Below are 128250 nucleotides of genomic sequence, written 5' to 3'. Positions count from 1 at the left end.
GATTAACGCAAAGACATCATACAATATATTACTTGACAGGCCTTGGGTACATGAGAATAGAATTGTCTCATCTTCTTACTATCAATGATTGAAATATCTTGAAGGTGGAATTGAAAGAAAGATAGTTGCAGATGATAATCCTTTCACCGAAGTGGAGACACACTTTGCGGATGCGAAATTCTATTTGAGAAGTTATGTTATTAAAGGGGTCAAATCCAATGATGTCAAATCAATCAATATTGAGAAGATCATAAGAAAAAGAATTGATGCGTCTATCAAAAAGGTAAAAATTGACACTAAAGACTCTTGTCCCATTCTTAATGAAGGGAAGATCCCGTCTTCAAAGAAGAAGCAGACTTCTAGGCTTTACTATGTTCCAAAAGCGACAAAAGAACAAGATCAACCATCTAAACTTGAAGAAAATGCATTAAGAGGGCTAACTCTTCCTAACAGACGGATTGATGCAATAAACTTGTCTTCAAAGTTGCCAGAAGAGTCAGGCGCTCAAGATCAAGTGCTAGATATGGCTCTCCCTACAAAACGCACAAGACCAATGCCTACAAGTTATTTGTAAAGGCAGGATACAACCCTAGTGAGCCATCAGCGCTAGGGAAACTCCCATCATAAGATACAACTAGGAAAGCGCGTGAAGGCCTAGGTTATAGCCAACCACCGCCAATTCTCATTTCAATAAGAAGGGCCACTAATAATCATATAACTTTTGAAGATGACGTTACTGCTCCCAATAAAAGACCTTCAGTCTTTGATCAACTTGGAGAGCGATAACAAGAATTTCTATGTTTGAGAGGTTAGGTCCTCTGAAGAAGAATAACAAGAACATGAGAAGTTATTTACAAGTTACAACGCCTACTTCACATTTGATTCAAAAGAATTTCAGAAGTTTGATTCCTAAGATGAGGAGACGAGTGGAACTTGTGGTTTCCTGTAAAGAGGAACTCAAGGAAAGGTTCATACTGTGGTTTACACCAAAGAGCGCTAGAAAGATGAAGAAAGTGTAGGTTCCTCAAATCATGTCAGAATCCAAAATGAGTACGATTCTTTGCCTCAAAGAAGATTAAGGAAGTGGTAGAAGATATTGTCTCGTGTTGTCATATATTGGTCAATGACAATGATCCTGTGGAAGAGGAAGATGCTAAAGATGCTCCACAAAAACTTGAAGAATGAGTAAAAATCACAATAGATCCTTTGAAGGAAGTTAACCTTGGCACTAATGAAGACCCGAAGCCAACTTACTTGAGTGCGTTTCTGGAAAGTGATGAAGAAGTCGCTTACATGAATATACTCAAAGAATATAAAGATGTCTTCTCTTGGAGTTATAAAGAAATGTCTGGATTGAATCCTAGAGTAGCGGTCCGTCAATTGGTAGTCAAAAATGGTTCTCGTCCTGTTAAGCAAGCTCAAAGACGTTTTAGACCAGACTTGATTCTGTTGATAAAAAATGAAGTTAACAAACTCATTGAGGCAGGCTTTATTCGTGAGGTCAAATATCCTACATGGATTTCAAGTATTGTTCTTGTGAGGAAGAAAAATGGTCAAATTCGAGTTTGCGTTGACTTTAGAGATCTCAATAATGCATGCCCGAAAGATGAATTTCCTCTTCCCATTCTAGAGTTGATGATTAATGCCACCACTGGTTATGAGGCAATGTCATTCATGGATGGTTCTTCTGGATATAATCAAATCCGCATGTCACTAAAAGATAAAGAGCACACCGTATTTCGCACGCCAAAAGGTATTTATTGCTATAAAGTGATGCCATTTGGTTTAAAGAATGCTGGCGCCACATATCAAAGGGCTATGCAAAATATCTTTGACGACTTGCTCCATAAAAATGTTGAATGTTATGTTCATAATTTGGTAGTAAAGTCGAGAAAGAGGGGTGATCATTTGAAAGACTTAAGGATGGTGTTTGAGTTACTCCGAAGATATCAATTAAGGATGAATACATTGAAATGTGCCTTCGGAGTTACTTCCAGCAAGTTCCTTGGCTTTATTGTGAGACATCGAGGAATCGAAATTGATCAAGCCAAAGTCGATGCAATATCAAAGATGCCTGAACCTCGAGATATTCATAAGTTAAAAAGTCTCCAAGAAAAGTTAGCCTACTTGAGAAGGTTCATCTCAAATCTAGCGGTGAGATGTCAACCATTCAGTCATCTCATGAAGAAAGGTGCTCTTTTATTTGGGACCAAACATGTAGCGAAGCCTTTAAAAGTATCAAATTGTATCTAGTGAAATCTCCGGTTTTAGCAGCCCCTATACCTGGAAAACCATTGGTACTCTATGTTGCAGCACAAGAAAGGTCTGTAGGAGCCCTGTTAGCTCAAGAGAATAGTGAAGGCAAAGAAAATGCTCTTTATTACTGAAGTAGAACAATGACACCAAATGAGCTAAATTATTCGCCAATTGAAAAGTTATGCTTGGCACTGGTCTTCTCAATTCAAAAGATGAAGCATTATTTTCAAGCTCATGTTGTCCGCCTTATTTCTAGAGCAAATCCCATCAAGTTTGTTATGTCCAAACCTGTCCTTAGTGACCGACTAGCAAGATGGTACATCTAATTCCAACAATTTGAGATTGTGTACATTCCTCAAAAATCGTGAAGGGACAAGCACTAGCGGATTTCTTAGCAGACCATCCTATACCAAATGATTGGGAGTTAACTGATGAGTTTCCCGATGAATATGTTATGTTAATTGAAGTTCGACCTCCTTGGAAAATGTACTTTGACGAGGCTGCACATCGTGACGGAGCTGGTGCTGGGGTGGTGTTCATCACTTTACAAGAAGAGATTCTACCATTCTCTTTTACTCTAAAACAATGTTGCTCCAATAATGTCGCTAAATATCAAGCACTAATACTTGGACTTGAAATGGCCGTTGACATGAAACAATTATATTTACAGGTGTTTGGTGACTCTCAATTGGTGATTAATCAAATCTGAGGAAGTTATGAGGTATAAAAATCTGAATTGCGCCCTTATCATGATTATGCTCAAAAGTTGATAAGATGGCTTGGGGATGTAACCCTTCAACATGTGCGTCGAACAGAAAATAAGAAAGCTGATGCATTGGCTACTTTATCTTCAACGCTAACCCTTCCTGATCAAACGCAAGTAATTGTCTGTCAAAAATGGATAGTACCACAGTCAAATGAGGAAGAATATAGTGAAAATAAGCTTGATCATATCATAGCCATTGTTGAAGTTGCGAAGGAAGATTGGAGACAACCCATCATTGACTACCTATGTTATGGAATACTTCCAAAAAATCCAAGAAAAAGAACTAACATACGTCGTCGTGCACCTCTTTTCCTTTACTACAAGGATACATTATATAAGAGATCATTTGAGGGTATGTTATTACGATGTTTGGGAGAAAAAGAAGTGATTCAAGCTCTGCAAGAAGCACACTCAAGAGTATGTGGATCACATCAATCTGGACCAAAACTTCACTTTCACATAAAAGGGATGGGGTATTACTAGCTAACCATGGTGAAAGATTGCTTATATTACGCCAGGAAATGTGATGCTTGTCAATTTCATGAAAATTTCATTCATCAGCCACCCGAAGTATTGCACCTAACCATCACATCTTAGCCATTTGACGCTTGGGGACTGGATATTGTAGGACCATTACCAAAGTCTTCTGGTGGACACTTGTACATCTTGGCTGCAACTGATTACTTTTCAAAACGGGCTGAAGTTGTCGCTCTTAAAGAGATGAAGAAAGAGAATGTTGCAATTTTATTCGAGTAAATATTATATATCGCTTTGGCATCCCTCGCTATATAATAACAGAAAATGGAAAACCATTTGATAACAAGTTAAGAACAATATTTGTAATCTTTTTGACTTTAAGCAGCGTAAATCTTCTATGTACCATGCTGCCGCTAATGGTCTTGCTGAAGCATTCAACAAGACTCTATGCAACCTGCTCAAGAAAGTTGTCTCCAAATCCAAACGGGATTGGCATGAAATAATGGAAGAAGCTTTGTGGGCATATAGGACAACATATTGCACACCAACTCAAGCAACACCATATTCACTTGCTTTTGGAGTTGAAACAGTCCTACCACTCGAGCATCAAATACCCTCCATAAGACTTGCTATTCAAGAAGGCTCACTGAGGAAGAAAATGCTCGATTGCGTCTTGCTGAGTTAGAAGCACTTGATGAAAAGAGGTTAGAAGCCCAACAAAACCTTGAATGTTATCAAACTCGTCTATCTCGTGCTTTTAATAAAAAGGTTCGCTTGAGGTGCTTTCAAGTTGGAGATCAAGTTCTCGCGGTAAGAAGACCAATCATCACTTCGCACAAGTCTGGGGGCAAATTTACCTCAAAGTGGGATGGATTATATGTCGTACAAGAAGCATATTCAAATGGTGCTTACAAGCTTGTTGATGTTGATGGCTTAAGGATCGGTCCTATTAATGCCTCCTAAAGAGATACTATCGTTGAATTAAGATGATGCTCCTTAAGGTACGAGCCTAAACTGCATGTCACTCCTAGCCCGCAAGAGTATAAACTGTGTACGACACAACCACACACAAAAAAAAATCACTCAAATCCCCAGAACTACGTTGTGACTTGATCTTCTTTATTGAGGTACATAGGCGCTTAGAACCATATTCTAAGTTCAGTTGCATGAGTGTCAAAAATAAAAATGTTCCCACTTAAATTCAAAGAAAAGTCAAAGCGATATGTATTTTATCTTTTGTCTCATCAAACTTTAGACTTGTACGAAATATTGATGGGTCTATGGAAGGGCCAAACCCTTATAAAATATGAATCTCTTATTAGTACGGTGGAAGTCTTTAAATTAGATCAAGTATACAAATTGAAGTCTTTATATTCTTCGAGTTTATTATTTGAAATATCCAAATTCTCTAAGTATACAGGTTGAAGTATTCAAATACTCTAAGTATGAAGATAAGACTTCAAGTATGTAAGTAGAAGTCTCCAAATGCGTATGTAATTGAATTTCATGCCTAAAGGTGCGCGAGGTTTGTCCCTTTGCACCTTAAGCTAACTTTGTTTCGGATTATCACTCAATAGATCTTTGAATTTCTATGTTTTAAGGTGGAAAAACTTGTCCCTTTGCACCTTAAGCTAGGCCTTTTCACGGATGTATACTTAAAAGAATCTTTTTAAATTTTCATGTCTTAAGGTGGACAATATTTGTCCCTTTGCACCTTAAGTTGACCTTTTCACTGGTGTATATTTTAAAGGATCTTTAAATTTTTCATGCCTTAAGGTGGACGATATTTGTCCCTTTGCACCTTAATCTAGCTTTGTTGCGAATTTATCCTTCAACGAATCTTTAAATTTCTATGCCTTAAGGTGGACAAACTTGTCCCTTTGCACCTTAAGCTAGAGTTTCGACGGATTTATCTTTAAAAGGATCTTTAAATTTTCATGTCTTAAGGTGGAAAATATTTGTCCCTTTGCACCTTAAACTGGTCTTTTCACGGGTTTATCCTGTCTCAAGTTGGATAATCATTCGAGATCTTGTAATACCTTGAGTTTATTTTCAAGGGGGGAGCGTTACACGGTATTCTAGTAAAGCTTCAAGTTGGATAAGCATTTGAGATCTTGTAACACCTTGAGTTTATTTTCAAGGCGGGAGCGTTACACGGTATTCTAGTAAATCTTCAAGTTGGTTAAGCATTTGGGACCTTGTAACACCTTGAGTTTATTTTCAAGGCGGGAGCGTTACACAGTATTCTAGTAAAGCTTCAAGTTGGTTAAACATTTGGAACCTTGTAACACCTTGAGTTTATTTTTAAGGCGGAAGTGTTACACGGTATTCTAGTAAAGCTTCATTGTCAAACATTCAGAACCTTTTAACACCTTGAGGTTATCTTCAAGGCGGGAGCGTTACATGGTATCCTATTAAAGCTTTAAGTTGGTCAAGCATTCGGGACCTTGTAACTCCTTGAATTTATTTTCAAGGCGGGAGCGTTACACGGGATTTTAGTAAAGCTTCATGGTTAAGCATTCGAGACCTTGTAACACCTTGAGTTTATTTTCAAGGCGGGAGCGTTATGTTGTATCATATTAAAGCTTCAAGTTGGTTAAGCATTCGGGACCTTGTAACACCTTGAGGTTATCTTCAAGGCGGGAGCGTTACACGGTATTCTAGTAAAGCTTCAAGTTAGTTAAGCATTCGGGACCTTGTAAAACCTTGAGGTTATTTTCAAGGCGGGAGTATTACACAATATTCTAGTAAAGCTTCATAGTTAAACATTTGGAACCTTGTAACACCTTGATTTTATTTTCAAGGGGGGAGCGTTACACGGTATTCTAGTAAAAGCTTCAAGTTGGTTAAGCATTCGGGACCTTGTAAAACCTTGAGGTTACTTTCAAGGCGGGAGCATTACACGGTATTCTAGTAAAGCATCAAGTTGGTTAAGCATTCGGGGCCATGGAACACCTTGAGAGTATTATTTATTTATTCTGTTAAGGCATGGACGCTAAGCACATTTTTATGTGATAAATCCTTCCAATATGTAGCCTCCATAAAGTATAAAATTTATTTTGCTGATCTACAAAAAAAATATATATATAAAAGTGAAGGAGAGATTGTTACCGGTCAAGATGTTTGAGACCCTAAAGGTATTAAATCTTGAATCTTGGATGTGTTGTAGACCTTTATTAGATTCGGAATCACCAAGTGGATTGTAATTTCGCTGTTCCTACGTCAAGACACGAGATTTTTATTAAGTCACTCAAATCTGAAACTTTTTAGCATGGCAGAATCTAGACCTAACTTCAAAAAAATCATCTAGAAAGATTCTGAAGGTATTAAATTTTGAATTTTGGATATGTTAGATATCGAAAAGTCTAGTTTCTGAAAAATTAACGGGTTCATGATTTTGATTTTTCTACAATGAGATATGAATTTTCTACGACGAACATGTCAGGCTGTAAAAAAGTGACGAATTTTTAGCATGACAGAATCTAAAGCTAACTTCAAAAAATCATCTAGAAAGATTCTGAAGGTATTAAATTTTGAATTTTGGATATGTTAGAGATCGAAAAGTCTAATTTCTGAAAAATCAAACAGTTCATGATTTCAATCTTTCTACAATGAGATATGAATTTTCTACGACAGTCATGTCAAGCTGTAAAAAAAAGTGACGAAAATAAATAAAAAAAGAGGAAAATTACATTCAGTATATGCCCTTTTCGTGTAGGCTCACAATCTGTAATTGAAGATAAAATTGTGGAGACAATGTATCTATTTATAGATGTCATGTGGTGGGATAAAATCCTTCTCCTAGTTTAATTACAAATTTTTTTTTGGCTTGGACAATAAAACATATATATGAATATGAAATTGAGTAGGATTACAATTCCCAATTGAATTATGATTTCTTTTTGGTTTGGGCAATAAACCATATATAGGAATATGAAATTGAGTAGGATTACAATTGTTAATTCAATTATAATTCATTTTTAACTAAGGTGAATTTAGTAACCGGTTAATGCTTCAAGCCTAGTCTTTAAAAGATAAAATATCTCGACAAAACTTGAAGCAGGGGGCATTTGTAATCATTTGAAATTTATTAAATATAAATTTATAAAATGATTTGGATTATATTGAATTCATAAATATATTAATCCAAATAAATATTGTGGATATCATATAATTGACTTAAATATTTAAGTCCAATAAATACAGATTTAATTGAAGTCTAAATTAATTGATTTGGGCTACATTGGATGAACCCAATTTGTTAAACCCAATCTTATCTCATTCTAGAGCCCATATTGGCGCCACGTGTGCAGATGATGTGACATGCCAAGTCAAATAAGAAAACCAATAGAATCATGACATGTGTCAAAGATGACAAGTCCGCTCCATAAAGCACATATGTCATGTCACTTAAATCTGATTGGCTGAACGCAATCCTATTCCAATCGCAACTCCTCTATTCTAAAACTATAAATAGGGGTCCTCATAATTCAGAAAAGGGACAGAAAATTCTAAACAAGAAGCTAGAGAAACTACGTGGTACAAGCGCCATTTAATTCTCTACAAAGCTACAAGTTTACGAATTCAAGCATTCAAGTTCAAGAACGATCAAGATCAAGACCACCGAATTCAATAACAAGCTCGAAGCCCTTGAATTCAAATAAAAGATAAAGTTCAAGTTCAAGTTCATCATAGATTCAAGAACAAGTTTTAAAGCCCTTGAATTTATATTTGAAAAGGCGAATTCAGAGGAATTATAGAGATTGTAACACTCGCACTTGAAATAATAAAACGATTGTTGCTATAATTTTCCGTTCTTAATTGTTTTTCTCGACGCAAATTTTATTGTCTATAGTCACATAATCAAAGAAATATACAAGATTAAAAAAAATAAATTTGAACGTAATAAAACTTTAATTTAGTTAAGATATCATATGTTTATGTTTGTGGAATTGCTAGAATGAATTGGGCTGTAATTTCCGTAAAATGGGTTCTTTTACAAATCGGCCCATTGTGCACCAAATGAGTCGGTATTCATCGGGGGCGGGTCCTAACCTATGAATGTCAAACAGGTTCAAAGAGGAGATCGTCACTGTAGAGGTTCAATTTTTATGGTAGCAGAGAAAAAATGGCTGCTCAAGAGGAAGTTAAACAACTGGCAGAGTGCTCAGTCTCCAAGTTTGTTTCCTTTAACATCATCTTTACTTAACCCTTTATTTGTGACAAAGTAGACATTCTTTTTATCTCAAATTTTCTGATACTATAGGGCACAATATTTTTTCGCATGTTAAGAAATTAGAAAACGAATTTTAGGTTCTCCTTTCAAACAATTGATCAAAATTATGTGGATGCCAATTTTTTTTTCTTTCATGTTGAGGATGTCAAATCAGGGGAAAATGGGTTACAATTTCATCACTCGATTTTCAATCTTTATCATCTCAAAAGTTTACTTGAGAATCTAAACGATAAGTAAATATTGAACATTTAATTTTTGGTACGCAGACTAAATTATTCTGGGATTATCCCACCTCGGAGTTGGTATTAAATAATCCCAAGTTGGATTGGGTAAAGTGGGATATCCCATAGTTAAATCTGGGATAAAATTAGTAGTGCATTTGGTTGATGGTATAGGTTTCACCGTATCCCGTGTACCAAACGACCCGTTAAGCCAAAATTGCAATACCTTTCAATGAAGTTGATATGAAGTCGAGGACTTTTTTCTTCTTCTGCTTTGAAAGGGGAAATGGGGGAGAGATTACAAACCCTGGCGTGCAGGTAGACAATCAACCGAGCTTCTAAGATTTCCAAGTCTAGTATTGAAATACCAGTAAAAGCAAAATAATTAAGCAACTTTTTTTAAGTGGTTCAAACCTTAGTGGACAGAATCATCCTGTATGGGAAATTTTGAGGGTGTCTCAAAGGTAGTGTCTTGTTTTCTGACCTTTTAGAATTAACGGACTGGAATCTTGCTTACTTTGGGGGTGATATAGTATTACAGAGGCATTGAGTTATTCCCTTGTATCCCTTTTCCCTTGTTTGTCTGTCAAAAAGATTTGATCTATTTCCTTGTGTGGAATTTTTGTTTTCCAACGGTAAACAAATATAAACTAAAGTATTTTCATGTGACTCTTCACTTTTTGATACTGCGAACCTTTGAAGTTCACTTGTTTTAGGCAAACAATTTACTCTTAGTAACTGTGCGAGTGAAAGCAGGTCATGTTTGATAGAGTGGAGGTAGTACCAAGTACCAACTATAAATGTTTTTGTTCAATATGAAGATTGGAACAATGTTGAAGGCAAGGGCGAGAATAATGGTGTCAGTATGATATGTAGTGCCACACCCCTTTCATTGCCTTTCTAGTTCCTGTTAGGGTCATCATGCCATGTACCACATATGATAGCAGTATCGTACAAGTGAAATGTGAATAGGAAAGTTATGAGAAACCAGTATGATGGATGATATTTATCCACACCTCATTTGGTCGAATATTGGCATTGATTATATTCATAGTCTTCAAAAATTGCTATTTGGTTTTTTCTATTTTTAAATTGTGTACATCTTTTCTTTTCTATCTGGTGTATGTTCTTTGCTAATAAACTTTCATGAGCTTCTGTTCACACTGTATAAAATGACTCACTTTCATATTGTCATTTGAAGTATTTCTTCTTTGATTGAATTCAGTGTTTCTATTTCGTCTTGAGTCTTCAGACTACTTCAAGCTACAACAGTCACGTTCTTCTACCTTTCTCATTTTTAAGTATTCTTAAGCCCTGAACTAATAGCAACAACTATCCCTCAATTCTAAACAATTTGGGTTGGCTTTATGAAAACTCAGTGACAATATTTTTCGTTTAAACTAATCTCATGCCAACATTTTTTTTGATAACATTTTACAAAAAAGATATAACATAAGTACTAGAAATTCTCTAGTCCAGAACATATCTAAGATCTTTCAGGCCTTAGGAGCTTGTGTGATGATTTTTTCTCCTAGGTAAATTTTTTGAATAAAAAGGGTAACAAATTGGAATATATTTGATCTCCATGAGCACTGCAGCTGTGACGTCACGTAATTTCTCATTCGTATCATGCAGAATTAAGTTCCTCTGTCATGGCATTCCCAAAATCAACAATGGAAAATTTAATGTTCATGAATGTCTTTATGTATCTATTATGCGGAGAAGTTGAAATTCATGCTTCTAATACATTTGTCTTTTTTTTTTCTTGAGATGGGTATTAAAGCTTAAACTTGCAGATGGTAGGAAAGATTGAAATAGTTATCTTATTGTGGGTTCTGAAAACGAATGTTTTTCCTCTACTAATGCTTTGAGCTTATCTCCTGGCAATCAGGCAATTCACGGGATACTGCAAATTGTGAATGTGATGTTTGTATCTGTCGTGAGAGAAATAGAATTCGTGCTATACTTTGTTCTAATGAACTTGGTATAATCATGATTGCTTGTATATGGGTCATTAGCATGTCTTTATTTATTTCTAGTTCGAAGCTTCTGATATTTAAATTACTGCAGTGCTCTGGGGACATGGGTTTTCTCTGTAGCTGGTGCCCTGCTTGCGATTCCAGTGGGTATTAAACGGAAATCTTTGGCACCCCTTGTATTCTTTGGCACAACTGGTACGATGCTAGACATAATTATGGGTATCAGTGCTTGTGAAAGGGAGCATGCAGAACGGCAAATGAAGCTTTTGGAAGAAGCACAAGGATCTGTAGCTGTTGATACCTTGACTGATGCAGCAACTGAACATTGATGGCATTCAGGTCGCTCTGGATTTTGTCTTCAACTAATAGCTGAGGTTCATGACTTCATGTAGCATTTTGAGTACTGTTGGCCTTCAGTTTCTGCTTTACTTGGCTTGTAACTTGGATATTATCATGAGCAGAAAAGAAGGCAAATAATGTGTGGGGTGATTGCACTTGTGATGTGGCTTCAGAAGTCAGAACTATCTTTTTTCTGCTTCTAAAAAGCTTTCTATTAGTAAACCATGTAGATAAGTCCAAAATAACTCCAATAACTTCGCCTTAATCCCAAATAAATAGAGTCACCGGCTATATAAATCCTCACTGAATTTGTCACTTTATCTGAGCCTATCGCAAACTCATATCACGCAACAAATAGTTTTTTTTTTCTTCTATTAGCATATATGTAGTTGACGGGACTAAAATACTTCTGACGGAGAATAGGCACTACAACAAAAACTACTTTTGGAGGCATTAAATACTGACACTAATAAAGATTGCTAAAGCCTGTACCGGCATTAGTTAAATGTCATTAGAATCAATGTCACTAAAGACTTTAAGGACATATACAAAGATTGACAATTGCCGCTTATTTTTAGCGGCAATTAAGAAATAAATGTCACTAATGGTCATTTTTGTTCTAAAAATACATATTTAGCGGCAATTAAGAAATAAATGTCACTAATGGTCATTTTTGTTCTAAAAATACATATTTAGCGGCAATTAAGAATTAAATGTCACTAATGGTCATTTTTGTTGTAGTGAGGTGAAGTAACCATAGTAGTGTACTACATCACAATGATATTTTTCTTTTACATGATGCGGGTCTTGCTTGGGTAAAACATAGCACCTGAGACCATCTCCAATTCACTTCTATTTTACGCTACATTCTTTATATTTGGAGAGTAAAATTAAGAATGTATATTCTAACCCATCTTTTTATCACTCTCTATTCTTCAAATATAGAAAGGTGAAACTACTATTCACACTCTCTATTTTACTTTTTGACTATTTTATTATTATTTCTATTACTTTATAATTAACAAATTATTTTACATCTAATGTCATTAATTAAATATTTAATATTCATACTTTTTTAAAATGTAATATAATATTATAAAAAATATATTATTTAATATATAGTACTTTCATCCCGAATTAATAATATTTTTTTTTAAATTTTCATCAATGATATAACTTAATTTTATTATTAATTTTCACTATAAATAATAAATACAATTAAAATGATAATATGAAAATTTTAATTAAAAAATAAAATACATAATATGATAATTTAAATACAACATAATAATACAATGCATAACATTATAATTTAAATACAAGATAAAATACAATACATAACATAATAATTAATTCGGAATTAATGAAGCAAGAATCATGCCGAAAAGATGTTGAACGTGCATTCAGAGTTTTATGATCAAGTTTTGCATTTATTATAGGATCGTCACATTTTTTAGGAAATGAAGTGCTACATGAATTGTAACTACATGTATTATACTGCACAATATGATAATTGATGATAAATATGATTTTTAATGCACCAACTCAAGATATCGTAGAGGTTCTAACTTCAATGACGGAAATGGTGGTAGATGAAAATCTTCGATTTGAACAATTTTTAGCTATACATAGAAATTTTTTTTAATGACGATAATGCTCATTTTGAACTTTGTATGCATTAATAGAACATTTATAGAAGCAACGTAATAATTTCAAAAATTGAGTGCTTATGTAATTTTATTTCAATCTTATTAGAATTTGTCCATAAATTTTATATTATATCATATTCTCTTGAAATTTATGTTATTTAAAAATTTAGAATAAAACATCATTTTATATTAAATAAAAAAAATTGAAAAAGTAAAATGTTATATCGCATGAAAATTATATAACATAATCATTAGGAAAAGAAATAAGGAATTTATATTATGAAATAAGAAAATAAGAATGAAATCGAAATAATAATATTGAAGAGAAAAACAATTCCTTTAAAAAATTTCCTCTGTAGAGAGTAAAATAGAAAATTGGATTGAAGATTTTCTGAAGAAAATAGAGAACTCTATATTTGGAAAGTAAAATAGAAGGTAGGATTGGAGATGCCCCAAATACAACAGAAACGAAACCGCCCAGCTCAACCCAACCGTTCCTCCCCTGGAGAACACATTGCTTAAAATCAATTTCGTCTATAGAAGAAGTATCCTTTAGACAAAACGAACTATGCAGAAGCATTTGTAGGAATATTATTCAAGATGGTATATTCTTTACTCAAGGAGTCCAGAACAAAAAATGATAAGTTTATGAAAAACACATGAATTATTCAGAGAACATTGATATTTGAAACATTTATAGATAAAAAGAACTCCTATACTTGATTGACATCAGATAAAAAGGATGGCAGAGAAAAAGAGATCATCTCGTACCTCCCACATTCACAATCTCTTGTTGCATTAATAGTAACTTTAAATTTCAAAGGACTGTTATCCTCCTGTTGCAGTAGCAACTTCAACAAAATCAACCAAATCAAATAGAAATTTGGTCTTGCATCAAATTTATTTTTTTCTTTCAATTCCTTACCCTCATTGGTGCGTGATGTGTCGGTGAATGAAACACCTTCCCCACCAACACTATGTTTAATTACTGTACTTTCTGCCGTGCCCTTCCTTCGGCAGACCAAATTTGAAGCATGATTGGTTCCATCCTTCAACCTTTGGTAACAAGAGAACACTTCTTCTGCTCTGATGTTTCCAAACAACACTTCAGCTGCCTGGTTTTTAACAAGAAGTGGAACATACATTGAATCATCCCACACATATAGCTGCAAAATTGAAATAGTATCAAAAAGTTTCCAGATAAACAACGATAAACTAACAAATAATCGGTTAGGTGCACCTTATGGAACTTAAGATAATTTCTGCTCTGAAAGTAAATATCTCACACGCCCATCATTATAGTTGAGTGATCGCAATGTCAATGAGTTCGGAAAATATCTTGATACTAGTGTCAACTAGAGTTGTGAAGATATAGTACCAACATAGACGTAAAAATGTCAGGTGCCAAATCCCATGGCTTGGAATGAAAAATGCAATATAAGTAGTAACGGTGACGGAGTTTTCTGGAGCTAATTTACAAGAAAAAGAATGTTACCAGTTGGAAGAAAAACTATTACCATGAAAGGTCGATATATCATGCTCACTGCATGAAGGTGATTGGAGCTCTCCTGACAATAGAGTAATGAGGCATTTTTAATACTGTCTGAACTGTTGAAACCACAATGATTTCGCAGTTACTAAATGTTAATAGACATATTATAGCAATATACATATGGAAAGAGGACTGGTTCTGCTTTTCCTCTTACCTAGATTCATCACTCAAAGGAGTACCGCATAAATGGCAGCCAGCAGTAATCAGATCATCAGCCACATTGCAATCTGAGTGTACATACAGCCTCTTGCTAATGAACATGCTTTCAACATCAGATTCAGGAAGATGTCTCCAGGTAATTGGCAGAAATAATTCACCAACAGATGCATATATGGTTGCCTTGCAGGAATCAGGAAGATCAGATAAATATTTAAGAGAGATGCAATCCTGAGATTTCGTCTCTTCATGCACTTTCCAATTAATAGATACCTGCTTTCATTGCAAATCCGTGAGGCCAACATTCATTATTATATGTCATAAAGTAAGTCAATTGACAAATACCCTTTTAACTGGAGTCATTTGACAACAGATGTGAAGTAAGACACGGGTATGCTCTTTTCACTATCACATGGATACCAATCAATCTTGAAATACTATTTTTGAAAATCAGTAATAAGCAATAAAAGCCATAGCTTTCTTCCATCAAACAATGATAGAGTACTGAGACCTTATTTTGACAAATAACATATCCTCTTTACCGGTAAAAGTTGGTGGTTTTAATTTCAGCACAACTGGGACAAATTATCGTATTGCATCTTCTACAGAAATAACCCAGCAAGGTCTTAAATATTAAACTCAAACCCTAAACTTGAACTTTGTAAAGAAAATTATCAAAACTGAAATTTCTATTATTTCTTAGGAAAATACAATAATGATTGAGGGTAAAATAGGAGCAACAAATTTAAAAAACTTTTTTATCAAATCATTGCTTTTAGTGGTCACAGTAAAGGCATGGAAGTTTCTACTAGAGGAGTTTTAAGATGATTCTCAAACTATAGGGGAGATCCATTTAGTTCCAGTAAACTAGAGCGGAGGTCCAAGTATTCACATAAAGTTTAATTCATTAACTAAATCTGCTTGTCAAATTTTTTTGTTTTCTATAGTATCAGAAAACAATTCATTAATTAAATAAGAACGAAAGACACTTATAAGTTGGTGCAAAACTGTTCCTAGCAGGTGCAACAGTGCACTAGGATATCCAAATCTTAAGAACTATAACTCTTCGGCTTGAGCTAAGTGGGGTGGGGTTTGATCTGATAACGCAGCTTGAAATACATAACTGAGGACAAGAAGTCTACAAATAAATCATTTTGCAACATAAATACATCAAAATTTGGACTTCATCAACTGTGGAAACTAATTAAGAGAAGAATTGAAACCTCCTACATCTCAGCCATGTAATTGGGCATGGGGAAGTAAGAAATTTGAGAAGGAGAAAAGAGTGCTTGATCAATGGACTCCTAGTCTCTACTCACGTCTATGCAATTTCAAACTTACAACAGCAGTTCCAAGAGAAAGAGGATATATACTTGATGGTTTTTCAATTCAACACCAGCTCCCTGCTGCAGCAATGTAACAATTTTCTGAAGCTTATCCTTTGATGCCGCACCAATTCGACAGCTGTGCAACAGATTATTCACACCTGCAAAGACGTTAAGTCAATATCTTAGCCAAGGTCAGGAGCAGACTGGTCTAATTTCAGCCGAACTACAGATATTGAAAAAAACACTAAACAAAAAGTATAAACCTTATGAGATCTTTTTGATCCCATTCTTATATTTCGCTTATTTATGCTAGTGAAGAACTCAAATTGAGACAAAATATGAAGTTTTTAAGTACGTAAGTATCATCAGAGCAGAAATTAATTTATTTCAGCCTCTCATGACAAGTGAAACATGGATAAATCAAATTTGCTGTCCTACATGTTTTGGTGGTGCCACATGGGAGTCGAAGACTAATTTTTCAAACCTCCCTAGAAGTATAGCAATCGGCGGCAACCTTACTACAAGAGGAGTCTGATTCGCACTCAACAATTATTTGGTTGAACTATATAAAACTTTAGATTAATCTATTTGGAGAAAGGCTAATGATAAAGCTGCATATAAGTTTTTTCATTTCATGTTCGTAAGAAAGATAACATTAGCTAATAGATAAGCTTCCTGTTACTACAGTCTCCAGATTGAGGGTGTGATTTCCCAAGATTACACATTTACGGTTGATGAGAAGTTTGCAAGAGGTTAAAAGTAGCTGATTAGAGAAATAAATTTCTTTATTGAGTATTTTTTATGGCTGAAAGCATGTTTTATTATGGATTTTTCTTGTTAAATTTCAACCTTTGTTTCCAGAAAACTCCCTTTTCTAGAACTGCTGATTAGACAAGGACGGATCCATTCTCTGAGTAACTGAACCCAACACCTTGAGGTTATGCTATTCTCAGTCTAATAAGAATTGGGCACTTATGAGCATTGTTATCATTTTTAACAAGTTTACAATTTACATGCACATCACATCAAGGTACAGCAAAAGAGAAAGAATAAAGGAAAAAAGGTTTTAATGTAATTAATAATTAGCATGTTGGTCAACTGCACTCTAACATGCAAGCAACAAAAGTTCATTGGCATATCACATTGTAAATGGATTCCAAAGAGGTTTAACGGAAAAAGGAAAAAAGTGCACTTCTTTATCATCTGCAAGAAAGGAAGAGAGAGGGCAAACAAAGATTTTCAATATCAAGTATTATATCATTAAGATAGAAATGGTGTTCAAACTGAAAGATATCTTAGGAGAAACTGGTGTCGATTTATGTTTGTTTCATCAGTTTGTAACTGAATATACTAGCCTCCTGAAGGTTAATTTAGTCACATCACCCAATTATCCAGAGAAGATTATACATATTTGGCATCTAAACATGCAGTCTTCTTGGGCTTTGTCCCCTGGAAATTAGTAAATGCTAGGCAGACATTACGGACTTCTTTTTCAATTCTAGTCACCCTTTACAACAATTGATCCAGTCATGTATTCCTGATACTCCAAAGCTTGATCATATCTACCAAAGATAATGTATCGAAGAAACTTATGAGTTGTAGAGAGAGAGAGAGAGAGAAAGAGAGAAGAGAGTACCTTTAGAAGCAATTGACTTGTATGAATGGACTATACATTGCAAAGTTGAACAATGTACAGTTCTAGCCTCAATTAGTCCACTAACTCTTGTAATCTTAACATCTGAAATTGAAAAAGCTATATGCATTATCTGAAGATTGGAGCAACATCATTATTTGAAAACTAAAGTTTAGAACACACAAATTTACATATTCAAGAGTTTTTAACAATGCTGATTAATAGGTTAACCTGATCAACAACACAAGCATAACAGATTCCATAGAAGTGAGACGCAGGGAGGATGAGACAGCTATATGAGATAATGAATTTAATAAGTCTTTTGAATCAATGACTGATCAGTGAGCACTATTACACCACAAACAAATTATATGCTGCATATTATGTTTGAGAAGCTATTTACATATAAACTCAAACTGAAACTTGTTATTTTCCATGGGGTCTTGGAACATCAACAAGAAATAGACAAATGAAAAGAGAAGACAACAAGAAAGTTCAATAATTTCAAAGTCACCAGTCATATATGCTTTGTCCCAATTTATGTGGCACAATTGGAATTTCGAGGGTAAATCAAGTTTTTCTTTGACTGGAATAGTTTAATAATCTCCTAAATATTTTAAACTGTTAATCATTGTTATGTATAGTACTCTTTTTACATAGTTAACAAATATACAAATTTTATTTCAAAAAAACTTAAGGTTTGTATGTCTGAAGTCACGGTCAAAATTAGAAGTTTGAATCTCGAAATTCAACTCTGCCATATAAATCGGGACAAAGGGAGTATTAGTAAAGAAAACCTGCATATTGCTCGTTCACACTTATAAGATCTTATGATTTAGTTTCTGAATTTAAATGCCATCTGTGTTCCTGTTTGATGTTCATATGTTGAGTTATAGAATATGCATCCCACATAAGGCATTCTCACAATTTTAGAATTAAACTATAAATATACTGCATTGAAATATTTTAAAACTATAACATTTCACAGCTCATGATAAACGAAAAAAAATAACATAACCGTCGATAAATATTTCAATTCCCCCCAAAAAAAAGTTTACTTTGAAGCAAAATGATATCTCCAGCAACCAATGTGGATGCCAATTGCTTGTTCCATATTGTAACAGGAAAAAAAGGACGAGTATCGTCAGCCACCTGTATGTCGGTCCTTATGACCTCTGCTCCACCTTTTCCCCATAGCTTGTACTGCAAAATTATATATATATATATATATGCTGAACTGAAAGTATCTAATTAAGCCATTAAATACAGAGAGAAAGAGAGAGTACCTGAATTGGGGTGATATTGTGAACAAAAACGAGGAGTTGAACGTACTCGTCGATGTGAGCTGCTGCTTTAGAGAGATCGATTAGAGGACCATAACACACTATTGCCGCCATTTTCTTTCTTCTCTTCTGGTTTTGCTCATGTTTTCTTTCTTCTTCTCTTTTGGGCTCTTCATGACCCGATTTTCATTATTCCCAGCCCGCTACTTCATATGGGTTGGGTTACGATTGAGGGTTGTAGGCCCATTGGAAAACTTATTAGATTTTCATGTGTCCGACACTCCAGGTACGTTCAGATGCATGTATCTCGAGATCTTTAAAGTTAAAATTATTTATGCTTTATTTTATATACATTGTGTCAAAGTGGACTTACATGTAATTATATCGTATACGTACAAATAAATGTATCTAATGTGTATGATTCGTGTGTATGTAACATCTCCCTTCCTATCTCGCTCGTCTTTCATACATGTATCTAGGTGTATCTTTCTTAATATATTGTAGAAAATTCTTAATTAGTGGTGATATATATATATATATATATATATATATATTCCAATGAAATTTAGAAAAACTATCTAATTGGACATAAATGCATACCATGTTTACTAATCTACTCTATACTTCAAATAATTACATATCCACTATTTTAATGATGTACCGAATCGGAGTCAGATATATTGAAATGTCGTTAAAATCTATAGCAATATTTGAGCTAATGATAATTATTTAATATCAATAAAAACTTTAATAACTCTTTGTAATGTACATTTTTGTTACTTTTAAAAAAAAAAATTATTTTAGTTAGAGTTAAAAACTAATATAACGTTCAATGAAGTTTTAAACCAAGTATTATAGGACTAGACTACAAGACTATGTTACAAGGAAAACATGAGAGTTGAGACTTTTTTTAAGAAAATATTAGATATAATAATAAGGAGCGAGCCTGATGCTTTTAGTGGATTGAACTGATCATTTTATGGCTCGTTCAAATGAAAATATAATCGAAGGAGGATAAAATATAATATTTGGTTTTATATTGAAATTATTATATTCTATTTAGTCAAATAAGATTGATTTGAAATAGTATTGCTGCCATTTAAATTCTCTTTATCAGGAGGTTTTTGATTAAGGATCGATCATTGTACGAAATAAGTGAATTGTTTCAAAATCCTTTCTCTTATAGAAAAACGACAAAGTATATATTGAGTACTACTTATAATGCGAGTAACTACATATATAATTGAAATTATTTAACCATATATATGTAGACCGCTCATAATTTGTATCCACCTTAACTGTTAAACCTAATTAATCCTCTCAACAACAACTAATTCTGATGATAAATTACAGCTAAGAATTGATTCAATATTGAATGGGAGAAAGACAGGAGAACTAGACATAATTAAATCCACTTAATTAATACTTATCGAGGATATAATAACCCTAGACTGTTACTAGGTTATGTTGTCAAGCGTTATTTAATTTCTCTTATCAGAGCAATATTATTAGTAATTCTGTTACTGTCATATTCTACAATTTTACTAAAAAATGTATACACATCACCCCTCTCAAATTCACTAGTTGAATTATACCATATATATTATTATTGTGATTTTTGAAGTAGTTACTTAACGCAATTAGGATCATAAATAGTAACAGTTGTAAAACAAATAAAATATGCCCAAATTTATACAATATTAGTTAATTAATGATCGATCCGACTCCTCTCCATTTCTCTTCATTCCATTTTTCTCAAGTTTCTCTTCATTCCATTTTTCTCAAGTTCCTATTTGAATTAATGACACATGTCATAGATTAAAATAAATGGTTAAGATTTAATTTTTCAAAGTAAATCTCTAACCATGATTTAGTTAATAAATATATTATATATCAAGTATCAAAATTATTATAATCTCACAATCTTAGCAAAGAAGTATGAAACTATAATTAACCTACCGTATGTACTGATATTACTGTGATAAGATTGTGAGATTATAATAATTTTGATACTTGAAATATAATATATTTATTAACTAAATCATGGTTAGAGGTTTACTTTGAAAAATTAAATCTTAACCATTTTATTTTAACCTATGACATGTGTCATTAATTCAAATAGGAACTTAAAGAAAATGGAGCGAAGAGAAATGGAGAGGAGCCGGATCTCCATTAATGACTACGCTTACCTACATTAAAATAATTATTATTATTAAAAAAAAAAAAAAAAACTATAGCAATTGTGGGAGTTGCTACTTGCTAGGGACTAAGAGCTTCAAAAACTGGAAACACTCAATAGAGTGAATTAGTTTTGCGATGCTGCTTCTTCGCTTTGGCTTTTGCTCTCTAACAAAACCCACCATATCTTCTTCTGCAAAAAATGAGTTCGATATTACACGAATAACAATCATCGTTATATAAATTGTAACGTCTGTAGTTGTTAGAATCACTACATTTTATACATGAACTTTGTGGTGGGATCACCAAATTAAACCTATTACTCGAAATGTTCATGTTGAAGACAATATTGTATAATGATGTTAGGTATATTGATAGCCTAATGTAAAGATTTATGAACGTTTATTTATAAGAGGTTGATCGTAATTAGAATCCTCGATGGACAAGGAGTTGTTTCCCTGTCCAAATATATTTGGACTCACTAGAACTTTCTTGGACATTCTTTCTTTATAATTGTATGTATTATTTAGGAGACAAATTATATAAATTATTCTACCCTAAAGTGAATATACTACTACATATCAATGCTTTGGCAAAAAAAATTTCATGGAAAATTTCTCAGACAATTTCTTTTCTGTAGCACATTTTTCAAAAATAAGGAAAAGAACTTCTTAAACGAAAATAAAAAAATCAAGTTCTACAAGTAATATTCTATGCGTCTTCTCAACCGGTCAAAACCCCCAAATCCCAACACCTTTAACCAGCCCACTCCCCATCCCTCCCTCCCTCTCCCCTCTTATAGTTTTTTTTTTTTTATGATTTCATATGAGTACTCTTAAAATAATCTCTTTTTCTCAATTATCAAACATAAAAAAAATAGATAAAAATCCAACTGATTTTTGGAAAAATATTTTTCATGAAAAATATTCTCCATGAAATAAAGTAAAATGTAGCACTCCTAAAATAAGAAAATACTCCTTCTGTTTCTATTTGGTTGTTCATTTTAGAAATGACAGACACATCAAGATATCAATTATTATCATAGGGTAATTATAATTTTAACCTTAACTTAAAAGATTATGTAATTCTCCAAATATAATAAACATATTTTCTGGTCTCAAAAAGTATGCATTACAACTTAATAGTACTAAAAATTTTCTAGAATTAAATAAGGACATATTAGGAAAAAAATTGTTATCCTTTCTTGATTTGTTAAAATGAACAAGAAAATAGAGATAGATATAAAAGAAAATATGGACAAATAAATAGAAACAGTAGGAGTAAATATTATTAGAATACGCGAGCTATACAAGATCTTATTACTTTTATTCGGAAAAAGAGGTCGGCCTCATATTTTATGAAGTGTTTCACAACTTTTGTGTTTCTTCGGCACGCATGGAACTTAACCCCTGAGTAAAATCTCTAAATAGTTACATTTTGCATGTATTTTCATTTGGGGATCAAGAGGCTGGGGACAGTGACAATAATAAGGAAAAAGAGATAACAACATAAGAATGTGCTTATATATAAATAACAAAAGAAAATTGATTTGGTGATACCTATGACATAATGTACTATCAGAACTTTAACGTCAAGAGCATTTTCAGCAGATAACAAAAAAAAAATTATAATAGCCTAGTTTGTGCGTCTAAAAAGCCCATCCACTCACTTCTTTCCTGAAAACGAAACACCACATTGCGCCACAAAATTTTATACGCATGATGAACCATACCACTTGAAAAAAGACAATTTTTCTTTCATCCACTTTCATCTGTACAAACATAGCTCCAAATCTGACTCTTCCAGTAGCAGAATACACCTTGTTTTAACTATATTTGATTTACCAAGTTGACAGCAACGATAAACAACCTTATAGAGCTTGCATCTCGAGGTTAGTTTGATTGACCCCATTTGCAGAGGATGGTCCGGATTCTCGGTTGTCGGCAGCAGCACTCATCTCCTGAACAGGTGGAGGGTTAACTATTGTCATTTGCATGGCAACATTATCTGACAGACGACTCTTCATCTCCCGGTGCTCCTGGCACAAGGCACACCAGTGCAGGCAGCAATGCACCATGCAGGGATCGCAGGGCGAATTCTGCATAATAAAAAATTAGCATATAACACGAGGTACAATCTGACACAAAAGCTTGTTACTCTGCATATTTGCAATATCAGCTGTAGATACGAAATCTGTGTCGTGGCCTAGCTGTGAACTCAGGAAGAATTGATGAGGAGCCAGATTTCATTTTCTCACTCGAAACACATTAATCAATAAAATACTTTAAAAGTTCATTTTAGAACACCACAAAAAATTGCAGTTCGTTTTGAGAGTTGAGACGGTACAAGTCCAACGCCAATAATAATAATAAAAAATTGGTCCAGAGCCACCTACAAAAGTTATCAACATGAAATTTGGCTAGAAGAGGTTCTTTTTTTGTTATGGTGTTATATAAATAACTGTCGATCAAATTAATCAAGGACAAGAGTCCTGAAATTGAAGCCAGGTATGCATATGATACAGGAAAAAATGACTACCTTGAGATGATACTTCTTCTGCAGTGACTGACGAACCAGACCAGTGTATATGCCACACATCCACCAACTAAATAATAAACCTTCACAGATGAGGAATGACGTCCTTGGATCAATACCATGAAATGCTGCTGTTGCAGCTGCAACAGCAATTCCACCCTCAACGAAAATGGCATGACAAACGCAAGGAGTAGACCAAGGAGTATCATCGTCTCTTAGGCGCTCAACATTCTGCCCAAATAAGACACATGGACAGAAAAGTCCTCTCCAGCCTATACAGGTAATCAACAATTAGTGTTAGAAGAAGCATGACACATAAACTGACGCAAAATGCATGCCTCATAGATCATAATCAAGAATATGAAGCAAATATTTATTGAGAGATGCTAGGAATGCCAGAAATCAAGCCCAACAAAATAGTAAACGACCACATCACTAGCTTAACAGAAAACAGATTTTTTTGCAGATTAAAAGGGTATCCAACCACTACTTGAAGATTAATTTCACTTTACTACAAAGAGTAAGGTCATCCAGCTTGTATAGTTTCAAATCTATTTCAGATGAATTAATCAAAAGATAAACAATTAGCAGCTTTAGCCCTAGAGTTCATCTTTAAGACCAGTTTAATGTGCTAACAAAAACCATGTTGGTCATCAAGATCAATGCACACATACTGTCGTCGAGCGAAAACGCCAGCCACTTACAAGACAGACAGACAAACTAACCACACTTGGTCAGCCAAAAACCTAATAGGATCTGGAGATTTAAGTCTCAGAAAGACAACCTCTATATTTCTTTTTTCCCTAATAATGGTGTTGGCTGAGTCCGCTTTCACGCTCCTTGATCATTCCACTGTGTACCTGCTAGCTCCCACCAGCACAAGTACGAGGTAATAACTCTTATCCACTATAAAGAAATATTTTTTGTTTATGCTAGGTTGGTCATCCATGATCCATCAACGTAGGATGCTTTTTGCACCGGGCTGCCTTTTGACCCACCACACAATTGACCACTAGAACATAGCCACCGACTTAAATAACAACCTTTGTTTTAGTTAACAAAATAAAAACATGACATGAAAGTGTAATGAAGCTACAGATGATGAATCAAGGCAAACAATACTAGTTGTTTATAGATATTGTGAATCCTGAGTTTCCACAGTTTTCTGTAGCAGAAAAGTATTAATTGTTGCAGTGTTGCTTACAAAAAGAAATAACTCCAACTTAAAAAAATGCACTATAAACACTAAAAAGCGAATTGATGCAAATACGTATTGCAGATAAATTAAAAGATCAAAAAGATTAACACTTCCAAAGTTGTATCACATAATGACAGTTTTTCAGATACCATTCATTATCTGTCACAAAGCCATTTCAAGCCTCAGGAATAGTGCAACAACTATATAATAATCAGCACTGGAGAAGACAGCCAATTATTTATAGGGCAATGCTAAGTACAAAAAAAAAGAACTTACAGCTATCTTTGTCCTCTGCACATCCAAAAATCCCAGTTGTCCAAGGCTCGTCTGCAGGAGGCTCAAAACTCTCAGGCAAAGGTTGTCCACACTCATTGCACTTCCGACCAGTTAACTGCCCAATCAAGCGGATGAGACATGACATTAGCAATAGAAAGCAAGATAAAGGAGGATGAAACAACAGTACAAGTAACACTAATTATCTTATGGAGAAGTTTGTAAAGGCAGCCAATAAAGTCTGCCAATATTTCACTAAAATCAGCTAACCCAGCCGATTTGCAAGATATTCGCAAAACTACAAAGAAATTTGTCTGAATGCTCCCTTACGCAGAATAGCTGTCTATAGCTTAGCAGCAAGCATCCTCCTGTTCATGATGCATATTACACAATATAATCTGACACAACTTACGAATATATGCATGAAATTGAATTACAACTTACAAAGGGGTTAAAATAATTAAAAACTGTATGAAATCGAATTACTCGCAGTGCATCTCTCCTGATCTTAACAAGAGGAATTCTCAGTTTTGTTTTAGCCAGCAAATGGATGCTATTCAGTATAAAAAAACTACTACTCTCAGCTGCAAATCAAGGAGCTGGGAGACCAGCTGTCCTAGGAACATACTATGGAAAACAAAGGCACCCAAAGCAGCTTGCTTTGGCGGTTAGCAGGAGAGGGCTTGTCTAACCCAAGAAGCATCAAGATGAGCTTACTCACTTGGCGCTAGGTACTTTTTTTACGTGGAGATTCATCGGAAACCAGCAACTATCTCCTCCTTCATTGCAAATTCAATTGGCAGATTTGGTTTTTCCTCTTGAATATTTTTTGGAGTTTCCTTATATGATGCCCAAGATATGACTTACTGGCACTGAGAAAGGATTGAGAAGGAAAGCAGCAAACTTTGAATATTATCCAGGATTGAGAAGGAAAGCAGCAAACTTTGAATATTATCCATTATGAATCATATCACATATGGACCATATAATTGGAGAAGGAAGAGCAAATAATATGAGGAAATGATGCGACATTCTTCTTTTGAGAAGTATAGATATCTACAAACCCTGTATTCATGGTGTAGACACACTACGCTGGACAACACAGCATTCTTATAGATTTTTGGAAGCTATGATGCTCTAACTATTAAGATAAACCCGATGCTCCCTTTTGTACCTTTTTAGTACCTCCTTGTCACTCTTTTGTACCTTACTCCATAAAAAAGTTTGCTTGAAGATACAATAGCAACTAAGTCAAAACATATAGCAGTGCTAAAGGCACAAGGCACAAAAGAGTGACAAGGTCCTTGGTACTTAAGTGAAAAGCGAGGAGTAAATAGCAAAATTCACAACATTAAAAAGTACCAACCATATATATTAATTCAGTACTATAATGATCAAACTGAAATAACATACTCCCTTTATTTCAATCTGTTTGTCCGGTTTTGACTTGACACAGAGAGTAACAAAGTAAAGAGGACTTCTGAATCTTGTGGTATTAAACTAAAGAAATATACAATATACCAAAATGTCATTAATCTCGTGGTCTTAAACATACATTTCATGTGAAAAATTAAAATTTTTTAAAGAGTTGTCAAAAAAAGAAAGACATTTTCTCAAACGGACTAAAAAGGAAAGTAAGACAAACAAATTGATACATTGCCCTTTCTCGGACCCTACTAACATGGGATGCTTTATACACTAGACTGCCTTTTTTTCATATTAATCCAACTCCTAGATTCAAGAACCAAATGCTTCTCGTCGAGATCTACATGACATGTTGTTATTTGAAGCTCATACATTTATGAAGCAATAAGTCTTCACTTCGCATCACTTCCTCGCTTGAATGACTTCATCTATGAAGCACTTCAAACACCGAAGAAGTAGCTTTCTACAACACTGATCTGTAGTTTGAATTCTGTTCTGATACAACTAAAGCACATGAACAGAAAGGATGGCTGGAATGTGATACACGATAAGATATTTGGAATATCTTAAATGGTCAACCAAGTATTAGGAGTATCCAACAAAACTCTCTTTTTTAAGGACAACTAGGGGTGGCAATCGGACGGGTCAAAATGGGTCACGACCAGTGGTGAACCTACCTTGGTCCAAGGGGTGTTAAGCGACACCCCTTTGTCGGAAAATTATGTTGTATATAGTGGTTAAATTCTATTTTTATAAATACAAATACAGAAATTGACCCCTCTTGAAACAAATTGAAGGTTTAGTCTGTTAGTTAGGGGCTTACAAACAGTATATGAGGTCGTGTGTTCAAGCCCTACTGCAACATACAGGTTACAGACCCCAACCCAACCCAAATTTGCTCGAGTCAAAATGGATCATAACCCAACCCATCCAATTTTTATCAAGTTTTCATGGTTTTTAAAGATTTAAGTGCCTAATAAAATTATTATTTTTCTTTAATATGACTATATGTAAAGTATCAAATTTTTTAAAGAAGTCTCTTAAAAATATTTTGACAAGCTTCCACATTACTCAATTTGGGCTACATAATGGAGCAACATATGTACAAAATCCTGGTCCTGTTGACACCAAGTCCTATCAAAGTTGTAAGTTGGTTTGATCTTTCTAAGCACACAATTTGATACATTGGGAAAATGACACTAACACTACTAATTGAAGTGTTTGTTCTGTGTCTTCTAAAATAGTGGTAAGATATGCCTATATTCTACCCTACCCTACCCTACTTTGTGGGATTGCATTGGGTTTGATGTTGTTGTTCTAGGTCTTACAATTGAATTTGTCTAAATACCACAATTAAATAGAAATGTAGCTCTATTAAAGTTATTATAGATGATTCCAAAACTTTTGATGCCTATAAATAATTCTAAACCTCCGCAAAGAAATTCTTCATCATCTATAATGAGCCTAATGTTAAACTGCAGATCTGGTCATATCAGATAAAGTAGGATAAAAATACAAGCAAAGTTCGCAGCAAGAACACTTTGTGTGAACCTATATGCTCCAACCTTGATGCGCAGGTTTATCAAATACTTCTGCCTGTGGGCTGCATTAGACTGTCAGGTGGATCAGTTCAAGAGTGAGCAAGCTAGCTAATTAGAAAAAAATTTACAAATCAATGTTTACCAAAGACTCAAAATGCAACCAGAGGATCATGCTACCAGATCAATCACCAAAAATACCTGAGTGTTGATCACTTCAATCTAACTCAATTAGCTACACCGGACACAGTAGCTAAGTCCGAAATGTATGACTATATAACACGACTCAAAAATAGATCAAAATTCTACATCAACCGACAATAGGATTTCGATAAAATTCAAAACAGATGATAGAGAGAACAAAACCTGAGGGACATCAATAGGCTGATTTAGCTCCCCTGGCTTAATGTCCTCGCGAGGCGCTTGATCTTTCGTCAATTTCACATACCTTGACGCATTTCCTCCTTCTGCCATCTGATCTGCAAAACTACACCACCGCCAACCACAAAAAAAAGAATAATCAAATTTCAGCAATCAAAATGAAGTCAAAAGAGAACTTATCTTAAAAATGAAGATTCAAATCATACCTTGTATCAATCGCAGAGTGAGGCAGATTCTTCGTGCCGTCGAGAGAGTGAGTCAGATGAGGTAAAAGCGTAACTGCTAAGTATTAAGAGAGAATGGCTGAGATTCGGTAGGGGCGGGATTACTTTATCTTGTTGTAGATCTTCCGGCGTTTATTACAACGCGAAAATCGCTCCTTTTGGGGACTCCTCCTATTTTGCTTGGTACGGCAGAAACGCCGACTCTTTTGCGTGTTTATTCATATTTTTAGCCAATTAGTTACTGCCACAGCTTGTACTTTTATAAGTTGTGTCACACTCCGGAGTTCTTTCTACTTTCTTTTTGCCACTTTATTTGTGAGAAAATATTTATTTATATTTTCCGTTAAAAATTTGACTCATCTATATTATTTTTATTTGAAAAAAGGTATAATCATATCATTTGTTGTTAATTGGAATAATATAGATAAATTAAATTTTTAACGAATGATATAGATGAACTTTTTTAAAGTTCGATGACATATTTAAACTTTTTTTTTAAAAATAATTTAATTAATGACGTGGACGATCATAATCGATCACGTATAAAATTATATATGTATATATATCGATTAGATAATTATATATTATATACATATGTATTTGTACATTCTAGCGAGAGAGATTTGGAAAGAGAGGAGAGAGGCTAGCGAGATTAGGAGAGGGAGGAAAGAGGCGAACGAGAGAACAATACTTTATATAATTCACATCTTGTTAGTATAATTCACGTGTTTTTATATAATTAAATAATATAAAGTCTAGGATTATACAAATATACTAAAACTCAAAATAACGAATTGATACAAACATAAATATATGAACTATTAATAATTGTACAAAATATATTATACAAATCTTAAAACTACACGTTTATACAAACTTTAAGAAATTATACACAAAAAGAATTGAATGTGCAACGTGTATTATGACAAAACTGAAAATCAAAGAAAATCATCGTCATATACAAATACAAACAATCCTTTACAAATACAAATCAAATAAATAATTATTATATGTAAATTATGCAAATAAGGTGAATTATACATATACAAACATGACTAATAATACAAATTTAAAGTCAACCCACATAATTAATGTATAGTATTAGTTACGAGTAGTAATTATAACAAAGTATAACTATGATGAATAATTAAGTAATATGCATTTGTTTAATCGCGTAATTTTCCCTTAGTTTAATGGTTAGGTAAAATTTTAGCAGACTCTATTTTCACTCACTAAGATGTTTGTGTAAATAGCTTTTTTTTTCAACATGATTTATAAATCAATCAAAGTAAAAGAACAATTCTATAAAAATGAACAACAAAATATAAAATTACATAAAATAAAATAAGATAATGTATAACTAACTAGACCGTTTTAATTCTAAAAAAAATAACAGTAATGTTATAAAAAAAAATCATTCAAAAGCCCAAACATTCTCTTTACGGATCTCCTCTTCTTTCTCGGGAGTATTTCATTCTTGATATCAAATTCTTTACGTACTTCTTCTGGTGTTTTCCCTTCAATCCTATCGGCAACTTCTTGACACATCATATACAATATCTCCTTATCGTTAAGAAAATTTGCAGCTAAGATCAGAGCATGCAAAATCGAGTGGTGTACCTTCACAAAAGCCTTGTCAAACTCTATCAATAGGTCTTTGGAGACGTCTTCCTCCGAGTGTTTCTTCCAGTATTCAATTATTTTGGCCATTGTTTTGCTATCGACATTAGGCAGGAGAATGACGTTTGAAACATAATCGTCCTCAACCATATTCTTGATAGTTTGTGAAGGAATATTGATTGTATTGAAGTGTTAACCTAATAATGGAATACATGGGAGATATATATAGGAGATACAGGAAGGAGTACTAATCCTAATAGGACTAGGTTTAAGGAGTACTAATCCTAATAGGACTAGGATTAGTACACAGTAAATACTAATATTATTTAATACTATTTATTTAATACTATCTATTATTATCCCCCCTCAAGCTGAGCTGAGCGGAAGCGAACGGAAGCTTGGAACTGAGGTAATCGTGCTGTCGGCTCGGGAGAGGCTTGGTGAGAATATCAGCCGGTTGTTCTTCAGTGGGTACATACTGCACAGTCATGGTGCCGGCCTGAACTTCATCGCAAACAAAGAGACAATCGGCATCAACATGCTTCATTCTGGTGTGCAGGACGGAATTCTTGGCCACACAGATGGTTGATTTGTTGTCACAATAGAGAGCAGGAACAGTGTGAGTGGCGCGGAGTTCGCGAAGAATATATGTGACCAACATGGTCTCAGCAGCGAGAAGAGCAAGGGCGCGGTATTCAGCTTCAGTCGAGGACCGAGAGACCTTGGGTTGTTTTTTTGTATACCAGGAGATCAGGTTCGGCCCCAAAAAAACAAGAAACCCCGATGTAGATTTTCTGTCATTTTTATCATTCGCCCAATCTGAATCTGAGAACCCCCGAAGCTCCAAGTCCCCGGGCCGAATGAGTAAACCACGACCAAGAGTGCCAAAAATGTACCTGAGAATGCGTTTTAGACAATGGTAATCATGTTCACTTGGTTGATGCATGCGCTGAGCAACTCGGTTGACAGCAAACTGGATGTCATGACGGGTAATGGCCAGATACTGTAGAGCCCCAATGAGGCTGCGTAAGTGGGTGATATCGGCAAAGGGGGTGTCGGCTCCATTCGTAGACGAAGAGACTGCCATCGGTGTTGGTTGACTGGTGCATTCTTTCAGTCCAGCTTTCTGCAACAGATCTCGAGCATATTTTGACTGATGAAGAAACAAGCCGCTGCCTGTCCGAGAAACCTCCATTCCCAGAAAATAATGTAATGGGCCAAGGTCCTTCATTTTGAAGGTAGTATGCATAGCTCGAGTGACATCCTGAATGAGAGTTGCAGTAGAGCCTGTAATAATGATATCATCTACATAGACAAGAAGAATGACTGTACCGTGTGCTGAATATCGAGTAAACAGACTCGTGTCGTGTACGCAACACGTGAAGCCGAGTCCCTGGAGGAACGTTTTCAGACGTGTGTACCAAGCACGGGGGGCTTTCTTGAGCCCATACAGAGACTTCTGGAGTTTGCAAACATGTTGAGGGAAGCGGGGATCAACATAGCCCGGTGATTGCGTCATGTAGATAGTTTCATAAAGCATGCCATGAAGAAAAGCATTGGAAACATCCAACTAATTGATGAGCCAATTGTTGCGCACGGCGAGTGACAGTACCAGGCGAATGGTTTCCTGCCGAATAACAGGACTGAATGTCTCGGAGTAATCACGCCCATACTCCTGATTGTAGCCTTTAGCAACCAAACGAGTCTTGTACCTGGAAATACTGCCATCTGCATTGTGTTTAATTTTGTACACCCATTTACAACCCACTGGGTGCCGCCCATGGGGCTTAGGTACAAGAACCCAAGTTTTCTGATCAGTCAAAGCCTTAAACTCGTCATCCATAGCATGACGCCAATAAGCATTTTTTGAGGCAACAGAGTAGGTTGTTGGTTCACTATCGGGAAGGGGTGTATTTGGTAGTATGGTAGTCTGAAAGGTTTTGGGTTTAAAGATACCGACTTTGCCACGGGTTAACATGGGATGAGTATTGGGGGTGGCACGGGCGGTGGTGATTCGGGGGTGGCCGGGAAGGACCCAAAACGGATCGGGCTGGAAATGTTGTGGGTATGGGGTGGTTCGGGTTAATTGTGAGTGTGGGTGGTGGTTGCGGGTGTATTGTGGGTGACGGTCGAAGGGGTGATGAAGGGTGGTTGGGTAGTGGGTGGAGGTGTGAGGGAAGGTGGTGAGGGACCCTGTGAGTATGTTGGAAAAAGGGGAAGGACGCCAATGAATGATGTATTTGTGGAGGAGGAAATAGACTCGTAGGGAAACTCATTTTCGACAAATTTGACATGACGAGATATGTAGACTTTTTGAGTTTGTGGGTCAAGACAGCGATAACCCTTGGACGTAGGATGATAGCCCAAAAAAATACAAGGACGGGATCGGGGTTGTAATTTGTGAGTAATATGAGGGCGTAGCCAAGGGTAGGCAAGACACCCAAAGACGCGGAGGTTGGTATAATTGGGAAGTTCTTGGTAAAGGAGTTGATAGGGTGATTTGTTGGAGAGGGTGTGACTGAGCATTCTGTTAATGAGGTAGTTTGTGGTGGCTAGAGCTTCTACCCAAAAGGAGACAGAGAGATGAGATTGATATAGAAGAGTAACCACCATTTCAATGAGATGGCGATGTAACCACCATTTCAATGAGATGGCGATGCTTACGCTCAGCCACCCCATTCTGTTCGGGAGTGTATGGACAAGAGGTTTGATGTATAATTCCCAGGGATTGCAGAAACTGGCCAAAAATGTTATTTACATATTCCTTTCCATTGTCACTTCGAAAAAGTTTAACATGAGAATTGAATTGTGTTTTGACCATTTTTTCAAAAGTGACAAAGGTGGTGTATACCTGTGATTTGTGTTTTAGTGGGTACAACCAAGTGTATTTTGTAAAATCATCCACAAAACAAATATAATAGCGAAAACCAGCAAATGAAGGAACAGCAGTAGGACCCCATAGGTCAGAATGAATAAGTTGAAAAGGTGCAGTTGTACGCTTCTCAGATAAAGTAAAAAGTAATTTATGAGATTTAGCAATTGAACAGGAGTCACAATTGTTTACATGAATGGAAGAAAAACCTAATTGAGACATTAAAGAATTTATTATTTGAGTAGACGGGTGACCCAGACGACTGTGCCACAACAGACTGTGGCCATCAGCCGAAAGAGCCACCGGAGCCACAGGAACGCTTTCTGAAACTGGGTGGGCAGACGAATTTGTGCCAGGAAGAAAGTACAGACCATGCTCATAGGGGCCCTGAAAAATCACCCTCTTGGTAGTATTGTCTAGGATCTGAAAATCATTAGAGGTGAACAAGAGTGAGCAATTATTGTCTTTTGTGAATTGGTGAACTGAAAGGAGATTGGTTTTAATAGAAGGGACGTGGGTAAGGTTACCTAGGTGAAAGATAGAGGTGGAGGTTTTAATAGTACCCGTGCCAGTGTGAGAAATATTAAGGGACTCACCGTTGCCAACAGTAATACCATTGGAGCCATGATATGGATTTGGAGCGTTAAGCTTGGATAGATCAGAAGTAACGTGCATGTTGGCTCTAGTATCCAACAGCCATTCAGAGGAGGGGCCGGCTTGAGATGCATAATTGGCACGGTTATCACTATTTCGGCTCTCCTCATACCGAAACCAACAACGAACAGCGGTATGTCCTGCTTTCTAACAGATTTGACAAGTTGGACGATACCGCTCGTAAGTGCCCTGCCCGTCGCTGGAAGATGACTGCCCGCCGCTGCCGAAGGAGTGCAGGTTGTTGTTGCTGCCGTGCTGCTGACCGTCGTACGACGGACGACTGCCCTGCCGACCGCTGCGCCCGCGGCCTCTGCTGTTTCTGCCGTAGCTGCCGCGAATCCCTTGCTGGCCGCCACCACGCCCCCCGCGATAGTTCTTGCTTGCGGTGAGGGCGGTGGCCGGCTCCATAACAGCGGCTTCTCGGAAGAAGTTTGCTCTCCAGATCCACGTTGATTTCTTCACTTTTTAGCCACGAGGAGAGAGTAGCCAGGTCAACGGGCGTTGGACTAATGCGAACCGCCTGTTTAATGGAGGAGTAAGCTGATGTGAGCCCCCGAACGACGCACATGACGAGATCTTTTTCGGGAATGATTTCGTTCACGGTGTCGAGGGCTGTGATGATGGTGGAGACCTCGTCTAAATACTCCTCCATAGTTTTCGTGCCTTTGGTAATTGTGTGGAGACGATCACGCAATTGAAAAATATGAGAGTGGAAAATTGATACATAGCGTGTTGCGAGGGCCGTCCACAGGGCTGAAACAGTTATGTACCATTGGACGTGTTTCTGACTCGTGGGAGAGATGACCGCAATCAAACATGATCGGATCTAGCCATCTACGGCTTTCCAGGCGGCATGAGCCGGATTGGTTTTTTCTGATTTGTCCGTGGCGGTGATGACTACCGGCGGCGGTTCTGTGCTTCCATCGACGTATTTGAGAAGGTATTTGGCCTCAAGGGCTGTAAGAACGGTGATTTTCCATGTAGGGTAATTTATGTCTGATAATTTTTCGGGAATCAGGACATGAAGATGCTTGAGAAGGAGTTTAACGCCAGAAGGAAGTGAATCGAGAGGATCCACCTCGGTTGTCATGGCTGCCGCCGCCCAAGAGAAGAGAGGGAACGATCGGTGCCCTAAAGAGAGAAAAAAAAACCTAGAGAAAAGAAGATCTAGGTTTTCTGGCTCCTGATACCATGAAGGAATATTGATTGTATTGAAGTGTTAACCTAATAATGGAATACATGGGAGATATATATAGGAGATTAGGAAGGAGTACTAATCCTAATAAGACTAGGATTAAGGAGTACTAATCCTAATAGGACTAGGATTAGTACACAGTAAATACTAATATTATTTAATACTATTTATTTAATACTATCTGTTATTAGTTTGGAAGAAGACATGATGATAAATATATATTTGAATAAGAGATGTTCAGTTATTTTATAAGATTACTATTGAAAAGTGATTTGAATAATTATAATATCAATTTGAAGAGGCTTAATTTATAGCGCTTAGATTTTTTATGTCCTAGTTGAAGTAGGAAGTAAAAAAAAAGAAACTAAACGAAAAAAAGTTAATTGGAAATTCTGTTTTACCTATATAATATCAAATTAGGAAATACTTAAATTAGGAAAAGGAAGCCTTTTTTTCTCCTCCCAAATCTCGAGAAAAATTATTCGGTAATAATTATGTAAGGAGCCTTTATGTTCTTCCACGCATAATTTCTTTTTATTTTTTTAAAAAAAGAGCCGTGTAATATGTCATATTTTTTGTTAGTGAATGCATAAACTTTTAGCTTATACATTTCTTTTGACTGTTGGTCCTCTGTATGTTTAAATAAACAAGAAAGGCCAAAAACAAAGTGAATAAATCCATACGAATGTGCTTCGAAATTAATTTCGTGTAATTTTACTTTCTATGGCGCATAAACCTATAAAGTTACATTAATTGTTGTGTTGGCTAAAAAGTATTATTTAACACTTTATTTATTATTTTACTCGTATATAATATATGATTTTCAGATAAAGAGTTTCAATTTTTCACGATGATGTGTAATATAGACCACTCTTATTGATGGTTTAAACAAATCTGATAATCTTAAGCAATGAATATGAAGTCATGAATAGTAAATTGCAACGTTTGATCATATAATAACTGAAGTTTGTTACATTGATATGATAAACTTTGTTGAAAATTTTGATCCTATTTATGTTTTGGAGGGCCAGTTTCTATACCAACCAGCCCATGCAGAAACTAAACCACTAATGCCTAAAGTAACTGTATGGTTGCAGAATGGATTTGGTTCAATTTCAGCTAAGGCTATTATAAGGTCAGCAATATTAGCAGCCACACCCATCAGTCTCATTATTCTATCCATTCTAATTTTCTTAATTTCTTCTTTAGAATCCTTCTCTTCAATCAATAACTTCCTCTCTGCTTTTAATCCCCTTGTGATGAGAATAAAATCTGAAATAACGAAAAATACGTATCCAACAGACTCACCAAATGCTGAAATGAAGCTCATCCTTTTCGCATATTTACCATCGATTACTCCAATTCTCGCCAGCCAGAGGAAATGGTCGAAGAAGAAATAAACCATTTCCCCTGAATTGGCGAGAACTGCGAGCAGTCTGAAACCCGGGGTGGTCCCGGGGCTTCTTCGGAGAGCGTTGAATCCCGTGAGGGATCGACCTGTACGGAAGGCTTTTCGGCTGAGGCCAGAAGCCACTTCCCATTGCTTGGCTCGAGTGGCTAAGTCAGGGTACGTCGTCTCGACGTGCCAATTTACGAGCTTGGAAACGTACTGGAAAGTCTTGACAAGCTTGTCGATTCCATCTCTCTTTGCTAAGAAAATTACCAGCTTGTCCACTGTGTCATTCATGGTAAGATAAAGAGTTAGGGAAATTGGATGAATTTTTTTATTTTTTTTTTGTTTTGGTTGCTCTGCTTGGACAAAGAGCTAAGTGTGCTATCTTCTTTCGATAGAAGAGTAGTTGTTGTTGTTACATTTTGGGAATATTAAAGAACGGCCACAAATTGAAGTTTTATCCAAGAATTTTTTTGTTTGGACATTATTATTTTGCCTTCTAGTAATATTTGGTGCAAACCAGAATTATTTTTATTTTGTAATATCCTTTGGAAGTCGTAATAAAATAGAAAATGGCGATGTTAAATCAATGGCTTAAAAGACCACAAGCGGAACTATCGCTACCACCAAATTGGTGTTTTGTCCCATCTAAGGGACATATGAGCGTTTTATTCAGCAATAGAAAGAACCACCAAAATCTCTTCTAGCCTTGAACTAGGTTCTACACATAGTCATTGATCACGCCCCGAGCCTTAGACTCTAGGCAAGACCAAATTTGATGTCATTGTTGGTTCAAGCGTACTCATACTATGGCATGAAATATGAGCATACATCTAGACATGAACGAAAACATAATTTTTAAAAGTATTTGAAGAGATAAGCCTTGTAAAAGAAATACTTATAATAAAGATGTGTTATAATATTGAAATCTATGAAAAATGATGCGAAAGCCCAAAATTGAACATAACTAATTATATATCTATGAAGCCTCTAAACATTATGGAGAAATGTCTATTGGGATAGGCCTCTCAGTATACCTTGAGCAAACAGTCATAAAATACTAAAAACTGCGGACTAAGCCTCTAAAAACAGAGAGGGATACTAACAGAAAATATAGATCCCAATAATAGTCTAATCATGTGTTTTTGTACTCGAGTTTGCATAAATAAAAATATAGTGTTTCCGACAAAAAAAGATAAAAGTACATATAAAATAGTACAATATGTAAAATCGCTAAATATAGTATGAATGTACATATCAAAGATAAATATAAACAACCAATAGAGTTGTCGTAGTATTAAGTCTTTCATCATATTCTAATAGGCAAAAATATTCATTACCCCCCCCCCCCCCCCCGTACTTGAAGCTTTTTATTCAGTGTACACTTAAACTTTATTTTGTTTCAATTACCTCCCTAAACTTGCTTATTCATCCAACACGTAAACCTTTTCTGTCCACTCACTACGATCGTGTCTACACGCGCACGCCACCTAGATAAATATTTTGCCACCTAGTGAGTGACATTTTTCAATCTCTAAGTAATTGCAATTTCACATTATCTGAAGATTTCATTCTAAACGTGCTTAAACGACACCGTTCTGATTGGAAACCAACTTTTATCTTTTTCAAATGGATATTAGCAGGTGAAAATCCATGTAGGTATTCACCAAATACTGAATCTTTCAATGAAATTCTCGATATTCTTGGTCGTATGAGACATTTTGATGAACTCAACCAAGTGCTCGACGAAATGTCTAAGAGAGGAAATTTGGTTAGTGAAAAAACTTATGGTTTTGTGATTAATAGATCTGCTGCAGCTCACAGAGTTGAAGATGCAAAAGAGTTTTTCTATAAGAGGAAAAATTTTGGTTTGGATATTGATCTTAATGCTTTTCAAATCCTTCTTATGTGTGTTTATGCCGATACAAACATGTTGAAGATGCTGAATTCTTGTTCTATAATAAGATAATTGAGTTTAAGGATAACATTAAAACTCGGAATATTATTTTGAATGGATGGTGTGTTTTGGGGTATTCATGAGAGGCGAAGAGGTTTTGGAATGATATTATGACTTCAAAATGTAAGCCGGATAAATTTAAATATGGGATATTCATCAATTCATTATGTAAATCAGGGAAAAGAAGCAGGGCGGTAGAGTTGTTCCAGACAATGTGGGAAAAAGGGTGTAAGCCGGATGTTGCAATTTGTAATTGTATTATTGATGGATTGTGTTTCAAGAAGAGGATTCCTGAAGCCCTTGAGAAAAATCTGAAATTTGAAAAGGGAGAAGAGATAAAGAAGAATAAATAGGTAGAGAATAGAGAGAGAAAAATTCTTAAAATAAGCTAAATATTAAAGAAAAAATAGATTTTTTTTTTACGTATATTACCATTGTAACTTTATTGATGTGGCAAAAAATCGCTATATCACGCGCCTTGTAGAGTTTGATTTCAGTTTCTATGCAGTTGGACAGAAAAAGTGTACGTGTTGGATGAATAAGCAAGTTCAGAGGATAATTGAAACAAAATAAAGTTTAGGTGTACACTGAATAAAAAGTTTCAAGTTTAGGGAGGTAATGAATACTTTTGTCTATTCTAATTTATTGGGAGAGTCTAATGGTATAATTGATGTGAATCGTGATGTGAGAGCATAAAGGCTAATCTCGACCTAATTAGCTAAACCATCTCATATCCAGACGAATATGAGACATACGTTACATATTTATCATTTAGACTCATCCCTTCTCGGTTTGACATGTAACTCATTTATGTTCATGTGAACATAAATTATCCTGAAGGCTCATGTTCATAAGTTTCAAGATATATAACTCATAACTTGGTAAATGTGAAATTTTGAGAGTTAATATGTTTTCAAATATTATAAATTGTTAATTATTATGATTTATGACATTTTTACTGTAATTTTCAAATAATATATGTTACTCCCTTCGTTTCAATCATACAATATGCGTGAAATTTCGTGCGTTTACCAAATTTTTAATATTTTAAATTTATGTTTAGTACTATTTAAAAAGGAAAATATTAAAATAAAAATAAATTTTAAAAAATAAAATATTAAGGGCAAACTGGTCAATTGCCCAGCCAACAACACAAATTTATAATGCATTTGTAAGTAGGTGGACCAACTTTTTGATAACAAGAAACTTAGTTTATGTGATTAATAGTATTTCTAGAGTAATTTTCAAATAATATATATATGTTATTATATCTGTTTTAATTTATGTGGTATATGTGAAATTTTAAGAGTTAATATGTTTTTTTAATATTGTAAGTTGTTAATTTTTACTCTTTCCATTTCACAGAGTGACCTGATTTGACTTAGCACAAAGTTTTAAAAAATAAAGAAGACTTCTGAATATTGTGATCCTAAATTAAAATTATCTCAAATTTACTAAATTGCCTTTCAATCTTGTGGCTTTAAACATGTCATGTGGAAAACTGAAATTAAAATGTTTCTTTTTTAAACAAACTAAAAAGGAAAGAAGATCATTCTTTTTGAAACGGAGGGAGTATGATATATGATATTTTTAATGTAGTTTCAAATAATATATGTTACTCCCTTCGTCCCAGTTATACTGTATGCGTGAAATTTCAAGAATTAACCAAATTTGTAATAGCTTTAGTTTATTTTTTAGTACTATTTAAAAAGTAAAATATTAAAATATCGTAAATTGTTAATTATTATGATTTATGGTATTTTAAATATAATTTCAAGTAGTATAGATCACTCCCTTCGTCCTAGTTATACAATGTAATATAAGTATTCTTTTATAATAGATACATATATTGTGTATATTTGGTATTCATTATAAGTATAGTTTAGTTGTAAATAATATATATATATATATATATATATATATATATATATATATATATTGTAATTTAACTGTTTATCATATAGAATAATATATTGTGTGGATTTTTTAGTTGTATTATAAGTATATTTATCTAAATAATAAAATGTAATCAATTTATAGATAACAATATACTATATTAATAATTGACTCAAATTTACAAATTAATAATTAATAAATCAAAAAATGCTAATCCAACTCAGCCGATGGGTCGAAATCCTGGCCTAATTTCCTTCACAATTTAGTGTTCTGCCTGACATCGATTCGATTCGATTCAATATATATGAGTCAGCCTTGTAAACAAGCTTAGATCTTAACTTAGTTTTGAAGATAGAAATTATTTATTTTTATAATATGATATAATATTATAATACATCATGCATACATTAATCTTGTTAAAATATATATTAGTATCTAAAAGGTATTTATACATACTTTTATATTTTTAAAGTGTTATACAAAAACTATATAATATTATATGGACTTCTTCATTTATTAAAATAAGAAAAAAGACATAAAGACACCATCAAAGTTGTCATGTATTTGCATTAAGACACCATAACTTTTAAAGTGTCCTATCACCCCACAGAACTATTTAATTTCTTTGTAAATGGACCATTTTGACCCATTTCCTAATCTGAGTTATTACCACGCACATGAGGCGCGTCATGCATTATTTTTACTGCCATGGACCAGTTTAAAGGTGCCATGTGTCATTATTTTTCTTTATTATTAATTATTTTATCAATTTATGTCATCTTCCCCAAATTTAAACCCAAAATAATCATTGTTAGCCCTAATTTTTCAATTTCATAGTTTTTTGATAGCAAAATCAACGTTGATACTCTTTGTTTGACCACTTCATCATCTTCTCTAAGAAAATAAGACACCACTATTGGCGAGGAACTTCTGGATCAATGATGAATGTGATTTTCTTGTTCAATAAATTCAAAGTAAACACTTCCAAGCTATGGATGCTCCTGTCTAAGCATCACAACTGGCTATAATGGCTGAGAAAAAGATTGCCTTCCACAAGTTGGCCAATGGAACATGATGAACAAGAAAATGGTTAATGGTTAATGGAGAAAGTGTTACACATAGGTTTTGTTCTGAGTTAGCATAAATGTGTGAGTTATTTAGGTCTGAGTTTGCTACCAAAAGGGTTGCAACTAATAGCAATCCCACATTCAAAATTTTGTTGTCACCTAACTCCATAGCTGAATAAAAAAAAATCCGAATGAAGAAAAATTAACGAAAATTTCTTGAAGGTGCAACCAAACAGAGAAGAAAAGAAATGGAGACGGTGACTTCTCTTTAAAGAATAGGGTCGGGTCGGGTTGAATTAGATCATAGGGAGTTGAGCAACACGCGCCACTACATAGACAAGAAAATGGGTCAAAATGGCCCATTTACAAAGAAATTGATTAGTTCTGTGGGGTAATAGGACACTTTAAAAGTTAAGGTGTCTTTATGCAAATACGGAACAACTTTGATGGTGTCTGTATGTCTTTTCTCTTAAAATAATATATACTCGTTCAATTATATTTTATTTATTTCATTATAATGTATTATAATTTCTTATTATCTGCTTGATCACATTTCTCTTTATTTGTTCTGTTCAACAATATTATATGCTTGGTCACATTTAATATTGTGAATCTACATGCAATATAAAATGTATGATTATTGAGTTAACTTGAAAAGACTTCACTTCTTGTTCTTGCCCCATTTATAATTCTCAAAGTTGAAATATGTAGATACTTAATAAGATTATTTGACTTGAGATTTTACAAGAAAGCATTAATATTTTTTAATTAAATTTTAATAAATCTATTTTTGTTTTCTTCCAATTAAATGTCACATAGTAAATAATTTTGAAGATTATATCACTATCTAACATTATTGGTGAATAACAAGTGACATCTATGCTGCTAGGTTCTCAAATTGTTAAGATATGGCCAAAATTGGATAACATAATCATATTTGGGCTAAAATTGGTAAATATGTTCTCTTATATAAAATATGATGTGATTTTTTCTTTATTAAATTCAAGTACAAGGTTTATTTCATTTTGAGATGTAAATTCATATCACATATCAAAATAATATGGCATATTAGTAAAATTCAAGACCAATAACATATAGTGGCGCAATCAAAATTTTTAAAAAGAGTTTATTTAAAAAGTCATTCCAATTGAATTTAGTGTAATTACACTGTCTGACCTATTTAATTTGGCTAACTATTTGGTCATCATGTAACTGTTGGCAGGGATTTTTACACTTTCTTTTTCTCAGGGAGGGGCAGTGAATTGCAAGTAATTACCTGATTTAATGATACGTTGATTATTTTTTTATTTCTTCTTTTTATTTCCTTTTTTTTCATTTTATTTTTTTGTTAATTTTTGTTAATTTATTTTATTTTCTTTTTTTATATTTCATTTCTTTCTCATTTTTTAATATTACTTCATGTGATTCCGTGCAATTTTGCTAGTATTTATATCATGCATATGTTTTCATTAGCATAATTTTGTTTGTATTCTATTTTTTTTTTAAAAAAAAAACTAAGTAGAATTTGTTGAGTAAGGTTATAGACTTACATGTTCCTTTTCTTTTAAATTATATTTATGTATATTATGTTGAAATTTGACATAAGAGTATCATGTTAATTCTTTTGTTTTGAATTTAGAACTTATGTTATATTTTCAATTTCATTTGTTCTAGTAGTATTGACTTGATACTTCGCATTGCAAGTAATTTACTTTTTAGTTAGACTTGATAGATTGTCTTTTTTTGTCAATATTTCAATAATTTATGTCATTTTATTTATATTTGTCACAACCCGGAGCTCCCCCTCTAGAAGTGACACGACGTACTTGACCCCGAAGGAGTCTCATCAATCCTTAGCATATCGTCATTACATATGAAATAGAATAACATGGAAAAAATAAAACTTTACAATCAAAGTCAAAGTTCTTCTCATATATGAAAATTAAAAACTAAGCTTGTCTCATACGACATCTAAAACATAAAAATTCAAAGTTTGGGACTTAGCCCTTACATCAATAGAAAAGTCTCAGCATGTGAAATACAATAGAAACTAAGAAATGGATAATCCTGTCCACGAACTTGAAGACTCACCACAACTTGGAGATAGCAATCCAAGCCTTCTTTAAGAAGGAGCTAAGTGCACCTTAACAGTCGGAACCTACACTCATAGTAGATGTAGTAGAAATGGGTTAGCATGTAAAATACTAAATATGGAAACATGCATAAAATCCTTGAAATATGTTAAAAGGACATTTTAGTCAACAACATGCGTTTATCAAGTTTGGAAACCATTTTTGCTTACAAAGACATAATAATACAAGTTACTAGCATTTTCACATAAATCTTCATGTCATAGTAGCATCATTACCTTAGCAATCTTAAAAGTATACTTGTGCAATGTATAGTTGGCATACTATAATACCAACTACATTAAGTATCCCTTTAGAATCACCTTAGTATCACATATCAACTTTAGACCTTATCATAGTCAATAATCGTACATAGTGAGATAACCGTGTTCATTAATTATACATGAGGAAAGTCATACCTTAACAATGATCCATTCATCATAAATACATACCTTCATGTCTTGCCATAACATAATGAACCAACCTACAATCCCTCTCAAAGACTACTTGTACAATGTAAAAGTGAAGTCCCAAACCCCCACTCTTACTAAGTAAACTCATCAAGAAATCACAAGTGTAGTTCAAGTCATATTAATATCTTATTACATAAAGAGAATAACATTAACCGACTTAGACCATGTGAGCTATATGAAGTTCTATGTTCTACCCCCATACCGAATAGAGGTGTTTTACTTGCCTAAGGTGAAACTAACTTAATTAGCATCAAGGTGGATCCACTATCTAAATACCTATGTAGGCACATAGTTATGGAACAAAGAGATTGATACTAGAAACCCGAACTTTCTAAGCGTAGAAGGTTTTCATCTCATGAGACAATATATAATATTGGGAATCCAAACTTACTAAACATAGAAAGAATCCGTATGGGAAGCCGGGCTTGCTAAAAGTAAAAGCCCCTATGTCATATGCATATTTACTCGGTGCTTAGCATAGTTCCCTTTAAGGTAACTTTAAGTCTTTACTTAAAATTCATGTTCATGTGAGAATGCAATTCTCATACACTTGACATAAACAATCTTACCATAATCATAACACATCATACGTATTCATACGTATCATACTTAGCCATATCTTGGATTGTAGGGAAATGAATCTTGTATCAACACCACAACACATTTGACAAATAAGCACCACCACCCTTCAAGTGGATCAACAATTCATACATAGAAATCTTATACATAGAATTCCTTCATACACGAACTTCAAGGATATACATTAAGATAGAACCCTTGCCCTTTACCCTTCAAGATACATAAATCATAGCCTGCAATCACACTTAGAATTACTACTTTAAGCATGAACAAAATAAGACCAATTAACTAAACTAGCATGGATACAATTCTTAATATTCATATTGAATCAACAAACCCATCACAACTTCATGAAACTGGCGAGATAGGGAAGCGCACATGTTCATGGGAAATTTCGTAATAAAAACCCTCATTAACATCAAATTCACCATAATGTAGGACAATTAACATAATGAAATTGTTTCTCAGGCTAGAATACAAACCCTAGATCTTGAACAATATCCCAAATTTAGAAATTAGAATTGAAAGGCCTCACGGAGAAAGAAGTTCCATGAATGAAGATTCTCATACCTGAAATAGAAGCTTTGTCTACGAATTGGAATTGAGAAGATGGATTCTTGAGCCCTAATCTTCAAGTTCTTGGTGTTCTTCAATGGAAGAACTCTAGAGAGAGAATATTGGAGGGTAGATAGGTTTTCTTTTATTTGTTTTGAAAGTCACTTTCTTGAAGGAATTTCAAGTCTAAAGTAGTTATATACATATGGGAAGAATAAAATAATATGGATTTAACTTTGAAAAGACAACTTAAAGACCCCAACTTAAACTTTCAAAGTTTACCCAGGCCGCGCTTGAGCTCGCCCTTTGACCCTCCTCGGCTCGCCAAGGGCACTAGGCGACTTGCCTAATGATCCCTTGGCTCGCCTAAATTTCCAGTAAGCTCCCAAAATAGGCAGCTCATTAGGTGAAAAGGGTGGTCTATTGGGCGAATCACTAACCCATTTGGCGACCCACAACCTATCTCGCCCATTTTTCTAGAACCTAAGCTAAGATAGACAACTCACTAGGTGACCGAAGTTCATTTGGCGCATCGCCTAGTAATTCGGACTACCATACTTCCAATCACCAACCTATCCAAAAGAACCAAAGTTCTCCTTCACCCTTCCTTGATAGTTTGGGTCATTACCTTCCTTCTTGATCTAACCTCCCTCGTCTTAACTTAGTTTAGTCTTAAACATCTCCGGAAGTTACATAAATTCTCACATAGCTCTAATTCGACCGAGACACTAACTTAAAGTCACACTAACCCTCATGTTAAGACTCTAGTTCAACCTATCATTTTTCGAATCGTTACAATATTACTTATATTTTTGTCAAACATGCATTTTATGTTGTTCATAGAAATCTTGTAGTTTTAATTTTTATGATTAATTCAATTGGAATATACTATTTAAAAAACAATAAATCAATTATTTTTTCTTAATATTAATTATCAAAATATGTTTATTAATTAACATATTTTCAAAAGACGGTATATATCTTAAATATTTAATTTAATGTCATTTATATATAGTTTATTATTTGTCCAATATAAATTTTAAATAATTTACTATTATTTTTAAAATTTAATATATGCTGAAGTTATTGACAACCACTCAAAGTTGTCCGAATAATTCATTTGGAAACCTTAATTAAAATTTGTACCTATTGAACACCTAAGTTATTCAAAATAAGTACCCATGGAACATTTTTTGTTGACATAGCATGGAAACTGCATTATACGAATGTTCACCGTGTGAACATATCTTCTTCAAAATATGTTTAGTTGTACACCTCTACTCTTCCTTTTTCTTTCTTCTTTGAGACTATGACCATATCTTCTTACAACTCCATCTTCATTGCGCTGGTTGTTTGTCATGACCTGAGAGCACATGTAAGAAGATATGACATTCCCTCGGATCATAAAACGGCACACTCGACCTCTCGGAGGTCTTGTACAACCCCTTTGACACAATTCATCGCAAATATGTATGAAAATTAGTGCGAAATTAAAAATTTTCACACAATTGAATAATACTTTTAAAATATCTTTCACAGAAAATCATAAGAATAGCTAAGTCTCAAAGTTGCCATCTTAGACACACGAATATCCTGGGCCACGATCCATACATCAACATAATAGAAAATACATAGTCTAATACAATGTCTTTAACATGAAAACTAAACATAGTAATGTCCCCGAATCTATTGAGGACATACCCCAACTTTGCTTGAATGAACACTAATTCGAAGCTTCACTTCGAAGACTCCTCTCAAATGCCACCCACACCTTTAAAAATAGACAAAATATATGAAATTAGTACATTAGAATGCACTAAATATGATGACATATAATTAAAAACATGCTAAAAGGACATTTGTATAAAACATGCTCTTTTTAAAGAAATCCTTATAAGACAAGTATAAGAGTCACTTACAAGTCAACATAAACACATATAAGTCACATAACACAATATAGCATATCACTTATAATCATACAAGCATAATACTCTCCTACCAAAGGGCCTTCTAAGGCTCATTTGAGTGAGAGATGAAGCAGCCGCCCATACAACCCCTTCATATATACATGTAAGAGATCCTTAAGTATTCCTAAGATAAGATTTTTCACTATATTCAATTAAACCCCTACCTAAAGTTACTCTAAGACTCACCTAAGTAAGACATGAAGAAAACGCTCATACACTCTCTCCAAGCCCACCTAAGCAATCCTCAAAGCTACCCTAGATAAATACTATTTCAACTACATGCATTAACTTAAGTCAACTATGTTCATTAAGCCATTTAAGAGACATTCAACAATTAAGGACTTTCACATAATGGTTTTCGAGAAGATCTAGGGAACCTAAACCCTGGCACCTCCAAAGTCTACTCGTGTCATGTCTAGATAATGTCTCATTCCACTACCTAAACGTTGTAGAACTATCCAATACTAAAATGTATCCCACATGATGAGAATAGACAATAAACGACATAGATCATACTAGCTAGGCATGGAATTCAGATTCTACTCTACTCAGATGGAGGGTGTTCTACTTGACACGGGTAGAACTAGGATACATCCCATGTAGGCACATGATTAAGTAATATCAAGGGTTTCTTTGCACTCTAGTCTCATCTCAAGAAGAGTCACTCCCCAAGCATACTCAATCGGTGCTAGCCCTTGTTCTCATAGAGTAGTTCAATCACAAGGGCATATGAAGAGGTACCATATAAAAGTCATAACCAAATCATACAACACCTTACTAAGGATGGGTCCACTAGGGCTGCCACATAATGGTCAAATAGGATAACTCAATGACTTTCTTAAGGATGGTTTCATACCATTACATCCAACCTACCCCTAAGTCCATCATTTACACAAGAAGGATACCATTACGAATTTCGACTTCAAGGATATCACAACCTTCTTTCTAAAAGGTTCCAAGTAAATGAACCTCTTAACCATATTCAAGGTCATATTCTAATCACACATATACATACATGACAAATGTGCTTTAGCTTACTAAGTCAAGGATCATATTCATATTCTTCATGTATCAAGTAAGGAACATAGATCTACCGAAACAAGACACACTTCATAACCATCATATCACATGTACAATCATAGCTAAGTAGCACATAGAGTCAACTAAGCCAACTACAAGTCACCCTATACACTCCTATAGAGCCATCGATACAATCCATCACAAGACTCATATAATCAACTAGGAAGATTCATACTTCAATATTAAGTATACACATATACAACATCACTATAACCTATCATGATCACATATAATCACTTAGAAGAACAGATGCTTTACTTCGCATATCCACATAAACCATATAGACCTTCACAATAAGCACATATTCAAGTTATAACATGATAGAATCATAATTCGTAAAGTAATGCTGACGAGACCACATTATTCACAATTCATAAAGTAATGCTGACAAGGCAACATTTTTCACAATTCATAAAGTAATGCTGACAAGGCCACATTATCCATAACTATATCACATAAGCACCGCCACCATAAGTGGACCATACCAAACATCACAATTGAAATACCTATACTACAAAATATAGAGAAAGTTAGGTCAACATACCACCAATCCAATCTTAAAAACTCCTATCCATAGCCAATTCAACTAATTCAATTCACAAAGGCTCTTACCAATATCCATAGTCATCAATTCAAACCAATAATCAAACTATACAATGAATCAAGATACTACAATATAAAGTTCATCAATTTAGGACAACCTATATACAATTCTAACATGCTTCATACATAATTCAATAGCCCAAAGTAAACTACACAAGAAATCAATACAATAGAGACATGGTCAACTCATCCATAATATATCCAAAATAAGAAATTCATGATTTGCATGGGTTCATGGAGTTTTTAGTCTAAAATTATCAAATTAACATCAATTAATTCATAAATCATTGATTCAAAATGTTTTATGCAAAAACCCATGGCTAGATATCAAAATAGGAGAATTTATCCTTTGAGAAATCTTAGAAAACACTTTGAAGTTTGGCTCCTTGAAGAAAGAAGATTCAAGGATGAAACACCATACCTTGATTGATTAAAATCCACAAAATTGAACGAGAATCGATGGATAAATCAAGTTCCAAGCTCCCTCCTAGCTTCAAGCTCCAATGGAGTTCTAGAGAGTTCTTCGTTGGGTTTGAGTTTAGGTTTTGATTTTGAATAATGAACTAGACTTGGGGTTCTAGAATTATAAATTACTCAAAATACCCATAATACCCTTAAATAACCTCCCAAACCATTTTTAGAACACTAGGTGAAAAATCCAATTTACCATTCCTTTGGCCGAGACACCTACAGAAAATCTGCAAGTGCCAATCGACGGACCAATGTACGGAGCGTAAATCCATCGACGGGCCATACTTGCAACCATGATTGGGTCAGAGACTCAACAATTGGGAGATTAAGCTCCCCAATCTAAGTGGCAACCTACGCCCTTAATCGGCGGGGCATTGACTGCCTCCGTCGTTTGAGACTGTTTTTGACAGTCTTGGCTCATAAGTTATTGGTCTTTGGGGAATTTTTTCCGTATGTTTTCAACCCAAATGCCCTCCTAGATGTTAGGAACCTCCCACATCAATTTCAACGAAAACGAACACGTAAAATATGCAGAGGCATATCTATACATACAAGCACGTCTCAAGTCAAAACTTTCAAACGTTATGGACGTTTGACCTCCAAACATCACCAAACTTTAGATGCTGCCTCAAAACACTAATATAAACCATTTTAGGACTTCGAAACCTAAAGACAAACATGTTAGTCTCTAGCTTCACCTAATTCCTTTTAGAGGTTTACATTGTTGATGCCGCCACCATTTCCTCAGTACCCGCAACCACCATTATCCCATCCTTCTCTTTTTTCTCTTATCTTCAATACCAAAAATAAAAGCTAGACAAAAAGTAAAAATATGGAGATGGGTTCAGCTAAATGAGTATCTGAAAAAGCTCAATTCCATCATTAACTATTGAAGAGAAGGAATAGAAATGAATTAATTTGAAAAATAATTCAGTTTCAAACAAATAGATTTAGAACTTTCTATTTGAAGTTGGAAAATCTCTTCAGAAACACTTCAATTCCACTAGTAATGGTTGAATATGTTTCAAATCTAAGATGAAAAAGGATAAAAATGAAGAAACATATTAGGGTTTATTAGATTGACTACGACAACGACAGTGGGTGGATGAAAATACTTTGAGGAGGTTTAAGGGTTGACGGTGGATGAACATGCCTTTTTCCTTTCTTTCTTTTCTTAATAAATTTTAATGATTATTTTAACTCAAGATGCCACATGTAGGTCATTAATTCATCAATTCACCACGTCATCGCGAATGTGTTACACATATTTATACTGTTAGCTGATTGTTTAAAAAGTGTTCAAATAGTTCAAATTTGAGTTGGTAGAGGTGTACGTTCAATAGATATAAGGTTAGGCTGAGGTGTCCAATTGAACTAAGCGAACATTTTAAGTGGATGTCAATGACTTAAGCCTTTAATATAATTTTATGATTGCAATTGTACACCCAAACAATACATTTCTAATTACATTGTGATAAACAAATATGTCAGCATAATTACTAGGCTGGTAATTACTACCCTACTAATTAAACCAATTCCAATTACTAGGTGACTTTCCAAGCAGACACTAAGAAGTGTTAAAAATATAAAGAAGTAAATATACGAGAAAGCTAATAAAATAATTGTTTTCAAAAAAAAGAAAATAGTTGCAGCGAAAAAGTACTATTATGATGCTAGCAAGGGTAGAACTCATGAACTAAAGTAAATTTTGCAACCTGTTAACCACTACACCAAATCCAATCAAATATGTTCTGTATACAATGTAATTTTTTAACAAAGGTGTGTCGCTTCACACCTCTCGGGTAAAGATAGCCCCGACCCTGATAAGAAGATTCCACGGGTTCAAATGGTGCGCTGAATTTAAGTCAAACTAATGACCTATCACAAGCTGCCAAGTGTTTAAAATAAGTTGTCTTAACTAATCACGAGCAACTTAAGCATATAAAATTTATGATAAATTTGATTATACACATGAACTAATTAGACTAATTGAAGAAAATTCATTCACGCTTAAATTGCTTACCCCTTACGACTATCAATTAAAGATTACATATTTTTTTTATGAATTCCACAAACATTGTAGCAATTATCATCATCAACCACATAATTCTTCAAGTGAGTGGTCGATGGAGTTCTTCTGGAGATCAATCTGGAATGATGAAGCACTACTCCACATTTCAAGCAATCAAAATACATCTCTACGAGGTCTGAATCATTTTGCAATTTGATTAGCATTCAACTACAAATCAAATAGAAGTTGTTATAAAATTATAGCTAACAAAATTGATCATAAAATTATTTTTTATTTTATTTTAATTTCAGTTGCTTTTTAGCATTTATTTGAATTCACATATTAGAAGATCAATTTTTGAGATTGACGCTCCAAACTAGAATATTTCCATACCTAGAATGTAAAACCCAACCACAGACCCTTGGTAAAGATGAAGGGATCCCAATCATCCCACGACCCAAATTGATATTTGATTTTTCTTATAATTGGTGTGCGATATCAACATTGAACTCGTTTAGTTTAAACTCGCGTGATATGACTCTTTCTAAGGGTGATGCTTCTAGTTAAAAAAATATATGCAAAAGTCGAACTTAAAATCTCTAGACAAAGATGAAGATTAGATTCAAAACTCTTTGCATACTTACTTGATCAAATTTATTGTACGAAACTTGTCTAATACATCTCCATGTATGATAACAATAAAAATATAGAAAACAAATTTCATACGTGAACAGAAAAAAATTATATATATCGACTCTAAATTGCAAATTGAAGAGTATATTTTCCCTAATTCTAAAATAGAAGGGGAGTAGTATAATTTTGAGTTGAAGTTGGAGGAGTAAAGTAAAAAATAATAAAAAGCAAGCAATCCCAATAAGGCCCTCCTCGGAGAAACATTACCTTTGTCCTCTGTTGGCTCCGACTTGTCATCAATTTCTACTCTGAAACCCTAATTTATACTCCCAACCTATAAACGAAGAAGAATCACATCCAGTTGATTTAAAGTCTTTCAATTGATTGCAGTTAGCCCCAAGATTTTGCAGGTTTTTCAGCCATGGACGCTCAGAGAGCTTTGTTGGATGAACTGATGGGCTCAGGTATGCTTTGTTCAACCTTAATTGAAGAAATCGGTGTCCCATAGAATGAGTTATTCTTGAATCATTTGTTTAGTTTTAAGCTTAGTTATCTTTGATTTGCTGTATAGAGTAGAGTTTATATACAGAAAAGTACCAATTTTGATATGTTATTATTTTTGAATGTGTAGCTCGGAATTTAACTGAAGACGAGAGGAGAGGGTTCAAGGAAGTGAAATGGGATGACAAGGAAGTCTGTGCATTCTATATGGTTCGATTTTGCCCTCACGATCTGTTCGTGAATACTCGTAGTGATTTGGGTTAGTTCCGAAATCCTAATCCTGTATTTGGTTGATGAAAGAAAAAAAAAACTTTTGTTGTGTTTGAAAAAAAATTTGTTTCTTTAATCATGGATATGGTTATCTTGAAACAACTCCTGATTGTTTTTACTGGTTTTTTTATACAGGACCCTGCTCGAAAATTCATGAAGCGAAGTTGAAGGAAAGGTAAGACTGTATCTCCCTGGGGCCTGCAATGCTTGTTCATTTTTTTCCGTTCAAACTGAGATATCTTTCAGGCCTTCATGCATAAAATCTGTTAGTTTTCCTCAACACTTCCTTCCCCAACCAAATTTTAAATTGAACATTGATATATTGTTGTCTGCCAGTATCACTTCTGAGGTTTCTACCTCTACTTTTCAACTCGAAGCACATGATGAAATGGTTATTTGTTATATTAGCTTAATTGGGTCAAATAAGTTCATCAAGACACAGGAATGAAAAAAAGTTACTTGGTGTATCTGATTTAATACGGTACTACCATTATTGTAAGAGTTAAATGGTCTTTTGATTGACTACTATATTTGCGGACATTTTCAAAATATTTTTATTTCTAAAGTTTGTGCTTTATATTTCTTTTAATGTAGTTTCTACAAATGAAAGTTTTATTTTAAATAGAATTACAGTAATTTATGAATTAACCTTGTCGAAGAAGAAGATTGTTTAACCCTATAGTCAAATCTTCTCATTATTTTTAGGATAAAAAGAGTAGTTTTTATTACAAAGTGTCTAAACATGATGGATGAAGAAATAAATGTTTAAAGCTCACTTGGTGGGTACTCCTGGCCAGGGGTGTATCTACCTGGAGCATTCCGGGTGCTCGAGCACCCATTGACTCTGACAAAATTTTCTATATCTATAGAGAAATTGTGAAAAACGGATATAAAAAATAAATAAGCACCAATTAAACAAAGAAAAGTAGTGGCTGCTTTGATTCTGGCTTTAATGTTAGGGCGTGTAAGTGCCTACTAGTCACGAGTTCGAATCTCTCTAGCAGCATATTTTTTGCACCTTCTCTTATTTCAATTAAAAATTTTCAGTTCTTTTTCTCTCCTTTTTATTTTTTGAATTTTTTTGCAGTGTCATTTACCTTTTTAATTGTTTCTATTTTAAAAAACTTTTGATCTCTTTTTCTTTAGCGTAACTTGTGCTTATAAGTTATTTTTGGTGATGATTATTTAATCGTTGTTTTATCATGTACTTGTCATTGATGTGCTCATGTTGCTATACATTTATACTTTGTGATCACAAGCAATTTTATGTTAAATAAAGTGAGCATCCACGACTTCCAAATCCTGGATTCGCCGCAGTTCCTCGCACCTTCAAACTTGTTAAGATGGGTTGAGGAAATGGAACAATAGTGGGTGGCTTAGTGCTACTTATCCCTAGTCTCGTGGACACTTTTACGTGAGAGAGAAAAGAGACTGGGGTCTTTAACAATAGAGACGCCACTTGTCTTAATTTACCAAGGTTGTTTATTGCCTAGTCTTGAAATTTTCTCCTAGCTGGAACTTTTTTCTTCATGAATTAAGGTATTTCTTGCCTGTTAGGCTAAAACTTCTGGGAAGACGAAAGTGTTTTTTTTTTCTTCTAAGAAAATGCTTATTTTAGAGAATCGAGGTGCTTGGACAAGCTTTTACGGAAGAATAAGTGTTTTGAGCAATAACAGAATAAGTTTTCCAGGAAGCTGGAAAAACAAAGTAGCTTCTCTATAGCAGCATTTTCTGAAAGCTTGGTCAAGCATAGTTTGTTGCTATTATATTGGCGAAATAATTTTTTTCAAATTGATTAGCCAAAGAGAAACTGCAAATCTCCAAAACTACTTTTTTGAAATGTACTTGTGATTTGTGAAGTACTTTTCAAAATAAGCTGATTTTGGTAGCTTGATCTAACAGACTATTCATTCAAAAGACATCAAGGAGATGCACATTATGAAGGACCAAAGTGACAGAATTGTCCACCCCTTCCCTATGTGGTAATCTAATACCAAGGAACTAATGAAGTCCAAAAAATGGTCAATGTAATTAGAGGCCGGGGGGGGGGGGGGGGAGGTAATCTTAGTCCAACAAAAAAAGGTTAAGCAAACATCTGGAATGGTCCAGAGTTGAGATTCCATCAAACATATCCGATTCCGTTTAGTCCACAAACACTAAAAAAATAACTGCTCGTATCATCACCCAGAGTACTTGGTGCTCTTGTCAACTTCCCATAGGTTTCAGGCTTCCGGCTTGTATATGCTTCTCCAAGTTGGAACTCTTGAACTACAGTTCAGCCAGATGGTTCCAAGATGCTTGGAGCTTGACACTCTTTCTCCTTTCTCAGTATGGTTGACGTTGCTGGTGAAATCTACTGTCAATTGGTTGTCTGCCTGAAATTCATAGAAACTACGTTCATATCTTAGATGATTGATAACCAAATTCTGATGCAAGATTTAATGGATATGACTGTTATATGATATTTGATTCAAAGTAAATAATGTGAAGTTATGCTCTGCTACTTCCTTTAAAAGGATTGCTAGTTCTCAAAGTTTAACTTAATGAAGCTGCAAATTATGTACAGACAAACAAGATTTCAATCTTGTGGTAGTTAGCATAAGCAGGTTGAACTTCTTGGACATCTAGTTTCAGATTAGTTCTTTTGTGTGGTTACTAGTAAGATCATCATACCATAAGTTCTAAATTTTCATGCTAACAACTATCTGTGAGTTATGTTGGAATTATGATACTCGCATTACAGTAGCCATACTTGAGCTGGAAAGAGTGAAATGGAAGCCTCAAAGCTACTTTTGTTTGTAGGCAACTGAGAGCAGCAGTTAGAATTCTTTACGTGTTGAAAAGTTCCTCATAGAGTTTGAACTTGTTCACGCTCATCAGTTACCATACCTGAAAAGGTGTTTCAAATTGGTTAAATTACCTGTGATAGTACCCATGGAAAGGTCAAAAACCAGTGCAAACTGATATAGGATTATACAAGTCTTGTATGACTCTAATGAGCAGCGTTCTTTAGCTTCCAATGTTATTTCTTGTTTGAAAGAGTGGTAATTTCCTTTAGGTTCCAGTGTATTGCCAATCTCAATGACTTCCTTGTTTGTTGCTCTGTATCAAGGACAATCAGCAAATCCAACATCTTTTATATTATGCTACAGCTTTGGTATTGATGCAGCTGCATGTTTTGACGGCCGGCTCATCGTGAAGCATGACCTTGACATTTTACTTGACCACAAGGCATTTTGGGAGATTTTGATCACTGGTCTCCTTAATGATAGAAGTACCAGCTTATACCACGTATATTATCAGTTGGTTCATATCTTAGGGGTCGTTTGGTGTGAGGGATAAAAATAAATAGTCCTGGGATAAAAAAATAGTCGAGGGATAAAATTTTGGTGTCTTGTTTGGTTGCCGTGTTTTGGATAACTTATTCCACCATTTATACCATAGTGGTGATAATTTATCCCCCATATATATGGTAGGATAAGTTATCCCCACCATTTATACTATAGTGATGGGATAATTTATCCCATGGTAGGATAAGTTATCTCAGGATTTGCTAAACCCAGGATAATTAATCCTGGGATAACTTGTTCCCAACCAAACGACCCCTTAAATCATTTGCTGGTGTACTAGTCCTCCCTATTTGTATGGAGATCTTCTAATGCTGTAGCTTGAGTATTTTTACCTGCCTCTCAAAAAGTTGCTCTCTCTCTCTTTTTTTTTTTGAGCATGCAAGATTATTTTGCATTATGATTTCTCATTTGTGCACTACAATTTCATTGTTCTGAAAGATCTTTGTTTCTTCTTCAGTTTTGAGAAATCTCCAAGACATGATTCTTATGTTCCCAAGTTTGAAGCAGAACTAGCCCATTTTTGTGAGAAATTGGTAGGTTATTGACTGACAAGTTTCACAGTGCTGTTTCAACATGTTCTCTGAATAAATAATTGCCATATACTTAATTTGTGGGTTTTGTAGGTGATGGACTTGGATAAGAAAGTGAGGCGTGGTCGAGAACGCCTTGCTCAGGAGGTTGACGTTCCCCCACCTCCTCCAATATCAGCAGAAAAATCTGAGCAGCTGTCTGTCTTGGAGGAGAAGATTAAGAACTTGCTAGAACAAGTGGAGTCTCTTGGTGAAGCTGGAAAAGTTGATGAAGCTGAAGCTCTGATGAGAAAGGTTTGGCTGAGGGTCCTACTATTCGTTTTTGTCTTGAATTTTGCTATATCGTGATGGTATAGTCTTCCCACAGTATCTGAATTCTTGATACTCATGTAGGTGGAAATGCTTAATGTTGAAAAGACTACCTTGACTCAGCAATCCCAGCAGAACAGTGCACTAATGATTGTACAAGAGAAAAAGATGGCTCTGTGCGAGACATGTGGTTCCTTTCTTGTTGCAAATGATGCTGCAGAGAGAACTCAGTCTCACGTCACTGGTAAACAGCATGTTGGTTATGGGATGGTTCGAGATTTCTTAGCTGAGTACAAGGTATTTCTCGCCAAATTTTCCTTTTTATTTCCTTGTAAAACCGCAGAATGCAACTTTATTTTTCTGCCTTTTGTTACAAATGATATTCTTTGCAATGGACTGTAAAAATGTTGCTTCCAGGCTGCTAAAGAGAAGGCTTGGGAAGAGGAAAGGTTAGCCAGGGAGAAAGAAGCAGAAGAAAGGAAAAAGTTGAGGGAGAAAGAACATGATAGCAGACGACGAAGAAGTGAGTCATCTGACAGGGACAAGCACAGAGATCAAGATCATGACAGGGAACGGGATCGCTACCGGGGAAGAGATCGCGACCTTGACAGAAATGGCAGAGGAGGGCGTGATTTTGATAGGGGATCAGGTTGGAAACATGGGAGTTCCAGGAATGGGAGAAACAGAAGCAGGGAGAGATACCGGGGACGTGATAGAAGCCGGTCACGGTCTCCTATTAGACATGGTTCCAAGAGGTCCAGGAGTCCAGTTCACAAGTACTAGAGGATTATAAAACGTAGATGTCTGAACTTTGAAAATTTGAAGAGGTAGACTTTTTTATAACTCACCAAATTCATGAATGTATGTGTTGGAGTTCGAATTGCTATTGTTATCATGTGTGAAAATGTTGTTTTTTTTCTTTGTGACTATATCTCACTCTCTTATCATCAATATAATTAGTGGTAGGTATAACTTGATTGTGGTGACTCTTTAATGATCTATTTTGGTTTAACGTTGTCAGAGGGTTCTGATCCCCGCTCATCTGGGGTCACCTATTCTCATGAAGTTAAAAAAACAGATTCATTAGTTATGCATGGATAATGCTGCTAGAGGGAGATCGTTGGATGGTTATTCCTTGAGTGAGGTAACAAATTTTATTAATTCCGGATTGCGGAATGAGTTGCTGACCATGGTTGGTTTAGTTCCTTTTATCTTTTGGTCATTCAGATGATAAAACAGAATCTTTTTCATTTGGTTATTCAGATGGCTCTAGTGTTAATTGTTATTGCATATTTGGCGTGTCAATGAGCTCATGAATATATGAAAGGCTCCATGTAGTTTGTCTCTCATCCGAGCTCTGATAGGTAACCCTCTATTTTGACTTACTTACCGTCCCTCTTGTGTATAGAGCTGTCTGTATTCATGCAGGCACCATTGTGGACATAAGGCAGCTAATGATTCTAATGTGCAATCAACAACTCATCATTCAATAGGTAATAATTGTCATCAACACTAAACACATGCATATTTGTCCACTTGGGTTAGTACCTGCAGGCTTCATTCATGTATACATAAACTCAGCTCTGACTAAGTTCTAGAAATGTCTGTCGGTGAAACTATGGAAACTGTGTCTAGACTAGATAGTCTAAGGTCTGTGCTGAGCACAAATCCAATATGGTGATCATAACTGTGACCAGACATTGAAGAACATTTTGGGAGCAAAGTTTAAAAAACTCTACCACTAATGTAATAAGGAATAGATGAGATAATGATTTTTCAGCATCTCCTTGGTAGTTTTTTCAACAAGAGTAACGGAGATCAAGCATGAAGTTTAGCTTCGTTTTTTTTTTTCCACATAGAACATGTATTTGCAAAAAAAAAAGTTGTTGTTCTGAGGAGTTTAGGCTAGAAAGTTTTTTTTTTTTTTTGGGGAGTTGGCTTAAATCTTCCAGAGCGATCCTTTTGAAGGTTTTAGAGCGTGAGTTTGCATGAAAACAACTATATATATATATATATATATATATATATATTGATTAATTTTAATAATATTTTTATTATGGATTTGTTTTGAATAATTTTTCTCTATTGTTAATTTTAGGTTCAAGCTTATAAATTTCGATGTTGAACAATCTATTTTTGCTAATGCAGTTATTATAATAAGTGTTAATAAGCAATTGATTGAATATTTATAAGATAAAAATGAGAAAGTTCCAATAATAGAATTTGATTCAATTATCAATTTTTTTTAAAAATAATTAACACAGAAACTATTCTTGAATTTTTAAAAGAAAAATCAGCCTAGCCATAACTTTGGATGTTACACACATTTATATTGATTTGTATTAGATTTATTAAGTAATAAACAACAGTCTCGAAAGATAATTTATTTAAATAAATTTACTAGGATAAATATGAATCATAAAATTAAGAAAATAAATAAAGTATTTAAAATGATTTGAGGGATAATTTTGTATTTACATTACTTATCTCATGGTATTATATCCTATGTATTACTAATACCTTCAAATGAAAGGTATCAGGAATACATCCTATAATATCACGTAGGAGAATTAGTTATTCATAGACTCAAATTTCTACCAAACATAATACTAAATAGTACCTTAGATAATAGTTACGGTCCCGTAAAGTTGTCTACATATTTCACTTAGACACCTCAACATATTCATTTTCCTATTAGACATAAATAAATATCTATCAAACATTTTTATGATACCTAGTTAAAAAATAAAGTGCATGCAACACAAACGCAGTTGATGTGGCAAAACAACAAATTAAACTAGGACATGTGGCATTTTAATTTAATTATCTTAAATAAATGAAATTAAAATACAAAAAAATCTAAATCTAAAAAGTAAGAGAGTTTCAACCAGGAAAAAAAAGATGAAAAATCCACCTCACCCCCACCCACCCCAAACCTCCCCCTTCTCTTTCCCCGAAAGATATCCCTTGTCCACCGTTGTTGTTGTTCATCTATAAAAAAAGTGGAGATTTTAACATATACTAACTACGAATTTTTCATTTTGTTTCTCTTTATCCCGTCTTTTTGTTCCTATTTGAAATTGATGTTATTTTTTTACAAAAAATATGTTCTTCCTTATTAATTTTGATTTCGAATTTTGTTTCTACTTTGTTGTGGAAGAAGAAGGGATGGTGTATGCGGTCTCCATTTTTTCTGGTAAGGAGATGTGGATGGTAGCCTTCGTTTTTTCCAGCAAAAAAATATGGATGGTGGTATCCACTTTTTCCAACAAAAAAGATGTCAAGATATAATTCTAAATCTGAAAAATTAGAACAAAGGAAAAAAATGAAGAGGTGTCCTTGTGTATGATAATGCTGGGGTTCATCTGCTCCAATTGAGAATTACTATTAACAAAATAAAAATATGATAAAACAATATATTAAGGCTTGGAATGTAAGGAATAAAGTGATGTTTGGATTTCTTATTGCCTTGAAATTCTTAGCAAATTTAAGTATAAACCTAGAAGAAGTAAATTTGTAAAAATGTCAATGGTGGATTGTTACGAAGAAATAGGAGCAGCAGGGGTGTGCAAAAAGGGAGGATTTGAAAAGATTGTTATTTTCTTAAAAAAATAATGCTAAAAAAAGTTTGAAAATGTGTTGATTAAATGATTCATGCGGTCAATAAGGCGTGAATCACACTTTTTTGCCACATGTGCACAACGTGTTTAAATGGTTCAAATTTAGAATAGTTCAGGTGTTCAATAGGTATAAGTCCTAGTTATAGTGTTTAAGTGGATTATACGAACAACTTTAAGGGGTCGTCTATGACTTAAACTTTACATAATACATGGAAGAAAATCCTTGAGCTATTAAGTGGGTTTTTCAATATTTACTCATGGCATAATACATAAATGTGGAGTTTTTGGCCAAAAACATCCTTGTATTATATCCCAAATTTAAACTACATCCTTAAAGTATAATTCTTATCAGAAAACATCCTCCAAGAATTTAAAAGTGAACAATTTTCATCCTTCTATTAGATATCATAAAAAAAACTAACCAATCCTACAAAAATATGAGCAGTTTACGTGATTATCAACAAAATTTTTAGATAATTTCATTACTTGCTATAAATTTTTTTAAAAAAGATATTTAAAATCTTAGAAATCATTGCTTATTAAAACAAAAATATTTGAATGGTGTGATGATAACATGATCTGCTCTTTTTCTCATTTAGTAACGGAAAGAAGCTAGAGCTTGATTATTATCTTTACTTTTTTCAAACAAATATTGTATTTTGATCAATAAGTTTTTGAGTCATTCTGATAGTGAAGTGAACAAAATATTGAGTACGTCTTGTATTTGAGTTTTATTCTACATTATTAGAAGCGGAAGTCTCCAACAAATGTCGCTTCTAGCATATTCAATTGAGAAGAAACATATAGATTCCAAATACAATGAATTTCAATAATATTTTTTGTTTGAAAGTAGAATTCTTTTATGTAATATAGATACCTAAATATTTAATTGATAATATTCTTAATATCTAATTACATGAAAATTATGGTGTATCTGAAAATAATAATCACGAAGGAATGACTTGATTTTTGTGGGATCTGTTAGTTTTCTGATAAATTCAAATACAAGGATGAAAATTGTTCACTTTTAAATACTTAAAGAATGTTTTCCGCTAAGAATGATATTATAAGGATGTAGTCTAAATTTGGGGTATAGTTTAAGGATGATTTTGGCCAAAAACTCTATAAATGTGTCCTTTAACTTGACTTCGAATTACATTTATGTCTTTTAATTTTGGGTGTGCACAAGTAGACACTTAAACTTGTATAGAGTTGAACAAATAAACACGCATGTCCTACATGCCATTTTTTGTCTTACGTGGTGTCCTATGTGTATTGCTTCATGTAGGACTCATGTGTTTATTTATTTAAAAGTTGAACAGTTAAAGTGTCTATTTGTGCATTATGAAAGTTGGATGTCAAAATTAAAATTTAAAGCCAAGTTAAAGATCCAATATATGTATTATGTCTTTATTCATTGTTGCTTATCATAACATATTTCGTTTGGCTTTTGAAATGTTCATATTTCGTTTGGCTTTTGAAATGTTCAGCTGGTTTCTTTCAATTCTAGAAACGTTAACCACCGTTTGGGCGTGTTTGGTATGGAGTTTGAAAAATGTTTTTCAATTTTTTCTGATTTGATTGATAAAAAATTCTTGAAAAATATTTCCCTTAAAAATAAGGAAAATAATTTTTCTTGCGAAAATAGAAAAACAAAATGCATGCTACAAATCTATAAATGTGTACAATTTAAATACAACAAATCAGTAATATATACATTAGGATTATCAACTCAAATTGCGTACTCCATCTATCCCAAAACAAGTATTCAAATTCATCCCCCGTATATCATAAATATTCATCATCATACTTGTCAACAAGTATATTGATGATTAATTGATAGAAATTTCAATAAGCAAAAGTATATCAAGCCATGAGATATTTTAAAATTCGAAATCAACATAATTGTAGAATATTCAAACAATCTATATAAACATCATTATTCAATCAATAAAAGATAGAGACGGTAAATAAATCCGAAATGAAATTTCCTAAAGAAAAAAATAGCAAGTCAAAACTCTATTTGTGATTTAAACTTCAATGCTTGTTATGAAAAATAATTTGTTCAATTTCCTGTTATTTTACTTCGATTTTAGGTATGAGAATATCTTGCATGTGATGAATTTGAAATTTTGGATGTGAAATCTTCAAAATCGAAATCATTAACTTATTTTCAATCTAATATTAGATTTTACACCATTTTGGTGTAACACTATTTATTGCACTAATTCACTTTTTGAATATTTAATATTATTCATTTTACAAAACTTTTAATTAAACATTATATAATTATATATTTTAATTAAATCTCTTGTATAATATTAGTTTTAGATATATAAATTAATTTTTCATACGTGACTACTTTTTTTTAGAAATTAAATTTATGATAATTCTACTGTAAATTATAATTGAATTACAATTAACCTTTACAAAAATTAAAAATGTAAACATATAAATTATTAAACAAATAATATAATGTACTTAAAATAACCAAAAATAACAAACATTCAACAAAGTAGTAATTAACATACATCAAAATTGAAATATAAAATACATCTCGTTTTAAAAAATACAACAAAACAATAATAATTTTAAAAAAATTACAACAAGAATTTAATAATCTTGAAAGTTTAGTTATGTAAAATTTAAAATAATTTTTTTCAATTATATAATGTTTATTTAATTGTATCTCATTAATTATTTCACTTTTATTTATATTTTTGTTATTATGTATAATGTATAATGTTTCCTGGCAATTTATATTATTTAAAAATTATATTATAAAATAATTTTATATTAAACGACTATAAAGGTAAATGATATGAACTATATATAGTGAATGTTTTTGAAAAAGTTATTTCATGATATAAGAAAATACAAATGAAATATAATAATATAATAATGAAAAGAGAGAAATATTATCTTTTGGTGTAAAATTTGATGTTTGGATGAAAGATGCCTTAACTTAATTTTTGATAAAAAAAAATTTAAAAAATTTATTTATTTTAAAAATACTAAAATTCTTTTTGATAATAACTGTTTTTTTCTTTACAAAATATCATATGGTTAACCAAAGATATGGACATCGTAGAGATTCTTGTGAATTAATTTGAGAAATTTACAAATTAAAATAGAGAAATATTACAGGAGAGGATAAAAAGATGAAAGAAGAGATATTTTAGGAGAAGGGAAAATATTGAATATACAAAAAAAAGTTATGAATCATTATTTATTACTTTTATTGGATAAATTCTTTTGGCCATTTTATGTCATATTTTCAAAATTAAGCTAATAAGTAATACTCTACCAATTTCTTCTCTTAATTGGTACACCATGTCAAGTTTTCTTAGGCTTCATTTGTTTCTATTAAGATTAAGAAGTTTGTATCTAAATAAACATCTGAATATTAAGATTTATATTAAGATTTGAGTGCTTTGATCTAAATACACATCTAAATATTAAGACGTGGTCTCTAAATCTGAACACTAAATAATTAATGTTATTTTTTATAATATCTGAACGTGGAAGTGAAATTGAACATTATATTAATAAAATATCATAAAATTTTCATTCAACAAAATATATCACTTTTAATTTTAAAAAAAAGTTTTAGTAATCATGATTTTGGAGTAATATTTTTTTATTCAAAAACCTTGATAAACAACAATACACCAAAAAAATTATTGTAACTAGTGTTCTTGACAAATATCAATACAATAAAATTTTTCATAGAAATTCTTTTTGAAAGGATTTATGAAAATTTATCAAATGGGAAAAAATGATGTTTGATTGAAAAAGTGAGAAAGAAAATTTTTAGTTATGAGATAAATAGGCAAGCCAAAGTAGAGAAACTATGATTTATTATTTGATAACTCATCAAATGAGTCTGAATGCTGTTAAGAGTCTCCAACAGATCTGATTCATTCAGACCTCTTCAGACCCATTAAGAGGTTTTTTAAAAAATAAAACAAATGAACTTAATGGGTTGAGTATGAATGATTCAGATTCAGACCTAAAAACCAAACGTACTTAATGGACTGAATCTCAATGATTAAGATTTAGACCTCCATTAAGTGCAAACAAATAAGACCTTAGTCCCATTGTCAAACCTCTCACTTTTTTTTGTCACCTAGTGTTCAGAGTCCTTAGAGCTCTGACTAAATTCGAATTGCGTATTGCAGAATTGATTCGGGGGTGACGCTCCCAACAAAATTTTCTCCAAATTTTCTCCATGCCCAGAACTTAAATGACAAAATGTCTGGTTAAAGTTGAAATACTCCCGCCAGTGCACCACAATTCATGTTAGGTTTTAAACCTCTACATATCGCTAAGGCCTACAAGAAAAAATGCCGTTGTGCAAAGGCCTTTTTTTGTGGACCTCTTTAAACTCTCCTTGTTAATCTAATGAGTTAAATTTGGGGAAATTTTACAAATAATCACTATAATAAACTTAATTATAATCCAAAGCGCTAGTTTACATATTTATGAGATATAGCTATAATTTAAAAACTGCATTATTTGTATAATTCACGGAATTATATAATTCGAGTTTGTATAATTTGCGGTACAGTTGTATAATTGCATTATATTTATATAATCTCAAAATAATAAATCTATACAAACACAAGTATCAAAACTTTAAACAATTATTCAATATATTATACAAAATTACTTATATAAATTATATTTTATACAAATTTCAAATCACGAAAATATAATACAAACTCAAAACTCAGCTCAGATAATTATCATTGAATATTTAATTAACTAATATATATTTATTTTAACAATGTAGTTTTTCCTTAAATTTCACCCTTAAAAAAGCAGTTGCTGAATGGAGTAATTTTTTTTTCTTTTAGCTCACAAATTTAACCAATAGATTTAAAAGTGACCTAAAAAGAGACATTTGTGCAGAGGGCGCCGGTTTGCTGCCCCAAAGACAAAAAAGAAGACTGAAATTGAAGAGTCTGTTACTGTTAGCTCTCTCTCTACCGTCATATGCTCAAAAACACAACCATAAGGACCCGCCGCCGGTGGTCCTCTCATTTCATAACAACGCCATTCTCCATTCTAGGATGACCAAGCATAGACTTGGACTGCACACTCGTTTGTGCTTCCATCTTTCAAGAACAAAGAGACCTTTAACTACTTCCCCTTTACCTTCGGAAGCGATATCATGTGTTCACACTTCCCCACTTAATCACAAGACCTTGTGTTTTTCACTTGCAGCGAATTTAATAGTTCGTGGGTTGTTCGATTCAGCTCAGAAAGTAATACGGAGAATCATCAAGCATTCCTCATCAGTTCCTGAAGCTATCTCTGCTGTTGAATTTTCTATTTCTCGTGGAGTTGAGCCTGATGTAACTAGCTATGCTTTTCTCATTCGGCAACTCGTGACATCTGGAGAAACCCTGAAGGCTGAGGCTCTCTATGTAGATTGCATTTTGAACAGAGGTATTGAGCCGAACCATTCTCTATTAAATTCCATGGCGATTTGTTATTGTAATTTGGGTAAATTGGAGGAAGCTAAGTTGCTTTTTGATAAACTTGTGGATATGAAGTTGATGCCTTGTAGTAGCACGTGTAATGAGCTTATTAAAGGATTTTGTGGCCAAGATAGAATCTTGGATGGATTTGATGTTTTTGTTGAAGCTATTAATTCTGAGGTATTACTGGCTTTCAGTTGTTACAATAAGTTAGTGGATATTTTGTGCTTCCAAGGGTACTTAGATGAAGCACTCTATGTGTTTGACGAAATGTGTGATAGAGGGGTACCACCCACAGTTCATTTGTTTAAAAGATTGATTCTTTCGTTGTCTAAGAGAGGCAGAGTTGAGGAAGCGCAATTGTTGAGCATGGATATGGAATCTTATGGTTTTGTTTTGGATAAAGTCATGTACACAACTCTCATCAACGGTTATTCCAAGATCCAGAAAATGAAAACGGCTATGATGTTATTTCTCAGAATGCGTAAGTTGGGCTGTGAACCGGATAAGTATACTTACAACACGCTGATCAATGGGTTCATAAACTTGGGCATGTTCGACAAGGGTTGGATGCTGAATCAGCAGATGGTTGAATTTGGATTAGAACCTGATGCAGTAAGTTACCAAATCATGATTGCCAAGTATTGCAAGGAACATAAAGTTGATTGCGCATTGACGCTATTGGATGACATTAATCAGTGGAATGTTCCTCCCAGTGTTCACTCTTATACTGCTTTGATCTCTGCACTTTATAAAGAGAATCGGTTAGCTGAAGTAGATGACTTATACAGGAAGATGTTGTACACTGGATTGGTTCCTGACCATGTTCTGTTTTTTACCTTGATCAGCAATCATCCAAGAGGGTCAGAGATTAGTCTAGCATGCACATTTTTGCGGGCTATTGCCAAGAACGGTTGTGGTATTGACCCCTCTTTCATCCCCAGTCCTACCAGTCGTAAAGTTACTACAGATATCATGCTTGATATTGATTGTCTCTTGGGAGAAATTGCGGCAAGAAACTTACCTCTGGCTTGTGTTGCTTTCAATATATATATGATTGCTTTGTGTCTTGGAGGAGAACTTGATTCTGCTCAGCTTTGCATGGACAAGATGTCAAGCCTTTCTCTTCAGCCTTCACTATCAGCTTATAATTCCATGATCAAGTGCCTTTACCAAAAGGGACTACATGAGGATGCCAAGTTACTTGTTGAAGTTATGCAAGATCAAGGTCAAGTTCCAAATCAAGCAACATTCTTGATTATGGTAAATGAATACTGTAAACAGGGTGACATACAATCAGCATTAGAAGTGCTGGACCAAATGGAAGAGAGTGGATTGAAGCCTAGTGTTGCTATATATGATTCCGTCATTGGGTGTTTGGGTAGAAAAAAGAGAATAGATGAGGCCCTTGGAGTTTTCCGGAGAATGCTCGAGACTGGAATTTATCCTGATAAAACTTTGTTTGTGACAATGATTAATGCTCTATCAAGAAATGGGCGAGCTATTCAGGCCCATGAGCTCTTCGTTACAATGTTGGAAGATGGAGTTCAACCAAGCCACAATGCTTATACTGCTCTTATAAATGGGTTAGTTAAGAAAAACATGATAGAGAAGGGCTGTGTTTACCTCAAGCAAATGATAGAAGAGGGTTTCATGCCAAATACTGTTCTTTATACTTCTCTTATAAAACAATTCTTAAGGAAGAGAGAGTTTGAATTCGCATTAAAGTTGGTTGATTTAATGGAAAGAAGTGAGGTTGAGCGAGACTTGGTAACTTATATTACTTTGGTCAGTGGCGTTTCTAGAAATATTAGGTCAGTCAATGAGAAAGGGCTTGTTCCACAGAGACGGTATGAAGAATCTAAGGAAATGTTGTTCCGCCTACTTCATCAGAGTGCTATGTTGCCTAAGGAAAAATGTTTGAAAATCTCAGTTAACTCTCAGGAACAAATAAAATTTCTTGCACTTCGGCTGATAAATAAAGTGAAGGCAACTCCCCTAATGCCAAATTTGTACTTATATAATGGCATAATTTCTGGGTTTTGCTGGGCAGAGAGTATGAAAGATGCATACAAGCACCTTCATACGATGCAAAATGAAGGCATCCTACCAAATCAAGTTACTTTTACCATTCTAATTGATGGGCATTTCCGAAGTGGTGAAATTAATTGTGCTGTTAGTCTTTTCAACAGAATGAATGCGCAGGGTTGTCCTCCAGATAACATCGTCTACAACACTTTAATTAGAGGTCTATGCAAGCACGGAAGGCTCATGGATGCTCTATCACTCTCATATACTATGCTCAAAAAAGGACTGGCCCCTTCTAAGGCATCATATGAAAGTCTTCTCAGTTCTCTTTGTGCTAGTAATTGGAGAGTTCATGCACTGAAGATATGTCACGATATGCTTGCCAATAAATATGTCCCTTGTGGCCATAATCTGAAATTGTTGATTTGTATACTGGGAGAAGAAAATAAGTGGCACGAAGCTCGTTTTATGTATGATTTGCTTCTTAAGAAAGAAAATTTATGATGACACAATCTTAGAGGCTGGGTATGATCTCTCTGATATTGTTGGGCTTCCTTCCCTTGTCTGTGTATCAACAGAATATGGACTTTTTTATGGAGCTGCACATTGTAGCTTGTGTCCACTCAGAATTCCATTTATTATTTGTTGTAAGCCACCGTCTCTCTGTATTTCTTAACTCTATTGTTCTGCGTACAGTTCTAGTTAGTATATTATCCTCTGATGACCTATTGACCTGGAGATTCTGAGGTGTACATAATCCTATTTGTTATTCCTTTTTCAGGAATATGATAAGCGGCTCCTATGTACTGGTCGTGTCTAATTTGTGAAGTGATTGTACGCTATGCACAGTTGACAACCTTTAGGTAATCCTGGATATGTGTGTTCTCCTAATTATTCATGTTTAGATTTTTGGATAAACTACATAGGCACCCAAATAGATCAACACAAGTTAGTGGATAAATTCTGCCACTGGGAAGAAGACTAGATACTGAACAAAATGTAAATCTTATAGAGGCGTATATTGAATGCTTAATTAATTTGATTTGTTTTTCTTTTTAAAAAGAGGAGTCTCTTTTACTTATTTTCGTTATTTCAGTTTTGTCACATTTATTTCTTTTCCTGATCCTGAATTGCAGCAAAGCTCTGCGAGTTCAGAGGCAACAGAAAAAGAAGTGTCAATCTCAGATGAAAGAGTTGGCATACATTTGTCAGTAAATAAAGAATCCTCTGGATGGTATGTGCTTTACAAACTCATTGTTGAAGGCCTCATATTTGACAGAAAGGCAGAACCAAGTATCTAGAGGCAAGTGCTGCTTGTGGGAGGCAGATGTCTAAGATCACCTGAATGTTGCTGTTGAAAACATTTGAGGACATGGTTCACTGACCATTGAGATAGAAGAGTTTTTCTTGGGAGTGTAATGGAATGCTGTTGTTGCAAGTTTATGTTGTTGCTGACAGAATGTATTATCCGGAATATTTCAGAGGAAATTAAGCCATAATAGTCTATGGCGACTAAAATCAACAGGTCCCGTCAGATTTGTTGCTGGACATCTTACTCTATGCACCATCACCTGATGGTGAATATCCAACTTTGATCAAGTATAAGCAAATATCTGACGAAATAACTGTGGGGACTACTGAATTAAGGTACATTCTGTAATTCTCTCTTCCTTTTTTCTTTAAAATCAATTGCTTCGTTGGCATATGAGTTATGAGTTATATTAACATGTTAATTTCACGTGTGGTCACTAAACTTTAACCCCTGTATTTGTATAGTCATAAACTTTTTTTTAATGCTATGGGGGAAGGGCAATAATTTTTGTCGTGGACAAAATAAAAAGTCGTTCCAGATTGAAATACCTAGTCTTCTTCCCACACCTAAGCATTCTTTTTCTTTTTCTTTTTCATTTTAGTTTTGTGGAATTTATTATTTTCTTAATGATTCCGTTTGTTGAATTCGAAAATAAGGACAAATGTGTGTTAGTCTATAACATCGATAGCGTGATTGACTCCAACCATTATCGGACGGCGTTGTCAATCTTTTGTTGAATGAACCTCAAATTGATAGTCTTGCTATTAAAATGGAGAGTAGACAAATTACATCCTAAAGATCCGTTATTCCCATCCCTAAATATCAGCTATTTTATCCCTCTATATCTGATATATTATCCCTCCAAATCTGCTGTTCCATTACAATATTTATTCTCTTTGTTACTACAATAAATCTCTATGATTACAGTTGGGTCATAATATTATCTGCACATTGTGTGAGTTTCTAACTAGTAAAATGAAATAAGAGCAATGAATTGTCTCCATTTCAATACTCATAGACTTGGCATTTACAGCTGGTTTTGCAGGGACACTAAGAAACTAACATTAAAGAGGATACAGATATCGTCTGTTTACAGCAGCAACGACGACACCAGATCAGAGAGACTAAGCCATCCGATTCATTCAAACCCTCACGATTGCGATCTTTATCCCCTCCCCACATTCGTAATACCTTGCTCTGAGAAGTCTCTTATCTCCGTTGATCTGTGCTCTGCTGCTTTGTAATTTCATTTTCCCCACCTAGTAGCCCTACTAAACATGGCTTCGATATTAAGTGAGTTAAGGTCATGACTATCTGTTGTGGTTTGCTTACTGTTATTATAGTATTTTTGTATTAAAGTGTGCATCAACAATAATTATTATGTCATCAATGTCTTGAGCAGTGACATTGCAGAAGAGTCATAACATAAAGTAGACAAAGGCAAACAGTCATTCTGTCCTTTGTTTATGTCTAGCAAGTAGCAACTTTCTAAATATTTGTTTATTTCCCCGTTTCAAAATTTTGACCAAGCTGTTGTGCATCTTGTTTCACTTGACTGCAAGTTTACCATTGACTCCATGGAGTGTTTATGGTGTTTCGAGTCGTCATTATAAATAAAAAGTCATTATATTTGGATAACTTGTTCAACTATATATATTGGGATAACTTATTCCATCACTATGGTATAAATGGTGGGATAAGTTATCTCAAATATGACAATCAAACAAGACATTAAATTTTTATCCCAGGACTATTTACTTTTATCCCTCACACCAAACTACCCTATTGCGCTATTTGGTTCGCATTATCGCCTGATTAATTAGACGAAATCTGCGGTCAGGGACTTGTTACCTCGCTCAGCTCAATCAGTAATATGAGATGTGGTCTGTAAAACATCTCATTTTCTTCTCTTAATTAACCTTTCAATGACTTATTGACTGTTCTTCACCAACTATTAAAAATTGATTTTCCTTTCTAACTGAACTACAACAACTCTCTATAAATGCATGTTTTTCATGTTTTATCTAATCTAATAAACATATCTCTGAGTGTTAAACAATAAAATATGATCTGAAATAGTTTCTCTAGTTAGTAGGGGTTTGCTCTTGTGGTTGGGGTGTGTAAAATTCGAATCAACGATAAATCGAATTGAAAAAAATGTTATTAATTTATTGTTATTGACTTATTGGGTTAATCATTATTTAAGAATCAAACTATTCGAAATACTTACTTGTTTCCCCAAGCAAATTCGCTATGCAATGTGCCCGGGGTTAGTTTTATTAATAAAGAGAAAAAAATCTCAAAGAGAAAAGTACAAGCAAGGGGAGCTAGATCTTAGCTTACTAACAATCGGTGATGATACTATAAACGAGGATACTTAAGTAACGCAAAAATACAAAATCTAAGAATAAAGCTTAGTTATCAACCTCAAACTTTATTTTATATATGTAAGAATTAAAAGAGAGATTGCCGTGTAATGTAACCTAAAATATTTCCTTCTTGTCTTCTTCTTCAAATATGTCCAACAAAACTTGATAGTCCATCACTTCTTTTTGGATTGACTGGATCGTGTTGTTGAAACTTGTAAAGGACAGGCTTCTTAGATATAGATTCCTAGTATATCTAAACTATGTAAAAGGTTAAGTTGTGATGTCTAAGGACACTACTTCTCGTATGTTTCGTCGCTATTTTTGGTTTCTTATATATTCATTATTGTAGTACATATTTTACACAATGAATAAAGAACTCTTTCATGGTATCAAAGTCTTTTGGTTTAACAATCATTTTTTTTTCCGTTCTAAATCAATATAATCAGAAACGACTTATCCTAATTGGAGAAACTGATGCATTTCAACGAATGCTATGGAAAGCTATTTTCCTACGCCTAATCTCACTCACCAGTTGCCTGTGAAGCTCTTCCAATAATTTGTGGTTGTGGTCTTAACCATTATATTGATGGCAGTGAACCAGTACCATCTCACGTTTTGGATGGTGAAACCAAATCCTGCATATAAGGTTTGGGTGCGTCAAGATCAACTCGTCTTCAGTTGAATAGTTGCTTCAGTTTCAGAGAACATTCTCTCTCAATTGTTCGGAGCAGAAACAAATCATGCGGCTTGGGAAAAAGTTGTAGTAGCCTATGCCATTGGGTCTAAACCACTGATTCGAGAACTTAAGGCGCAGTTACACAACTTGCATCGTGATAATGTTAATATTGAATGTTATGTGCAAGGAGCAAAAGTGATTGCTGATAGCTACCTTGCAGCACCCAGTCACTAATGATGACTTAGTGGAGTTTGTTCTTGCTGGATTAAGCCCTGCCTATTGCCCCTTCACAAGGTCGCTTGAATCACTTCATGACGACGTTAACTTTGATGCGCTTAATGGTATGTTGTTGAATGAAGAAAGACAATTAAAACGTGAAGATGCTAATATTGTTATTGCCCCCAACGGCACAATACACGCAAAGTTCAATCTCTACAAAACGTGGACGCGGTAGAGGGCGTACTAGTCGAGGTCGTGGACACTATTCTGACCATGGAAGTTCACCACAACTCATTCAGGAACCTACTCTGGAAATCCACCATCTTCCTCTGATTTTTCTGGAATTGTTTGTTATAAATTGTGAAGGTAAGGGTCCCATTGCATGTGTTTGTCCGACACCCAGGACTGCGAACGGGAACTCGGGTATCTGGACATCCCTCTTCAAAACTAGCTAGAACTTCTTCCTTAGCGGCACAAAATTGGTTGATGGGTAGTTGTACCACGCATCGTCGGACATCTGATATCGACAATCTTGCAATTCACTCATAATATCATGGTCCCGAAGAAGTTACACTAGGTAATGGTTCCAAATTGCCCATATCTCATATTGGTAAAGGATCTTTATTTATTTTCGATAAGTCGAGTGATTTGATAGTCTTCTTCATGTTCCCGCTGCTACCCAAAATTTACTATCTATTAGTGTCCATTGAATTTTTTCCAAACTTTTTTTTAATAAGGACTTGGAAACAAGGGCAACACTTCACAAAGGACCAAATAATGGAGGTTTTTATTCCCTTCCGATGTGGAAGTCAATTTATTCACCAGCTTCATATGCAACTTCACTTGGTGTTTAACATGCGCATTTGGCTCAAGTATCCTATCCTACCGTTCATCGTGCTTTACCATCTAATACTTTTATTTCATCTAGTTATGGGTCTTCTAGCTTGTGTCCAACTTATGCTGTTAACAAGAGTCATAAAATTCCATTTGTTGAGTCTAGTTTTCAAGCGACAGGCCCTTTAGATTTGATTTGTTCGAATGTTTAGGGTCCATCCCCTGTTATTTCGAATGATGAATATAAATATTATTTTATTTTCTTTGATCACTATAGCAAATATACCTGGATCTATTTTCTTAAATTCAAATTTAAGGTTCTTTATGTTTTTATTCAATTTTGAAAATTTGTGGAAAAATACTTTAGTCGTCCAATTAAAAGCTTTCATGCAGATTGGGGAGGAAAATGTCAAGCATTAACCTCATATTTAAGAGACATTTGTATTACACAACGTTCTTCTTGTCCTTAAACCCCAGAACAAAATGGTTGTGTTGAATATAAACATCGACATATTGTTGAGATGGGTCGTGCCTTATTAACGCATGCAAGTGTCTTTCCAAATTTCGGACAAATGCTTTTGATACTGCTATTTATATTATAAATAGATTACCGACTCCCCGTCTAAATAATCAGCCTCCATATAGTATCCTTTTAATTGTGACCTTGATTACTCTGTGTTGTGTGTGTTTGGTTATCTTTGCTTTCCATGGCTTCGCCCTTATACGAAGGATAAGTTATCCCCTCATTCTAAGAGGTGTGTGTTTTTGGGGTATAACAAAATTCATAAAGGTTATAAGTGCTTTGATCCTACTTCTTCTAAATTTTTTGTCTCCCTTCATGTTGTTTTTGACGAAACGATTTTTCCATTTGCTACTCAAGATGACGCTATGGTGCCTACTACATGAACCGATGACACCCCCTTACCTTCTCTACTTCCACAACCAATTTTATCTACGCAATCTCAGGCCCCTCTACAATCGCATGTTATGCCTACAACTGCACTTTCTTTATCTTTGGAGATTTCGTCAAATGCATTGCCTAATGAAGGTAGGAGTCCAGTTGTTGATTTTGAACAATATGACCCTTTGAGTGACGTGCATCCCCTAACAAACTGTCATGCTCTTCATCTAAGTCTCATCCGATGACTACTCGATCACAAACAGGTTCCTTAAAATCGAAGCGCCCCACCTCTTACTTAGCTATGACAACTGATGTAGTTGAGCCCTCTTGTTACTTTCAAGATACGAAGTACGCGCATTGGCGTTGGGCGATGCAAAAGGAATACAATGCTCTCTTACAAAATGGGACTTGGCAGTTAGTACCACCTTTTCCGTCTCAAAATATTATTGGGAGTAAATGGGTTTTAAAACAAAGGTTAAGCCTGATGGGTCCGTTGATCGTCACAAGGCTTGACTTGTTGTAAAAGGGTATCATCAAAAGGCCGGGTGTGGACTATGTTGATATTTTTAGTCTAGTCATGAAACCTGCCACCATTCGCCTTCTTCTTTCCTTGACAGTCTCTAATAACTGGCATATTACTCAGTTAGATATCTTTAATGTTTTTCTTCACTGCACCATTGACGAAGTGGTCTACATGTCGCAACCTCTTGGGTTTGTTGATCTAGATCGTCCTGAGCATGTTTGCTTGCTCAAGCGTTCTCTTTATGGGATCAAACAAGCTCCGCAAATATGGAATAAATGTTTAATAGACGCTTCGCTCTCTTATGGCTTTACGGGCTCAAAAATAGATTGTTCATTATTTTATATCTCCTCCAATGGTGATAAAATATTCTTTTGGGTGTATGTTGATGACCTTCTTGTTTTAGGCTCTAGTTCGTCTCTTGTTGGATCTGTTATTACTTGCCTAAGTCACTATTTGTTGTGCGAGACCTTGATCGCCTCTCTTATTTATGGGGATTGAAGCATCATGGACACCTACTGGTTTGCATCTTACTCAACATCGTTATGCTACTAATTTGTTGCGGAAAGCACAAATGGATGGCTACAACCATATTTCCAACACCTGCTGCATCTTCGTCTAAACTCTCAAGTTTTTATGGAACTCTTTTTCACAATGAGACCTTGTATTGCAACACTGTAAGACCCCTAGAATATTTAACATTCACTCGTCTTGATATAGCATTTGCGGTGAATAAGGTTTCCCAAATCATGCATAGTCCTAGAGAGTCCCACTGGATTGCTATAAGACAAATTTTTCGATATATGTAGTCCACATCCTCCTATAGTTTATTCTTTGCTAGCCAAAATACCAAACTTCTACATGGTTACAGTGCTGCAGATTGGGGTGGTTCGCTAGATGATCTTAAGTCCTCTACCGGTTTCGCTATATTCCTTAGTTCTCATCTAATGTCTTAGGCTTCCAAAAAGCAGCGAGCAGTTGCGCATTCTAGTCCAAAGGCAGAGTATCGTGCATTAGCCACTACTGCGTCTGAGCTAACTTGGCTGGAATTCTTACTTCGTCAGATTAGGTGCTTTGACATTATTTCGCCTATTCTTTTTTGACAACCTAAGTGCAACATATTTGACAACTAATCATCAAACATATGGAGATATACTTTCATTTTGTCCGTGAGAAGGTGAAGGATAAATCTTTGCTTGTTCGTTATCTTAGCACTCATGACCATGTTGCAGATGTTCTTACCAAAGCTCTTCACAAAATATGATTTCAGCATTTTAGGGACAAGTTGACAGTGTATGCTTTCCCCGTTCATTATTGTGGTACATATTTTACATAATGAATAAAGAACTCTTTCAAAACTGTTATATGATTTTACTTTGCCAGTTGCATTGGTAAGTGTCTTGGAATAAATTCCTCAGTTACCTTACCATCCCAACTATGTTACCTTTCATGTGTCTTCTTTTTGTTTTTGTTATTTCCACTTCTTTGTTGCCTAGGCGAGAGATCTCCATCCTTGGTTACCTTATAAAATAATATGTCTAGCATATCATCTTCTTAATTTCATCAATTCACTACCCAAGTCGCTATCATAAGTTGTATTTGGACTAAGTCCTGAAACTCCAGCTTTTGGTTCATGGTTTTTTTCCAAAACCTTGGTGGTAATGGTCAAGATCTTTTTGGAGTTATCAATTGTCACTGCTATAGATGGATTTGCCTTACTTGAAGGCACAAATATGGGTGCTTGCAGGTGCAAAAATGTGTTCTTCTTCCTCAACTAAATTTTTCCATCTAGAATCATTTGTTTCCTTCTCCAAACTCTTGTCATTCCTTTTGGAGATTGACCATTGTCGAAATATTTGCTCACCAAGCGACTTCAATGTGGAGAATTAGGAACATCATGATTCGAGGTGTTGATTGTTGTCACAGGTGGTTTGACCATTGAATTTTCTTTATCCAACATTGTCGCATGTTACTCCTTGATTATTTTAGTAGTTTCTGAATTAGAAACATGAAGAATCAGAGTAGACAATGCATGGAGCTAAACTATTCCAAATACAAAAATGCTTTTTTTGTTATAAAATCAAGCTCATAAGAATATAATCATAAAGAGAAGAACATAAGAGAAGTAGATAGAAGAAGAAGAAATTTCTTCTTATTCAAGTATATGTAAGTCTCATATGTATATCATACAATAGTAAATGAACAACTCTATTTATAGAGTGAGAAATCACTCCAAAAGTCATCATATTAAGTATCATAATAAATAGATACATTCTTATCCAAAAAGGTTCATGAAACCTAGTGAATATGAATGGTTGTTCATGTACTAACTTTATGGACTATCCACTCATTCAATGGATTTATAACACTCCCCTTGGATGTCCATAGGTATTGTGCCTCGTTAAAACCTTACTAGAAAAAAAAACATGTGGAAAAAAATTCTAGTAAATGAAAAAGAGTACACATATCTTTTGATATGCATTATTTGCTGCCTCATTAAAAACCTTTCTAGGAAAACCCAGTGGGACAAAACCTAGACTAAGGAAAAAAGAGTACAGTGCGTATTTTACTCCCTCTAATAAAAATCACGATTCAGATGGTTAAGTTTCCGCATTTCAATTTTGTGAACCATCTTCTCAAGAGTTGTCACACATCAATATCACCATTCTTCTGAAGATCATGTGTGAAGAATAATTTTGGTGAAATGTGTTTCGTTCTATCTCCTTTTATAAAGCCTCCTTTTAATTGAGCTATGCATGCAACATTGTCTTCAAAGAGTATTGTAGGTATCTTGACGTCACTCTTCAAACCACATCTTTCTTTGATAAAATGTATTACTGATCTTAACCATACACATTCTCTACTTGTTTCATGAATGACTATTATCTCAGCATGATTTGAAGAAGTAGCGATAATCGATTGCTTCGTAGATCTCCATGATATAGAATTACCTCCATATGTGAACAGATAGCCTGTTTGTGATCGAGCATTATGTGGGTCATATAAATAACCTGCATCTGCATGACGAATAAGATCTGCACCATCTTTGTTAGTATAAAACATACTCATATCACTAGTTCCCCTTAGATATAGCAATATATGTTTAACTCCATTCCAATGTCTTCGTGTAGGGGAAGAACTATATCTTGCTAACAAATTAACAGAAAATGCTATGTCACACCTCGTAGCATTAGCAAAATACATAAGTGCCCCAATTGCACTAAGATAAGGTATTTCTAGACTAAGAGGTCCTCATTCTCTTCTTGAGGTTGGAATGGATCCTTACTCACTTTAAGTGATCGGACAACCATTGGAGTATTTAATGGATGTGCTTTGTCCATGTAAAATCGTTTCAAGATTTTCTCGGTATAGACAGATTGATGGATGAAGACCCCGTCTACTAAATATTCTCTTTGTAGTCCAAGACAAATTTTTGTCTTTCCAAGATCTTTCATCTCAAATTCATTCTTTAGATATTCAATTGCCTTTTAAAACTCTTCTGGAGTCCCAATGAGATTAATGTCATCAATATAAACAGCAAGAATAACAAACCGCAATGTTATTTTCTTAATAAATATACAAGGACAAATGACATCGTTTATATAACCTTGTTTTATCAAGTACTCACTGAGGCGATTATACCACATGCGCCCTGATTGTTTTAAGCCATATAATGATTTTTGTAATCTGATTGAATACATTTCCCAAGATTTTGAACTATATGCTTCAGCATTTTAAGTCCTTCTGGAACTTTCATATAAATTTCATTATCAAGTGAACCGTAAAGGTAAGCTGTAACTACAATCATTAGATGAATTTCAAGATTTTCATGTACAGCTAAACCGATGATATATCGAAAAGTTATTGCATCCATAACAGGTGAATATATTTTTTCTTCATAGTCGACACCGGGTTGTTGAGAGAATCCTTGTGCAACAAGGTGTGTCTTGTATCTTACAATCTCATTTCTTTTTTCGTATAAAGACCCATTTATATCCAATTGATTTAATATCACTAGGCGCTTGGACTACTGGTCCAAAAACCTCACGCTTAGCAAGTGAATTTAATTATGATTGAATTACTTCTTGTCATTTTGGCCAATCACATCTTTGTCGACATTCTTCGACAGATAGAGGTTCAAGATCCTCATTTCCTTGCATAATGTTAAGTGCAATATCATATGCGAAAACATTATCCACTATGATTTTTGATCGATCTAAAATTATCCCATCACCTGTAGAACTTATTGAGAGTTCTTCATTTACTTGAGTCTCGGGTTCACTGATCTCTTCAGGAATATCAAGTTTAATCAGATCTTGAATTTCTTCGTGAAATTCTTTTGTAGTATCATTTTTTGTACTTTTTTTGTAGGGTTTTTATCTTTTGAACTCAATGGTCTACCACGCTTCAGGCGTATTTGTGATTTAGAAGCTATGACACTTGTAGATGGTCCTTTTGGTACGTCGATTTGGATAGGCACATTTACTGCAAGAATATGTGACTTTGTTATCCTTTTTGAATCAGTAAATGCATTTGGCATTTGATTTGCTATGTTTTGCAAATGGATGATCTTGTGGACCTCTTGTTCACACACATAGGAGAGTGGATCAAAATGAGATAATAATGAAACTTTCCATGCAATTTATTTTAAGTTTCTTTTTCTCTATCCCTAATTGTGAAAAATTTGTTTCATCAAATCGACAATCTGTAAATCTTGTAGTGAATAAATCTCCCGTCAATGGCTCAAGGTAGCAAATTATGGAGGGTGAATCAAACCCAACATATATGCCTAATCTTCTTTGAGGGCCCATCTTGGTGCGCTGAGGTGGGGCTACAGGCACATATACATCACATCCAAAAATTCGAAGATGAGCAATATTTGGTTCATGGCCAAATACCAATTGTGATGGGGAGTATTTATTATAATGAGTCGGTCTAAGACGAACAAGTGATGTTGTATGTAAGATAGCATGACCTCAAACAGTAGTATGCAACTCTTTTTTCATAAGTAGAGGTCTTGCTAGCAATTGTAAGTGCTTAATAAATGACTCAGCAATGCCATTTTAAGTATGAACATGAGCTACAGGATGTTCAACTTTTATTCCTACCGATATGCAATAAGCATCAAAAGTTTGGGATATGAATTCGCCAGCATTATCAAGGCGAATTGTCTTAATGGGATAATCTGGAAATTGTGCTCTTAATCTTATCATTTGTGCCAATAATTTTGCAAACGCTAGGTTGCGAGATGATAAGAGGCACACGTGAGACCATCCATAAAATATCTAAACGACCCACTAGATGGGTGAATAGGTCCACAAATATCCCCATGTATTCGTTCGAAAAATTGAGGGAATTAAATGTTAACCTTTATTGGTGATGACCTAGTAATCAATTTGCCTTGGCAACAAGCAACACAGGAAAATTCATCATTTGTAAAAATCTTCAGGTTCTTTAATGGATGTCCATTTGAGTTCTCAATGATTCGTCTCATCATTATTGATCCAGGATGACCTATTCGGTCATGCCAAAGCACAAAAATCTTTCAGTCAGTAAACTTCTGGTGTACGATAGAATGTGCTTCAATTGTACTTATTTTTTGCATAATACAGGCCAGAAGATAAAGTTGATAATTTCTCCAACACATATTTCTGGTCTGAGACAATCTTGGTAATGCCAAGGTATTCAACTTTCATTTCATTTATTGTCTCAACATGATATCCATTTCGGCGAATATCTTTAAAGCTTAACAAGTTTCTTGAGGATTTAGAAGAGAACTATGCATCTTTTATGACATTTTTTGTCCCCTTAGGTAGAAATATAGTAGCTCTTCCGGAGCCTTCTATTAAGTTTGAATTACCAGAAATTGTAGTAACATTTGCTTTTCTTCTAAGCAACTAGGAGAAGTATTTCTTATCTTTGAATATGGCGTGCGTTGTTCCACTATCAATTACACAAATATCTTCATGATTGATCATTGAGGTATCCATATACTCTTCAAGATAAAAGATATAAATGAAATAAACATTTTAATATTATTACTAAACAAAAACATTACACGACCTTTGAGTTATTTACAAGTCTAGGAAAACATATTCATACTAGTTCATACAAACGACGAATATGAAATATATTTACATTATCACAGACCCATCACCTACCAGGTGATCTATCTTTCCTTCGGGATTCTCAAAGAAATCCGCTACATCTAGATGCATGGGTTCAACAGTATCTTCCGTGATAAAGTTGGCTTCTGCATTATTTTTCACCTCCAGGGAAGCTTGATATAGCTCAACCAGGTGCCTTGTCGTACGACAGGTACGTGATCAATGTCCTTCTCCACCACATCGGTAACATTTGTCGTCTGAATTTTTCTTCTGCACTACGTCATGTTTTTCATTCTTCTTTTTACACTGCTGGTGTTGAAGGTTATTATTTAATGCAAGACGACCACCATGATTGAAATTTCTTCCTCGACCACGACCACGTCCACGACTGGCGCCACGACCTTTTTCACGCCTAGATTGGTGAAAATTTATCGTATTTACTTCAGGAAATGGAATAGAACCAGTAGGTCGACTTTCATGGTTTTTCATTAGTAAGTCATTATGGTATTTAGCAACAAGGAGATGGAAATTAATTCAGAATACTTTTTAAACTCCATTTCTCGGTATTGCTGCTGCAGAAGCATACTCGAGGCAGAGAAAGTGAAAAACTTTTTCTCCAGCATATCATGGTCAGTGATATTTTCTCCACATAATTTTAATTGTGAGATAATTTTAAACATGAAAGAGTTATACTCACTGATAGATTTAAAATCTTGAAGTCTCAAGTGGATCCAGTCATAACGTGCCTGTGGAAGGACGACAAACTTCAGGTGGTCATATCTACCTTTTAAATTGTTCCACAACACCAGAAGATCCTTAACAGTGAAATATTTCATTTTCAAACCATCATCAAGGTGATGAAGGAGAAATATCATCGCTTTAGCACGGTTTTGATTCGATGCTTGATTTTTTCTTGGATGGTGTCTGCTAGACGCATCACATCAAGATGAATTTCTGCATCGACTACCCATGATAGATAGCTTTTTCTCGATATGTCTAGAGCAAGAAATTCAAGTTTAGAAAGATTAGACATTATTTAAGAAAAGGAAATTTATACTTCGGAGGCTTTTAAAGTCTTTACTTGAACTGGTAGAGACTCGTGCTAAATACGTGTTATAAAATCAAGCTCATAAGAATATAATCATAAAGAGAAGAATACGAGAGAAGTAGATAGAAGAAGAGGAAGTTTCTTCTAATTCAAGTATATGTAAGTCTCATATGTATATCATACAATAGTGAATGAACAACCCTATTTATAGAGTGAGAAATCACTCCAAAAGTCACCATATTAAGTATCATAATAAATAGATACACTCTTATTCAAAAAAGTTCATGAAACCTAGTGAATATGAATGGTTGTTCATGTACTAACTTTATGGACTATTCACTCATTCAATTGATTTATAACATTTTTAAATAATTAAATATTCATGTATAACACTTTATGAACAACCATTTGCCACATATATAAATAGGCATACCCATAGAGCTAATGTGGCATGCCTCTATGGGTAGGATTTTTATTTTTCTTTTTTATGATACTTTTGTAGCTTTTTTTTATTTTAAAACATAAAATATTATTTAATATTTTTTTGGCAGAATATTAAAGCATAGTATTTAATCATTCATTAAGTCATACGCATAAAAGCTTCAGTTATTAATTTTTTACATTGAAAATATTTTGCTTAATTGTAAAATTTAAGAATATTTATTCTTTACACTTAATTGTAGAATATGAAAAGTTTTTTTTATCATTAACTTTTGAATACTATATAAACACATACAATTAAATTGATTACATGTCGGACATGATATTATTTGTAAAAGATGAAAGTCTGTTAAGCTAGCCATGAATTTCTGCGGGGCTGATCGAAGAAGACTATAGTTGTACTATTTTTTTTATTTTTGATTAATAAACCCTAATGGGGTATTTGGTTTTAAAAAAAAGGAAAGAAAATATTTCTTTAAATATAATTGAAAATTTAAGTTTAATTTGCAATCGATAACTCATTTATTTTGACATAATATTTTAAATTTTTATTTTCTCTAATGTATGAAATCTGGAAAAAGATTAAAATATTTTATTTATCTCTTCTCATCATTATTATAATTTATTAATTTTCATCTTTCTTTATTGTTACAACATTTATTACTTTTACTTAAATTCTTTTTTCTACCTTTTATTTTAATTATTTTCTAAGAAAATGTATTTAACTCGAATTTTTATTACCATAATTTAATATTATACCTTCTATTTCTATTATTTTTAAAAATATATATTTTATTTATGTCTCATTTTTATCACCATAAATATGTTCTCCCCATTAATTTACTCTCAATTAATATCATTTAATCTGTTGTAAAACGTTGAAGAAAATAAAATATCTTATTTTTCATTATTAATAAAATACTACGAGTTAATTTTCTTAAAACTTTTCTTTTCCTTCTCCTAAATTTCTTTCATTTATTAAAAAATAAGACATTTCTTAAATTCTGATAAATCTCTATCACAATCATTTTAAAATATTTTTATATTATTGTAGTTTGTTATTTTTGTCAAAAATTTATTTATAACTTTTTTTTTTAATTTTTGAACTTCATCTTTTTTGAAGTGGCAGGAGCTTAGATTTTTTTGTGAACTACAAAAATCAAAGGTAAAAAGAGGATATAATGAAGAGAAATATTTAAGAAATATATTTTTTTGTTTAGGCGAAACGGTATCTTTTGAATTCCTTATTTTCAGTAAAGTATAACTGATTAGCTACAGTGATATCAAATTCAATGATAATTAACTAATAATGTTGATAAAGACTTTGGTAGTATAAAAATTCAACATGCAACAAAGTCTTTTTCTTATTTAGCGACCTTTCATAATTTTTTCTTGTTTCCCCTTGCTCTTCAGCTTGAATTTATCTACAAGTTTACAAAATTTGACCATGCTGTTGTGCCTCTTCAATCACTTGAATGCAAGTTTTGACATTGATTTTGATTCCCATTTTGTCACATGAGGATATAATATATATGGTATTTCAGGTCCTCATATAAAGACATTGGTATCGTAGCATAATGAGCTTTTTGGATCGTATTATTTCTTAATTGATTAGTTACGTAATTGCTCATCTCAAGTCAACCAATAACATGGGAGTTTTTTTCATGTTATATTTGATCTTAATAATAACATAAATCTCAGTATTAATCAATAGAATACAATTTGATACCTTCTCCATTCAAGGGTAATTTGCTATTGTCCCTACGATAAAATAACTTTTAGTGGTAATAAATACACACTTTAATAAAGAATGTTAAAGTTTATACTCATATTAGTTAAGTGTCATTAGATCAATGTTAATTGCCGCTAGAAATATATATTTAGCGACAGTTACTAATTAATTGCCACTAAAACTCATTTTTGATGTAGTGTCTAGACATAATTCTCAGACTTATAAGCTCGTAATGCTATAAAAACTTCATTGAGGTTTTAAAGGAAAGAAATGCATGATTCTTGGCTTTAATTGTCAACTTTTGGCCAATTAGTTCTATGTGGTCATTTACTTTTGGGCTTCTTATGTAGCTGAAGGCAATTAAAAAAAAATCAACAAAATTATGTGTATATGTAATGTATCAATTTTATATAAATAATGTATACATGATACATAACTATGTATTAGAGATGTATATACACATCGATGAATGTTGTTTTATACAATATTCATACATTACAGGGTTTTTTTTTTTCCAATCCCAACCAACTTAAATTTCCTCTAAACAATCTCAAATTTTACATATAAGCTCCTCTCGATGCTTTGCAGTCTTTTGATGTACTATTCATTCGAAGCAATTACGTCTATGACACGTTAAATTTTAAAGAAGTTCTCATAAGTGAACATGAAGTTTATTTTGTGTAAGGAATTTTAACTCATTGGACATTTTGTCTAATTTTTTTCTCTACTTTTCATGTATTATCTAATTATGAAATTAAAATATTGTGCTCAGGGAGAGCAGGAAATATGCATAAAATTGACGTAAATATTAGAGTCAGACCCAATTTAGTAGTGACCTTGAAATAATTATGAGTTAATTAACTGGTTGTTCCAAACAATTTGCTCAACATGGAAATAAATTAAAAGAGCATTTAGGGTCAGCTCATCATGAAAATAAAAGCGGATCAAAAATTTGAAATTTATTATACGTACCTATTTAGTAAAATTTTTAATAAAAGTGTGCAATGTTTCGATCAAAGTTAATAAATTATGTCGAATCCGTACTTCTCCTCCCATCCCTTTTACAACTTGGATTTTCATAAAAGGTAAAGCATGTTGTGTGTCCTCTTATGATACTTCATTTATTACCTAGGATTGTTTGATATGGAAAAGATAAAAGAAGTGTGGTGAATAATGAGATATATATTTCCATCTTTTTGTCTTAATTCAAAGTTTTCAAAGAAAGTGAAAGCAAATTATTTGGATAATTCTAGTTCAAACCACAAGCAAGTTGTTACTATCTCCCCCACTTGATTGCAACAAAGAACTTGTCATATTGCCCACATATATATTGCTCCAATGAAAAAAATTATGCATCAATTATTTAGCGGTAATAATATAATTTTTGCTACATATTATATTTAGCAATTAGTGGCATAACAACGATAAATATTATCGCTAAAAATTTTGACGACTCTAAATACAAAGACGATTAAATCAATCATCACTGAATGTTAGCCACTAGATTTCTCTTTTTGTTGAAGTATGTAGACTCGTACTGAAAGGACTACCACTACTGATTTTTAATGGTCTACGGATTTTGGGATAAGTAAAGGAAAACTATGGTAAAAGCCCAAAGTGAAAGCGATTGAATTGTGCTAACGAAATTTCTACTTCTTTTCCTCCATACAATTCAATTATTTCAAACGACAGAAAAATTATGTTTACTTATATCTACTTTATCTCAATTATACGACTTACTTTATTTTTTTAGTTCGTCTACAATATAATAATATGTTTTTTATATTTAGTATTAAATTAACTTTACAATATTCATTTTACTACTAAAGAAATGATTTCTAGTAACACAAATACATATGTCTCATTTTAAGCCACAAAAGGCGGTTCTACTGAATTTACTATCCCAAAATGTACTACACAAATAAGGTACGATACCTTTCGCTCATAAATTTCTGGCTCTATCAGTATTAATGCGCTTATCTAAGCCTTCATAAATTCATTTTCGATTCCTACCCTAGCTGAGGTTGTTGTGAGGAGATCCTGTTCACTTATTTTATGTGCTACTCCAATTTGTTGTAAAGAGAATCCATGAACTTTGTATTTCAGGTTCATTGATTCTATAGCCACCAATAACCTACCCTTGTTATTCAATTGGTCCACTAATTAAAAGTAAAGCACAAGTAGACGAATTTGTTGACTAGACAACCATTAATCATTATTTTATTATTTTTATGTTTTTCCAGTAGGATGGTAAAATAAAATATGGTCCAAGAAAAAATCCACGTCATCCACCAGATTTGCCACATCATCCATCAGATTTGCCACGTCGGATCAGTGAGGTGGGTCTAGCTGAGGAAGAATCAGAGAATATACGTAAGGAATTATACTTTTCGTGGATGCGAATATCCGTTTTCGCACAGAATAAAAAATGATTAAAAAAATATCTAATTGGCAGTCACCCATTCTTAATTTTAATTGGTTTAAATGCCGGCTGATTCAATGACAAAAATACCCTTTAGTTGTATGAAAATTGAAATGGAGCAAATTACATATATGTCCTTTTCGTCAATAACATGGACGTTTTTGATAAATGACTGCAAACCACATGATATATAGATATGTACCCACAATTGATTGCAATTTCATGGGGTCGATTTGATATACGAACAAAAATGCAGGTATAAGTCGTGGCTGTTATCAATTGATATAGATTCGTCATGTTAATGATATTATCTATATGGATACGGATTTGGGTATTTAAGTTGGCTCTAGATTTTACTTTGATGATTTTATTCGTAATCTTCACATCTTTTACTCGTAATTTCAAATGTGACTCTTTCAATATGTGCAAATACAATATGTAATTTGACGAGAATACTCGTTCAACATAAGATAATGATTAATTGACTTATCAAACCGACGAATTCTTTGATCTTTTTTTGTATTTTAAAAACATTTTTCTGATAGAAACTCTTTTTGTTCTCCAAGAGTTAATTGCGTTCAATTTATATAAGATGTGCCACTAGATAAAGATTGGAATGCATGGAAATGCCCACATACAAAGAGTTGTCTTGTCCTAAAAGGACAAGAAAGTGCTGCTCAGGCCCATAATGTATTGACATGGAGATATAGTTACAAGAAAGTTCTATGACAAAAGCACAAACTGAAGTTTGGTATTTTATTAGTTTTAAAAAGAATAATTTTATTTATTTTTAATTTGTTTGAAAAAGGATGATTTTTTTTGTAACATTTTTATTTTAATTTTTTATATGACATGTTTAAGATCACAAGATTAAAGAATATTTTTATATATTTGACATAATTTTAATTTAAATCACAAGATTAAAAAGTTTTTTTTTTCTATTTTTAAATTTCGTTCCAAGTCAAATTATATAATCCTTTTTGAAATATAGGAGTAACTTATTTGGTACTTTTTTTTTAATTTGTTGAAAAATGAATATCTTTCAACTTTTTTTTGTTTTTACTTTTTACGTGTAAGATTTAGAATCACAAAATTAAAAAATATTTTAATCTATTTCTGTAAATTTTCTTTAACTTGTTTTGAACAGCTAGATAATAGTATATTTCTAGCCAATTCTCTCAAGTTACTTTTGAATAGCTAGATTTAAACCAAACTATTGTTTCGTTCCGAGTATTGATCTATATTCGTTTAGTTTTAACATGTAGATATTCGATTTAAATTTATGTGATATTTGTAAAATTTCAAGAGTTAAAGTTTTAGTTAAGCGATGAAATTCAGACATGAAATTTTTAATTTTAAAAAAATAAAAATTACACATTTGAAAGTTAGATAAAATATAATATAAACCACGACAATTAATAATTTAAATGTTTAATTAATAGACCTAAACAAAACAATCAACAAATTGTTTGTGCGGTATGTTAAACATCAAAATGGTTGAAAATTCGGATGTGTGATTTTCAAAACTCAAAAGCAATAAAAAAACACTAGATGATTCTTCTTATCTATCTTAGTCTTACAGGATAGACTTACCTAGTATTTATTGCTAGTTGGAGGTGATGATAGTCATCATGTATCTCGTAGAATTAATCTAGATACGTGAAAGTTGATTCAAATATCACGATTTATTTAACTCTTCAAATTTATGGCATATCACGTAAATTGAAACAAAAAAAATAAAAAATATAGCAAAGTAAAGTTGGTTTTGTGCCTAAAATATTGAAAATGATTATCATGCATCTAAAACAAGCAATTTCATTGATATTTTGTAATAGTACGCATGATTTTTTTTTTCCACCGCTTCTTGTGTCACTAATACCTACCATGCTACGCTAAGTGGTGCAATTATAAAATTAACTAATCGTTTGATTAATTAAACAAATCCACCATTCATGGTAGAGTAAATATGTGTGCGTGTCTAATATTATATTTATCGTTGAACACTGGCCAAGAGAAATTCCACGTCATCCACTTCACATGTCACAAGATTTGCCACGTCGGATTATGTGGGTCCGGCCAATCAGAAAAATGCACACACTGCACGTAAGGAATTATGCTATTTGTGTTATGCGAATATCCGCTTTTTCTTTGATTTCAATTATAACCTTGATGCCGGCTGATTCAATGACAAAAATACCCCTGACATTTGGTCGAATTTACGAAGGACATACCGTGGTAGTTCTAATGGCAAGATGAGGAATTACAGAAGTGCCCTTTCCATGGTTATGTGCACGTCTTTACTTTCGTGTGATTGATTAACTTAATAAATAAAAAAGTTATAAAAGGCCAAATGATACATATTGCCTTTGCAAGCTAAACATTATTAGTAATTTTCTTTTTTACATGAATGGAAAAAGTTTCAACCAATTTTTCAAAGTATACAAATTCATATTAAAAATTAATTCTAACGTATCACCGAAGAAAAAAAAATCATTTCGGATAAAACTTATTCACATCAGGCGTTTATATCAAGTCAATACATGCATATCATGTGTTTAAATTTATAGTTCATTTTACTATATTAAATTACATTGACTTGGTGTAAACACCCGATACGAGTAAATTTTTTCCACTCAGAAGAAGTCCTAATTATTAGTTGGCATTTATGAAAAAATTAACATAAATAAGGGTATCATTAAAAAGATAACGATGGTAAGGCAACCTTAACCTACATGTGAGAATAGTTTTTTTTTTCTTTAAAAAAAGAAAAGAAAAAAGAGGAGTAAATTATATAGTAAGAATTTTGATTTTTGAAAACCTAACTTCGAAATGACCTTGAGGCAAACTACAAGTTGTACAAAATCTAATGACTTTCGCACATTATTAGTTATAACTCGTTACTAATGTGTTTATCAATGAAAATTTAACTAGAATATAGCTTGCAAAAACATTCTTTAAGTTGAACTTACAAAAAACCTAAACTAATAATAGTAAATAGATTTCACTATGACAAATAAAGGATCACTTACATCAATTATATTATACTACTATTTGGTAGTGAATGAATTTAACTAAAATAAATAAGGTTTTTAACTCAAAGGTAAATATTGATACCTTAAATTATTTGTAACAGCGTTTGTAGACATATATTGTTGTAACGGGTAACTTGCATAATTATATTATTAGTTTTCAGGTAATTAGCTAATTTCATATTTTTCTGTTAAATGTTATTTGTGTTATGAAACTATATGAAATTAGAAGACGAATAAAGTAGGAAGAAAGAGAAAGATTTCTTATTCATCTTGAAGTATATTTAGAATTCATAGATATTTCACAAAATCTTATTTACAATGAAGGAAAACTCTTTATTTATAGGAAAAACCTTACTTGGTCTCCAAGTAGGATTCCTAACCATATCCTACAAGGACTCCACATAATTGGGCATTCACTATAATACAAATTGTTTATAACACTCCCTCTTGAATGTCGGTAGATTATGTGCCTCGTTAAAACCTTACTAGATAAAACCTAGTGGGAAAAAAATTTAGTGAAGGAAAAAGAGTATACATATCTAGCAATACGCATTATGGATGCCTCATTAAAAACCTTACAAGGAAAAGCCAGTGGGACAAAACCTTGAGAGAAAAAAAGAGTACATCGCGTATTAACTCCCCCTTATGAGAACATCAATTCAGAGACTAGAATCTTCGTTTTTCAAGCTTGTGCACCATCTTCTTGAAAGTTGTAGTTGGTAGACATGGTGAATAAATCAACTATAGTATTACTTGAACAGACCTCTTACATGTTGATATCACCATTCTTTGGAACTCATGAGTGTAGAAAAACCTTGACGAAAAAAGTTTCCTTCTATCTCCTTTTATGAATCTTCCCTTCAAGATCAAATATTTCTGCAAGTTCCTTACTTTAACTTCTTTAAGCAAATAATCTATTGCCATTTGAAAACTCTTCAAGAGTTTCAATTCTAGTTATCAACTTACATAACAATATTTGTATATGCTTCATGTATTTTGAATCGATTTAATTCTTATAAAGATTATAAACAAGTTCTCCAAAAACTTGCACATACTTTAGATTTTGAATCCTTCATGACTTTTCATATTAATTTTGTCAAGTGATAACATCCAATATTAAATGTATGACATATTCTAGTGACTAGATTGCAAGTCAAATAAGCTTTACGCTTACCAAGATGCATCATTCCACTTTTCACTTGATAATTATTTCTACACAAGCATGCTTTGATAGATGTAGAATTTATATCCTTATAATATTTTACAATATTGCGCGCTATTGTATTAAAGATATCGTCAATGACATACCATTTTGTATCGATTCATAAAATGACAAAACTTATTGAGATCTTATCACTTCATTATTTTTAGGTAGCTACCCCTCTCATGAGGTTTCATAAAATGTAATGTCGTAGGCTCTCTAAAAGCACATTGTCTCCTTATTATGATCATTTTGATTCTTTGATCCTCCCTATTTTTCAAGAATTATTTTATTTAAAATTGATTAGTCTATCATAGACTTTATCCTTAAGGGACATTCAATAGGAGTATTTACAACTCTTCTGTTGCTTCTAGTCTCCCCCTTATGTTAGACAAACTAACATATATCTCAATCTTTTGGAGAATCTATCTTTGTGCATCATTGTATATTCGTTGATTATATACTACATATCAACATAATCAGATGAAAAATATTTGGTCCTTGACCATAAATCGATTGAAAGAAAATCTTATCATAATTTATTGGTTTGATGCGTATAATTACTTTTGTATGCAATATCGTATTTCATATCAACATATGAAGCTTTATTTTCATAAACAATGATTTCACTATTTGAGACATTTACTGTCACATCATCTTGAGTATTTATCAATTATCAAGATAAATTGTCTTGATTACATATTCTGAAATTGTGCTCTTAACTCAATTATTTTTGCACAAACAATTTTGTGAATGTCAAACTTTGACAACAAACGCACATGTGATTATCTTATAGATACATATTTTTATCATGTCACATGATAGGTAAACGGATTCACATTCATCTTTTATACTTTTCAGAATTTAGAGATTTAATCTCAACATTAGTTGATCCAGTCAATTTGTCATGAGAACAAACAACAAAAAAATTCTTGAAAAATCTTCTAGTTTTTTTTTATGTATGTTCATTACTCAGTATACATATCTTTGGGATGACCAAATTATTCATGCCAACTAATATAAAATCATTAGTACTCGTAAACTCCAAGTTTATTACGTCATGTGCCTTTTGCTTTAGTAAATTTTTTATTTACTATTATATGACTAAATTTCAATTTTATTACTCCAAGAGTAATTTTGAGATTTATTTCTTCTCAATTACTTTATCCTTTAGGTGAGTCATGATCCATCATTGAATGAACTAAACTGAAGAAAATTATGCATGTAAACATATTATTTGTTCCAACATTTTTTGCAAACATCAAGTTACAGATAATAATAGACACATGAGACCATATAGAAAAAACATTTGTTAGGACCATTAAATATCTAAACAATCCACTTGGTGGATGACTAGGTCCACAAATATCTGTATACGTTCCTAGAACGCAGAAAATTCAATCTCAACTATCGTTTATGATGGTCTCACAATTAGCTAGCCTTGCTAACAAGTAGTGCAAAAGAATTCACCATTTAAAAGATTTTCTAATTTCTTCCATGGATGTCCATTTTAATTTTCCATAATTCGTCTAAACATAATAGACTAACAATGTCCCAGACAATCCTGTCAAACTAAGAAAGTATTCGAATTAATAAACTTCTTATTTACCATAGAATGTGCCTCAATTGCATTAATTCTTGTCCAATACAAGCCCGAAGATAAAACATGAAATTTTTCTATAATACATGTCTTCTTAGAGACATTCTTGGTGATACCACATCATTGATCAAGGTCGCAATCTTTCTCATGCCTAGCATGGTGGCTTACACCTCATTCCCTTTAAAGAATGAATTTATATTTTTAGCATTTATTAAAAGTTCTCATTCTTGATGAATGGAACACAAACATGTGCATATCAAATTATGATAGTTTTAATACCTCATTCTATATTTATGTGCATTATTCAATCACTTGTCTTCTTTCAGACGTAATATGCACGACTATCACATTCACTTTAGGGAATGAAAGCTTTCAATTGAATAGGGTTCATGACTACTTTTCATCAAAAACATACTTTTTGCTTTAATAGTCAAAATATCATCAATTTAGTGCATTGAGACTCATATTCAACGTCTTATCCATATAAAAGTGTCTTAAGTCATAAATATATGGGTCTTGAACCCAATATCTTAGCATCATGATGCATCAGGACACTAACCCAATGTCTTACCCTCTTTATGCGATTGAATATAAATTCATCGTTTTATTCTTTTGGTGCGATAAAACTTAAATCTATTGTCTTACCCACAATGAGGCTCAACCTCAAGTTTTCAAAATAATTTAATTTTATCACTTTTGATGATCATTAATATGATCGTACATGATAATTACACACAGAATTGAGATTATTAATTTCTTATAATCAACTTTAGTAGTTATTAAATATAGCTTAATAGATCGCATACCTCATATAAAGGTTGAAAATATATCTTTCACTAAATTGTGCTTATTCAATTATTAAAATAAATTAAGAAATTCTCTTCTCATCCGTTTTAATTAAACGTATAAAAATTTAAATACTTACTCCAGATGGTAACTCCAGATTTGTCACATAAATAATTATAACGTAAAGATAAATCATACCTTGAAGATATAAGAATCTTATTGCATAATTTATGCAAGATCTCTTTTGCACTTTTCCCGTCTTCTTCATAATTCTTTAATAATGGAACAATCGTGCTGATAACGTATTATGAAACTATATGAAATTAAAAGACGAATAAAGTAGGAAGAAAGAGAAAGATTTCTTATTTATCTTGAAGTATATTTAGGATTCATAGGTCTTTCACAAATCCTTATTTACAATGAAGGAAAATCATTTATTTATAGGAAAAATCTTATTTGATCTCCAAGTACGATTCCTAACCATATCCTACAAAAACTCCAGATAATTAGACATTCGGTGTAATACAAATTGTTTATAACAATTTGTAAATTATAGTTATCATTTATGAGGTTATACAATTTTTAATACCTTTCACAGATGGAACTTAAACTCAATAAATAAATGAACACAATTATTCCATACTTCCTTACATATTATTCAAGTCAAAAATTGCGTACGCTTGTTAATTAGTACAATTATTCACGCTGTTACTTAATTATATGAATCATGACGTACAATCTCAAATAAATAATTTTAAGGTGGAATATATAGTTGGAAGCATTAGCTAAAATTTTAATTAGGTCTACACAGTGCCCTATGTGAACACTAATCGCTAGATGCAAATTAAAGCAAGTATACCTAATACTAGGGATACGCACCAGAACGATAATTTAATTAATTGGTCAATGACTAATTAGGATCAGCTTTTCTAATTAAATAACTTTAAGGGGTTATTATTTTATATATATATATTTTTTAATTGAAAATATGTTTAGGGGTTATTATTTTATCTATTTTTTTTAATTGAAAATATATTTAGTTTCTTTGGGTTAAAGTTTGCAAATACAATGTTTATCACTTGTTATGTGGCCACGTTAGATATTTCTGTGGCAAAAGTTATTCAAACTCAATGTATTCATATATGTTCATGAATTTTGAAATATAATCTTATAATAAATATCTTACGACAGAAAAACAAATCTTATTGCTCATTCTTGTAAAGAAAGAAAGTGTGATGGAATTAGCTAGGAGCATGAAGATCAACTAATTTAATATTTAGTTTATTTTGAATGATAATTCTTTCGTCTAAAATAAATTTAAATATTTTGAAAATACATAAGATCTTACAAATCCTTAAAAAGTATGAAAATATTTCAAAGTCATCTAAGTTTTAGTTTATTTCGAACATTTATTCCTTAATTCAAAAAAGAAATTTATGTATTTGAAAATACTTTTTTTAAATTTTTTTGATAATATAAGTTACAATTCTCTTAAAATAAAGTAAGAATCTAAAATAGTTTCAACAATATTTTATAGTCAAACATAAATTAAATTAAATCGTGTCATATAGATAAATTGTTGGGAAGCAATTACTTAGTGTTTGTAATTTTTCCTTGAATCTCTAAATAGAGTTATGTAAAATAGAGTTCAAATAATCTTACATTTTATTGGATCGCTTTTATTTATAATATAACATATGTCATAATTTTTCTTAAAATTTGTTAAGTCGATCATTGATGAGAAGCTTAAAGTGAGTAAACGTGTAAAATGTTTAGAGGTCATTTTCTTAAAGACTACTTGCAAAACAAAAAGAAATATAACTTTATTCATAAAGATTGCGGGTACAATTTCGTTTCTTTCTTAATTCTATTCTAGCGTACGTATTTCTCGAATTAGTATGTGTAGACAATAAAATTTGCATCGAGAAAACAATAATCAAGAATAAAAAATTATAGCAACGATCGATTTATTATTTCAAGTGCGAGTGTTACAATCTCTATGATTCCTCTGAATTCACCTTTTCAAATATAAATTGAGCTAATACCTCAGATGATCACTCAACTATGTACTTTTCTTTTACAAAGTCACTCAACTTTCAATTTTAACTCAAAAGCCGCTCAATTATGTCCTTCTCTCTCAGAAAGTCACTTAACTTTGAATTTTAACTCAAAAGTCACTCAACTATTAACTCTTCCCTCAGAAAGTCACTCAACTATTAACTCTTCCCTCAGAAAGTCACTCAATTTATTTAATTATTTTTTTAACTAAAATTTGCTGATATTAATTGTTTATATAACAAACCAAAATTTTTTAAAAATAAAAAATATCATTTACACCATTTAGTGATCCACCCACCTAATCTGATCCATTAAAAAAAGAATATAATATGATCCATTTTATTTTGCTCTTAATCCTAAATTGACAACGTAGATCATTTCCCCAACCCATTCCCACTGTGAAATATCCTGAAATCACCAAAAATGCACCGCCATCACTCTCTATTCTATCACTCTCAAACCCCTTTTCATCTCCACCCTACAATCTCAATTTTCCATTCCTTTTTTTTCAATCTACACAAAATCGGCAACCTTAGGTTGCCGAATTACGAACTTTGGCCTGCAAATCTTTTTCGCCGCTGTCACCAACTCCTCACAAACCACTGGCGACCAAGAGACATTTATTCAAGTTATGTCCAGCATGACCTCCCACAGTCTCTTCGAAAAAGAAGGTTCCAATGCCAATCCCTCTCATTCAAACGCCAAAATTAGTTAAGGTTTATGGATATTCACTACCTCATATAAATTATTTAAAATAATATTTCAATAAATTACTCTATGATACTTTGGAGTGCAAGGAAGAAGGAAATAAAAAAGGGATATAGAAGGGATTGAGTTGTCTGGAAAAAAAAAGGTGAAATGGAAAAGAAAGAAATTTTTATTTATTTTTAGAATTTATTATTTTCTTTTTAAATAATTTTAATAATTTAAAAGTAAAAGTTAAAATATTAAGTATCATGTTCACTTACCTTTAAAGAGGCGTGTGACTGCACTTTCTTGTCAACTCATCTATGTTAATGCCACATAAGGATGGTAAACGGTCAAAGAGATTTAATATGTTGTGTTATGTTGAGTATAAGGATTCAATTGACAAAATGTTAAGTAGAAGAGTCCACAATACAAATTGATACGAGTATAAGAATATATCAGACCATTCCGCTTATCATTTAGTTAAAAGTATACGCAACATAACGCATTGCTTGCGTAGCTCGCTTTCCCTGTAGATAAGAATGACAAAAACAATTTTTTTAATTTAAACATATAGTTTTTACATTCATTTAACGTGTTACATTTTTTAATTACCTGACTGTTCATATTCTAATTTCAATAGATTCCTTCTTACCACTTTCTTAACCAAAGACCTAATCAATGCTCTCATATGAGTCAGAGCTAAAATATAACTATTTTTCCTGTTTTTAATTATTTCTTTATTTTTTAAATTATTTTAATTATTTATCTTTTTTGATAAAAGAAAGAATAATTTTTTTAATCTATTATATCCTCAATTAATTACTTTGAAAAAGGTTTAACTCTTTGAAAACCTTAAGTTTTAAATTCATTCATTTAATAATTAATATGAGTAAAATGGTAAACTCACTATATTAATAATTATTATTTAACTGCTATCCACCGACGGTGGACAAAAAAATTACACGGACATTTTATTTTTGGAAATATTTAATTTTTTTAATTAATATATTTTAATATTATTTTAATATTATTAATATTAAAATAAAAATAATAACATAGTGTTATATGGTAACTTGAATTATAAATTAATTGTACAAATTTAATTAGGATTCTTATTTGTCTTACTAAAAATAAAAAATACATAATTTCTTGTGTTTTCTTAGTTGGATTAACGTTCTTCTTTTTCTACATATACCATTGAAGCAACCAACTATCCACCATTGAAGCAATTTGAAACAATTATCATGGTAGCGTTTTCCTCGTATATCTTTTTTTACATAACTTATTAAGTCTTTTTCGCAACATGAATAAACGTTTCAAAGAAATATTCTTGTTTTAATGTATGAAGAAATTTATGTTTTGTAGTGATGAAGATATTTAAAGAATACGTTTAAGAACTTTTTAGCAAATTGAAGAAGTTCAATACATTAGCCATGAAAAATATTTAAAATTTTAAAGCTAACTTACCCTATCAGTCTAATATCTAATAATTGTGTATTGCAGGAAACTTTTGAAATCTCTAATTTAGAAGAGCAAAATGCAGAAGGAATTGAAGATTCCTTGGAGGATATAGAAAGCAACATGAATGCAGTTGTATCTTTTGTTCCTCAACTAGGTGAGCAAGAATTAAGAGAGACTTACATCGGTATGGAATTTCAATCACTTGATACTGGATTTAAATTTTATCTTGATTATGCTCATCGTAATGGTTTTAGTGTGCGCAAAAATCGAATTAGTAGATCAAGAAAAGATAAATCCATTATTGGTCAAGAGTTTGTTTGTTCAAAAGAAGAATTTCGTTTAAAAAAATGTAACCAAGCATGCAATTGTGATTAAATTATGGGCCGTATTTAATAGTGTTTGATTTTGTTTGCTTACTCTTATAAGTTTGAATATGTTGATTTTGTTGCACTTTATGTTTTTGGAATAGTTTCATATTAATATTTTGCTAGCATTGCTTCAATGGCAACAAGTACCGGTTCTTATAAAAAAAATAATATGTTGGCAATGATTTTCTTTGAAGGATTGAAGTGCTTTCCAATAAGAAAACACAAGAAATTATGTATTTTTTATTTTTGGTAAGACAAATAAGAATCCTAATTAAATTTGTACAATTAATTTATAATTCAAGTTACCATATAACACTCTGTTATTATTTTTATTTTAATATTAATAATATTAAAATATATTAATTAAAAAAATTAAATATTTCCAAACATAATATGCCCGTGTAATTTTTTGTCCACCGTCGGTGGATAGTAGTTAAACTCTTATCTTAATAGGTGTGTCAATTTAAATGTGGACAAGTAATTAAGAAAAGATGAAGTATTAAGTTTAGATATATTAAGTGAATAATTGATATATAAAATATTATTTTTAAAAACTATTTGAGGATATAAATTGAAGATCACCTTTCCTATTCCGTCTTTGATTATATTCAAACAGTTTTACTAAAAATTGTAAAATGATTAAGAATCTCATTAAATAAGATAAATTAATAATTTTCTTGAACGTTTAATAATTTATTTATTTTGAGTATGAAAAAAATTCTAAATATCAATTTAATATAGAAGAAAAGAGTCATATAATTTTTGTGGGTCTGTTAGAAAAGAGAGGAGCTGTGCCGGTCAATTAGTAAAGGGGCAAAAAAGTAATTGAAAAATCATCAATCCTCTAAGGAAGGGACAAAACTGTCAATTTACAGCTATCAAGCATCACAGCTAAAAAAAGGTTACGGGGTTAATATTGTCCTTTTGAAATTCAACTGTGTTGTTCTCCTCCGCTTTAAATGCAGCAATCTTCAGTTCATCAGCTCTCAAGCTTTACTCAGCCTATTTTTATCAATTCCTCAAAACGCAACTTTACTATATTTAAAAATACATATATTTTTCTTTCTTTTATCATACATTCAAATCAGGCAAATTTTTCTGTTTCCAGAAGAGACGCAGCAACATTCTTCTTCCAATTCACAAATTACAAGGTTAGCTTCGATTTTATCGACATTTTTTTTAAAAAAAAATTTCGATTACTGTTTTGTTTTCATATGGTTTGTAAATTATCATCATTGGATCATTTGCGTGAGCTTGAGGTCGGATTATTCGTTTATGGGAATATTTTCTAGTTTGCGTGGGTTTTGAAGTCGGATTATTCATTTATTGGAAAATTTTCTAAAAAAAATGCTGTTCTTTTTTTTTTTCTTCACAAATCTTCTGATTTTAGCAAAAAAAAAGAGAAATATGCTTTTCTTGAATTGATTTGGTTGGTGGCGTGTTGTTGTTATTTTTTAGAACTACACACTTTTGCCAAATTAAACAATAATTAGTTTTTCGTCCTTGTTGTTCCTTGTGGGTCAGCTATGAGTAATTGGATATCAAATAATAATAATCCAATTAAATTCTGAATCAGTGAAATACTTTATTTGAGCAAATTTTTCTTTGAGATCGTTGGTGGGTTCTGTTAATTTTGGTTAAACCCCACTCTAATTAAAGCTTGAGATTATCGAATCCCGTTTTCTCAAGCTGAATCACAACAAATCTTTTGTTAAGTATTTAAGTTCACCTATGGAAAGGCGGACTGATTAATATTGTGCTGTGAGTTTCTCAATTTATAGTTATTGATGTTAAATTTTCCATCTTGTTACAGGTAGTTTTGTTGATCTGTAAAAGAGGAAAAGTTTTTTTTTTTTTAATCTTCCTCTTTATCAGTTTGTTTGGGTAGCAATTAATGGGATCTCTACCGGAGCCAATTATGGATGAAACTTACAGCAAGCCCCCTGGAATTAGGGTGATGGAGAGGACAAAGAAGGCTAACCTCTCTTTCAAGACATATCAAGGGATTGTGTTAATTGTAACATTTTTAGCTTATACAAGTTACCATGCTACTAGAAAAACCACAAGCATTGTGAAAAGTGCTTTGGATCCCCAGTCTCCTGATGTTGGCTTAAAGTTTCCGTGGCAAAGGCGTAATACGACTTATGACCAAAATCAAAGTTCAAAACTTTCTTGGATGCTTAAAGATGGTTGGGTACCGTTTAACGGACCTGATGGTACGGCGATGCTTGGTGAACTTGATGTTTCATTCCTTTTTGTATATGCCATGGGAATGTATTTCTCCGGGCACGTTGGTGATAGGATGGATCTGAGAATATTTTTGACAATTGGAATGGTGGGGACTGGTGTGTTCACTGCCCTTTTTGGAGTTGGATATTGGGCAAATGTACACATCTTTTATTACTATCTAATTGTACAAATGATGGCTGGATTGTTCCAATCCACAGGATGGCCTTCAGTGGTTGCAGTAGTGGGGAATTGGTTTGGAAAAAAGAAGAGAGGACTTATAATGGGTATTTGGAATGCTCACACCTCGGTCGGTAATATCGCGGGTTCTGTGGTTGCTTCATTATTGTTGAAGTATGGATGGGGTTGGTCAATGGTTGTTCCCGGTACCCTTATTGCTGTTGTTGGCGTGGTAGTATTCCTTCTCTTGCCGGTTAATCCTGAATCTGTGGGAGCTAATAAAGATGAAGATGAAGTGTTCTCTCCTAGAAAAGAAGGCGAGGAAGTAACCGAGCCTTTCTTGAGATCAGACGGAGAAGAGGAATCAGCCGTGGGTTTTATTGAAGCATGGAAGATTCCAGGGGTGGCGCCGTTTGCGTTTTGCCTTTTCTTTGCAAAGTTGGTAGCATACACATTTTTGTATTGGCTGCCTTTCTACATTAGCCACACAGGTATGCTGAATTGTAGTGTTTTATAACATTATTTTATCGCACCATATTAGTCGACAGTTTCTCTGAACTCTTTGTTACCTGTTGCAGCTATAGAAGGAAGGTATTTATCCAATGAGGAGGCTGGAAACTTGTCGACATTGTTTGATGTTGGAGGGGTAGTAGGTGGAATCCTAGCAGGTTACATATCTGACCGCTTAGATGCTAGAGCTATAACTGCTGCCAGCTTCATGTACTGTGCTATCCCGGTTCTCTACTTCTATCGCAGCTATGGACACGTCTCCATGACCATAAACATCATCCTCATGTTGATCACCGGAGTATTCGTGAATGGTCCTTATGCATTGATCACAACTGCTGTTTCGGCTGACCTGGGAACACATAGCTCTTTGAAAGGCAATTCACGAGCGCTTGCAACTGTCACTGCTATTATTGATGGAACTGGCTCAATTGGAGCGGCCATTGGACCACTTCTAACCGGTTACATTTCAACTAACAGCTGGAGTGGTGTATTTACAATGCTAATGGGATCAGCTTTTATAGCTGGTTTGTTTCTGACCAGGCTTGTTGTAGCTGAAGTGGGTGCCAAGATTCAAGAATTAGGGTCCCAAGGATCATCACCTACATCAAGGTCCCCTGACTTTCTAGTGTGAAAATAATAATTGTGGTATATTCTTTTATTGCTTTTTGTGAATCCATTTCGAAGCCTCGATTCGAATGTTAGCCTAGGATCATAGAGATATATAGAGTTGGAGATGCATTTCTTGTATAAAGTCAAGAAATGAAAGGGTTTCTAGTATCCTTGTGTACAGTGTGGGAGTGAGTTTAAAAGGTGGGGGATCACTCCCAATATCATGAAATAGCATTTCCACGTATGTACATTCTCGTGTGCCAGAAAAGGATCAAATACATCATTTTTAGTATAGTGGGAACCTGGGTTATTGGGCGTTTTGTATATCATCTTTTTATTATTATGATTATTGAATAAAGCCAGTGCATTCTCTCAAAAGTTTAACTATGTTGATTTACTTGAGTTTTTAAAAATTGAAGACAATCATTGAAAGTTGTATCCATAAAAAAATAATGGCTATGGTGGGACATCCATTCCTGATTGAACAGCTGACAAAGATGTGCTGCAATTTTCTTAATGAGTGAGAAAGCTTGTTTGAGTAATGGAAATTATTGAAGCTTTCATCCTGTTTCTATGGAAGGAAAAAAAGAATTTTTCTTTAAATAAAACCGTATATTCTTATAATATACTCTTCACAATAATATAGGACATTTATTAGATTGACATCTTGATTAGAGAAAGAAAGACCAAGCTCTATAAGTCAAACGTCATCACAAGTATGTGATTTTGCCTTTTCAATCAAATGATAAATGTTGTAACCCTGTACCTATTCATTCTTGGATGGATATATCTATATACTCGTGATGGTGATGGATATATCTATATACTCGTGGTGGTGAGACGAAGTGTAACGTAACAAATCTGGTTTGTATAGCCATATCTTTTAGTAGTGTAACCTTGATATGGTAGCCTTTTAAGTATAGTACTGTTTCTGCACTAATTTTTATGTTTGGAAATTTTGACATTACTTCAAATTGATATTATAGACAATGAAAAGATGAGTTTGGAGAGGTGCAATCTAAAAGATATTTCTTTTTCAATGCAATTCTATAGGTGACTTTTCTTATTTTCCATTCACATCAATGTGCACCTAATGATAAAATCAATTAATACTTTCTTTTTTTAACAACATAAAATAACTAATTGCTTCATATCAACCACAAATTTATAATTACAGACCTAAGACTAGAAGAATAGTGGTGGGGTGGAGAGTAAAAAATCTTAATCAAATTGAGCAATAAAATATGCTTTATCACCTAATTAACTTAGAGCTATTGATTGAGGAATATAGACTAGTGGATATCTACTTGAATTAGATTCATTATAGAGATCACCACAATATTTAAACTTATAACCAATTTTATATATATAGTTAATGAGCAATAATTAAGAAAGTTTACACATTCTAGCTTACTTAAGCAACATAATAGGATAATTGTATTTTTCTAATCATGGACCACTCCTATCTTGCTTATTTTATTAGAACTTGGACAAAATTTTGTTTATAATTTCAAATAAAGGGGACCACTCTTTCTTCTATTCTATTCTTTTTTTTTTTGGTAGGTTCAATCGAGGTAGGTTACGGATCAGAGTACGAGTTCAATCTAACTTAGTAATTTTTATTAAAATAATATTTTTATATTAAGAAATTTATTAAATATATATGAATATTAAGTTCAGAATTCACTTAATAATAATTTGAAACATCGTTAAAAATTTTTAAAAATTACAAGATCAATATATTTTTTTAAACCCTAGGATATTCCGCACCTGCTACAACCTCTTTCACAATCTCTGTCTTTCGAATGAACATGATGTGCGGGTATTCAAATTAATTTGTCATAGTCTTATGTAAATTGCAATGACAACAAAAGAATAGGACCTTTGACAGTAGCTTAAAGGACCGGAGGTACGTGTTTACAGTTACAACCAAGTTTCTAGTTGTTATTGATGTATACCAACCATATTTCTCGTGCAAAAATTGTCTCTTCAAAGCAGAAACAGCCAGTTGAACTCTAACTAGTATGATAGTTACATCTCCATCATATTATCAAATAACATTAATTTGTTTGGGGTGATAAAATTAGCTCGTAAAATTATGATCCGGTCAATCCAACCCCAAACGATTCACATCAGCGACGTAATTGCATACGTCTTAACTTGTACTTTCATCCGTCCTCTTGCGGTATTTAATTGGACATAGAGTTTAAGAAGATTTTTTTTTTTTAAAAAAAAGAAACAATAAATATATCAAAATTAAATATAAAAGTTAAAGCTAAAATTATTATAAATAAAGAAGCACTCTATTCGTTTTGAGTGGAAAAAAGAAGAAGAAAGCATGCCATACAACAATTACAAATAATCACTTTTCAGCCTGGTAATTAAAAAATAAGTATCACGTTAAAATTTCTAGCTTTACTAGTGAAACTCCCGGATATCATTCCTGAATTTTACTTGTTAAAGCAAAACTCTACGACAATAACTATTTTTAAGATCAGTCGAAAAATTGGGTAATTGTTTTGTTAATGATGTCAAAGCGATGCTAGAAATGAAGAAGAATCGAAGTTTTACAAATATGTTGGTTATGTATGAGCCCAATGTATGAGTCAGGCCTGATTGAACTAAGATCAGATAACCAACATAAATGAATTCAGACAAAGGAATGTTTTGGACTTTGAGACTAGTCTTTCTTAGGGCCTATCTAATGACTAGTGCCAGCTAAAAATTGGGCTTCTTGCGTAATAAAATGAGGAATTGATACGTGTAGACAAGTATTACGTATAATTAACAATATATAACTCAATATTAATTAGCAATTAATAAACAGATAAAAAATGGGAAATTTTCATAAATGACTATAATAGGAAACATAATAGGTCTTCTTAACTATAGTTTAACTGTTTACGTATTATAGCTATAGTTTAAATAGCTGCTATTATTTTTATTTGTATATTTCAGACTTATTCAAATCGTTTATACAAATGGTTCCATTATTTGTGTAACTAATCAATCGATAATTAAGGAGAATATTAATATCATAATCTTAGAGTCATTAAGTTTAATTAGAATCCATTACTTAGGTTTCCTTCTTATTCCAAATACACAGAGTACTCAAATCTTTTAGTTTGTTAAATTTATTGTGGGTTTACTCATTTATCTCAAATTAAGTCATTTACATTAAATGTGATAGTTTGTATATGTATACAATTTGAACTCTATGTATTCTACAGATTTTATACAAATTGTTGTGCAAATTAAGTCAATAAATTTGTATATTAAATGAGAACGTTTATACAAATTTGTTTATACAAACGAGCACGTTTATAACTTATATAAATTTATATATTTGAAAAATTCTTTATAACTTATATAAATTTTATACAATTCGTTATGTATTTTAAATGAAAAAAATCGCATAATTGAGAAATTTGTGATTAGTTATAACAATTTGTATATGCTAAGGCTTGTATTTATACATTATACAAATTTTTATACAAGTCGTTATGTTTATACAAAAATTTATACAAATCATTATGAAATTTTAAGTCAATAAATTGTATAAATGAGAATGTTTATACAAATGAGCACATTTATAACTTATATAAATTTGTATATTTGAGAAATTCTTTATAACTAATACTAAAATTGCACAATTGAGAAATTTGCGATTAGTTATAACAATTTGTGTATGATAAGACGTGAAGTATACATTATACAAATTGTATACAAGTCGTTATGTATTTTAAGTCAAAATTTGTGTATTATTGAGTAATTTGCGACTAGTTATAGCAGTTTGTATATGATAATGCGTACATTATACATTATATTAATTTTATACCATCGTTATGTTTATACAAAAATTTATGTATTCTACGGATTTTACGCAATTTGTTATGCTTGAACTGAGCAAAATATTCTATTTCACAAAAGCACTTTAGTTGATCTTCTGAAAGTTTTTTCGGCCAGATCCTCCATTACGTCCACATTCGTATAACATATAATGCTTGGGGCTTCTCTTGGACCTTCATTGACTATAAATTGGACTCCCTAATAAACATCATTAACTTCTTTAAGTAAATAATTATATTTATATAACTAACTCAGTTCGATTTGTATATCTTTAACATTACAATAACACATGATTATTTATACATCTACTGATACTTAATAATGTAATATATACAAATTACTGAACTAATAATTCATCTATTGTTTGATATACAAGTTAAATTGTCCATATACAAATCGAAGAAAAAATCAAAAATAGGGTACCTCAAAATCTTTTGCTTCCTACTTGTCCCTTGCAACATAATCATCTTCTCCACTCGTTTTTGAGTTTGTTTTACTAGAAGATGTTTCTTGTAATTTTTTTTAGATTTGACAATAGAACCTGCAATTGCTTCAAAATCTTAAGTAAAACTTAACCAAAAAAATGGATTTTGTGCAGATTCAATTGCAAACAAATGTATACCTATAGTAATTCTCTTTGACGGAGTGTTCCTCCTTGACTACGCTAGTAGGGATTACTATTCCAATCTATTACAATTTTTGGTTGAAGAACTGTGAAGAAGTTGGGTAGAACGAAAATTATACAAAGAGAAATAATAAAAATACTGTATAAAATAAAAAAAATTACCTGAAATTGAATTGAACAAGAATTAATTTCAAATTTTCAAAATTTAAATTTAATTTGGTTGAGAGATTTGTGGGGATTGAGGGGTTTATGGTGGTTTAGAGAATTAAGGAGATAATTAAAAAAAGTGGAAGAAAGAGATTGAGTGCAAGTTTGTATAAAATGATAATTAATGATTACACGTTCAATAAAATAGAAAAGTGGATCCATTATGACCATTTTCTAAACAATAACCCTTTGATATAATTAATTTAAACTATAGTCATATGTCATAATTAAGTAGTAAAAGTTAGTTTAGTTATATAATTATCCCATAAAAAATTGGTACATATTAGCCTAAAAGTAACTTATCGACATTATTTATTTATTTTTAAACAATAAAAGATTTTTGATATCATCCCTCGTCTAACTTCTAACTATTACTCCTTAAAACTAGCAAAAGATTATTTAAAATTGTCTCTCCTTCAAATTATTACTACTTTTTGAAATAATAAAAGAAAATTAATTCATCTCTTTTCTAACTTCCAACAATTTCTCCTTAAAACTAGCAAAAGATTATTCAAAACTCTTTTCTTTCAAATTATTTTATATTTTTTTAAAAAAAGATAAAATTAATACCATCTCTATTCTATCTTCAACTGCTTTCACTTAAAACTAGCAAAATATAATTTAGAGTTATATCTTTTTCTTAAAATTAACAAATAATATTTTGATCATGATCATTCTTATTCCAAAGGTATTATTTTGCCTTTGAACTCAATTCATATTCCACTTAAAAATTTTGTATACATTTTGTTTGCATTAGTACTCACTCATCAATATTCATGTAATAGATTGACATACATTTGTATTGGATACATTTGTTTGTATTAATAAATTGGTATATATTTGCATTTAGTTACAGTAATATTTTTCAAATTTTATATAGGTATACATTTATATATTGGATTCGTTCGTTCATATTCATTTATAAATTGGTATACATTTGTTTGCATTAATATCTTTCTAATTTTACATTTGTATTATATACATTTGTTCGTATTCATAATAAAGTGATATACATTTGTTCGTATTTATAATAAATTGATATACATTTATTTGCATTAATATTTTTCAAATTTACATAGATATACATTTGTATTGGATACATTCATCCATATTTATTTATAAATTGACATACATTTATTTGCATTAGTATCTTTATAACTTTACATTGCTTGAATTACTATTTTGGAATGCAATCAACAAAATTCATTAATATTTATTATGCGTTCGTTTGTATTCATTAACAAATTTAGATACATTTGTTGGAGTCAAAATAAATATTCATCATCAAATTCAATCAATAAAATTCTATATTTTTAAAACTTGTCATAAATGTATAAACTAATTATTTATTAGAAATTGAGAAAATCTCAATTCAAGAAATCACGATGTATTAAAAATTTTTAGGGAGGAAAACGTTGCAAAAAAATATAAATACAATAATTTGTAAAAAGCAAGATAAAGAATTTAGAAAATCTCAATTTTTCAAAAATATATATTTTTTTAAAAAAAGAATTTGACTATTTAATGTCAAATAAATATTTAAAAAATCTTTTTTTACTAAAAAACTTAAAGTGGATTATTTATTGCCAATAAAGTCTATAGATTGTCTTATTGTGCCATTTTTTCTAGTAAAATGGATAAATTACATAACACAACATTATTTCACATATTTTCTATTGTTCCCAACCCTTTTTAAATATTACTAAAATTCCCTTTTTACTCCAGTAAACCCAACTTCCAAATACACAATATGATTTTTATCCTAACCCATGTTTATCCCTTTTCACCCCTTAAATCACTATCCTTTTCACTCCCACAATCTTATCTATTTATTTTCTCAGTACAATTTTAAATTTTAAGATCTTCTCTCTCTAGTCAATAATCCATCTAATGTTGTTTCAAATTTTTTCACTCACAATACATATTATTTTTTCTTAATTAAAATTGTGATAAATTATGAATGATACACCTTCATTCAGTATTGAGATTATCCAGATAATGTCATTTAACACCAATCGCATTATAATTACGAAAAAAATAATGGATAGAAAATAGATCTAAAAATTGCACAATCCTTTCGTAATGGTGAAACATTAAGAAGATGAAGAAGAAGGATAGTCAATCTTCTTCAAAAGTGTAGTCGATAAAGTCCCAAAATGAGGTGTCGAAAAATCGCACCAAGCAATATCTTGACATCCTTTACCTAAGGTAAGATTTTCGATCTTTTTATCAATTTTTGTGATCGTTAAACTTGATTTTGTTAGTTCAATGATTTTATGATACATTAATGATTCAATAGTTTTTTAATATTGAAACTTAACAGGATTTTTAGTTAGTTTTGTAGATGATTTGACTTTGTCGAGAATGATTGCGCGCTATCTCAAACATCCTTCTTCCTAAATTATACAATTAAAATCATGGAAAAATTACGTGGGATGACAAACATCCTTAAGTAATTAGTTAATAAGGGTATAGTTTAATTTATTTACAGTCAATAAATATAGTTTTAATTTTTTTACCATAATTAATGGGACCCACTATTTATTTGTATACGGAATAAAAATAGTCAGATGTTGTATATAATTTTATACAAAACAAATTTATCTCTCCTATTCTCATCTCATATATTTCTCCTAAAATCACTTTTTCCTTCTAATTTGATTTTCGAATTGGGATAAATTTAAGCTTCTCCCTCCAATTGTGCTTTCACTTTTCGCAGGTAAGTATCAATTTCATGGCTTTCAATATAATTCATTCTTCAACAATTGTATATGTAGTATGCTTGTTAGTTTTTTCATATATTTTTTATTACTTATCATGTACAAGTCTTTCAAAATCAGAATGGATGATTCCTCTCCATCTATGAGAATTACGAGAGCTATGTTATTGCATGTCAATGTTGTTGATAATCCACCCTCATTTCAATTGGGTTAACTCAGAATTGTGGGGTCAATGTAGGGTCTATGGCAAAAGATAAGCAAGTTCAAGTTGAACAATCTATTGAAGAATTGAAACCCAAGAAAAAATTATGACCCAATGGCAATTTAGAAAGTCATCAACAATGCGAAATTTAGTGACATTTAGATTGTTGAAGGTGAAAGTAAGAGAAACGCCATAAACATTGATTCAGAGGAAATTGAATCTGCCTCATCAAAAATGCACAAATCTGAAGAACATCAGGTAATATAATTTATATATAAATTACTAAAGTTATGTATATAGTGGGTTGTATATTAAGGTAATATATACAAACTATTATGAGACAATTGTTATTTATATATTCTATTAGTCGTGTACCAATTACTAAAGTTATGTATATAGTGGGTTGTATATCAAGGTAACATATACAAAGTCTTATGAGACAATAGGTATTTGTATACAAATTCGTCGATATATAAAAAAAAAACATAAACATAATAAAATATTGTATATATAAACATTACACACTCAAGTATACAAACAAATTTCAAGCTTACCACATATACAATTGACAATGAATATTATACAATCAGTGTACTCATTAATTTTTTTTAAAAAATATGAAATTACTGATGCACTTATGCACATATATAAATATAATACATATACCAAAATTATTGTACATTATACAAATTCTTAGATATATACAAAAAAAAATAGGAATATAATAAAATATTGTATACAAACAGACTACACAAAAAATTAAAAACAAATACATATTATGATGGTTACACATACCGTTATTAACACATAAAAATTACACACAAATATTGTATAAAAAATTATATACAATTCATCAAATATATACAATATAAGCAATTTATATATATATATATATACAAACAGGGTCATTAACGCCTGACTGTTTCATAGATTTATCTAAAAGAAAATTTTAAAAAATATTTAAATGCTTCAGTTGTGTGCTTTAGAATTGATATTGCCTTTCAATTGCTTTAGAATTCTCTTTAAGGAAAATATTTGATTTTGCACGTTTTGTTTAAATCACGAGATTGTGTGAATTCATTGTTACTATCTTTTGTGTTGTTGTTACCATTTACTGAAAAAAGTAAATTTTTGTATAAATTTAAATAAAAAATGTTTTATACAAATTTAAAGTTACCTAACAAACTAAACTATACCCATGGAATGTAATTATGTAAACTATACCTATAGAATGTTCTTTCATAAAATATGTTTGCCATATATGAAATTTTTCCTAAAATCATCGTATGTATATGTAATGTAATTGATATTATATAGTTATGGATATATGAGAGAATTATGCGGTTAAGTAAATTTCTATTATTTAATTAGTCATGGTAGCTAATTTGCTATAATTATCACTTGTGACTAGCATCAACTGTTAATTATGTGGGTTGATTTGAGTTTGTATAATTAGTCAAATTTGTATATTTGTCATAATTATGTAATTCGTAACTAACAATTCTTTGTTTGGTTTGTATTTGTATACGACTATGATTTTCTTTGATTTTTCAGTTTTATCACCATATACATCTTTGTGTGTAAAACTTTTTAAAGTTTGTATAAACGTGTAGTTTTTGAATTTTGTATAATACAATATATATATATATATATATAATGTAAATTGTATAATATAATAATATAAATTGTATAATATAATTTGTATAAGTGTTTAAATTAAAGTTCATATATTTATCTTTGTATCAAATCGTTATTTTGAGTTTTATCATATTTGTATAATTCTAGACTTTATAGTACCAAATTATACAAAAATATACAAATTATTGCCCTCTCTCGCTCACCTCTCTCCTTCCTTTCTCAATCTCTCGCGCCTCTCTCCTCCCTCTCCCAATCTCGCTCGCCTCTCTCCTCGCGCTCCCACTCTCGTGCACCTCTCTCCTCCCTCTCACAAATTCGCTCGTCAGATATACAAATACATATGTATACCAGTTACATATATATAATTATCTAACTAGTATACATATATAATTCACTTCTCTCCCACTTTTTGCCCTCTCTCGCTCGACTCTCTCCCTCCTCTTCCAATCTAGCTCACTACTCTCCTCCCTATAACAAATAATTACAAATTGTAATTAGCAAACCATAGTTGTTGAACATAATTAAGCTATTTTTAAGTGGTTATATGCAAAAGTTCTCATGTATATAATGTATAATTATGAATCTCATGTATATAATGTATAATTATGAATCGGAAATGTAAATACACCCACATATATTATTTACATAATTTCTATACATTGCAACAATTCATCTTTCTCTACGAGCTTTTTTATTTTATTTTAATAGTAACCGGTAAATATTATTCATAATTTTTCCTAAATTTAAGAAATATATTTAACTTCATATATGTTTCAAAATTTATCATATATTTCCAATGTTGAAATTGTTCTCTCTATGATAGTGTATTATGAATGTTATTTAATAAACTTTTGCTTATTTGATAAGATTATATAAAGTACAATGTTAATAGTTTTACAAACTATCCTCTTGAATTTATTTTTGGAGTCATATATTTATGGTTTTAATAAGCTATTCAGGCTTTTCCAAAATCAAACAATATTTAAATAATATTGTTTTCAGTTTTGTATTTAGTTTCAATTTTTTTTTTTTAAAAAAACACTTCTGATCTATAGCCATCTGTGTCCAGCTAAGTAGGTGCTCTTGGTCACAAGGTCAGAAAATCAACATTTTTAATTGATCACACTATAAAAATGACGTGTATATAGTTAATACTAATATATAACTCTTAATATGTTGGAAGCTTGGACTAGTTCTAAGTCAATAAAATATTTGAAAGAAATAATGCACAAGTACCCTATCAACATATGCTCGAAATCTCATAGATATACTTATACTATATTAAGGTCCTATTACTCACATTAACTTATTTTGTTAATAATTTTCTACCTCTTTTTGACCTATGTGACACTATCTTGTGGGCTCAACGCTGATTGATTTTTTTTAAGCTAGTGCCACGTAGGTCAAAAAGGGATAGAATATTACTTATAAAATAATTTAAGGAGGATAATGGGACCTTAGTATACTATAAGTGTGCCTCTAAAATTTCGGGCATAATTTGAGGGAGTATTTATGCATTTTCCCTATTCTAAATAATATATAGTGCAGCCTGCAGGGGAACTTTTATATTCTTCTTATTGTTTGAACATGGAGAATCATGGTTAATAACATATTTTGAATGAACTAAATGCATGCAAATGCACTTTGGAAAGTGTACATGATAATAAGAAATGAAAAGGCCAATCGAAAATGGTGAAGAGCTGACCCAATAGTAATCTATGATGTGTTGGGAAAACGCTAACTAACACAAAAATATATATGATCCAATGATAGAAATAAAATGAAAATATAATAACAAGAATTTTACGTGAAAATTCTTTTAAATAAGTGAAAATTTATGAGTTAAGAGGAATAACTGATATTATTATAGTAAGAAATTTTATACTGTATAGTCACGAATACAATACTCAAAGTGATAACAATACATTAAAAAGCTCGCACTCTATTTTTTTTATATAGTCTATGTAATACCTCACGTTGCTCTCAAAATTTTTTTTTCTAACTTAATGTGTTCACAAATGAGCAAGAATGTTCTATTTATAAAAGGAGAAAATCATACCTATGTCACTACTGACATAGGTAAATGCACTAAAACCAAAAGAAGTTTGCAAATTTTATAAATTTTCAACTACCAAATCTTTTATTTTCAACTCTTATCATTATTCCTTATAAACAATCACTTGTAGCAATTGAATAACAAAAATTTGGTAAAAAAATATAAAATGAACTATATATGATGTTTGTACTTTTAAAAAATGTTATAATTTCTCTATTTTGTAAAATAGAAATACGATTTGTATATATGCTCTACTTCTCATATTTAACCGGTGAAATTTATATTATGTATTATGTTGTAATTTAGTGTAAACATATAATATGATAAATTTTTTAATTTCTTCTTGGATTTGACTTATTCTTTTCCATCTTCATTTGTAGGAGCGCAGAACAGGCAATGACGATCAAATAAAAGAAAAATACTAGGACTACGCGTACGCCTATTTGGTATGGTGTGTACTTTAATACCACAATCTATAAATTAAAGTTGAACTAATTCCAATGAAAATTATAAGAGTGAGAGTTGTAAATTGGCTGTCACTTTTTTTCCTGTCGCCAGCTCAATATTCATTTTTTTTTCTTCTACTTTCTGTTTTACTTTGAACCTTCCTCCTTATTCCCCCACACGCTTGGGCTACTAAAGTGGGGTGGTATAAACCCCTATAAAACCCCATATAACTATCCAACTCTAATTCATCCAACAAACTTTGAAATATTAAGAATTAAACATGGCTTCTTCTTCTTCTAAATTAGTACTTGTAATGTGTTTTATGATTAGTGCTTTTGGCATTGCAATTGGGGCCAAGTTTGATCAAGAATTCGACATTACATGGGGTGATGGCAGAGCAAAAATACTTAACAATGGCGACCTCCTTACTCTCTCACTTGACAAAATCTCAGGCTCTGGTTTTCAATCCAAGAATGAATATCTCTTTGGTAAAATTGACATGCAGCTCAAACTTGTCCCAGGAAATTCTGCTGGCACTGTCACTGCTTACTATGTAAGTAATTCCCTTGATTTCTGAATCATTTTTGAGCTATCTATACGTGAATATCCCCTGAAATTAAACTCTTTTACTGCAGTTGTCATCACAAGGACCAACACATGATGAGATAGATTTTGAATTCTTGGGAAATTTAAGTGGTGATCCTTATACTCTCCATACTAATGTATTTAGTCAAGGCAAAGGAAACAGAGAACAACAATTTCATCTCTGGTTTGACCCTACTGCTGATTTCCACACGTATTCCATCACTTGGAATCCACAACGCATCATGTAAGTAGTTAAACATTCAAACTTTCTTCAAATCTAACACATTCTTTTGGGATAAATCTTGATTTGGGGTTCTCTTATTTTTATGGTTGAAACAGATTTTATGTGGACGGAACGCCAATTAGAGAATACAAGAATAGTGAATCGATTGGAGTTTCATATCCAAAGAACCAACCCATGAGGATATATTCGAGTCTTTGGAATGCTGATGATTGGGCTACAAGAGGAGGCCTTGTTAAGACTGATTGGAGCCAAGCACCCTTTAGTGCTTCTTACAGAAACTTCAGTGCTAATGCTTGTATTCCCACTTCTTCATCTTCTTGCAGTTCCAATTCTGCAGCTTCAACTAGCAATTCATGGTTGAATGAAGAGTTAGATAACACAAGCCAAGAGAGGCTCAAATGGGTGCAGAAGAATTACATGGTTTATGATTACTGCACTGATTCAAAGCGATTTCCACAGGGATTTCCAGCAGATTGTGTTCAGAATATCTGAGCATTAATAATGAAAAAATAGTGTATTACTTTAAAAACTATTGTATTGATTCTTTTATTGTTTTGTACCCATCAGTAGAAGATGCAATAATTATTGAGGATTAGAAACATCTTAGTTTTGTACTAAGTTATATAAACAATGAAATAGATACTTTTTCTTCTTCTAATTTGACCTAGTGGGCTAGTTTTATCCAAAAGTGAACAGCCCAAAGCCTAAAAAATAAGATGGAAAACAAAAAGAAATCTAGATTTATTCTCTGTATCTTCTCTTTTGCATTTACAAAAGTATATATCAGGTATTCTTGGTTCTTTCACAAAACCATTAATTGTTTATTGCCTTGCCTCTCTTCAAAACTATAACTAATGTTTGTGGTTGATTTGGAGAACTAATATTCAACTCTATATAATTAGAGGTTAGTGGTGAAATAGAGAGAGTCCGGAGAAGACACTCTCAATTTTATTCTCCAAATAAAGAAAATGCATAGTAAAATAAAGAGACTTTAAGATGGAGATACATAATAAAAGGTGAATTTGCATCATTTCAAATTTCTATCTTAATTGATGAGAAGGCGGGAGAAAAGCCTAAATATTTAGGATAAGTTTGACCATTAATATATTTGGGAAGAACTTGAGAAAATGGTGCTTGGTTTTACCAACTTGCCACTACTTGGTAAACATATTTTTTCAATATTTTTTATAATTACTGCACTGATTCTGAACGATTTCCACAAGGATTTCCAGTAGATTGTCTTCAGAATAGCTGAGCATTTACCGTGAAATTTTTTGTATTCTTTTACTTATGATCTGTAAAACTATTATATTGATTCTTTTATTGTTCTGCATCAACAGAAGGTGCATTAATTATTTGGATATGAAATATATTCTAATGAGTAATTTCTCAACAAAATTTAGTATCAAGTTAAGTGAAATTATCAGCCTTAATAATACTGATTCAATATTAGTTAAGAGAAAAATTTTTAATGTTACCAATACATTATATGATACTAATTTAGTATCACTTAAGCAAAAATTATAATAACCTTAATTAATGGAGGACATGCGTTGTAATTATTTATAAGAAAATGAGTATTTCATGAATTACTTTAAATTTGAGTATACATTAGCAATTATTTTAAAGGATAAACTACTTATTAAACATACATCATTAGTATATATACTAATATTATCTTTACTTTCAAATAATTACATATATTACGACTTTTAGTATTTTATATCATATATATTAATATATTATATGAAGATACAATTAGATACTCATATCCCTTAAAACTAGGATTGATTCATTATCTGTTTAATTAACTCTTTCGCTCCAAATCAACCACGATCTCTTAATTCTCCCTTCTCATATTTATCACTCAATTATATATCATTCTTTTCGATTCAAGAATTTCACCGTACAATTTCATTTCAACAATAGCTACTCTACTCTCTTCTTTTCAAGATATCATCACCATGACCAATAAATTCTCCTGAACCTGAATATTATTCTGTATTGTTCATTTATAACGAAATCAAATCGAAGTAACTGCTATAGAGAAAACTTTCAATTCAGAGTGGGTCTTGATTGTTTTTTCATTATAACAAGATCAAATCAAAGTAACTGCTACCGAGAAATCTTTCAATTCAGACTGGGTCTTGATTGATTTGTATACGGATGAAATAAATCTTAGTTTTAATTATTTTATGACACAACGCAAAATGTTACAAAGGAGTAATGTAGAGTCTTTGTTTGCTAGTGTTCTTCTAAGACTTTCTTTGTTACTGTGACATGGGTGTTGTAGTACTAATGTTACTTTAATATAACCGTTGAAACATGTGTATCTAATAAGTAGTAATCTTAATTAAGATCTGAGTTGTATTTTTAGTAATGGGGTATCTCAACATGTATATGTATCCATCATTAAATTTGAATACATGATTTTTAACTACACAATGATATTAATGATAAAACATATACTCTACTTGATACATCAAATTAATACGAGATACATATAAAAGATACAAGAAATTACATGAAATACAATATACGTATAACAAATACGTGAAATTAATGCTAGATACTTTGACAAATATGCATGTACTTGTATGACACTGTGTATCTAAGTATTTAGTTTGTTAGATACATCATGTATTGATAATAGATATATCAAATTAATAAATTTATTTTTTTAAGAGTAATCATTTGAAATTAATCAAATTACATTACCAAGATATACATGTTTTTATCTTATATTATTATTAATAATAAATTTACTATTTCAAAGAATAAAAAAATGAAATTAATTATCTATATATTTTAAAAATTCTCAATTACTCCTATAATCAAGGAAATCAATTACAATCAATTAATTTAAATAAATAAATTTTGTACTTCAATTTTTAAATTCCGCAGATAAGTATCTATGAATCAGACTCATGTATCCTAAGTATGAAATATGATAGAGAAAGTAATATTTGAAACTATTGGAAATCTTAATAATTAAAACCTTGTTAAAGGGTGAAGATGTGTGTCTTATCTGTTGTGTTCATAATGTATGTTTGTCATCATCAAAAAAGGAGAATTTGTTAGAATGAGAAAGATTATAATAATTGACAAATACAAGAATAGATTAAAGAAACAGGTTGCTTGACGTGTTCCTTACAGATCGAATCTGACTTGGATAAGGAGAACGTCAACCTTGCAAATTAGAAGATATAAAGCTGTGAAATATTGATTTTTTCGACAACCAACAAGTACATAAAGTTTACTTTCATAAAAGAGTTTTCAACCAAGTTGAAAAAGGAATTCGCAATCAATAATGTTTTCTTATTTAATTAAGGAAATTTTGTGGAAGGTTTTCTTATTTATTTAAGGAAATTGTGCGTAAGTTTTCTTATCCTAAACAAAGAAGGAAAACTACTTTCTACTTGTTTAAGGAAATTGTACGTAAGTTTTTCTTGAGTCTAAAGGAAAGAAAGATTATGTGTTTCTCGATGCGGCAAAATCTTGATGCGACAGTGATGAAGTGTTCATTCTAGTTAAAGTGCAACAAGGATTTCATGTTCAAAAAAGATTTGTTGAAGGAAGTTGATATGCAGTTTTGTTCGAAGTCCAAGTAGAAGCAACAAGGATATGAAGAAGGCAAATACTAGTTGAATTATACAAGAGGTTTGAGAGAGTTTTGAGATTTATTGGGGGTGTTGAAATTTGTGAGAAAAAATTGAAAGATTGTATTCAAGAGTCTTGTTTACAATCTGAGTTTTGTGAGTAGGAGTTGTTCGACAAGTTGTAGAACATGAAAAACGTTAGAAGATACAAAATCGGGGGGTGTTGTGTCTTCGGATAGCTAGAAATTAGAGTTTATAATTTCTTAGCTAGGAGTTAAAGTTTATAATTCCTCTAGGAATTAGAGTTTATAGTTCGTTAGGTTTCATAGCTTTGTAATCTTTTGTTGAGACTTGAAATTTAATAAAGTGGAGTTAAATCCTACAGAGGTGTAGGTCGTGGTTTTTACCCTTGTGAGTTGGGGTTTTCCGCGATAAAATATTGTGTCATTATTTTATTTGCTTTACAACATGTAACTGTTGTAATTCTGCAAAGGAACATATAGAATAAACCTGTTCCTAAGGTGAATTCGACGGTCAGAATTCCAACAAGTGGTATCAGAGCATATTATCTTTATAGAGTTTAATAACTCAAGATAAGATCATTATGAATTCTGCACCTCCTCCTGGGCATGGTCAAGGGAAACACACCAACAGACCACCATTATTTAATGGAGATAACTACTCTTGGTGGAAGACAACGATGGAATACTTCATTCAAGTTGAAAATTTCGAACTATGAGTTAAAATTACTAATGGACCATTAATTCCTTCTATTACTTTAGTGAAGGGAATAAGGTACCTAAACCTACAGAAAAATACGGAGAAACTGATTACAAGATGCTAGGGAAGAATGCAAAAGCAAAGTGCATTTTTGTATGTGGACTAGGTACTGATGAGTTTAACTGTATCTCTAATTGTACCTCTGCAAAATAAATTGGGACACTTTAAAAAATGCTCACGAAGGTACAACTCAAGTTCGTAATTCAGAATTGTCAGACTTTGTTTTGAATATGAAGCCTTCAAGATGAAATCCGGAGAATCACTACAAGATATGATCACCAGATTTACCACTGTTATAAACGAGTTGATATCCTTGGGCAAAGTATACACCACTGAGGAACAGGTAGACTAAGTACTACGGACTCTACCTAGATCATGGGAAATAAAAGTTACTTCAATCAGAGAATCCAAGAATCCAACCATATGACTTTGGATTAATTAGTAGGAAATCTCAAAACTTATGAGATGAATGTTGCAAAAGAGGTGAAGGAAACAAAGAGAAAAATCTTGAATTTAAAGCAACTGAAAGTGATGAATCAGATATGGATGATGATGAATTGACACTGATAAGTAGAAACTTCAAGAAATTCTTAAAAAAGGAACTTAAATTCTGAAAAAAGAAGGTAAAACACACTAAAAAAAAGAACACACAGAAACCATAAAGTGAAGGATGCTTCAAGTGTGGAAAAACTGATCATCAAATTAAAAATTGTCCTATGTGGGAGGTAGAATGAAGAAATAAAGAGCTGAAAAGGAGAACAGAGAACTTTTAAACAAAAGAAAAAATAAAGAGAAGGAACAAGCGATGTATGCTGCCTGGGGAACAAGTTCAGTGAGGTATGATGAAGATAATGAGGACCTCGCGTTGATGGCCTTAGAAGAATCAGAAACAGAACCTGAATTAGACTCTGAAGGAATGCAGGTAAATCTTTTTGATTTAAAAGATAAATTAGTAAAATTCTCTAAAAAAAAACTATCCTTCTTATTACTCACTTCCATAGATACAATCAAGAACTAGTTAAAACCAAGAATCAATTGTTTGCTTCCATGACTAGTTTAAAGTTTGAATATATTGATCTTGAAAAAGTTAATTCTGATCTCAAGAAAGAAAATCAACTCCTAAAGGAACAGGTACAACAACTTGGTTCCTGCACTTTGACTTTCATATCTGAAATTCTGAAACATAGTGTTACTGGAAAAGAAAAAAGAAAAAAGTAGTGGTGACCAATTCAGATGTGACCAAGCTCTAATGAGGTTAAACAATGAACTATCTTCGGAAATAAAAAATTCTAGGAGAATGAATCTTGAATTGTCTAGAAAAAAACTGATCTGAAAGAGCTAATAAATGGACAAAATCCTCCATGATAGTAACCCATCTAGGTAACAATACTAGGAACATTAAAACTGGAATAGGGTATGAACAATCCATAAATAGGAATCCTATGTTTTGTATTATTTGTGGTAACTCAGGTCACATTAAACAATATTGTCCTAAATATAAAGCTACCGGAGAAAATAAAATAAAAGGAACTTAAGAAACTGTTCAGAGGAACAAGTTTATTCCTAAAAACAGTCTGCCAAAATGGGCTCGTAGAGATCTTATTTATCCTTTTGATAAAAAAAAGGACCCAATCTAGTCTGGGTTCCTAAATCTAACCTTTGAATTTGCAGGTTAAGTGAGAGGAAGCAGACAACATTCACCAATTGAACATGTTGTTTCAGATGCATGATTGAAAATAGAAGAAATTCCTCTCATTTGAAAAAAAAGGGTTAAAAAAAGAGAAAAGGCAAAAAGGAACATGTGAAAGGAACAAGTCCAACCTATACAGTATCTAACAGTTACGCGCACTCAGATGATCAATCAATATAAAAGTATTATCAGCCAAGGAAAAAACTTTCAAAAAGAAAAATTTGGAACTTGGGGATGATTAAGGTTACATGAGTATCTCTAAATGGCTAATGAACATTGCGCATACTGCCCTCTAATCTTGAATTCTATGCTCAGTTTTTTGTATATTAAGTTGTATGTCTCTATACCACTTTTAAAGTCATTCATGCACTATAACATTGTATTTGCATCTAAGCACAGGAGAGAGGTTAGTAAAATTGAAGCAAAATTCAGCATTATCCAGAGATCTAAGGTATGTGCACTACAATTATTCATGATTAAATATAAAGTCAATGCACTTGAACCTATTTCTTCCACTTGTCCCTAAAGATATTCATACCCTAAATAATATCAAAATAAATATCTTCTTAAAAAGCCTTATCCCAATGTGATGGTCTATGGTTGAGATGAACTTGATGGAGGACACCTCTACTTTGGTGCCTTATAAATACAGATTAAGAAAGTAGAGTGTGCTGGTTCTTAGGGGGAATCTTTTGTATCGAGTAAAGTCTTGGAGGATTTAAATTGTGAGGGGGAATATTTTGGAGACCCTATACTTGAACAAAGTTCACTTGTTAGGCTCAACTTGGATGCATCTAGTAAGGGGGAATCAATGAGAGATCCATCTGTCGAACATAGTTCTTCTATTGGGAACCATATGAACTAGGATTTCGAATTGATATAAAATATTTTTTTATAGTTGGTGCTGCACCTGATAGTACACCTCCAGGGAATAGATTGAGAGAACATGTTCCTTTAGAAGTGATACTCAAGAAAAATTGTTTCTCTTGCTGACTCTATTGAAATTAAAGATGAGTGAACTATTGCTTCTGCAGAAGGAACATGATTGGTTAACAAGTTCCTTAAAAGTTATATAAAAAAAAGGGGGATTGAGTGTTCATAGACCAAGGTAACTTTGAAATTGAGAAAATCGCTAATTTTGTTAATCCAAAAAATATCTTTGTTGCTGAAAAATGACTTTTATTTATCCTCTCATCTTTTGGTATTACCTAGTCCTCTAGCCTTTGACTTTTAAATTTTTTCTCATCACAAGTGCTTGATTCTATTTTTGATTTTGATTACATTTGTGGTGTATATGATTTTTGATCAATGCTAATGTTGGATTTGAGTTTCAGGTTCATAGATATCTCATATGTTTGTGCAAACGCTTTGCTATAGCTAACTAGCTTTTTAATTCTTAAGTGTTTGTGTAAGTATCAAATTTATTTATCTTAGTATGGTGTATGCCTTCACAAGTGTTTTATTTTCGTTTGATGTCAAAAGGGGAAAGCAACTGCATATGAGTTATGTGTACATATTCAATGCAAGCAGATAAAACTTGCCATAGTCAAAAAGGGGGAATTTGTTAAAGTCTATTTGTTTTGAAGTATGACAGAGTTAAGGAGTTGTACAAATAATATGGAAAATGGGTGAAGATGTGTGTCTTATCTGTTGTGTTCTAATGTATGTTTGTCATCATCAAAAAGGGGAAATTTGTTAGAATGCGAAAGATTTTGATAATTGACAAAATACAGGAACATATGAAAGAAACAGGTTTCCCGACATGTTCCTTACAGACCGAATCTGACTTGGATAAGGAGAACGTCAACCTCGCGAATTAGAAGATATAAAGGTGTGGAAATATTAATTTTTTCGATAACCAACAAGTACATAAAGTTTCCTTTCATAAAAGAGTTTGCAACCAAGTTGAAAAAGGAATTCGTAATCAATAATGTTTTTTTATTTAATTAAGGAAATTTGTGGAAGGTTTTCTTATTTATTTAAGGAAATTGTGTGTAAGTTTTCCTATCCTAAACAAAGAAGGAAAACTACTTCCTACTTGTTTAAGGAAATTGTACGTAAGTTTTCCTTGAGTCTACAGGAAAGAAATATTATGTGCTGCTCGATGTGGCAAAATCTTGATGCAGCATTGATGAAGTGTTTATTCTAGTTAAAGCGCAGCAAGGATTTTATGTTCAAAAAGGATTTGTTGAAGGAAGTTGATACGCAGTTTTGTTTGAAGTCCAAGTAGAAGTCAACAAGGATTTGAAGAAGGCAAATACAAGTTGAATTACATAAGGATTTGTTGAAGTTTTGATCTATAAATAGGGAGCTATTTGCATCAGAAAAAATTGTGCACTTACATAAAGAGAAGATCAAAACACGATCAAGAGGTTTGAGAGAGTTTTGAGATTTATTGGGGGTGTTGAAATTTGTGAGGAAAAATTGTTCAAGATTGTATTCAAGAGTCTTGTTAACAATCTGAGTTTTGTGAGTAGAAGTTGTTCGACAAGTTGTAGAACTTGAAAAATATTAGAAGATACAAAATCGGGGGTTTTGTGTCTTCGGATAGCTAGAAATTAGAGTTTATAATTTCTTAGCTAGAAATTAGAGTTTTTAATCTCTCTTGGAATTAGAGTTTATAATTCCTTAGATTACACAACTTTGTAATGTTTTGTTGAGATTTGAAATTTAATAAAGTGGAGTTAAATCTTACAGAGGTGTAGGTCGTGCTTTTTACCCTTGTGAGTTGAGGTTTTTTCGCAGTAAAATATTGCGTCATTATTTTATTTGCTTTAGAAAAAGTAATTGTTGTAATTTTGTAAAGGAACATATAAAATAAATCTGTTTCTACGGCGAATTTGAAGGTCAGAATTCCAACAAACCTAATCTAGTAGAATTTCTGTAGTTTACCCTTTTTGTAAATTTTATGACCTATTTATATAGTATCTCACGCGTATCTCAAAGTCCATAGTTTATGGTTACTTCACACAAGCTAAATAACTAATATCTCAATGTTATCTTTATGAGAAGACTAAACTGGCCATTTATTGCTATACAAAATAATCAAGTGGTCATTGATTGGAATAGAGAATAAAAAGGGACGGAGATAGAATTTTCATAATGAAAGAATATCAAAATATAAAAAAATAAATTAATGTAACAACTATAGAAATTTAATACATAGTACATATTACATATAGAGGTTGTTTGAGAAAGGGTTAGAGTTATGTATGTATTGATAATGTAAGAATTAGTGATGAGTAAATTTATATATAAATTTTATGCATGGATTAGTTATTTATGTATTAAGTATTTATTTCACCTTCTATCCAGCATATAATAATACATATTCCTCATAACTTACACATTTATTAATATTATGGATTTTTAAATTATCAATCAAACGCCGTATTAATATATATATAAATAACTTATTTTAAATCTAAATACCTACCCATAGTTGTATAAGTTATACAAAAATTTGTGAAGAATCTCTGGGACATTTAAATAATGAAGAGTACTCTTTAAGATATAGACTAGTAATCAATGAAAGAGGCTAAAAATTATGAGATCTCCTTTCTAAATTCTACATAATAGAGATAAAAATACTAGCTATATAGATAGATTACTCTTTTTTTAAAAAAAATATTACTATTGCAATATTCTTTACCTAATATTATACTTGTTTTGCTCCTTGATAACCTGATGATATTTAATACCTATGTTGGCTACAGATACATAATATCTCAGGAATTTAATACCTATGTTGGCTAAAGATACATAATATCTCATTAAATTAATTGAGGATAGACTGAACTTTAGAGGGAGGAAAAATATCCTTTGCAAAAAAGATGGCTATTATTGTGGTTTACAACTAGACAAATTAAAAGAACAAAAATCATGTGAATTATTTTCCGCCGGAAGTCAAAAGTAATATCGTTTAAAATTAAATTGAAATTGATAATTTGAATAAATAAATATATTGATTTATTAGTATTGATTTATTGATTTAGTACTTTTAATAACAATTTCAATTTTTTTGTTATTGGATTGTCGATTTTGACTATTTAATTTTTTTTAAACGGGTTAACCGATAATTCGATAGTAAATTAAATAATTATATTTATACCATTTTGTATATAAATTAAAGTTTTTGACTTGGAGTTTGGTTTTCTACTTTTATTTTTGGTTGTTTTAGTTATTCTACAATGTAAAAAGTGTTTTATTTTTTAGCAAGATCTATCTTGTGAACTCATATGCATGGTTTAGTTTTTCACCTTGTTCCTACATGGTTTTCAATAATTTTTTTTGTGTCAAATCTTAACGGTTAAACCAATAACCGAGCCAATAACGATAAAAATTGATAGATCAATAACCGATAAGCTAATATCTTATGATTCTATAATACTTTTACATTTCTACAAACTGATAACAAATAAGCCAAATTAATAAACTTCAAAACCAAATCAAACCAAATTAATCAATACGCAACCCTAATCAAGAGTGGTAATTTGATTCGTACGTGTACACAAATTAAGAACTGCAGAAATGGTCATTGATTGCAAAGTCGCAATGGAGCTTTCAATAAGAGAACAATATGTGGCGGAGCTAATTTTTTTATTTAGAGAATATCTACAATATAAAAAAGTGAATTTACAAAAATATTGAGAAAATTCAACACATGGCATACAACTATATATACTTGAAATAAAAATACTTATTTACACGACATTCTTTTAGCATACTGAATAGCATGGAAAATAACTGTATTTATTCTTCAATAGTATTCCGTGGATTTTTATAAGTGAAACTTGAGGAGGATATGATGTATGCATACTTCAATCTTACCTTTTTTTAAAAAAAAAGAGATCTCTGTGATCGCCTCTTGGCTGAAAAGAAATTTAATTAAAGCATGACTGAAAAAAATTTAACAACAATAAAATATCAAGATGGTCAAAGCAAATGAAGCAACAAGCTAAGTAATAGTAAAAATTGAAGAATAAGATACTATGTGAATACTAATAAATACTACTAAATAAGGAGAAGAGGTGAGTAGCCCCTTGTCGCTTCCGCATAAAAGTAGGACAACATTCGGCAATCTACTACTCTAATAGAATATTTTCATATTTTTCTATTTAAAATTATATTCTCGATAATTTAAAAATGTGTTATATCACATCTAATCATCTTCACCCTTCCTCGGCCTATCTCTTCTAAAACCTATTAAAATGGGTAACTTCTCACACCTCGTGCAGGTTTTAGGTACATGCGAAGATACAAAAATGGATCTAGCTCAAGAAGAACAAAAAACTTATTCCATCAATTAATTCTATCAAAGTTTAGATATATTTCAGATCTTTTTTTCATTTTCTTTTAATCACCTTTCATACTCAATTTCTATTAACCCCACCCCATCCACCTCCACTATTATACTGTAAGGGATCATTTGGTGTGAAGGATAACTTCAAATAGACTTGAGATTAAATTATAGTGACATTTAATTTATTGTTTGGTTGACAAGTACGGAATAACTTATTTTAGGATTAATAATTAGTATTGAGATAAGTTATCCCTTTCCTTGAGTGGTATAGTAATTCGAAGATAAAATGACTAAACATATCTTTTTGAACACTTTTTATACATTATTTTTTACATTCATGAATAGTTATTTTGTAAGGCAAAATGGTCTAGTAGACCCTTATACTTCTATCAGTTAAAATTGTGAACCCTTTAACTTACCTTTTTATCATCTGGACTCTTAAACTCAATTAAATTGAGATTTTTGAATCCCTCCAACCATGTGTGTAGTTCACTCTCCCTTGCACAGATGACATGTTACATCCATGTCTAGAGCCGTCAATATGGACTGGGCCCGTTGGGTCGGCGTGACATAACTCGAGATTTAATAGGACTGTACTAATATTTTTTGAGCTCATTTAAGAAAATAATTTTTTAGCCCGAACTTAATAAGTCTTTTGATTTGTGGGGCTTGAGAAATACAGGAAGGGTCGGCCCGTGAGCAAATAAAATTAATTAAAAAATATAATATAATATGAAAATTTAAAATTAAAGAGAGTCTAAACTCAAAACAATTAGCTTAATATTTCTATTTAGGTATTTATATTTTTACTTGAAAAAAACTTAATAAATATTATAAAGATAATTTTATTTGTGGATTTGATTAACAACTAATAATATTAACATCGTGTAATATTATTTTGTCAATATTTATGATAATATTTTTAAATTATGATTTAATTTTGTAATTATAAAAAATATAGTTTTTTTAAAAAATGGATTGATTCGACAAGCTTGTAACTCACGTACTTAAGGGTTGGGCCGACCATTTCCTGGCCCATGCAAAAAATGAGCTAGCCCAACTTGACCCATTAAATATCAGAGCTTTTATGGGTTAGCCCGGATGGGGTAAGCTATCCCATATTGACAGTTCTATTCATGTCAAGTCATAATTTTCTTTAAGTTACACACTTTTGCTAACTTAGTCATCTTAATGACACATAAGTTTGGTCAATGGTCAGAGGTATTTGTTAAATTATGTTTTATTGATTTCAAGGGTTCAGATGACAAAGAGGTAAGTAGAAGGATTTAAAATATAAACTGATACAAGTACAAGGGTTCATCAGACCATTTTATCTTTTTGTAAACATATATGTTGTTTTTGAGATTTATTATTTTCAAAACAACAAATCAAACACTCCGTAAAAAATAATCTTAACATAATTTTTCCCATCATAATTAATCCCATCATAACTTAACTCATCATAACTATTCCTAATTTATTTCTTATCTGATTTCACCATCTCCATTATATTCGCTTATTTTTCTTTGGCTTTGTTGGTGATAGAATGGATAACTGATTTTAAAAAGACAAACTAAATGGTGGATTTATTGGTGAAGGATAGCAAAGAAGAGAGAATTTTAAGGTAGTGAAAAGAAGATATCAATATTGATACGATGGTGGTAATGTTTGGTGATGAGTTAATACTTTTTGATGGTGATGATGTGATTTTGGTGATGAGTTTGGTTGTGGGTATAGTTTAATTTTATTGTGGTTCTTTGTAATTATCGTGGAGATGATGGCGATAATGTGATTTCAATGGCGCTTTTGATGTAAGTGGTGAAATATGTGGTGGTTATCTTGATTTTTAGTGGTGAAACTGGATTTGGTACTAATATGGTGAGTAGTAGTGATTCACGGTGGTGTTTATTGAAGAAGATACAATTGAAACACAATTTTTTTCTGAAATCCGACATAGCATCTAATAAGCAATGGCGTACACAAAATTTTTTCTAAGCGATGTCACCATTAAAGAAACAAGAATGACACAAGAAGAAAATTCCATTTCGTAAGGCCTCAAAATGGCTCAAGAAGAAAATTATTAAAGGTTTTGCTTTAGGCCTCCAAAAAGTTGAGGCAACTTTATGAAAAAATATTTTTCTTAAAAATATTAAATTTTGATTAATTTTAAAAAATTGTCGACTCTTTTAATTAACATATTTAAATTTTAAATTAAATCATTCACATCCTCATTTTATTAAATAGAGTGTTTATACAATATTATTCAACGTGAAGTTGCTTTGCAAAATGAATGATTGACATCTTTAAAAGAAAATGAAAAAAGTGGAACATATGACCTTGTTGGAATGGACCTTGTTGAAGATATGATCTCCTTGAATGGACCTTGTTTGAAGATTTGATCTAGCTATTGCATCATGATCATTTGGATGATACTTTCAAATAGATAATCTTTACATCAATCGGCAATGAACTTAAATTAATTTTTTCACTTCGTAAATATTTTTTTTTGACTCATTAGCTTGTTATTCGAGGTCAGTTAAAGCTTGAGTCTTTAAATTGACTTTAAATAATTGTAATATTTTTAGAATAATACATCTCTATTAAATTTAGACTAATTTAGACTTATATGACGTAATATGTACATTAGTAATTGAGGATCAAATAAAAGAGGGAGAACAATTGTAATTAATTTAATGAATTTAAATTATTTCATTGTAACAAGGAAATAGTAAAAAACAAAATTATTATTATGAACAAATAAAAATAAAAATTCAAGCACATAATAATTTAAAAAAAATAGAATAGCAAAAAAATTACTAACATGATGTGGAGATTCGAGATGTCAAATAAGAATAATTGATGAACAAGAACAAGAGAAAATTGAACAAACCCAAAAGTCACAAATATACAAATATAAGGAATTAACGAGTCTAACGCTATTTTTATTTAACTATAATTCTAATTGATAATGAACTCAAAAGATTTTGAGTTTTATTTTAATTCTAAAAAATAGTTAAATTTCAAATGAATTAGGGTGGGTCGCTAGGTTTTTTTTTTTATGAAGGGGACCTATTATTTCGAATTTAAACAAAAATTAATATATTTAAGAAAAGAAAAAAAGAAATTCC

The 128250-nt window shown here is 32.3% G+C and overlaps 8 protein-coding genes and 1 long non-coding RNA gene across 22 annotated transcripts; 5 read left to right on the top strand and 4 right to left on the bottom strand.

Moving 5' to 3' along the window:
- Positions 1 to 8487: 8487 nt before the first annotated feature.
- Positions 8488 to 11480, top strand: LOC101261003 (uncharacterized). The gene is made up of 2 exons (XM_004235116.5): positions 8488 to 8677; positions 11027 to 11480. Exons 1-2 carry the CDS (start codon positions 8628 to 8630, stop codon positions 11262 to 11264), a joined length of 288 nt encoding a protein of 95 aa, XP_004235164.1. The 5' UTR covers positions 8488 to 8627; the 3' UTR covers positions 11265 to 11480.
- Positions 11481 to 13502: 2022 nt separating this feature from the next.
- LOC101260705 (uncharacterized) lies at positions 13503 to 19051 on the bottom strand. Of its 10 annotated transcripts, none has more exons than XR_011220031.1 (8): positions 18879 to 19051; positions 18651 to 18795; positions 17596 to 17697; positions 16005 to 16117; positions 14630 to 14904; positions 14441 to 14491; positions 14164 to 14278; positions 13503 to 14038 (listed from the first exon to the last, which is right to left on the bottom strand). XR_011220031.1 is itself a non-coding variant. In XM_010319858.4 (8 exons), the coding sequence occupies exons 1-7, from the start codon at positions 18987 to 18989 to the stop codon at positions 14174 to 14176; spliced, it is 942 nt and encodes a 313-aa protein (XP_010318160.1). In that variant the 5' UTR covers positions 18990 to 19043; the 3' UTR covers positions 13503 to 14089; positions 14164 to 14173. The 10 variants fall into 10 exon arrangements, 8 of the variants coding, with proteins under 8 accessions (XP_010318160.1, XP_069151202.1, XP_010318158.2 ...); XR_011220030.1 differs by having other exon boundaries at positions 13503 to 14089; positions 18879 to 19041; XM_010319858.4 differs by having other exon boundaries at positions 13503 to 14089; positions 14441 to 14531; positions 18879 to 19043.
- A 3503-nt stretch (positions 19052 to 22554) lies between these two features.
- LOC101260411 (cell number regulator 6) lies at positions 22555 to 28907 on the bottom strand. Its single transcript, XM_004235114.5, has 5 exons — positions 28610 to 28907; positions 28389 to 28509; positions 25063 to 25177; positions 23592 to 23860; positions 22555 to 23151 (listed from the first exon to the last, which is right to left on the bottom strand). Exons 2-5 carry the CDS (start codon positions 28494 to 28496, stop codon positions 22924 to 22926), a joined length of 720 nt encoding a protein of 239 aa, XP_004235162.1. The 5' UTR covers positions 28497 to 28509; positions 28610 to 28907; the 3' UTR covers positions 22555 to 22923.
- A 6993-nt stretch (positions 28908 to 35900) lies between these two features.
- LOC101259820 (peroxisomal membrane protein 11B) lies at positions 35901 to 36877 on the bottom strand. Its single transcript, XM_004235113.5, has one exon. The coding sequence runs from the start codon at positions 36653 to 36655 to the stop codon at positions 35981 to 35983; it is 675 nt and encodes a 224-aa protein (XP_004235161.1). The 5' UTR covers positions 36656 to 36877; the 3' UTR covers positions 35901 to 35980.
- A 15046-nt stretch (positions 36878 to 51923) lies between these two features.
- Positions 51924 to 58814, top strand: LOC101259518 (uncharacterized). 3 transcript variants are annotated; one of them, XR_002027355.3, is made up of 10 exons: positions 51924 to 52246; positions 52414 to 52542; positions 52689 to 52728; positions 56361 to 56436; positions 56527 to 56727; positions 56827 to 57039; positions 57160 to 57569; positions 57764 to 57886; positions 58006 to 58106; positions 58171 to 58814. XR_002027355.3 is itself a non-coding variant. In XM_004235112.5 (8 exons), exons 1-7 carry the CDS (start codon positions 52204 to 52206, stop codon positions 57523 to 57525), a joined length of 1068 nt encoding a protein of 355 aa, XP_004235160.1. In that variant the 5' UTR covers positions 51924 to 52203; the 3' UTR covers positions 57526 to 57569; positions 57764 to 58814. The 3 variants fall into 3 exon arrangements, 1 of the variants encoding a protein (XP_004235160.1); XR_740535.4 differs by having other exon boundaries at positions 58006 to 58814; XM_004235112.5 differs by having other exon boundaries at positions 57764 to 58814.
- A 929-nt stretch (positions 58815 to 59743) lies between these two features.
- Positions 59744 to 70707, top strand: LOC101265213 (pentatricopeptide repeat-containing protein At5g62370). Of its 3 annotated transcripts, XM_069295099.1 has the most exons (5): positions 59744 to 59938; positions 65592 to 68523; positions 68658 to 68739; positions 69013 to 69523; positions 70222 to 70707. In XM_069295099.1, the coding sequence occupies exons 1-2, from the start codon at positions 59848 to 59850 to the stop codon at positions 68378 to 68380; spliced, it is 2880 nt and encodes a 959-aa protein (XP_069151200.1). In that variant the 5' UTR covers positions 59744 to 59847; the 3' UTR covers positions 68381 to 68523; positions 68658 to 68739; positions 69013 to 69523; positions 70222 to 70707. The 3 variants fall into 3 exon arrangements, 2 of the variants coding, with proteins under 2 accessions (XP_069151200.1, XP_010318156.1); XM_010319854.4 differs by lacking the exon at positions 59744 to 59938 and having other exon boundaries at positions 65206 to 68523; XR_011220029.1 differs by lacking the exon at positions 59744 to 59938 and having other exon boundaries at positions 65278 to 65816.
- Positions 70708 to 98579: 27872 nt separating this feature from the next.
- LOC101259222 (putative glycerol-3-phosphate transporter 1) lies at positions 98580 to 101556 on the top strand. The gene is made up of 3 exons (XM_004235111.5): positions 98580 to 98804; positions 99467 to 100550; positions 100638 to 101556. The coding sequence occupies exons 2-3, from the start codon at positions 99548 to 99550 to the stop codon at positions 101198 to 101200; spliced, it is 1566 nt and encodes a 521-aa protein (XP_004235159.1). The 5' UTR covers positions 98580 to 98804; positions 99467 to 99547; the 3' UTR covers positions 101201 to 101556.
- A 3690-nt stretch (positions 101557 to 105246) lies between these two features.
- On the bottom strand, positions 105247 to 105970 carry LOC112941184 (uncharacterized). The gene is made up of 3 exons (XR_003246242.2): positions 105815 to 105970; positions 105650 to 105738; positions 105247 to 105568 (listed from the first exon to the last, which is right to left on the bottom strand). It is a non-coding gene; the product is annotated as an uncharacterized lncRNA (long non-coding RNA).
- Positions 105971 to 113169: 7199 nt separating this feature from the next.
- XTH3 (xyloglucan endotransglucosylase-hydrolase XTH3) lies at positions 113170 to 114409 on the top strand. Its single transcript, NM_001247543.2, is given in 3 exon segments — positions 113170 to 113475; positions 113558 to 113751; positions 113847 to 114409. Coding segments are annotated over 3 exon segments (864 nt in total). The 5' UTR covers positions 113170 to 113202; the 3' UTR covers positions 114244 to 114409.
- Positions 114410 to 128250: the final 13841 nt, after the last annotated feature.

This window comes from Solanum lycopersicum, chromosome 3 (assembly GCF_036512215.1).
Source record: "Solanum lycopersicum chromosome 3, SLM_r2.1".
Classification (NCBI taxonomy): Eukaryota; Viridiplantae; Streptophyta; class Magnoliopsida; order Solanales; family Solanaceae; genus Solanum; species Solanum lycopersicum.
The sequence above is the reverse complement of the archived record's forward strand: the minus strand, read 5'-3'. Positions and strand labels throughout refer to the sequence as shown.

What these genes read in the sequence shown, in the direction of transcription:
- LOC101261003 (XM_004235116.5), top strand. Translation starts at nt 8,628, where the DNA reads ATGGCTGCTCAAGAGGAAGTTAAACAACTGGCAGAGTGCTCAGTCTCC. An exon ending in GCAGAGTGCTCAGTCTCCAA is followed by an intron (nt 8,678 to 11,026) that starts GTTTGTTTCCTT and finishes AAATTACTGCAG; the next exon opens with TGCTCTGGGGACATGGGTTT.
- LOC101260705 (XM_010319856.4), bottom strand. Translation starts at nt 18,989, where the DNA reads ATGGCGGCAATAGTGTGTTATGGTCCTCTAATCGATCTCTCTAAAGCA. An exon ending in AGATATCATTTTGCTTCAAA is followed by an intron (nt 17,698 to 18,650) that starts GTAAACTTTTTT and finishes TTTCAATTTCAG; the next exon opens with ATGTTAAGATTACAAGAGTT. An exon ending in CAAGTCAATTGCTTCTAAAG is followed by an intron (nt 16,118 to 17,595) that starts GTACTCTCTTCT and finishes ACGTCTTTGCAG; the next exon opens with GTGTGAATAATCTGTTGCAC.
- LOC101260411 (XM_004235114.5), bottom strand. Translation starts at nt 28,496, where the DNA reads ATGGCAGAAGGAGGAAATGCGTCAAGGTATGTGAAATTGACGAAAGAT. An exon ending in AGCCTATTGATGTCCCTCAG is followed by an intron (nt 25,178 to 28,388) that starts GTTTTGTTCTCT and finishes TTGATTGGGCAG; the next exon opens with TTAACTGGTCGGAAGTGCAA. An exon ending in TGCAGAGGACAAAGATAGCT is followed by an intron (nt 23,861 to 25,062) that starts GTAAGTTCTTTT and finishes TTACCTGTATAG; the next exon opens with GCTGGAGAGGACTTTTCTGT.
- LOC101259820 (XM_004235113.5), bottom strand. Translation starts at nt 36,655, where the DNA reads ATGAATGACACAGTGGACAAGCTGGTAATTTTCTTAGCAAAGAGAGAT.
- LOC101259518 (XM_004235112.5), top strand. Translation starts at nt 52,204, where the DNA reads ATGGACGCTCAGAGAGCTTTGTTGGATGAACTGATGGGCTCAG. An exon ending in CCCATTTTTGTGAGAAATTG is followed by an intron (nt 56,437 to 56,526) that starts GTAGGTTATTGA and finishes TGGGTTTTGTAG; the next exon opens with GTGATGGACTTGGATAAGAA. An exon ending in CTGAAGCTCTGATGAGAAAG is followed by an intron (nt 56,728 to 56,826) that starts GTTTGGCTGAGG and finishes ATACTCATGTAG; the next exon opens with GTGGAAATGCTTAATGTTGA.
- LOC101265213 (XM_010319854.4), top strand. Translation starts at nt 65,438, where the DNA reads ATGACCAAGCATAGACTTGGACTGCACACTCGTTTGTGCTTCCATCTT.
- LOC101259222 (XM_004235111.5), top strand. Translation starts at nt 99,548, where the DNA reads ATGGGATCTCTACCGGAGCCAATTATGGATGAAACTTACAGCAAGCCC. An exon ending in TTTCTACATTAGCCACACAG is followed by an intron (nt 100,551 to 100,637) that starts GTATGCTGAATT and finishes TACCTGTTGCAG; the next exon opens with CTATAGAAGGAAGGTATTTA.